General features: G+C 40.2%; 1 protein-coding gene and 1 pseudogene across 15 annotated transcripts; one reads left to right on the top strand and one right to left on the bottom strand.

The window, feature by feature from the left end:
* Positions 1–6,672: 6,672 nt before the first annotated feature.
* PPP4R1 (protein phosphatase 4 regulatory subunit 1) lies at positions 6,673–67,732 on the bottom strand. Of its 15 annotated transcripts, none has more exons than XM_036323841.1 (22): positions 66,690–66,800; positions 66,456–66,500; positions 64,806–64,956; positions 49,550–49,685; positions 48,607–48,713; positions 46,739–46,881; positions 46,105–46,251; positions 41,705–41,812; positions 41,246–41,311; positions 39,499–39,657; positions 36,086–36,213; positions 31,594–31,701; positions 27,848–28,368; positions 23,061–23,233; positions 21,681–21,776; positions 17,167–17,352; positions 16,295–16,456; positions 11,356–11,456; positions 9,535–9,655; positions 9,304–9,438; positions 8,681–8,822; positions 6,673–7,826 (listed from the first exon to the last, which is right to left on the bottom strand). In XM_036323841.1, the coding sequence occupies exons 4-22, from the start codon at positions 49,606–49,608 to the stop codon at positions 7,663–7,665; spliced, it is 2,826 nt and encodes a 941-aa protein (XP_036179734.1). In that variant the 5' UTR covers positions 49,609–49,685; positions 64,806–64,956; positions 66,456–66,500; positions 66,690–66,800; the 3' UTR covers positions 6,673–7,662. The 15 variants fall into 15 exon arrangements, with proteins under 15 accessions (XP_036179734.1, XP_036179738.1, XP_036179736.1 ...); XM_036323845.1 differs by having other exon boundaries at positions 49,550–49,634; XM_036323843.1 differs by lacking the exons at positions 64,806–64,956; positions 66,690–66,800 and adding an exon at positions 67,714–67,732 and having other exon boundaries at positions 49,550–49,634.
* A 44,274-nt stretch (positions 67,733–112,006) lies between these two features.
* Positions 112,007–112,634, top strand: LOC118663250 (annotated as a pseudogene).
* The last annotated feature ends 14,134 nt before the right edge of the window (positions 112,635–126,768 follow it).

The raw sequence follows: 126,768 nt of genomic DNA, 5'->3' as shown, positions 1-126,768 counted from the left end.
TATTTGCAGATTACATGATTCTACATATAGGAAACCCTAAAGACTCCACCAAAGACTGTTAAAAACAATAAACAGCAAAGTCATAGGATACAAAATCAATGTACAAAAATTCTTTGTGTTCTATACTACCAATGAAACATCAGAAAAAAAAATGAAGGAAACAATCCAATTTAGAATTGCATAAAAAATGGTAGCATACCTCTAATAAACTTAAGGGAAGTGAAGGCAAGACCTACCTGTATACTGAAAACTACAAGATGATGTTTAAAGAAAGTGAAGACACAAGGAAATGTAAAGATGTTCTGTGTTCATAGGTTGGTGGTGGTGAAATGGTCTTATTACATAAAAAACAATATACAAATTTAATGCAATCCCATCAATATGGCATTTTTCACAGAAATAGAACAAAAAAATCTTCAAATTTCTATGGAATCTCAAATAGTTCTAAATAACCAAAGCTACATTGAAGAAAAAAAGCAAAGCTAGAGGTATCATACTCCCTGGCTTCAAACTATTTTATGAAGCTACAGTAATAAAAACAGTATGGTTTTGGCAGAAAAAGACACCAATAAGAACAAAATTGCCCAGAAGCCTAAACCACACATACTAGTATATGCCAACTATATAAGGAGCCAAAAACATACACTGGAAAAAGGAAAGTTTCTTCAATAAATGGTGTTGGGGAAACTAGAAAGTCACATGCAAAAGAAGAAAATTAGATGCTAGTACTATGCATAAAACTTAATTCAAAATGGATTAAAGACTTCAACATAAGACCTGAAACAAAACACACAGAACAAAACATAGGCACTAAACCCGAGGGGTTTTTGTGAACTCCAAAGGCAAGGGAAGTAAAAGCAAAAATAAATGAATAGGACTACATCACACTAACATACCTCCAATCTACACTAATAAAAGAGAAACATGGTAATTGGCGTACGACCGCTACCCTTCCCATTGGCTAATCAGGGCAATATGCAAATTAACTGTCAGCCAAGATGGCGGCCGACAGCCAGGCAGCTTGAAACTAACATGAGGCTTGCTTGCTTCAGTGACGGAGGAAACCAACATTCCCTGCCTGCTGCTGCAGGCCTCTGAGCCTGCAGTTTGAAACATTGTAACAAACACAGACGCTAAACAAAACGCCAGAAACCAGCTTTCAGCCGGCTGGGATCTCAGAGCTGGAGTTGATACAGAGTTTCGAGAACCGAAACAAACCAGATACCTGCTTTCAGGAGCGGAGGCCTAAGAGCTGGAGCCTCAGAGCTAAAGCTGGCCCAGAATAAAAAGAAAAAAAGGAGCAGTTGGGAGCTTCAGTCCCAGCCTGAAAACAGCCCTCAGCCCCTCACCCAGACTGGCCGGGACCCCCACCCTGAAGGGTGTGTGACCAGCTGCAAACAGCCATCATCCCCTCTTCCAGGCTGGCCAGGCACCCCAGTGGGGACCCCCACCCTGATCCAGGACACCCTTGAGGGCAAACCAGCCAGCTCCCACCCGTGCACCAGGCCTCTATGCTATATAGTAAAAGGGTAATATGCCTCCCAGCACCGGGATCAGCGGAGCCACGAGGCCTCCCGGCACCGGGATCAGTGTGACAGCGGGCAGCGCCCAAACCCCCTGATTGCCCTGCGGCTCTGTGTGTGACAGGGGGTGGGGCCACAACCTCCCTATCCGCCCTGCTCTGTTCGTGACAGGTGAAGGCGCCCCAACCCCCTGATCGGCCCTGCTCTGTGTGTGACGGGGCGGTGTGCCAACTCCCCTATTGGCCCTACTCTGTGACAGGGGGGAGCTCCTCAACCCCGATGGGCCCTGCTCTGTGCGTGACGGAGGGGGAGCTCCCCAACACCCTGATCGGCCCTGCTCTTTGCGTGACGGGGCAGCGCCCCAACCCCGATTGGCCCTGCTCTGTGCGTGACGGGGTGGCGCCACAACCTCCCCATCGACTCTGCCTTGAGTGTGACAGGGGGCGGTGCCCCAACGCCCCAATCGGCCCTGCTCTGAGCCCAACCAGGGGCTGCACCTAGGTATTGGGCCTGCCCTCTGCCACCCGGGAGCAGGCCTAAGCCAGCAGGTCGTTATCTCCCAAGGGGTCCCAGACTGCGAGAGGGCACAGGCCGGGCTGAGGGACCCCCCCCACCCCCCGAGTGCACAAATTTTTGTGCACCGGGCCTCTAGTATGGGGCTAATATCCTAAATACGTAAAGAACTCAACAACAAAAAACCAACTATGGCTCGGTTGGAGTGTCCAATTAAAAAATGGGCAGAGGCCGAAACTGCTTTGGCTCAGTGAATAGAGTGTCGGCCTGTGGACTGAAAGGTCCTAGGTTCGATTCCGGTCAAGGGCATGTACCTGGGTTGCGGGCACATCCCCAGTGGGGAGTGTGCAGGAGGCAGCTGGTCGATGTTTCTCTCTCATCGATGTTTCTGGCTCTCTATCTCTCTCCTTTCCTCTCTGTAAAAACTCAATAAAATATATTTAAAAAAAAAAATGAGCAGAGGATTTGAATTAGACATTTTCCCTATAATGATATAAGGATATGAAAAGAAGCTTATCATTAAAAGAGAAATACAAATAAAAATCACTGAGATACTACCTCACACTTGTTAGAATGGCTGTTATCAATAAGACCAACAATAAGTACTGGAGAGGATTTAAGGAAAAGGGAATCCTTATACACTGCTGGTAGGAATGTAAATTGGTGCAGTCACTATAGAAAACAGTATGGAGTTTCCTCAAAAATTGAAAATATAAGCTACTGCCCTGGCAGTGTGACTCGGTTGGGCATCATCCAGTGCACCGAAAGTTTGCCAATTTGATTCCTAGTAAGGGTGCTTGTCTGGATTGTCCGGGTTGTGGGCTAGATCCCTGGTAGGGGGTGTGCAGGAAGCAGCTAAGCAATGTTTCACTCTCACATGGATGTTTCTCCCTCTCTAAAAATCAATTTGAAAAATCTTTTAAGTGTGTGTGTGTGTGTATATGTATACACATACATACATATTCATACACTACTTTATGACCCAGTAATCCCTCTTCCTGGTTATCTACCCACAAAAATTGAAAACACTTATTTATAAAGATATATGTACACCTATGTTCATTGCAGCAATATTCACAATAGCCAAAACATGGAAACAACCTGTGTCTGACAGATGATTGAATAAAGATGTGGTACCATATATATACAATGGAATACTACTCAGCTATAAAAAAGGTAAAATATTGCCAATTGGGCCAATATGGATGGATCTTCAGAGTATCATGCTAAGTGAAAAGAAGTCAGAAAAGGACAATTGTATGATTTCACTCATGTGGGATATTAAAAATATCAGATTGAACAGAATGGCAGAGGGGTGGAGGGAGGAAGATGAGGGTAAGCAGGATCAAATAGTGATGGAAAGAGACTTAACTTGGGATGGTGAGCACACAATCGAGTAGTCAGATGTCATAACGTTATACACCTGAAACAATGTTATTAACCAACTTTACCCCAATCAAAAAACAACAAAAAGACACCTAATCAGTATGAAAGAGTCTTATGCTAAAATTTCCAAGTAAAAGCTACAAATAACAAATCTTGCCAAATTTAAATCAACAAAACTTGACCTAAAAAATAAATACAGCCGAAACCGGTTTGGCTCAGTGGATAGAGCGTCGGCCTGCGGACTGAAGGGTCCCGGGTTCGATTCCGGTCAAGGGCATGTACCTGGGTTGCAGGCATATCCCCAGTGGGAGATGTGCAGGAGGCAGCTGATCGATGTTTCTCTCTCATCGATGTTTCTAACTCTCTATCTCTCTCCCTTCCTCTCTGTAAAAAATCAATAAAATATATTTAAAAAAAAAAATAAATACAATAGTACTGTAAAATGTCACAGGATAAAATCTAATAACTGATTGGAATATTTGTCACGTTTTCAAGGAAAAGAATTCCTAATGAAAATAATTTCTGTAGGATAAAACTAAAAGTAGTTTATTAATTCTCTATAGAAAATGGATTCAGGAATTAAACTGGCTTAATGGGCCCTGACCAGTGATGCTTAATTGGTTGGAGTGTCGTTGGGGCACTTACCCAGGTTGCGGGTCCAATCCCTTGTAGGAATGCATACGGGAGGTAATCAATGTTTCTCTCCCTCTCCCTCCCTCCCTCTAAAATCAGTATCCTTGGGTGATTAAAAATAAAAATTGGCTTAATGGAATTCAGAAAATTCCTTCATCAAAAACATGTTACTGTTGCAATTTTTTTTTTTTAATCCTCACCTGAGGACATGTTTAGAGAGAGGAAGGGAGGGAGGAGGGAGGGCAGAAAAGAGGGAGGGGGGAGAGGGGGGGCATCTGTGTGAGAAACATTGATTAGTTGCTTTTTAAAAAAAATATGTATTTAGTGATTTCAGAGAGGAAGGGAGAAGGAGAGAGAGAAACATCAATGAGAGAGAATCATTGATCAGCTGCCTCCTGCACGCCCCCCACTGGGGATCAAGCCCGCAACCCAGGCATATGCCCTTGGCCGTAATCGAACCTGGGACCCTTCAATCCGCAGGCTGGCACTCTATCCACTCAGCCAAGCCAGCCAGGGCTGATTAGTTGCTTTCTGTATATGCCCCGAATGGGGCTCGAACCTGAAACCCAGGTATGTGAACTGACAAATTTGAGTAGTCAACTTTCTGTTATACAGGATGACACAACCAACTGAGCCACTCTGGCTGGGCTGTTGGAATTTTTGTAAGGTCAAAATATTCCTACTCAAGGGATCACAAAACTACTGTTTGGAATTTCTGATGGAGGATCTGAAAGTTGGGTCTCCTTCCCCACTCTCCCCTAAAATGCCAACTGCTTTTCTAGTGGGAAGGAAATCCTACATGAACTTGTAGGCCCTGTCATGGGGCCTGGCCACTCTCCATGTGGGTCCCCCAGTGTGTCCATCCATGGGCTTAGTACAAGGCGCATTTGGGTGCAATGAGCCCAGCCAGACTTCTTCCCATTCCTCCCATTGGTGCCTCTCTCTTGTGGCCAGCTCCTCCCAGTGGCCCTACTACATGTTCTACGTCCAGCATGAGTTTATAAAAGCTTGTAGCAGAAATTCAAAAATACAACAGAAACCACAGGCTTGCTTACGATTATTTCAGGCTCAACTTCTTTTCCTCTGGTTTGAGTGAGAGGATTATTCATCTTAAAGAGGTCATCTGCTTGGTTGAGTTGGGTCCTTCTTTTCCTCCCTTTCGTTCACTGCTTCTGTGTCTCCTGGAATGTACAGAAATGTTACCATACATGGGAAAGAGAATGTGTCCTGGAGCCTGACACACAGTGCTCTTTCCTATATATAGGAGGTCAGTTTTACGCCGTGCCACCCCCTTCTCGCAGCTCCCGCCTGCCCTGAGATGCATGTGCGCAGCATTGCTCCCCAACGCCCCCCAAATACACTACCACACATGGCTGGTGTTTCAAGCATTCCATGTTCCTCTGTAACGCTGACACTGGAGGGGACGTGAGATTCTGGACGTTTCCTCTGGTATATTCAGCTTGCAGTGTGCAGGGAGCTTCTCTTCCAGATAGAAAGTGGGACCTGGACCAAGGAGTCTGAGAATAGTCAGCACCCACAGTGCACCTGTGCCTGCCCAGCAGACTAAGCATCACCCAGAGCAATGTTCCCTGACAGTATGCCGGCAGCCTGGGCAGCTCTTAGGGCATTAACAAGGTGGTGCTCTCAGGAACTCAGCACCTGCCTGGTTCAGTCAGAGGACTCTAGAAAACTGACAGTTGGCCCGGTCAGTGTCGCTCAGTGATTGAGCATTACCCCATGTATCAAGAGGTCACTGGTTCAACTCCTGGTCAGGGCATGTGCCCAAGTTGGGCTCGATCCCTGGTGGGGGCATGCAGGAGGCAGCCGATAGATCTTCATGTTTATCTCTTCCTCTTCCTCTTCCCCTCTCTCTAAAAATCAGTAAAAACTTATAAAAACAACAACTCAACAGTGGTCTGGCTCACAGAAATACCCCCAAGACTTGGCAAAAAGGTGACCCTCAAGCCACTCCACCCGGCAAAGAGGAAGTCTGCTGGTTTAGTGAGGGATACTCTGAAAACTCACAAAACTTTCTCCCAGACAAGAGGAAGGGCAGCAGACATCACCCAGTGTACCATGACCTAGGAGTCAGGCAGGGTGGAGAGACAGGGACTTGTGTGGTTGAGACACCTGGCAATGGGCTGAGAAAAATGTAGTTTTCCTCTTCACCTTGGTTATTTAAAAGTCCTGAGATACCAGAATATCTTCTGAGATCAGCCACCAGTGTTAAGTCCCTCCAAGGACAGAATTATTGCCACTCTATTTATTTATCTATTGTGAAGTTAATAGTTTGAGTATGAATTCTTTTGCAGTTTTGTTTTTGCTTCTGGGAGGATTTCAGAGAACTGCTGAATCATTAATTTTTTAGCTTTGCTTGCTTGCTTTTATAACTGCCTCTGGAAGCCCATTTTTCCCCCTTGGAAGATCTGTGTAACAAAGACTGCACAGTAGACAGGCTCCAGGAATTGGCTGCCACTGACCTAACACACCTGCTGAGAGACAAGACACACCTCAACCAGCCCCAGCGAGCACAGCGCTCAGGACGCCTCTGCCACCTGCCAAGCGTGGAACCCAGCCCAGGGGGCATGAGCCGATTACAAAGAAATTACTAAACTAGTTAAAAGACATATTTTTAATCTAGTTTTCCCATTTTATACTAAATCATTAATACAGGTCACAAATTGCATTTATTCGCAGACATCTATAAAACAATCAAAACTGTATATATCTCTCTATACAGATCTTATTAATAAATTTTATTTGGACAAGAGAACTTGTGCCACAACAGTTTTAAACAGCATGATTAAAGACTGCAGCACTCCTAAGAGTGTCACAGGTATGTACAGTATGGGAAGGAAAAGATGCACCTCAGGGCTGATCATGATCCAGTTAAAAACACCTGACACACTATACGTGCTAATATATGCCATTCAGGTCATGACCAGCATGAAAAAATTCAGGACATAGATAACTCGGCACACGTAAATGTGTACAGCAATATGCTGCATTTATGAGTTAAAATCATAGTCTACTTTAGTGTTACCATCAAGCCCTTATGAGAAATTAAAAAAATCTCCTTTCCCATTAACACACGTCAAAAACTATTCACACTTAGGGCTGGACTGGGCGGCTAGTCACAGGCGCACAGGTCCTTGCCTGTGTGGAAACAGTGAGGTTAATACTGAAGGTCTCTCTCGTGTCCTGGCTCACAGCCGCCGTCTGGCTATAATTCCATCTATCGGTCATTAAATAAAACCAGGGGAAGAAACGCAGGTCTCTGGGAATCTTGTCCCTTCCATAAGGAAAATGCTCTGCAATTCAAGTTTCATTCAGTCAGGAAGACAGAAGGCTTTAAGGCTTCGGTGACAATTACAATCCTCTGAGAAATTATTTTCCCTTAAAGTCAAGATAAGATAATAGTGTTTACTGTACTTTCTCTTGACTCTTAAAATCCCTGGTGTCGGTGTAAGCAACTTGCATCTGCAATTAAGTCTGCAAGAGAGGAAGGTCTCTCTTCATCCTCAAAGTGTCCAGCTCACATGCGTGTGGATCGCGTGTCGAACCTCGGCTTCCTAGGAAGCGGGAAAGACACCGAGGCTGAAGCTTTCTAGTAGGTTGAGGAAGCTGTGCTCATAGCATCTTCAGAAATTTTGGTGCTGGCAGGGTGGATGCTTGCAAAGTACTTGACGTCACTGTCATGATCCATCTGAAGAGCCATGATGGTCTGTTCCACAGCCTCCTGGTGACAGCTGGCCGAGGTTAGGAAATAATCTGGAGACAAGTGCAGATTGCAAACAAAATCAGTCTAACTTTCAGTTTTGATAAGCACAAGTATACAAAGTACTTAATCATTATAAAACAGGATTTTCTACAAGTATAAACACAAGCTATATTGAATTATAAACAGTAATCCAAATTGATTTTATATTGTAAATTCCCCAAGCGTAAGAGAATTATCAGATATAATTTGACTAAATCTCATGTCTCATGATGTTCAATGGCAGCGAAGCTAATAAATATATTAAAAACTTATGTGTTATAGCTATTAATTAGCTCAGTAAAAGGAACACTTCCAAAATTCCAAACATATACTGAAAACCAGTCTTCTCTAGCTGTTTTATTGTAATTGCTATTTTAAAAAATTAAATGAATTCCAAAGGAGAAAAAAAGCAATATTAATTTACCCATATTCTTTGAAGTCTATTAAAAACGTCTTTCTATGATTCATTCATGAGTTCATGCATTGAAATGATATTTATGAGACATTTTGGGGGATTGTAACAAATAAAACAACCTGAATCTCGAGGAGTTATAATTTGCATCAAAGTAAATAATACGGGGCATATGTCTTCTGCGTAAGAATGAAAATGAGGAGGAAACACAAACATGCCTCCTGGGCCCCAAACAACATAACAGATGTCAAGAGGGTGGGGGTGGGGCTCCAAGGGCAGTGATTTTTCAGAGTCATAAGTGAATGTGCAATATTCAAACTAGAAAGTTTTAAATTATAAAAAGTTCACTAGCAGGGCAATAATTAAAGGTCCCTTTGGTCGCCCTTATCTGTTCACATAGTCTATGAATCTCCTCCCCGCCACAGACACTTTTCCTAAGAGTCGTGTACCCACCTTTTTCTAGCAGAGTTTGTCGTAGTGTCTTCGCAAGGAGCACTCTAACATTTGGAACCCTATCGTTTGCTAAGGTTAGCAAATGTGGCATCAGATGCACAGCGAACTGTTCCATGGGAAGGCAATCATCTTCAATGACAGTCTGGGGAAAGGAAGTAACTGCTTTAGAGTTGCAAATGTAGTTAGTCCACTTAAGCCATAATACTAGCTCAGAAAAGTCTTTTAATAACAATATAATTGCTACAGATTTTAAACCAATATTCCAGGCACTTGTGAACTCAAAACAAAAATGACATAATTAAACCCCCACTGAGACAGTTTTTAAACTGCTCCACAGACCTGGAGGGTTCTCGGTAAACACTCATTCTCACACCGTGCCCTGCTCCACAGACCCCAAGTGCCCTCTTGGGGACAGCTTTACAAAGAGCTCAGCGGACTTTATAAATGATTGGTGAACCAGGCAGATACCCAACGGAGGAATAGGGGATCCTATAATCAGCCAGGTGGCAAAGTTCTGTTCTTCAAGAATAAAGAGGGTGTTGAGAGAGATAAAGAGTAAAAGAATAAAACCTAGTTCTAGATTTAAAAAAAAAAGTGTCACAAATGGCCGAGTCTTTGCTTACCTGGCAGACAAAGACAAAGGCTTGACGACCAGACCACTTGGGACATCTACCAAAATTTTCTACAAGCTCATGGATGAGGTCCACGCCAAATGTTGGTGGTGTCGCCATGTGCAGCTTCTTCACCATCTCACTGACCTAGGAGAGAGAACATGGAGAAGTGAGGAATATCTTCGTTTTATGATCTTATTAAATACTTTGCTGACCTAAAATTATAAAAATCTTAAAACATACCAACTTGTAGGAAATCCAACGAACAGAAGAAACTTTATCTGCACATAGATTCAGAGCAATGGGGCGTAAATAATCATAAACATCTCTGGCACTGTATAACTCTAGGAGTAAGATCAGCTGTCTACAAAAGTGAGTTATAAAAATACAGTTACAATTTTAAAACAAGACGAATGAAAACAGGTTGATCATCTGAATAATTTGTAATACTGGATATTATTTGTAAGATGGACACAGGCAAAGACTAATAATTAACCTGGTCTCTCATGCAGAGCATCACCTCCCGTCTCTGTATGGCTATGTCTGCAAAGCATTCCCTAGTATGTTCAATTGGAACACAAAACACATTTTTCTCATAGTAACTGTTTAGAATGTGCTGAGAAACCTCCATCTACAATCAATTATGTAAATAAGAGAGTTCTAGCCCAGCTAGCTTGGCTCAGTGGTTGAGGGATGACCTATAAACCAGGAGGTCAAGACTCAATTCCCAGTCAGGGTACATGCCCGGATTGGGGGCTCGATCCCCAGTGTGGGATGTGCAGGAGGCAGCCGATCAATGATTCTCTCTCATCACTGATGTTTCTCTCTCTCTCTACCTCTCTGAAAATAAAAAAATATTTTTAAAAAAGTTTTGTTTGTAAATAAATAAATAAATGAGAGTTCTATCAGTGTACTTACTTATTAAGTACAGCTTCTGAGGCAATGATACATTTACTAGGGATAACATAGTAAGTGGTCCTCTACCAACTTTCCCATTACGTCTGATGGGAACTAAAGACTAGCAGCATTCATCAGGCTAATTTGAGTAGATGCAACAATGCTCATGAAGAAATAACTTGAATATGAATAAGAATTTTGCCTTTCAGATTTTATGTTTAATATTATTTACATTTGTAATCAGCAGGAAGTGAATTGTGGTCATGGTTTCAGTAACCAGATGTCAATCACGGTCCAAAAATATTAAATGGAAAATTCCAGGATTAAGAAAACCGTAAGTTTTAAATTGCACACCGTTCTGAGTAGTGTGATGAAATCTCAAGTAACCCTGTTCCTGCCTGCCTGGGACTGAATCATCCCTTTGTCAGCATCTCCACACTGCACACCCGCCCACCTGCTGGTCACACAGTCGCTGATTCTCACACTGCCTGCTGAGGCATCACAGAGCCTGTTGTGTTCAAGGGACCCTAACTTTATTACTGGTCCCAAAGCACAAGAGTAGTGATGCTGGCAAATCGGATCTGCCAAGGAGAAGCTGTTAAGTGTTTCCTTTAAGTGAAAGAGTGAAAGTTCTTGATTTAATAAGAAAAAAAATTGTATGCTGAGGTTAAGATCTATAATAAGAACAAATCTATCTGTGAATAAATCTTAAAGACATTATGCTGAGTGAAGAAGCCAGACACAAAAAGCCACATGTTATATAATTTTGTATATAAAATGCTCAGAACAGGCAAATCCAGAGACAGAAGTAGGATAGTGACTGCTAGAGGATGGGTGGGCGTGGAGAGGGGTGAAGGTTTCCTTTTGAGATGATGAAATGGTCTAGAATTAGAGAGTGGTAATGGCAGTATGCTACTATCAACATACTATACGTCACCAATTGCAACTCTGGTTATGTGTATTTTACCACAATTAAAGAGAGAGGGAGAGAGAGAAACAGACTAAAAATAAATAAATAAAAGCAAAGAAAAGTCCCTGCATTACAAGAAATGTTAAAGAGCAGGATACCAGACAGAAAATTGGATCTACACAAAGTAATGAACCCAGAAAAGCTAAAATAAATACACACCCTTCCAAAACATAGTCTAATAAACTGTCAGAACTTACTCAGCCAGTTCAGCTCGAAAACGCCAATTTCTACTATTATCTGTCACCAAAAACTCCTGAAGTTGATAAAGATATTCTCTTCTTTTGTCAATATGAAGAAGCTGAAATAACAACAACAAATTCACTAGGACAAAGCACAGACATTACTTCTTTTACTAGACTGCTTAAAAATGACTATAAATGATATGGTTAATTTTTTACAGGAGAATACATTCAGTAAATACATTTAATGGTCTTAAAAATAGGTATTAGGTTCTTTTCCCTGATAATCCCCATTTACCTTTACCTTTAAGAGTCATTATCCTCTTTTCAAAGGTTTGTTTCTTGAGCCAGCAAGTGACTTCCACTGAACTCTACAGTACCATAGCATAGCTTTATTACAGCACATCTACTTTATTCACATGACACCCTCATTATCATGAACTCTCTGAAGACAGAAATTATGTTCTTATTCACATATATATGCCCAGCAGATGGCACTATGATGGCACATAACAGGTGTTCAATAAATACAGGGTGGTGGCAAAAGTAGGCTTATTGTTGTTCATATAGAAAAAAAATAATTTAATCTATATAATAAAAGCTTAATATGCAAATCAACTGAATGGCAGAACGACTGGTCACTACGATGCGCACTGACCACCAGGGGGCAGACTCTTACAGACTCTTAACACAGACTCTTAACCCAGTCCGCAGGCCCCAGGCCAGCCAAGGCAGGTGCCAACAGGGGGCCCCCGAGAATCCCCCTGGTCGCCCCACAGAGGGAGGCCACTGGCAGTGGCAGTGGGGGGCAGGGCTGGCGCCAGGCCGGCCAAGGTGGGTGCCAGCAAGGGCCCCCCCAATCACCCGCCCATTGCCCCACAGATCGGCCCTGATCACTGGTCAGGCCTAGGGACTCTACCTGTGCACAAATTTTGTGCACCGGGCCTCTAGTATAAGAATAAACTGTTTTGTGTACTCACAACTGTAAACCTACTTTTGCCCCACCCTTTCCTGATAATTGCTCTACAAATATTTAAAAGTAGGTTTATAGTCAACATGGGGGGAATCCTAAAATTTTATATAAATAGAAGCAAATAAACATAAGTGTACATAAATAGATAAGAATCACAGAGTGAACTTAGTACTCTGACCATACATCTTCATGGGATATGTTCTAAGGATAGAAAGTGCTGAAGGAAATCTCAAACATGACTTAGTTGATTTCATGTTGCAATTATTACTAGTGGAGTAATTCTGAAACTACTGCATATATGTAGTGGAACTGAAAAAAATGACTAAATATATTAACGTTATTAACAAAAGTTTTTACCATGAAAAAAAAAATAAAGTGGAAAAAGGTATTAGACTGGAAGTAGAGATAACAATATCAAATTAGTCAAATTTAACGTTCAAAACAAATGATAAAAATGGATTATGTTACATTACATAAGAAAGTAATTCTAGAGATCACACAAATACTAAAATATTTCCAAAAAGTGTAAGAAAAAAAAAAGGTTATCTTTACATGAGAAAGGCAATTAATAAGTGTAGAAGGAATTATAAAAACAGAAAATCGGTATTTTACAGCCAACACAGTACCAACTGATTCACGTAAGAACCTCATTTAGATGCATGGATGAAAAAAGCACTGGGTGAAAGATTTGGGGAAAAAAATGTTCAAAGTTTGAAAGATCACCTCATCAAGAAGCTACTAATCACAAAGGTGAAAGGTTGTTTTACAATGGAGGAAGTGAGCCGAAACTACCATAACCAAGTGACGGGACTCAGCGTCACCAGTAATCACAAGAGCTAACATCATGTTAGGCCTGATATGATGCATTCAGAAAACACCTGCTGACCTATACAGATGGGTAATATTCCTGCAAAGGAAACCTGTTTAACCTGAATCTAATTGTGTAACAGCAATCAGACAATTTCAAATTGAGGGGCATTCTGCAAAACAACTGGCTTGGCCTCTTCAAAAATGCCAATTTCATTAAAAACAAAAAGTCAGGGGAACTATTCTAGATTTCAGGGGGCTAAAGATACATGATATTTAAATTCAATATGCAATTCTTAATTGGATTCTGAATTGAGGGAAAAATAGCCATGAAGGACATTAATTAGGAAAATTAGGAAAATTTCAGTATAATCTGTATAAAATACAACAACATGGTATCAATGTTTTTTAAAAAGTAGGATTACAAGGTAATTCCTCAAACCTTAGAACTACAAGAAAACCATACACAGAACAGACTGTTGGTTGCCAAAGCAGGGGGAAGTTGGGGGGCTGACTGGGTGAAAAAGGTGAGGGGATTAAGAAGTACAAATTTAGAGTTACAAAACAGTCATGGGATATAAAGTATAGCATAGAGAATACAGTCAATAATCCTATCTAATAAAAGACAAAAAGGGTAATTAACCGTACCTCTGCTACGCTTCCCATTGGTTAATCAGCGAGATATGAAAATTAACTGCCAACCGAGATGGCGGCCGGCAGCCACGCAGCTGAAGCGAGCAGGAGGTTTGCTTGCTCCAGTGATGGAGGAAGCCAAGGTTCCATGCCTGCCGTGGCCTGGCTCTGAGCCCGAAAGCAACAAAGTTTCAATTATAGAAGCTAAACAAACCCTAGATACCTGCTTTCAGCCAGCCGCGGCCTCAGAGCTGGAGGAGCAGGACAGCAACAAAGTTTCAATTATAGAAGCTAAACAAATCCCAGATACCTGCTTTCAGCCAGCCGCAGCTTCAGAGCTGGGAGCGCCAGTGAAGGCAACAGAGTTTCAATTATAGAAGATAAATAAATCCCAGAATAAAAAAAAAGAAAAAAAGGAGAGGTTGGGAGCTTCAGTTGCAGGCCAGCCTGAAAATGGCCCTCAGCCCCTCACCCAGACTGGCCAGGCACCCCAGTGGGGACCCCCACCCTGAAGGGGGTGTGACCAGCTGCAAACAGCCATCAGCAGGCTGGCCAGGCACCCCAGCAGCACCCCCACCCTGATCCGGGACACCCTTCAGGGCAAACCAGCTGGCCCCACCTGTACACCAGGCCTCTATCCTATATAGTAAAAGGGTAATATGCAAACTGAACCTAACAGCAGAAACACTGGGAATGACTGGTCACTATGACACACACTAACCACAAGGGGGCAGACGCTCAATGCAGGAGCTGCCCTCTGGTGGTCAGTGCGCTCCCACATGGGGGAGCTCTGCTCAGCCACAAGCCAGGCTGATGGCTGCCAGTACAGCGGTGGTGGTGGGAGCCTCTCCTGCCTCCTCAGCAGCACTAAGGATGTCCGACTGCAGTTTAGGCCTGCTCCCTGCTAGCAAGTGGACATCCCCTGAGGCCTGCCGGGCTGCCAGAGGGATGTCTGATTGCCAGCTTAGGCCCAATCCTTCGGGGAGCAGGCCTAAGGCAGCAGGTGGTCATCCCCTGAGGGGTCCCAGACTGCGAGAAGGCACAGGCCGGGCTGAGGGGACATCCCCCACCCCCCGAGTGCACAAATTTTTGTGCACTGGGCCTCTAGTATTGTAATAACTATGTATGTCAGCAATTTTCAACCTTTTTCATCTCATGGCACACACAAATTAATTACTACAATTCTGCAGCACATCAAAAAATAGATTTTGTGCCAATATGACAAAAAAAATGAGTATAATTTTGATTCATTCACATTAGATGACTATTGTGTTGGCTACTGTCATTTTTTTATTTGACAATCTTAAGGCAGTGCTTCTCAACCTGTGGGTCGCGACCCCTTTGGGGGTCAAACGACCATTTCACAGGGGTTGCCTAAGACCATCGGAAAACACATATATAATTACATATTGTTTTTGTGACTATGCTTTAATTATGTTCAATTTGTAACAATGAAAATACATCTTGCATATCAGATATTTACATTACGATGCATAACAGTAGCAAAATTACAGTTATGAAGTAGCAACAAAAATAATTTTATGGTTGGGGGTCACCACAACATGAAGAACTATATTAAAGGGTCGTGGCATTAGGAAGGTTGAGAACCACTGATCTAAGGGAAAAGAGGTCAGTGCCCTTGACCAAATCGTCAGGTATTTGCATGTTTTAAAAATTCTTTGTGGCACACTGGTTGAAAATTGCTGCTTATGTGGCCAGGTGGGTACTGGAAATACTGGGGAACACTTTATGAAGTATTTGATTGTCTAACCACTATGCTATACACCTGAGACTAATAAAATTTACATTGACTATAAACTGTAATTGAAAATTTTTTTTTAAAAAGAACTACGAGAGTGCCAATTTCAAGGCTAAAGTCTAACAACAGTATGCCAGTATCAAGCAATTTGTAAAGTTAGGGCTGTTCACCTCAGACACCAAGTTCCCACATCAAAGGAGTGAGGACTAAGGTTAAATTCTTCTGAAACACCCATAAAACCTTAAAAGTTAATGTTAATGAAAATCTCTTACACATTTAATTCATTAGTTTTGAAAAAGTACAAATATTTATAAACATGTTCTAACATCTTTAAAAATGAAATTTAGCGTATTTATTTAAAATGGATTTTAGAGACAGGAAGTGGGAAGGGAGAGAGGAGAGAGAGAGAAACATTGATATAAGAAACATCAATTGGTTGCCTCTGCACTTGCCCTGACCTGGAGGACGAACCCATAACCCAGGGATGTGCCCTGACTGGGAACTGATTTCACCACCTACTGGTGTATGGGACGACACTCCAACCAACTGAGCCACACTGATCAGGGCAGCGCATTTTTTTTTTTTAATTAAAAATTAAAATGACACCAGCAAAAATGATTAGAATGGTATTTTTTTTTTTTTTAAGTCACAGCTCACCATCAACTCCTGAATGCATTTTCTTCTATAGAATGTACAGAAACTGATCTTGGTAGTAGCAGAAAATTAATATTTTAGATTTACAGTGGAATTTTAGTGTGTTTTTATGCAAAAGAATTTAAAGTTACCTTCAAAAAATCATGCAAGTGTTTAAGGACACCTATCCTTACTTCATCGAGGTCTTTTAAAAATCCATTAAAAATTGGAACCAGATCTATAGCTGTCAATTGATCTCCGAGAATAACTGCAAGCTCATGGATGGAGAAGGCTAAAGTTCTTCGAACTTTCCACTGCAGAAATAAAAATAATTGCATTAGTAAGCTAAATACAAAGTACTTAGTTCTTGAACTTTTAGACAACACGGTAGTTCCCCCTTATCGGCAGTTTCGCTTTCTAAGGCCTCAGTTCCTCTGGAAAACTGTGGCAGAGGAAGTTAAGTCAACAAAGCCCATGAGCCACAAAAAGTCATAGATATCCAGACACATTACCAAGGGTCAATGTTTCACACTCTGTCTCTTTCCAAGGGTGTGGTGGTGTGTGGTGCAGAGAAGAACATGCACGCACACATTGTTAACCTTCTCCCACCTGTACAGCGAAGCTCATAGCACTCCAAGCTCAAAACTCCGCAGTGTCAATAATACTACAGTTCTATCAAGGTTTTTAAATAGAAGCATTTATAACACTGCATGGAGAAAACGAGATCCTATAGTTTTAAGAATTAATCTACACATAAATTTTAGATAATAACACATTTATAAATTAGGAACTTAGACATGTCAGATGTGATCATTTCTAATACTTTAGATAAAAAAGAAGTCACCAAACTGTGGAACTTGAACAATGTAAAAAGAAAGGTCTTTGGTTCAAGCTCTTCTGCACATAATTCCTATAATACCAAGTACCTGCTAGAACATGAACAGAAATTCTATTGGGTTTTGAAGGGCAACACACTGTGCCTTCTATATGCACATGCTGTTAATGCCTTGGCTGTTTTACTCACCTGCATGTCTGATGCCAGAGTCTCGTAAGTCTCTCTTAGGCAGTGCCAGTTCTGCCTGCCAAGGGTCAGGGCCACGCCTGGAAGACTGTATGCACAGTGCTTAGCAATTTCAGTGTCGACTGTCTGTGCACGAGAGGGGTCAGTCATAGATAAATACTGATCTAATAGAGCCTGAGGCACAACGTCCTAATGAAGAGAGAGGACAGGGATGCATTTTGAGCAGTTTAGATATAAGTTAGGTGAACTTACTTTTAAATATATGAATTTAACATAGCATTTGAAATAGTAAAGAAAAAACAATCTGAAATTTTCAGTTATATAACGGAAAAGAAACATGCTGAGGAGAATGCATATATAAATAAAAGCAACTCTAGAGGAAAAACAATGAATAAGATCTTAAAACAGAAAACAGCTTAAAGGACAATTAGAATTGATTTCTAAATTTAAAAGAAATATTAAAAATATGACCAGCACCTTTCAATGTTAGCAAAGATTATAAAGGTTGATGTAACCTAGTGAATGTGGTTACAGGTACTTTTATACACTATTACCAACATGTATTTTTTTTAAAAAAAAAACACCACCACCTGCCTTCAGATGGAAATTTACCAATTATCTATAAAAATTTAAAGTGTATACACAGCTAGCCATTTATATAAATGTGAGACAAAGAAGAATGTATATACAATCTTGGTTATGTACGTATAATATAGCTTTGGAAGGATATACAAAAGAAAGGTGAAATTGGTTCGTTTGGGGGAAGCAAAATGGATGGTGTAGGAGAAACACTGGGAAGGAAAAAAAATCACTGAATGCCTTTGTACCTTTTAAATTTTGAACTATGTAAACTTATCTACTTTTAAAAAATAAATTAAAATGGAAATAAATTCATTAAAAGAATGAGACAAAATGCATGTACTGACTTGAAAATATCTCCAATATTTGGTAAAAGCATACTTAAAAGACTGTGAACATTTTTAAAAGACCGATTCCATTTTTAATAAACAGAACCTACAAAAATAAAGAATATATACCATTTGACCTAGGAAATCCACTTATAATAATCAAGGGCACATGCCCGGGTTGTGGGCTCGATCCTCAGTAGGGGACATGCAGGAGGCAGCCGATCAATGATTCTCTCTCATCATAGATGTTTCTCTCTCTCTTTCTCCCTTCCTCTTTGAAATCAATAAAAATATATTTTTTAAAAAAAGGTTTATAGTCCTAGAAGGAAATAACATGCATAATCATGATGAATGTAACACCGCTTGTAATATGACAGTGCAATGAGACCTGGAAGCATGTGAGGGACTACTGAAGTTATAGCACCTGCTCCCAATGGAGTCCTTATGTGCTCAAATGGAAAGATCTCCAAGATACAACTAAAAAAAAAAAAGAAGAAGAAAAAGAAAGAAACAAAAGGCAAGACATAAACTCTCATGTTCTGATGATTCCATAAACATATTTTCCCACATTTAAAATCTCTACAACTGGAGTGCCACTTGTTATTGATGGCACTTTATTAAGTCCCCCTCCCTTTTTTTTCATGTTTTCATCTCTAAAATCAAGCTGTATCTTAGAATTCTTGGCAACTTAGGCATGATGAAATATCTTGGTATGATGGTATGATTCTATTTTTCTTTGAAAAACAGAAAAGGATACATATATACCCACAATATTTATATATCCACAATAAATTTATGAAGGAATACAGAAGAAATTGTGATTATTCTGAATGAAAAATGGGGTAAGAGGTGTGAGTAGAGAAAGATTTTTGCTTATATTTTCTTCTTATTTGAATTTTCTTATTGAAAGCATGGGGGCAAACTGTAATCCAGTTTCATTCTCTTGCATGTGGCTTTCCAGTTTTCCCAGCACCATTTATTGAAGAGACTATCTTTACTCCATTGTGTGTTTCTGGCTTTGTCAAAAATCATTTGTCCATATACATGTGGTTTTATAGCTGGGCTCTCTATTCTGTTCAATGATCTGTGTGTCTGTTTCCCTGCCAATACCATGCTGTTTTGATTATCATAGCTCTGTAGTATAATTTGAAGTCAGGTAGTGTGATACCTCCAGCTTTGTTCTTTTTTTCTCAGGATTGTTTTGGCTATTCGGGGTCTTTTGTGGTTCCATACAAATCTGATGATTTCTCATTCTATTTCTTTAATAAGTGACATTGGGATTTGGATGGGGATTGCATTAAATATGTATTTTGCTTTGGACAATATGGCCATTTCAACTATGTTGATTCTTCCAATCCATGAACATGGAATACTTTTCCATTTTGTTGTCTTTTTCAATCTCTTTTAATAATGCTTTTAATTTTCAGTACATAGGTCTTTCATATTCTTCATTGATTCCTAGGTATTTTATTTTCTTGGTTGCAATTGTAAAAAGAATTGTCTTCTCTGAAGTTTTGTTGTTAATATTCAGGAAGGCATGGATTTTTGCACATTGGCTTTGTATCCTGCAACTTGACTGTAATAGTTTTTTGGTGGAGTCTTTAGGGTTCTCTCTCTCTATAGAATCATGTCATCTGCAACAAGTGACAGTTTGACATTTTCCTTCCCTATTTGAATGCCTTTTGTTTCTTTCTCTTGCCTTATTGCTCTGGCTAGGATTTCCAGAACTATGTTCAATAACAGTGGTGAGAGTGGACATCCTTGTCTTATACCTGATCTTAGAGGAAAAGCTTTCAGTTTTTCCCCATTGAGTATGATATTAGCTGAGGTACTTTATGATATTATGTTGAGGTACTTTCCTTCTATTCCTATTTTACTGAGTGTTTAATCATAAATGGATGTTGCATTTAATCAAATGCTTTTTCTGCATCTATTGATAAGACCATATGATTTTTAGCCTTTCTTTTGTTAATGTGGTGTATTACACTGATTAATTTGCATATGTTGAACCATCCTTGTGTCCTTGAAATAAATCCCACTTGATCGTTACATACTATTTTTCTGATGTACTGTTGTGTTCTATTTGCTCGTATTTTGTTTAGGATTTCTGCATCTGTATTCATCAGAGATACTGGTCTGTAGTTTTCTTTTTTGTGTGTTACCTTTGCCAGGTTTTGGTATCAGAGTTATATTGGCCTCATAAAATGTGTTAGGAAGTACTGCCTCTTAATTTTTTGGAAGAGTTTGAGGAGGATAAGTTTTAAGTCTTCTTTGAATGGCAGAATTCACTGACTAAGCCATCTGATCCTGGACTTTTGTTTTGGGGAGGCTTTTGATGGTTGTTTCAATTTTCTTATTACTGATCAGTTTACATAGAAGAAAATATATGAACCAAATTTATAAACCTTGGTCACAGAGAACATTTTATGAACTTGACCTCAAAGGCAAGGGAAGTAAAGGCAAAAATAAATGAATGGGACTATATCAAACTAAAAAGCTTCTGCACAGCAAAGAAACTGACAACGAAATAGAGAGGCAGGCAGCCAGGCAGGAGATAATATTTGCAAACAGTAGCTCTGACAAAGGTTTAATTTCCAAAATATATAAACAACTCAGAAAACTCAACAACAAACAAACAAACAAACAAACCCAATCAAAAAGTGGGTAGAGGACCTGAAAATATACCTCTCCCAAGAAGACATATGAACAGCCAATAGAAGAAAAGATGTTCAAACTTACTAGCAATTAGGGAAACGCAAACCAAAACTAAAATGAGATACCACCTCACACCTATTAAAGTGGCTATTATGAACAAGATAAGCACTAGCAAGTGTTGGAGAGGTGTGGAAAAAAGGGAACCCTCATTTACTGCTGGTAGGAATGGACTGATACATCTACTATAGAAAACAGTATGGAGGTTCTTAATAAAATTAAAAATAGAGCTACCTACCATATGACCCAGCAATCCCTTTCCTGGGTATATACCCCAAAAAACTTCAAAAACATGTATTTGCAAAGATAAATGCACCCCTATGTTCACTGCAGCATTATTCAGTGGCCAAGACATGGGAACAACCAAAGTGTCCTGCAATAGAGGACTGGATAAAGATGTGGTACATATACACAGTGGAAGACTACTCAGCCATAACAAAGGATGAAATACTGCCATTTGCCACAATATGGGTGGACCTTGAGAATATTACGCTAAGTGAAATCAGTCAAAAAAAGCTAAGAACCATATAATTTCACTCATATGTGGGACATAAAACTAAAACTCGTGAATACAAACTGCAGTGTGGTGGTTGCCAAAGGGAAGGGGATCCTAATATATGGTGACAGGAGAGGGTCCTAATATTTGATGACAGGAGAAAAATTGACTTTGGATGGTGGGCACAAGGTGCAACATACAGATCTTGTCACAAAGAAATCCATACCTGAAACCTATATGATCATATTAACCAATGTCACCCCAATACATTTAATAAAAAAAGAAAAAAGAAAGCATGCTATATTAGTCTTAATTTTTAAAACAGAACAAATTCAGTGAAAAGTAGCTTTAAAAGAGGAATTAACAACAGCCACACCGAAGAAAGCACCTTTGTCACTTACTTGTACTTTAGGTCTTCTTTCCTCATCAGGGCTGAAACTACTACTAGTGCTCAAGTCTGAGTCATTATGAATATAACGAAGGGTGGAGTCCATGTTCTGTTAGGAAAAAATATTTACTTAAAAAGTTGAACTGTCTATAAGTTTCCTTCATCTAAACTATCTTACCTTTTGAGACTGCCAAAGATATAAATACATTTAAGTTCTTCATGTTTTTAAAAGTTTATAAATATACATAAGGCTTCATTAAGAACTTCCCCTGCCTTAAATCAAACTTGCTGAATAGGATGCTACATGTATGAAAAAGAATTTCAGAATAAAAGTAATTTAACATTTAGAATTAAATTTGAAATGTCCCAAATAGTTAAAATTAGCTTGTTTATAAAATAGTACATAGAGGACTTGGGATGTCATATGAAGTTCTTCCACTGTTTCTAGTCTTGGCTATTTCTAATTTCACAAATACACATTTTTAACAGTAAAAAAAACCCCACACACAAAACAACCCCAAAATAAAAAGAACAACACCTTCCAAAATGCAAAGATAGCATAGTATTCAAATCTCCAATGATAATCGTGGTTAGGGATTCATTCTGAACCAACTATATTATACAAAATTTCTAATATACTAGATGTCATCAACCAAAAAACAAAACAGGAATCCACTAAAGTTTAAAAACCCTCTTGCCATCCCCACTGTGTGTACGTAGGTACTCTTGCCTGAGCTTTTCATTCAACCCACTCTGTCTGTGACCATTTGATTCTGGCATTCAGGGGTGTAGTTCTTCTCTGTTTATAAAAACAAGGGATCAGAAATACTGATACCAAATGATGCTGGCTTGGTGGGACGTGGTAGGAAATTAAGGAAGGATCATATAGAACAGCTCCAAGTATACAGCAAAAATGATGCTAGTAACAGTACCCACCCTCACACTCCAGAGTCCAGATAATGCCACTGGCCCTCCGCAACATGGCCTCAAGTCCTGATCTTCTGCTCAGAATACTGTGTTGCTTGCTGCAGTGAAATGGTCCGATCAGAAACAAAGCACCTCTCCAAAAAAAAAAGGGAAGAGTTAATTATTCTTGATAAAGGGCTTTGTTTCCAGTAAGACTATTTCACTGCAGTAAGCTACATTAACATTGAAGCTACTAAAATGGTCATGTAGACAGGATTAGGATTTACTTTCTAAGCACTGAACATACCATCAGTCACAGATAGGATGTGGTGACATTTACTTTTACTTTATGCAAAAGGTAGAGCTAAGAAAATCAGCAACAAACAGAATATACTAACTAGAAAGTGATTAGCTACAACTATTCCCCAACGAAACACTTCTAATTCAAACTACTCTCACTTGATAAACACTTTACTGAGTTTGTTACCTCAACAGCATCGCTGATTAAAGGCACGGAGGCATCATGATTTATTTTACAGTTTGGTTGCTCACTGACACACAGTTCATCTTGCACATCACTTCTCTTTTCTGTATCGCTGGCCTCTTCGTGAGCATCCAGATTGGAAGCTCGCAGCGCAGCAGACAGCACGTCCACTTGTGCTATAGGCAGAATAGGGAAATGATAATAAGTGGCAGAATTACAATGAAATGTGTACTTTTTGACACTGCCACCAAAAAGCTGGAAAAAAAAACCTCTACGTGGTAAATCATTAGTCCTTCAAGAGAAAAAGTAGAAAACTAATATGCTTTCATGAGATTAAAAATGCTTATCCACTACTGTACATTATTCTGCGTTAGTATGAAAAGAGAAATGCTATCTAGTTTTGGAGGTACCTCCAGTTTATTAAAAGGAGTCAATTTCAGTGTGAGTTAACTATGTTTGGGTAGTGCATAAATCGAACTTATAAGACTTACTTACTAAGCTATTTTAGCGGAAGAGCAGTCACTTTACAAACCCTGCCAACATAAAACAATCGCAATTACAAAGATTTTTGTTGCAGTTACATTTAAACATCTCATATCTTATTCCAGTTTATTTTTCTCTAATTCTTTTTGAAAATGAAATCAATGACTTGCCCCAAACACAGATCCCAAATGAGTACTGTCTTGTTTACAACAAACCAAACTGACAACTTACCAAGTTCTTAAATCTGGCAAGTAGCACTAAGTTTTGAGTTATACCTTCTTTATGAAAGTGACTCAAAACTGAGATAAATCATTTTTTTCTGACCATGACTGCCAAAAGTGCCCAATTCTTTCATTGGGCCTAAACTGGAAAGAAATCTATATTTTGTGAGCTTGGGCCATTTTTCCTTTTGTAGTCTATGAACCTAGCTGTGGTAAATCAAGCTGATATCAATAATTCTACTTGGGCACTGCTGAAATTCAATCCTGAATCAGCTTGGCAATCCCAAATGTTCTGGACAAAAACAGAAAAGCCGCAAATTCCCTGGGTAAGTATTTTGGAAAAGAGGATCTCTTACACCTACTTCATATTTTACTACTTCCCTTTTTGGCCTTTCATGTAGGATCTATTTCTGTTATAACTAAGAAAGGGCTTTCTTTTTCTGAAAAGGAATATCTCATTATTGTCCATGAAAACATTTAAAATTTTTGTTCAAAAACTTACAAGGAAGTTAAAAATCATCAATGCTTCAAGGAAGGTGAGTTAAATTGGGAAGCAAGGGCTGCTTTAAAATTTTAAAAAACCTAAGTCTTGCTCCCCCCTCACCCTCCCCCCCGCCCCCCCAATGACATGCCCCACCCAACAGTGATAAGGGGAAAGAACAAGTGGCACAGAAGCTTGTAAAGCTGAAGTTTAGCCCCTGGTCAGAATTTAGTTCCCAATTTTGGCTTAAAGTTCTGCCCTTCCAAAAAGTAGACATTTTCTGCAATTTGCCACGATGGCAGATTAGAAAAGAAAAAACATCCAAAACTAAGGTATATGCCTTTAAAAACTCAAAACACCTCCTAACATACAGAAAATTAAGGCATAGTAAATTTTAATTAACTATGGATTAAAAATGGCCTCAGATTTCAATGAAATCAAATGCTTAAGAATTCTGTAGCCAAAGCAGAAAATCCCTAGCACTGCCTAGCTATGTTTTACGAGAGGCCATTTGACACAGGCAGTTAATGTATTGTCCCAACCTTCTGTGCTCTCTGAGGCTGGGATTTTTGTCTGGTTTGTTGCTGCTATATATTTAGTAACTAGGGGAGTATCAGGAACATAGTAAGTACTCAATAAGTAATGATAAAATAAATAAATAAATAAATAAAATAAATAAATAAATAAATGGCTATGTTATAAAAGTTATTCTTATAAACAGAAAGAACATGATAAATTTAAAACTTTTTGGTAATTGAATTTTTTTAAAGCTATGTTTTTACTGATTTTTAGAAACAGAGGAAGGGAAAGTGATAGATAGGAACATTGATGAGAGAGGAACTTCATTGATCGGCTGCCTCCTGCACGACCCCTAGTGGGGATCGAGCCCGCAACCCAGGCATGTGCCCTAACCAGGTGACTGGGAATAGATCTGGTGACCTCTTGGTTCATGGGTTGACACTCAACTGCTGAGCCACACCGGTGGGGCAAGAACATGACAAATTTAAAACATGATAGGTTTAAAAGGTAAATCAGAAAGAGAACTGATTAAATCACAATATAGTATTTGTGTTGAAACCTCTCAATTACAGCTTGTAAATTTACAATACAATTTTAAGCCAAACATGATAAGTATTAGCCATCTTCTGAAATGCAGAGTCATATACTGAAGCTTACATGTACATGTAGGTCTTTTTAAAAAGCAAACTATACATATCATTTTTAGCTTGTTAAAAAAATTAAAGTAGCTCTTCAATATTTCAGTATTTGTTAAGTACCTACTGCATGTCAGAAAACTAGAAGGTACTGTAGTAAACACAGTGAGAATTCCCAGAACAGGCTTACAGCCTTTTTCCATAAAATGGAGTGTAAGAAAAACAAAGTATAAAAGTTATTGGTTTGATCAACTGAATAAAACTTAAGTTGTTAAATGATAATAAAATTTATTTAAACAAAAAGCTGAAAGCTGTAAAAACAAACATTTATCAAGAGTTGACTATCCTCAGCTATGAGCATCCTTAGTTTTAGGTGTAATTCTCTGTGTCTCAATTTTCCTCATCTGGGGGTGGAAGGGTGTAGAGAAATGGAGGGAGAATACAAAGACAAGATTTTGGTGAATATTCTAATTTATCAAACAAAACAAAACTTGATGATGTAGTTCTTGTTACATCAAGTTGTCGTAAAATGCAGAATGCTGGTTCAACGGGGTAAATAAAATCAACAACAGAAGCCACAATTGAGGAATGAACAAAGAAACGACAGGTCGCTATGATGCACACTGACCACCAGGGGGCAGACGCTCAGTACAGAAGCTGCCCCCTGGTGGTCAATGTGCTCCCATAGGAGAAGCGCCGCTCAGCCAGAAGCCACTGCCTTTACACTAAGGATGTCCGCAGGGAGCAGGTGTAAGCTGTCATTTGGACATCCCCCAAGGGCTCCTGGACTGAAAGAGGGCGCAGGCCGGGCTGAGGGACCCCACTCCAAGGGCACAAATTTCATGCACTGGGCCTTTAGTGTTTTCATAAAAAATAATCTACCAGGAGAGATAAAAAATAGGATATGCTATTGAATATTTTCATATTCAATATTCAATATTTCGGCTCTTGCTTTTGTTTCTGAATATAACAAAAAGGAATGAACTACTGATACATGAAACAAGGATAAATCTCAAACACATTATGTTAAGTGACAGAGTAAAAAAGAAGTTACTGCTTGATTCTATGTATGTGGCATTCTACAAAAAGCAAGATCATAGGGACAGAAAACAGATTAGAGGTTGTCAGAGGCTGGGCATGGAAGAAAGGACTGACTATAAAGGGGGACAAAGAATGTTCTGGTGATGAAACTGTTCTGTATCTTGACTTAGGTGGTGGTCACACACAACTCTATGTGTTTGTCGAATCTCACAGAACTGTCCACTCAAGAGGCCAAATTTTACTGATATAAATTATGTCCCAATAAACCTAAAAAAGAATGAAACTGACCATTTTCCAATTAAATTAACTTTGAACAATCAAGGATATGAATTTGCCTTTAATCAAATCATTTTCCTCCAAATGTAAAATTATAATAGAAAATAATTTAAAAATAATTTAAAAATCATTTAATCATAAATTAAAGCCAAATAAAGATAACTGCTAACTTAACCACCAGAATGCAATTTTCAAAGTTTGAACACAGGTTTTGTATGTTTTAGAAGGATACTGAAGGTTATTGTTTTAGCTGCTTTAAAAGTGGGTATTTACTAACATTGAGCAAAACAATAGTTTATAAATTTTAAGTTTTAGAACAAGGCCAAAAAATATCCACAAAAAGATATAAGTTCTAAAGACCTCTAATTATAGGATTTGTCAAAATTGTTTTAAATAGCATCTCAGATTTCACTGAGTAAAGTTATGAGTCATTAGGAAGCCTCAGTCTTCAAAGGGGCAGGAAGATAACATCTGCTCAGGTTCTGGCCTGATCACTTCCCAAGCCTCAGCAAGTAGAACAGGACTGCGTCAGGACATCTGGTTCCCACACACTGGGAAAACATATTCCACTTAATAAGAGGCAACTTTTGATTTGAACACAGAACAACTTTATGGCTGCATTCACAAGGAAATAATGTAGGTGATAAATGTGTAATCCAATGGAAAAAAGTCAAAACTGAGAAAGTAAGCTAATTGACTCTTACAGACAGACGTCTACAGCTCTCAAAACACATCATATTCCACAGAAAAATAGGTTATTTTTGTCAGCTGTTAATAACGCATGGTCCTTCCTTTAAAAACTCTGCGTCCTCTGCTATTTTATGAAAAAGCTAATGAGACCTAGAGCAAAATAGTTAAGGCAGGACAATATTTAAAACCGTAAATGTAAAACACTGTTTGAATGATTGTGAAAATTTTAGAGATTTATGAATCAACAAATCTGTAAATACTAGTTAGGAACACAGTGATGAGCTTATCTAAATGAAATTACCTAAAAATATTGTAGTTATCAAGACAAGACATGATGACAATGATCAAATTTTTAAGAAGGCATTTTTTATTTTTTCTGGAAAAAAGGTAAGCAAACACTTTATACCAACTTTAGAATAAAGAACTTGATTAAATATTCCATACCTCTAACATCCGGATCATCAATATGCGGCTCTAGATTTTCTATCATTTCTTCAAGTTCCTTTCTGGTGGCCATAGTGATGTTTGAAGAACCTGGTATGGTTGCTTCAGGTGTTTCTTCTGGTCTCTCTGGGTTAAGTTTATTCCCAGAGCCCTGCTCAAGTTCTATATCTAGATCTATTTCAGGAAGAGGAGTCCTCCAGAAATGGAAAGAGTTGTATAATTCCTGATCTAAAAGAGCAGAATCTTGTGAACTGGTGCCAACCTCTGGCCGTAATGTAGATTTGGAGTTACCAGGTTTTTTATCATTTTCATTACTAGCTGCTTCCTGATGAGAGTCTGAGGACAAAGTACAAAGTAAAGAACTGTCCATTGGAACACTTATTTCACCTGGAGATTTCCTAGTTGTTTCAGTATGATCTTCCATGTTTCCCAGTTTGACACTGGAATTACTAATACTGGGATCTGAAGGAACATCCTCTGTCCTGATTTGTACATCCTCTGGGACTTCTTGATCTCTGATCCTTTTATTGTTTCATTTGGGGGGGAAAAATGAAAGTATAAAAATAATTACTGGAAAAAAATCAATGACAGATACTACATAAAGCATTTAAACGAGCTAAATATTACGAAGTACAGAGTATCCATACATATTGAGTAATTTGCATAAATTACTGATAATGCTTCTTTTCCATCAGTTGTTCTGTGTTCAGAGATGTAAACATTTGTTAAGCCTAAGTCTAGATATTAAAGCATTAGATATTAGTTGGAGGCAATAACATTTAAGAATCCTGGAATCCTACAATACCATGATAATTTCAATAATTAATAAAAAATAGTAGGAAGGTAAAGTCCTACAATGCATTTTAAGATAGACACATTTTTAAAGTTATTTGATTTTTAGGATTATGGCACTGCCACTCTGCTCCAATGACATAATGAGAAGCTGAGAATTAAAACCTATTTGCTTACATTAAAAAGAAAAGAAAGCTTGACTGGCGTGGCTTAGTGGTTGAGTGTTGACCTATGAACCAAGAGGTCATGATTCGATTCCTGGTTAGGCACATGCCCGGGTTCAATCCCCAATCTTGGGCGTTCAAGAGGCAGCCGATCAATGATTTTCTCTCTCATTGATGTTTCTATATCTCTCCCTCTCCCTTCCTCTCTAAAATGAATTTTAAAAATTAATATTTAAAAATAAAAAAAAACACCTCTACACAGCATTACAAAAGATTTTATTTACTATCTCAGAAAATATATAGAAATCCACTCAAGTGTTTTAAGTTATTTTTATTTCTTCCAGCTCTTTTCACTTTCCAGCTCTACTCCCATAGGTTTTAACCAAAATGGAGCCATGACTTAATTGATAAAGACAGATGGTACAAATTCCTAAAGACCACAGATTATCGCCATTCATTATGTAAACTAAAGCACTACATTAATGTTTATCCCCTACATTTTATTAGACCCGATTAAATTTACTAATATATACTGAGCACCTACTAGGAACCAGAAATAAAATGGATATTGAGGATTCATATGTGAAATGTAGATCTTATTCATGAGACTATAATTAGAAGCAAATAAAAAAAAAAAAGAACTTATAAGCAAATAATTGTCAGGTAGCATGGTAAATATATAAGTATGCACAATGAACACAGGAGATAGAATTGAGAGTTGAAATTAAAAGGCTTCAGAGGAAATGATATAAGTTGTATTTAGAAGAACCAATAAATGTTTATGAGGCTAAGGGGAAGAAAATGTATGGAAAGAAGAAACAGCATATGCAAAGGTAAGGGTGATAAAGGTGGTAGAACACATTCAGAAAAGAGCAATGAGTTTATTATGGCTAAAAGAAGGAAATGATAGATGACAAGGATGAAAAACTTTGCAGAAATCACTATATTCCATACTAAATACCTCTGGAATTTATCGTATGGGCTATAGGAAATAAGGTAGGAATTAAGAGACTTACATTTTTAGATGTTATTTTTGAAAGACCATTCTGGAAGCAGTACAGAAAATTGGTTGGAGGTGAGACAAGAGGCAGGAAACATAAGAGAGTAGGTGATAGGCAGTGATGACTTTCTGAATGAAGGCACTGTATTTGGGGTTACAGTAGAAGTAAACACATTCAATGATGACAAAACCAATAGGACTTGTTCATTTACTGCATGCTGGAGAAACAAAGGGAGGCATCTGGGAAGATATCCAGATTTCTGGCTAGAGCAACTGATTAGATACTGGTAGCACCAACTAAAAGTGGAAAATGCAAGAACAATTCAATGAGAAAGCTAATGAGTTCCAGTTTGGACAGACTGAGTTAGGTGTCTATGTCAAAGGTGGTGGTGATGTCCATGGGAAACTGGTCAGACACTGGAGACAGATTGGGAGGTCATCAAGTCAGAGGGACATGTGTAGGGCTTAGATGTAAGGCAAGAAATATGAATGAAGGAAAACACAGCAGTCACACAGAATAACACAGAGTGAAGGCATTTTTCTTATATAAGGGATAGTAAAGATGAGTATATTTTAGGCTTAAAGAAAGGGTTTTAAGAGGTGAGGGAACTGGAGACATAGGAGAATGATGAAATAATGATAAAGCAATAAGAATATGGGCTCAATAACACAGATGGATAGATGAAGTGAAAACTCTAAGAAACATGAGAAGGATGGGTATGTAGGTAATTTGTAAGATGAGTATGTATGTGTGTGTGTGGGGGGAATTAAAATTGTTCACATGAAACATTATGTGCCTTTACATGCACACAATGAAAGATATTAAACCGCAGGCCTGCCAGAACTATGCAAAAGTGGAAGGTGACGTTAACAACTATGTAAATCCCATACATGTTTAATAGTCAACCATACACAATCTCATGAAAGTATCACCTTTCCTCTGATGTGACTTTATCTAATAGCAATGTTCACATTATCAGAAACACTTTTAAAAAACACATAATTATTTTTAAAAAGTTTTAAAATAGAGATAAAAATATCTAATAAGTCATCTGAAAATATGACAGACATTTTAAATTCTGGTGTTGCCTTCCCATTCTTTTTTTTTTCCCCCTTCCAGTCTTATTAACTGTAAAATATATAGTATGCACACATAATAAAATTCTGTTACAACTGTGAAAAGATTGAATTGCAAATTCTTAGATACTTATCCTAGTATTGGCACTACATTAATCTAAAACTCCAAGCCTTTTAGGGACTCACATTCCTCATGTACTCCTTATTCATAAAAATGAGGAACTGGCTTAGATGGCTTATAAGATCCTTTCCCTCTCCAAAAGAGTTCTTAAAGCTAGTGCTATTATGCAAAACAAATGTCTTCTATATGTGTATGAATTATGTAATATTTTCCAATTATGTTGTTCTTATTAAAATATATTTCTTCTTGCCGAAACCGGTTTGGCTCAGTGGATGGAGCGTCGGCCTGCGGACTGAGAGGTCCCAGGTTCAATTCCGGTCAGGGGCATGTACCTGGGTTGCGGGCATATCCCCAGTGGGAGATGTGCAGGAGGCAGCTGATCGATGATTCTCTCTCATCGATGTTTCTAACTCTCTATCTCTCTCCCTTCCTCTCTGTAAAAAATCAATAAAATATATGTATATAAAAAAAATATATATATATATATTTCTTCTTTTGTTTTAAAAAACATTAGTGGCTCACCAATGTGGCTCACTGATTGTCAACCTATGAATGAGGAGGTCTCAGTTTGATTCTTGATCTGGGCACATACCTGGGTTGTGGGCTCAATCCCCAGTCGGGGATATGCAGGAGGCAGCCAATCCATGATTCTCTCTCATCATTGATGATTCTACCTCTCTCTTCTTCTCCCTTCCCCTCTCTGAAATCAATAAAAACATTAAAAAAAAAAAAAAAAAGAACATTAGTGGAATAATTGGTAAAATCTGAATGAAGTCTTTAGATTAAGACGACAGTATTGTATCTACACTAATTTCTTAATTTTGGTAATTAGACTGTGTGGTTATATTAATGTCTATGTTTTGAGGAAATACACAGTAAAATATTTAAGAAAGTAAAAAAAGTAAAACAGTTTTCACATGTCTAAAATTTATTCTCAAAAACTCAGAAAAAAGGAATAATAAAGCAAATATGGTAAAATGTTGACATTTGGAGAATCTGAGTAAAGGGTATATGGAATTCTCTTTTATTTTTGCATTTTTCTGATATGCAAACTAAATCTTAAAAATTATAGTAACAAGGTACTGTTTTGTGGGGGTAGGGAGCAAATGAGTAAAACTTGTAATACTTCAACTATTATCTGATGAATTTTAGAAAGTTCCATTTAAAATATACAAAAAGAATGCAATTAAGTATATAAGACTATTCCAAGGGCATGAAGTTCCTTGATCATTATTTTTACCTTAGCATTCAAATTAAATTTTAATATTAAAATTAATTAAGAATATTAAATTTGCCATGGCTGCTGCTCGATCCCTGATTGGGGTACATGTAAGAGGCAGCAGATTGATGTTTCTCTCTCTCTCTCCCCCCACTGCCCCTTCCTCTTTCTTTAATCAATAAAAACACATTTTTAAAAAAGGAATACTACATTTTAATATTCTTAGCCTAAAAAACAAAAAGAACAGCCAAGTAATTCTACTTGACTAATGTAAAATTACTAGTTTGTACAGTTTTTAAAAGAAGAAAAAAAAAAGATTTCCCAGTATTAAATTTTGGGAAGAATTATACATGTATGAATTATAGTTGCTTCAAATTGTCAAAAAATAAAAGTTCTCTAAATACAGATTTTCCTGCCTGGCTGGAGTGGCTCAGTGGTTGAGCCTCAACCTGTGAACCTGGAGATTATGGTTTGATTCCCAGTCAGGGCACATGCCCCAGGTTGAGGGCTCTATCCCCAGTAGGGGTTGTGCAGGAGGCAGCCAATCAATGATTCTCTCTCATCATTATAATGTTTCTACCTCTCTTCCCTTCCTCTCTGAAATCAACAAAAACATATTAAAAATAATAATAAATACAGATTTTTCCTAGAACTGGATAAGAGTCAATGCAAGATCAAGCTGCTAGATGCCAAAATTCTGATATTCTGAATTATCGGACTTCCAAATGCCATTATACAAGCAAACATTTTTGAAAATTGAGGAGACATGGTTCTGCATAATGAGAATTATTTCCCAAGAGATCGTAGGCAATAAGAGCACCAGAGAGTAAGCCAGAAATTTCTCTCAAAAAGAACCTTAAGTTTCCTTTAGTTTATGATTAATATTTGCAGAGTTCCTGACTAGAGACCGTGGGCCTAGAAAATGAGTACCTGTACCCGTTTTTCAAGGAGAAAATGACCTACAGAACATCTGGTTAAAGAAACACTGTATCCTGAGATAAAAGCAAAGAGCACTCTCCAAGATACATCTTCCAAGTGCTGTGAATTAAATAAATGAAGTTTTAACTGTGAAACATTTCCGAATTTGTACCAATAACAATATTACTTTCACATAGTTGGCATTAACCTAAACTGACAAAAACTAGCGTAAGTGGCTCATCATTTAAGGATTTTTAAAATTAAATATATTTCCTTATAATAAGTCACTCAAAATTTATTACGTGCCAACTATGTGCCAGACCAAAAGAAGGTGTTAAGAGTACGAAGATAAAAAAAAAACCACATTGCTACGCAGGATGGACTTGTAGTCTATTAGATGACATACAGAAATACACAATTAAAAAGATAGGGGTGTGTAAGAGACTGGGAGGAGGGTGGAAGGGGGGGGGATGGGAGATATTTGTAATACTATCAACAATAAAAAATACATTTAAAATTGAAAGAAAAAAAAGACCTGACTAAAAATTATTCTCATTCTAGTCCTACTGACAGCCAAGATGCAAAAGCTATGAATTTCCTGAAAAAATGCAGGGATATATTCTTGGAGGTAGTGAGTCTAGAGACAGCAAACACACTGACACTGACTTTGTTAAATAAGGTACAAATGGAACAGCAGGGCTTCCCAGAAAGAAAGCATGGAGAACCAAAAGAACAATGTGTTCAAAGAATAATGTAATCGTTGGTTTGACATAATTTAGAAATGCAAGTTTGAAAATAGCCTTCTAAAGTAGCTTTTACTAACGCCTTCAAAGAACCATTGAAATAGCCTACTCTGGGGTGAATGAAAGATAAATTTTGTATATAAAGTTAGATGTTTATAATTAATAAATTCTTCAAACACTGTTAAATGATAGTAAATGTTTCCAGGGTCAGATGAAACAATATATAATAAGTAGTAATGGAAATACATTGCCAAAACCTTATTTTGTAACATAGTAGAGAAATCTGAATTCTAGGAAACTGAGAGGACTGTGAGAACAGGTATCAAGTTCTCTATATACAGTAGCTGGTTGTTAGTAGGTGCTCAATTAATTTTTGCTCAATCAATCAATCCTAAATAATAAAACATCAGTTTAAAACAAAAGCCAGTGCAGCATTTAAGAGAGGGCAAATAAACTAATGGTTATGAGATTAATAATATATAGGACGACTTTTTTTGAAGCTAGGAAGTAAAACTATACAAAAGTTTTTACAATGTTTTTAACAAACTTCCTTAGTCAGGAATTCTTTCTTCTCTCCCTTACACCATTAACACATTTCAATAAAGTTATATAAAGTAGTGAAAATCCAATATTACAAATAGTATTGGCTTGACATTAAGACATACCTCAAAATACAATGGAAGAGAAATTAAGGTTTGTAGCTAAAAGATAACTACCTTTAAATAGCTCTTCCAATAATGTCCAATACTGGCAGTGAGCAAAACTATTGGCCGTGATAGCCACAGCAACTATTTTTGCCAATGAAGTTTTATTGAAACAGAGCCAAGCCCATCTGTTTATGTACTGCCTATGGCTGCTACACACTGCAAAGGCAGAACTGAGTAGTTGTGACAGAGACTGAAAACATTTGGCCTTTACAGAAAGTTTCCTTATCCCTATGTTATGCAATTTTCTGTAAATTTTTATTTTCACTTACTAGACTGTCTCCAGTTTTAAAAATAAATAAGTTACATCATAGCCTTTGTACAATTAGATAGGGAAAATACATACTGACTTTAAAAATGAAAAGCAGATAACATCCCCCACCCCCAATCATTATTTTTGTAAAATTCCTTGCAGCAGCTGTTTTCGAAAGAACTGATTGTGCTTGCTAGGAAGGCAGGTTTAGGGTGATTTTTCTTCCTTTACAAAAAACAGTACCTCAGGTTTGTTTGGCTATTCAGCAGGACAGTAGGAGAACAGGCAAAAAGGTAAAACAAGGCAGCAGAGAAGAAAGGAAGAACTGCCAAATCAAAACACCAAGAAAGCAAATATCACAGTATCAAGACCTACAGAAGAAAATGTCCATTAGCATTATGACAAGGGAGGGACAAAGCACTATGGTAACTCAAGCATTATAGTAGGGGCTGTTTCAAAACCAGGTATTCAATTATTTCAAATGTACACCTGCAAAAATTTGTGCTTAATTCCCATGCACTAAGCAATGTTTGAATTGTTTTTTCCCTAAGTATGTAATATAATTTAAAAAAAACTAAAACTCAATTAAATTTTTTAAATGCAAAAATTTTAAAAATAAAAATGAGTTGTCCTCTAAGTTTCATTTAAAAACCTGTTGCCCTATTAGTTTAATACACTTAAAATTGATATTCTAGTTACTAAGTACAGAAATGTGGTGCTAATCCTTAGAATACTTTCCTCCTCAACTGAAATTACAATCATCATTCTGTAGACAGAGAATCCAAGATCCACAATTAAATAACTGATTGGAAGGAAAAATAATAGTAAGAAATGGACTATATACTAAAATATATACCTAAGTTAGGATTTATTCCTTAAAAAACCAAACCCTTTAAGTTGTACAACCATTACCTCATATATTCTAAGTGTCAACAGATTATTTCCTGGGTAATAATTTTTAAGTAAACTTATTCCAAACTACTATTGAATCCATCATTTATAGTTTTCCATGTGACTGGCTTCAAACTAAGTGTGTCACGTGCATCTTCATTTACTCATTTAATATACAAGCAACCAAAACGTTTAACAAATGTATTTAAAACTAAAACTATAAAAATATTTACCAATTTGTATAATCAAGAGAAACAGAAAATTTCTCCAAAAAGAACTTATTATAAAATAGTGAAAATGAAAAAGAAAATGTTCCCAAGCAGTAAAACTGGAAGCAAAGTTTTAAAAATTTATACCTATTTTTGTCTTCTACTGACGTATTTTCTGAACTTTTGCTTTCTTCTTTAAAATACTGGCCTGAGCTTGATGGATTAGCAAAAGTAGATATGAAAGGTCCCAGAGACTGAAAAGCTGCTTGGCGAACCTAGAAGAAAAGAAAAACAGTCATGAAACATAAAATATGGGATTATTAACAATCTACTTTCCACATACTTAATGAAGTATGTTTAAGATAATAAAGTTTTCCTAAAAGAAACACAGATTCAGAACTATAAATCATTCCTCAGCTAGATTTAAAGTTCTTTATACACTACTTTCTTTTTTACTTTCAATTTTCTTTTTTATCCTGGCTTGAATATTTAAACCATGAGAGTATGAATATGAGATCCTATAAAACATTTACATGGAACAAAACTAAAGAAAGTCCTGTTGTGTTCTCAGGAACAATAAGAATGAATAAAATCAAGATGCCGAACAGAAAATATAAAGCTGTAAGTCCACAAAATGTGATAAATCTGTTTAATGTTTTAGGATAGGAAAGACTGTAATTTATTCACTACAAGGAAGCAAGGCAGATGTATGGGAACTATATACATGCTCATCAGGAATACAATATTGACTTAAAATATTTTTCACAAAACTCTGGAAGCATATATTACTGTTATCAATAAATGTCTCAAGTAGGAGAACTGAAAAGGTTATAGAATTATACTTCATACTGTGTTCCTGTATTATGTCTGTAAATATGATTAAAAACCACAAGCATTTGTAAAGGAGATGTTCATGGGAGGAAATAGAAGGATGGACACAATCTGACAAAAACAACTACGATGGGAAAAACTATAAACCAATTTCCCTGAGATTTCACCTTTTAGGCATAACAATACCTTTTCCAAGTTTTAAAATAAGGATTGCATGAGATGTGTAAATTTTACAAAGGCAAATAAATACATGGAAAGTATTGGTATTGACCTGCTTGGAGAAGTAGTTACCAAATTATTAAATTGATTTTTTAAAAAGGCTAGAATTACACTCATGATAGCAAAAAGAATAGTGTGTGCTTAGATTTTTCTTCTTCTTTTATTTCCATAAAAGCAGAAAAGTAACTTTTAAAATTATATGCACATGTTTAGTCTACTCTGGATATTAAAACTGAGCTTGTCTCAAATAGGCATAGATTTATAGATACATCAAATGACTGAGATTTAAGGAATCCTTCACTTTAATATATACCTCTTCCCAAATTAACAGGAAATACCGCATGTTGCTCTAACATAGTAGTTAAAATTTCAAAATAAAAACTTCAAATAAGCTACGAAGTCCTTTCTAATAATCTTACACAAGATGATAATAAACACATTAAAATAGTACTAAGGCTTAAGTCTCTTCCTGTATGTAGATTTTGTTTTGAAAATGGATGTGGTGAGATCCTGAGATCAACTTCTGGCATGACAGCATAAGGAGCTCCACTGGCCCACACTCTCCAATGAAATGGGGAAAAACTCCACCATTCAACACCTCTGGAAAAGCCCTAAAGGTGAGCAACAAATTAAGTAATATCCAGTCAATAAAATCCACAAAGCTCAGTAAAAAAGTTGAGAGTCTGAGTATATGAACCAAGGCCAGCTTGGGGAGGCTGAGCTGCTATTCCAGACTGCTGTAGCCAAGAACAGTGGGCTCCCTCTCCTCCAGCTCCCAGCTGGAGGGCTTTCAGCATTTGCACCCCTGCCCTCAGCTACCTGTTGCTGAGAACAGGTCCTGGGCAAGTGCAGTGGAGTGCTAGGGGTTCCCTTCTTCCTGAGGCCCAGTGGAATAGAGGCTCTACCTTGGATGGGGATCAGAATCCTGAGGCCCTCAAAGCCCATGCCTGAGTTGGTGAGGCTGGGAGAGATAAGCCAAGGGAACCTCAAGCTGGTGAACCTCCCACTCCCACCAAAATGTTCTCATCCCAAGGGTGACTGTGGGCATGCAGACCCAAAGTTGTGCCTCCTGAAGGGGGAAATAAGAATCCACTAAAGTATTCCCTCAGTCACTAAACAAACAAATAACAATTACAAGGTCCCAAGAAGGGTTATCAATACCCAAATTTGCTGCAATACATTATCTAACTAAAATGTCCAGTTTCTAACAAAAAATTACAAGGCATGGAAAGGAACAGGAAAGTATGATCCATACACTGAAAAAAAAAAAATAAGTAACAGAAACTGTGTGTGAGAGCAATAAAATGTTGGACTTAACAACAACAAAAAAAACCACTTCAAAGTAGCCATTATAAATTGTTCACAGAAGTAAAGGAAAGCATGATTAAAGAAGTAAAGGTATGAGGATAATATCATATCAAATAAAGAATACTAATAAAGAGAAGGATATTTAAAAAGAGAACCAAATGGAAATCCTGAAGTTGAAAAGTATAATAGCTGAAATAAAAAATTCACTACCTGAATTCAACAACAGATCGGGACTGGCAGAAAAAACATTAGTGAACTTGAGGTATATCAATATAACTTATACAAGGTGAAAAACAGAGAAAAGAGAATAGGAAGAAAATAAACACGATCTCAGAATAATGCGAGACACCATTTAAGCACACCAACATATGTGTAATGGGAATACCAGAAGAAGAGAGAAGACAAAATATTTGAAGAAATAGATACTATGGATAGACCTGTAACAAGTGGAGAGATTAAATTGGTAATAAAAAAGACTATACCCACAAAGAAAAGCCCAGGCCCGGATGGCTTGGCTTCACTCCTGAATTCTATTAAACATTTAACATTTAAGAGAGAATTATTACCAATTCTTCCCAAACCATAGAAGAATAGGAAACACTTCCCAACTTGTTCTATGGGGCCATTATTACCCTGATCGCAAAAATAATAAAAAGCCATAGAAGAAACAACTACAGACCATTACCTCATATATGAATATAAAAATCCTTAACAAAATACTAGCAAAATCCAACATATAAAGAATTATTACACTATGACCAAGTGAGACATGCCAGATATTAAAGGTTAGTGTACAAGGGTAGGGAACCTTTTTTCTGCCAAGGGCCATTCATGGGCCATACAAAATTATCAACTTAAACATTAGCCTGCATATTTGGTCACCCCTAATGCCTCGGTAGGGCCAGACCAAATGATTTCGTGGGCCTTATATAACCTGTGGGCCAGATGTTCCCCACCCCTGCTTAAAACCTGAAAATCAATAGACTACATCATAGCAATGGAATGAACATGTTTTATATCTGAACAGAAAGTTTGTCCAGTTTAAAAAAAGTAAGTTAATACAGCTGTCTATCTATTATCTATTCCTAGAATGAACAATAACATGCCTTAAATAACAAATTATTACTTGAATTATGAACTCCCAATCATGTTTGCTGTAAAATGTATTATTTACAAAAATAGTAATTAAAACAAAAACCTACCCAACGTGAAGGATCACTGATCAAATTAATAAATAGTGCTGATAATTTAGTCCGTCGGATTTCTTGACATGTTGCACATGAAACTGCCATGAAGCATTCAGCACAAGCTTTCCGGACTCCCCATACGTTATCAGAACAAAGTTGAAAAAACCTAGGCAGCTATGCAAGGACAGTGTTTCGTTAGGCAGACAAACAGAGTGCAATACAGGCACACCTCATTTTATTGTGCTTCGCTCTGGCAACCCTGCATGAAGCAAGTCTATTGCCACCATTTTTTCATCAGACTCAGACGATGGCTAGCATTTTTTAGGAATAAAGTATTTTTTTTTTAATTTATTTAAATTAATCCCCACCCAAGGATATTTTTCCCATTGATTTTTAGAGAGTGGAAGGAAAGGAGGGAGGTTGGGAGGGAGAGAGAGAAATAGAAACATTCATGTGAAAGAGACACATCAACAGTTGTCTCCCACATGCACCCCGACTGGTGCCAGGGATCAAACTTGCAACCCTCTGACAGGGAATTGAACAAACGACCCTCTGGTGTGCGGTCTGATGCTCCAACCACTGAACAACACAACACTGGCCAGGGCACAATAAAGTATTTTTAAATTAAGGTATGTACATTTTTTTTTAGATATAATGCTATTGCACATTTAATGGACCACAGTATAATATAAACATAATTTTTATATGTACTGGGAAACCAAAAAATTCACGTGACTCTCTTTACTGTGACATTTACTTTATTGTGGTGGTATGGAGCCAAACTCGCAGTATCTCTGAAGTATTTGTGTAGTTTTATTTCATTTTCTACTTTTACAGTGTTTTAAAGTATTCGATTTTAACAAAATTTAGAAGACCTGTTTAGCATTAATACTCAGTAATTTTAAATGAAATACATCTAATTCATAAACTATTGGCTATGAAAAAACAAAATACTTGCAACAAATATAGCTTAAATGTTGTTTTTCAAGAGCTTATACCTAAACTTATTTTGCATAACAAATGTTTTCAGAAACTCTCAAAGTATGTTAACTTGTACATTAAGTATATATATTTTATGAATTAACTATTTAAAAAGAACCAGCTGTTGATTTGTCACTGAAAGACTTGAGGATTACTAATAAAGATTAATTTGAATAAATAAGAATTGATTTAATAAAAATGAGAGAGGTAAAAATTGATTGATGGTCCTTACACATACTTGCTTTTTTTTTGGTTAATCGTTACCCAAGGATATTTTTTTCCATTGATTTTTTTAGAGAGTAGAAGAGAGGAAGGGATGAAGAGGGGACAAAAGAGAGAGAAAGAGAGAGAAAGAGACAGAGAGAGAGAGAGAGAGAGAGAGAGAGAGAGAGAGAGAGAGAGAAACATGATGTGAGAGATACATGGATTGGTTGTCTCCTGAATGTGCCCTGACCAGAGCTGGGGACTGAACCTGCAACCCAGGTACACGCCCATGACCAGGAATCGAACCCAAGATCCTTTGGTATGTGGGCCGATGCTCTAACCACTGAACCACCAGCCAGGGTCATATTTGCATTTTTAACAAACTGTCTTTATAAAAGCACAGTTCAGATTACAGAAATTTAAACTCCTAAACTCAAAGTCCTACTCCCTTCTGGTTTATATTTGTGAAATTGTATTAATAAAATCTGGGAGTAAATGTATACACTTTAAACTTTATGTGCTATTTTGTAATGCACTACTTACTCCTTTATTACTCCTTTGTTTCTGTAATACTTACCAGCATTTCTTCAGTAGCTTGCTGGCCAACTACACTGCAGATATCTCCAAAGTTGGCAGCACAGACCTGACAACAAAAGCATTATTGACATTTCAAAGTATATAAGGTTATAAAAATAACCCTTTATTTTTATTTTTTTAATTTGCATTTTCTTAATTGATTTTTTTTGTTTTTAGAGAGAGAGGGCGGAAGAGAAAGAGAGTCAGAAACACTGATGAGAGAGAAACATTAACCAGCTGCCTCCTGCATGCTTCCTACTGGGGATCTAGCCCGCAACCCCGGCATGTGTCCTGATGGGGAATCTAACCAGTGACCACTTTGTGCATGGGACGATGCTCAACCAACTGAGCCACACTGCCTGGGCTAAAAATAATCTTCTAAATTTCACATGTAAACACTAGAACCCAGTGTTCTTAAGCAAACAAACAAAAAAACAAACAAACAAGACTAAAAAAATACCTTTCGAACATGAAACATTCTGCAATCACAGCACATCTCACAAAACCTAGGCAGGATAAGACGCTCTGTAATGTCCTTCCCAACCATGGGAGCCATTTTGCACATTATCTAAAATAAATAAGAACAAAAATACACTGAAAATATCTTTAAACAAGGCTTTCCCAGTTAGTTTGCTAACTTATTAGAAGCATATAATTTAAGAATATATAATATATGATATGGCATCATTATACCATTACAAAAAATTCATCTTATCTGAGTTGAAGACAGAAAAATAGATAGTAATCACCAATAAAATCAGTTAGTAGTTACTAAATGCACAGTAAACCCAGAGAAAATCATTAAAACTTCATTTTCGTCTACAGTTTCAATCTTATTAATCATTTTTCCTGATAACTTTAAAAGCAGTAAAACCCTACATTTTCTCAGTAAGAAAATAAATGTTGACTATTTAATTTAGTGGGAAAGAGTATCTATAAGAAGGATCTGGGTTTAATGTATCTATATTACTAAGAAAGACTGGACAGAGGCAGTCCTTACTTTACAAAGTACTATTTTAAATGGAACTTGTGCATACTGGAACGACATCCTTACTCTGCAAAGCCTAGGTTCCAGGGAAGGCAAGGACACAGTTCCAACACGCACATGTGTCAACTAATGCAGTGGTAGGCAAAGTGAGGATGAACTGTTTGAAAACCAGCCCAACATTCTTTAAATAAATTTGCCCCACAGTTGATATAGAAAGATTTCTGATGATTTCTCATCGTTTATCTATTCATCTATTCTATCTACTCCCAGCCATGCAAATAAGACAAATAAAAGGCATACAGATTGGAAAGAAAGCTCTACTCATATGTGACACAGTTGTCTGCATAGAAAATTCCACAGAATCTACAAAGAAGTCACTAGAACAAATAAACGAATTTAGAAAGTTTGCAGGATACAAACATGTCAGAATACAAAGATCATATGCATTTCTGTAAGTTAGCAATGAACAAGTGGAAACATCCTTAGAATTGGGGATAACACCTAAACCCCACAGCCAGTTTTGTTATTTGACTCTATGCTGTTTCTAAGAATTTCCAAGCCCTAAGTTAAAGATCCAAAGTTATACTGTACCACTGATCTACAAATATTTATTAGAATAAATTATTCCCCAGGTAAAGAACAGCTGGGAAGTCAGGGAATGAAAAACATGACAAAATAAATGTAAACCAATTGTAAGAGCATCACAAGTTTCATCCAGTGCTGTGTATAGTCTTTTTACTGTCATCACAATATTTTACTATTATTATATCCTATCACAAATTATAGCAGAGCAAGTTAAACTCTGCTCATACAAACCAACAATGATGCTGAAATTGATTTCCCTTCATGAGGAACTTGTGAAAAAAAACAACCTATGTTTTAGAACCTGACAGAGGCGGTGGATGTACCACATTATGAAAATACTAAATGTTATTTAACTGTACACCTTAAATGGCTAATTGTATACTATGTGAATTTCACTTCAATAAAAATGGGATTACTGGGAAAAAAGTATCTAAACCTTAACCTATACCAGAGTATCTAACCTTATTAACTGGTACTTGAGTATCCTATCTAATAAAAGAGAAACATGGTAATTAGCCATACGGCCGCTACCCTTCCCATTGGCTAATCAGTGAGATATGCAAATTAACTACCAACCAAGATGGCGGCAGGCAGCCAGGCAGCTGACGCGAACAGGGAGGCTTGCTTGCTTCAGTGACGGAGGAAGCCAAGCTTCCCCACCTGCCTTGCCGGCCTCTCAGCTGCACTCTAAGCAACACTGTAACAAATATAGAAGCTAAACAAAACCCCGGGCTTTGGCCAGCAGGACTGCAACATTGTTTCAAATACAGAAGGTAAACAAAGGCCAGAAACCTGCTTTCAGCAGCAGAGGTCTCATAGCTGGAGCCGAGCCTCAAAGCTAAAGCTGGCCCAGAATAAAAAAAGAAAAAAAGGAGCGGTTGGGAGCTTCAGTCACCCGCCAGCCTGAAAACGGCCCTCAGCCCCTCACCCAGGCTGGCCAGGCACCCAAGCGGGATCCCCACCCTGAAGGGTGTGTGACCAGCTGCAAACAGCCATCATCCCCTCACCCAGGCTGGCCAGGCACCCCAGTGGGGACCCCCACCCTGATCCAGGACACCCTTCAGGGCAAACCAGCCGGCCCCCACCCGTGCACCAGGCTTCTATCCTATATAGTAAAAGGGTAATATGCCTCCCAGCACCGGGATCAGCGGAGCAGCGAGGCCTCCTAGCACCGGGATCAGTGTGACAGGGGGCAGCGACCAAACCCCCTGATCGCCCTGCGGCTCTGTGTGTGACAGGGGGCAGGGCCACAGCCTCCCTATCTGCCCTGCTCTGTTCGTGACAGGGGGGAGCTCCTCAACCCCCTGATCGGCCCTGCTCTGTGCGTGACATGGGGGAGCTCCCCAACCCCCTGATCGCCCTGCGGCTCTGTGTGTGAAAGGGTGCGGCGCCCCAACCCCCCCTATCAGCCCTGCCCTGAGTGTGACAGTGGCGGCGCCCCAACCCCCTGATCCGCCCTGCTCTGTGTGTGACAGCGGGCGGTGCCCCAACTCCCCTATCGGCCCTGCTCTGTGACAGGGGGGAGCTCCTCAACCCCAACTGGCCCTATTCTGTGCGTGACAGGGTACGGAGCCCCAACCCCCCTGATGGGCCCTGCTCTGTGCAATGACGGGGGCAGCGCCCCAACCCCCTGATGGGCCCTGCTCTGTGCGTGACAGGGTACGGAGCCCCAACCCCCCCCGATGGGCCCTGCTCTGGGCATGACAGGGGGGAGCTCCTCAACCCCCTGATCGGCCCTGCTCTGTGTGTGACAGGGTACGGAGCCCCAAGCCCCTGATGGGCCCTGCTCTGTGTGTGACAGGGGGCAGCGCCCCAACCCCCTGATCAGCCCTGCTCCGTGCATGACAGCGGGGAGCTCCTCAACCCCCTGATGGGCCCTGCTGTGTGTGTGACAGGGTACGGAGCCCCAATCCCCCTGATAGGCCCTGCTCTGTGAGTGACAGGGGGCAGCGCCCCAACCCCCTGATCAGCCCTGCTCTGTGCGTGACAGGGGGTGGCGCCGCAACCTCCCTATCGACCCTGCCTTGAGTGTGACGGGGCGGTTCCCCAACCCCCCAATTGGCCCTACCCTGAGCGTGACTAGGGGTGGCATTGCAACCTCCCAATCCGCCCTGCTCTGTGCATGACAGGGGGCGGCGCCCTAACTCCCCAATCGGCCCTGCTCTGAGCCCGACCAGGGGCTGCACCTAGGGATTGGGCCTGCTGTCTGCCACCCAGGAGCAGGCCTAAGCCAGCAGGTCATTATCTCCCGAGGGGTCCCAGACTGCGAGAGGGCACAGGCCGGGCTGAGGGACGCCTCCTCCCCCCAAGTGCACAAATTTTTGTGCACCGGGCCTCTAGTATAAAAATAACAAAATCAAGAAATTTCTAAGGGAAATGGACTAGAAAGATGATCAAATTCATCCTACTAATGTTTCAGAAGTACCATAAAATTTTGGTTTGATTTTTTTTATATCAACAAAGATGTTTATTATTTTATTTTAGGTTTAAATAGTAAACTCTATTCCAAACAGATTTGAATAAATTTTCAGGTGAATTTATCAGTTTCCTAATTTATGATCAGAATTCTTACTATCTGAACTCAGGAACCATAGATGTGAAGTGCAACAGATATTACTATATATTCTAATTCATACCCTATTTTTTATGGTTCTCTATAAGAATATTTGTTAACCATATTAAAAAAACCCAGAAAATTTACTATTATGCTTGACTTTATTATGTGCATGTTTAGTATCTGTATATCATTAATAACCATAATTTACATCAAGTATAATTACTTGCTTGACTACCCTTCCCCCAAAGACCATAGTATCAAGGGCAGGATCCAAGTATTACTATTTTTTTCCTACTGTGCTTACACAATGCCTAGAAAAGTGTTCAACAGCAATTAAAGGGGTTCAAATGTTTCTTTATTCAATACAGTTGTTTTTAACTGCACTGTTTTTTTTCTCCCATCTTATTTTTCCATTTTGACATAATAGTATCTTACAGTTACTTATTTTCCTGCTATATATCTTGCTTGAGCCCAGTGACAGAACCATCTAATTTCCAGTTGCTTGGCACAATATGGGGCCCACCAAAAATACACTTCTTTTCTTGTAAACCTGTATCTCCTTGTAGCCAGTCATTCTATTTCAAATTTTAATTATTTGTGGCTACTTTGATACCTAATATATGTATAAACCCTATAGCACATAATGTAGCATAGTATTTATTGAGCACCTTCTAATTAGTCAATATAGGACTAATTTTTACCTAAATTTAAAAAATTACATTCTACTTACAGCCACAGCTTCTGTCTTCACATCGTCATTGCTATCTGGGGCAGTTAGCTCTATGAGGACAGGGCACACTTTGGTCTCCACATCAAATCGCTCAATTAACTCTTGCTCCAACAGAGCCAGCAAAGCTGCCTGACTTGTTTTTCTTACCTAGGAAAAAATTATCAGTATATGGTAAACAAAGTACAGACATGACATAGCAAAGTACATACATAATATAACTCTATTACTTGACTTTACAAAACTGAAGACTTCTCATCTCAACTAGTAAAACCATGCAAATAAAAACGATGGCTATTTTCTTCAAGTACTGCAAAGATAGAACCTGGTAGATTGTGTTATAACAGAAGTGGAACAAAGAAGCCATCTTGTAAAATGTCTCACAAAGAAACTCTCTGAGGGACACCTATGTGGGAGCCAAGTGACCAAGTGAGGATGCAGCTAGGAGGCATTGTCTATAATAGCATTAAGGAGACCTAGATTTGCCAAATTCTCAACACAGCTTGTCTAAGACAAATGGTCTTTTGTAAAACAGAATAACAGTGACAAACAGGAAAAAATATTGAAATGAACAGATCGTTCTACATATATCATACTAGATAAATTTCCATTAAGAACATGTAAATGGCACTCTTACCTGATTATTCTGATCTGCGAGATATCTAACCACAATAGGTAGTAAGTATTTGGAAAAAGCATATGGGATTGAAGGCCGGTTTTCTTGACAAAACAATGCAATATGAGGCACCTGTTCCATCAGCTCTGCTCTCACAGTTGGTTCTATTGAAATGATAAAAATGTGAGCAAACATTCCCCACAATAATAAAATCTTTCCCTGGGCTTGAGAGTATTTAGGAAAGGTTTACTTTCATTCTCATTATAAAAGGTCTTACAAGATGTTCTCTAACTCTGCAATCCTTTACACAATCATATACTGGTACAGGTCAACCCTATGAGTTAAAGGAGGACCTTACCTCCAACCCAAGCTTGTATCTTCATAGTATGCACTTAGAATGCAATCATTTCCTATAGTGACTGAATGAGTTTATTCATTACCTACATTGTGCCATACTGTGCTAAAGATTAAGTATCCAAGTCACATCAACTATAATATGGATTATCTATAAGCTCTATTTAAAAACCTCCTCGGGCCCTAGCCAGTGTGGCTCAATGGATAGAGCATTAGCCCTCGGACTGAAGGGTGCTAGGTTCGATTCCAATCAAGGGCACATACCTCAGTTTCAGGCTGGATCCTCGGGACCAATCAATGTGTCTCTCTCACATCGATGTTTCTCTCCTCCCCCCCCCCCATTCCACTCTCTCTAAATATCAATGGAAAAATATCCTCAAGTGAGGTTTAACAAAAAAAAATAATACAAAAAATAAAAAAATAAAAACCTCCTCGGACAAGTCATAAGAACTGGCTTCTAATTTAAGTTTAGTCAATGAATGGAGGATTTCTAGTTAGACTTAACTAAGACTAAAAAGGTATGTGATATTAAAGGAGACTATTAAAAGATTTTTTTACAAAACCAAAAAGTCCTGAAAAGACCCAAGTATATATGGCATATTTAAATATGACAAATATGGCATTTCAAATCTCTGGGTTTCAAAAGAATGAACTATCCAATAAATAATGGTAAGAAAATAAGCTAGTTATATCAGAAAAAAAGATTCCTATACTGCACACCTCACATTAATTCTAGGTAAATTTAAGACCCAAAAGTTGCGTTTATTTTTAGATCAAAAGCAATGAAAGACAATATTTTTAGTGGGAAGCCCTTTCAAGGTGAACAAATCCAAAATCAACTAAATACCAGGACATTTCACTTTATAAAGGCTTTATTATAGACAACAGATGCTACATACTAAATCAAAAGGCAAAACCGCCTAGAACAAAATAATGTACAATAAAATATTAATAACTAAATATACCTCGAACCCATTGTTCAAATGAATACAAGAAAGAAAATGAATAGACAATTCATAGAAGAGATGCAAGTGACTGACAAACACACAGACATGATGGATTATCAATGTAAGTCATTACATCAGACCTAATTAGAACTTTGGCACCTATTACTAACATTATTAAAGTTACCTAAAGGTAATTATGCATGAATACGTCCAGAAGAGTTTTGGATTTCAACATTCAGAAATTAATAACACATTTACTATATAAAATCATAAAAATATAAATGCTAAATTTAGGGGAACAAAAAATCAAGATAAAAGTTGATAAAATAAGGCAGAACAAAGGTTTAAAGATTCTAAGCTCCTTATTTGCTTAGGAAGATGGATTATATGCATTAACTTTAAAGTTGCATATTGGGTCTATTATAAGATGTTTGGATTTTAATAACAGGTTTTTACTTTCTTGCTACTAATAGGTTAGACAATTTACCTAGGAAAATTTTTAAAGAAATTTCTTATTACACTAAGTTTTTCATTAGTTTTAAAACCACAAATTTGGTAAATGAAAACTTTCTCTGCATAAACATGTACCTGAATCGTCAGCTAATCTGCTAATTCTTTCCAAAACAGCAATACAATCTCTTTCATCATCGCAGACTTCCCTCAATGTATCCAGCAAACTCCGGGCCACCATTTGTCTACACACACACACAAAAAATTACATAGTGTTCAGTGGCATCAATAGTTAACATTCAGAATTTCAAAAGGCAGAATCTACATAGTTTCAAAGAAATTTTTTCATTATACATTTAATAGCATATATTAAGTCCCTAATTCCTTTAGTGATATATGCCATCATGGATTTTATTTTAATAAGATGAAATTGAATATTCACTAAAATATTTTTCATCTTTACCTAACTGATTTAACAAATTTCTAAAGTCACTGAAAATTCATATCAGTAATTTTCAAGTACAACAATGGGAAAATTTATTCATTCATTATATAAAACATCTTTACATATTTTTACTAAATGACTTTTATACATCTATACTCAAAAAAAATTTAAGCAAAGACTTTCAGATTTCCCAGAAAAGTCTGATACAGGTGGTCTTATGACCATAAGAGAAACAATGCATTAGAAAGAGTGTTATCTTCGTCACTTGCATGTTACAATTCCCTTGAACATCATCTGGCATAAGGTAGGTATACAACATCATCTGCTGAAAGAATAAGGTACTCCTTAGGAATTTCTTTATAATATCAAAATTATGTCTAATAGCAAAAAGCAACGGTTTCTCTTTCTTTTTTTTTTGCCAAAAAGCAAAGAAAGAGTGCTGTATGCTTTCTAGGATCAAGGAACAAACAACTATAAAAGAGGCCGTGGCTATGATTATTAAGAGAACTTGGAGACTCAGACTGCTCATGTTAATAATACCTACTTTAAACTGGGTAATTTTATTTTCCCTCCTGAAATTAATGTAATAAAAACCATCCTTCCATTTCTACTTTAGTGAAAAAAATATGCACATACCTGTTAAATACGTTCTCACTTGCAGCATACTTGTCCAATCTCCCCAGTGGCGTCAACATTTCATCTTGTGAGACAAAGTCCAGGGCTGAAGGTATAATAATCACATCAGACTCTGAGCTGTAGTCATCCACACCAACTATCAGAGACATCAGAAATACTCCTTATAATACTCTGAAACTAAAAAGCACCCCTTGCCTGTCTGAAGCAGCTTAAGTAAAACTGCCCTCTATGAGTCTGGAATGGTACAAAGAATCACAAGAGAACCTTAGAATCAATTCAGAAGCCATGAACAACAGAAGGATGCTTTCTCTTTTTTTTTTTTTACAGGTATGTTCTAAATTGCCTCTAGAAACATAGGAGTCAAGAGGCTGTAGAAACTCAGTATGGTGTGATCACAAAACAGTGATCAGAAAAGAGTAATCACAGAGACCTGAGAACTTACACATTCAATTAAAACACAACTTGTCCTATACAATAAAAAGGTAATATGCAAATCGACCGAATGGCGGAACAACCTGTCGCTATCACACGCACTGACCACCAGGGGGCAGACACTCAATGTAGGAGCTGCCCCCTGGTGTTCAGTGCGCTCCACAGGGGGAGCGCTGCTCAGCCAGAAGCTAGGCTCACGGCTGGTGAGCACAGCAGTGGTGGCAGGAGCCTCTCCCGTCTCTGCGGCAGCGCTAAGCCGTCAGTTGGACATCCCCCGAGGGCTCCAAGACTGCTAAAGGGCGCAGGTGGCTGAGGGGAACCCCCCCCAAGTGCACAAATGTCATGCACCAGGCCTCTAGTAAATAAATAAAATGTCAAACACTGATAGTTAATTCTGGAATTCAGTCAGAGAAAAACATTATACACAGAAGAGAAAGACAAGAATTACAGCAAATTTCTCATCAGAAACAATACAAGCCAGAAGACTGAAAGAAAAATCAATGTCAACCTCCAACTCTATATACCCTGTCAATAGAAATCTTTCTAATATCTTTGAAATTCATATTGTTCAATGCAAAGGTGAAATAAAGGTTTTTTTCAGGCATACAAAAACTGACAGATATTATCACCAGCAGACCTGCATTATAAGATTAAAGAAAGTACTTCAAGAAAAAAATTATACCAGATGGAAATCTGGATTTACAACAAAGAAATGAAGAGCAACAGAAATGGTAAGTATATGGGTAAATACAAAGGCCTTCTTATTTTAAAAAATCTCTTTAAAGGATAATTAACTGTTTAAAGCAAAAAATCCTATCTAATAAAAGAGAAACATGGTAATTAGCATACGACCGCTACCCTTCCCATTGGCTAATCAGGGCGATATGCAAATTAACTGCCAGCCAAGATGGCAGCCGGCAGCCAGGAAGCTTAAAGCGAACATGAGGCTTGCTTGCTTCAGTGACGGAGGACTCCAACATTCCCCGCCTGCCGCTGCAGGCCTCTGAGCTGCAACTCTAAGCAACTATGTTACAAATATAGAAGCTAAACAAAACCCCAGAAACCTGCTTTAGTCCGTTGGGCTTCAGCCAGCAGGATCGCAACATTGTTTCAAATACAGAAGGTAAACAAAGGCCAGAAACCTGCTTTCAACAGCGGAGGCCTAAGAGCTGGAGCCAAGCCTCAAAGCTAAAGCTGGCCCAGAATAAAAAAAGAAAAAAAGGAGCGGTTGGGAGCTTCAGTCACCCACCAGCCTGGAAACAGCCCTCAGCCCCTCACCCAGACTGGCCAGGCACCCCAGTGGGACCCCAACCCTGATCCAGGACACCCTTCAGGGCAAAACAGCCGGTCCTCACCCATGCACCAGGCTTCTATCCTATATAGTAAAAGGGTAATATGCCTCCCAGCACCAGGATCAGCGGAGCCACGAGGCCTCCCGGCACCGGGATCAGTGTGACAGGGGGCAGCGACCAAACCCCCTGATCGCCCTGCGGCTCTGTGTGTGACAGGGGGTGGGACCACAACCTCCCTATCCTCCCTGCTCTGTTCGTGACAAGGGAATGCGCCCCAACCCCCTGATCAGCCCTGCTCTGTGCCTGATAGGGGGAGCTCCCCAACCCCATAATCGCCCTGCGGCTCTGTGTGTGACAGGGTGCGGCGCCCCAACCCCGATCGGCCCTGCTCTGTGTGTGACAGGGGGCAGTGCCCCAACCCCCTGATCGGCCCTGCTCTGTGTGTGACGGGGTAGAGCCATAACCTCCCCATCAGCCCTGCCCTGAGTGTGAGAGTGGCGGTGCCCCAACCCCCATCCCACGGGCCCTGCTGTGTGTGTGATGGGATACAGCCATAACCTCCCCATCGGCCCTGCCCTGAGTGTGACAGTGGCGGCGCCCCAACCCCCTGTTCGGCCCTGCTCTGTGGGTGATAGAGGGCGGTGCCCCAACCGCCTGATCCGCCCTGCTGTGTGTGTGACAGGGGGCGATGCCCCAACTCCCCTATCAGCCCTACTCTGTGAATGACGGGGGAGCTCCTCAACCCCCTGATGGGCCCTGCTCTGTGCGTGACAGGGGGCAGCGCCCCAACCCCCGATTGGCCCTGCTCTGTGACAGGGGGCAGCGCCCCAAACCCCTGAGTGGCCCTGCTCTGTGTGTGACAGGGGATGGCGCCACTACCTCCCCATCAACCCTGCCTTGAGTGTGACAGAGGGCAGTTCCCCAACCCGCCAATTGGCCCTACCCTGAGCGTGACTAGGGGTGGCATTGCAACCTCCCAATCCGCCCTGCTCTGTGCATGACAGGGGGCGGTGCCCCAACTCCCCAATCGGCCCTGCTCTGAGCCCGACCAGGGGCTGCACCTAGGGATTGGCTTGCCCTCTGCCACCCGGGAGCAGGCCTAAGCCATCAGGTCGTTATCTCCCAAGGGGTCCCAGACTGCGAGAGGGCACAGGCCGGACTGAGGGACCCCTCTGCCCCCCCCCCCCCCAGTGCACAAATTTTTATGCACTGGGCCTCTAGTATGTACTATAAAATAAAAAGATTAAAATGTACTGTGAGGGCCCAGCCCTCAGGGGTTGCGCATCAACCTGTGAACCAAGAGGTCACTGGTTCCATTCCATCAGGACACATGCTTGGGTTTCAGGCTCGATCCCCTGTAGGGGGTGTGCAGGAGGCAACTGATCAATGAGTCTCTCTCATCATTGATGTTTCTCTCTCTCTCTCTCTCTCTCTCTCTCTCTCCCCCCCCCCCTTCCTTCCTCCCTGAAACCAATTTTAAAAAAAGATTCAGAAAAATGTATACATTACATTGTGTGTGTATAAATTATTATAGAGAAAAATAGAGAAAACTGGCAAAATGCTAACAATGGCTGAATGTTTTGTGTAGGGCTTAAAGTTTTCAAAGTAACAGTTTAGTTTAAAATCAATTATTTCATTATTTGACTGCAAGTTAGGTTTATGTCCTTATTTAGTGTGGCCAGAAAAATTAAGATTCATCTCACCCAGCAAGTATGCAATAAAGGCCTACTGTGTGCTGGACACTATGATGGCTAAAGAATAAAAATGTTACAGACCTTGAACTTACCACAGTATAGTGCAGGATTGGCAACCTGTGTTCAACAGGTTAAAATAGCCCATGTCTGTTTTTGTAAATAAAGTTTATTGGAAGACAGCTATGCTCATTCATTTATGTATTGTCTATGACTGCTTTTGATACCTTGGTAATAACTTGGCTATTACTTAACAGGAAAGGAGTAAAGGGAAGCCTAAGTAATATAGGCATGCCTTTTATACAGCTTTGCTAATTTAACACTTTACAAGTCTTTTCCCCATTGATACATGGGGGAAGGGACTGTACAACAGACCCATGCCCAGTAAGGTCTTAGTGACATGGAAAGGTGCTTGTCTGTCAGTCACACCTGGAAGCAAGTCAGTGGCCAGAATAGGCGTGGCCACTGAAAGGGCATGAAATCTGAATAAACTCCTGAACAAAGAAAGTTTGCTCCCTAGGCCAGTGATGGCGAACCTTTTGAGCTCGGCGTGTCAGCATTTTGAAAAACCCTAACGTAACTCTGGTGCCGTGTCATATATAGAAATTTTTTGATATTTGCAACCATAGTAAAACAAAGATTTATATTTTTGATATTTATTTTATATATTTAAATGTCATTTAACAAAGAAAAATCAACCAAAAAAATGAGTTCGCGTGCTATCATTGCCTAGGCTCTTGGCTCTCTCTCTTGCTGTTTGCACCTGACTCCTATTGCAGTGGGGCACACACTTTGTGTGGGCCATGTGGACTCCACACAATACACGAATGGAATTTAATTAGCCTGATGCCAAACTGGGCCCAGCTGCAACATGGAACAGAAGCTTTGGATACTGGCCTTGCTTTTGGCTCTACTGGAACTCAGTTGTGCCTTTTTCAGGACTGGCTTAAGGGGCATGGGACTTTACAACCTGAGGACTGTAACACCACGCCAATAAAAACCATTCATTCTCCCATGTGAATATTAGAAAATTCACTTTCTAAAGATATTGTAAGAACCCTGCTCCCACAAGCGATGGAGAAATTTGTTTCTCCAGTAACACTTTCACCTTACATTGGCAGATCTAAGTAGGTACAACAAACAGCACATGACCCACAAAACCTAAAATATTTACTATCGGGCCCTTTCAGAAATTTTCCAACACTGGTCTAATGATGTAGCAGAAATGCAATTAAGTCACTGCTTAGGGACAAAAATTAACAACAAAAAAGAAAAACAAATCTGAAGGACCTTATAGCCTTAAGCAAACAGGTATGTCAAGTTTCAATTTGTACTTCGTGGAAATATGTTTATCAGAAACCTTCCCTACAAATATAAATATTAAGTGTTTAAAAAATCCTGAGAAATGATCTAATGGTACTGTTGTAATTTAACCTAGTTATGCATAACTGCAAAGGAGTAAAGGGAAGGCCAAATATTTTGGGGATGCCATTAGTACAATTTTGTCAAGAAGCTGCAGTTTAGATACATGCCCAGGAAAGCCTGGGTGAAATAGGGACGGTACTTGTCTGTCAGTCATACCTGGGAATAGGTGATTGGCCAGAGTAGGCATGGCCACTGCAATTATGGGAAGATTTAAGATATTTTATCTCCTAAACAAAGTTCTCGCTCTTGGCTCTTTTGCCTCTTGCTCTCCTGGTTGCAGGACTCTCGTGCTCATACCATGTGGACCCTCCACACAACTGACTAATGGACTACAACTAGCCTGATGCTACACCAGACCCAGCTCCACCATGGAACGGAAACCCTGGACTCTGGCTCTGCTTCTAGCTCTACTGAATCCCCAGCTGCACATCTTCCAGGACTGGATTAAGGAAAATGGGACTTTGGAAACCGAGAGATGTAATTCCACCCAAATAAAAATCACTCATACTCCTGTGTGAGTCTCAGAAAATTCTTTTTCAAGAGATATCATAAGAACCCTACACCCACTAGCAAAGGAGAAAGATGATCCATGCATTTCTCCAATGAAACTTTTGCATGTATGAAATTGTCCTATAGCATGTTTAATCTCAATTAATTTAAGCAAGAATAATTTGCTAAAGTTCATTCTATGACTATTTCAAAAAACATTTCCCTAAAGTATACACATAAATAAGATATCAGTGTATTTATCTGCTTTCCAATTAGCTACCAAAATCAATTCTTTCTTTTTTATTTTTTACATTGTCCATCAAACCTTTATTCCATTTATTTAGTAAGCATATCACTTCCTTAATTCCAAAACTAGCTACATAATGTTGTGCAATAAGAATGCATTTATATGCTTTACACTGGAATTATTCACTTATATTTGTACTTAAATCCAAAGTAGCACCAGTAGTGTTTCTAGTTCATTCTGAACTCCCTAAGACCTGAGTTCACTTGTTCTAAAGATACTAAAAGATTCAAATTGAGTTTGTCAGGCTTGAATTCATATATAATTTTAAGGATGAATATTATAAGCAACAACAGACTCTATGTCATATTAATCCACTTTTTCTGTCTTCCTTGTCTAGTGAGATAAAGATCTTTTGAACTAACTCTGGTGTCAAGTCACTGACATGCACAACATTAATTCTCTATTCACATGATCCATCTGCCTTTAAAATGTATTCATGTTCTTTCAAACTGAAGCCTTATTTTCCTCCCCACCCAGGTAAATGTAACCTTTCCTATGTTTTTCTGTTTTTAAAGTTCTATAAATCCCATATTATTAAGTGCCCGCCCACATAATCCAAAAGAGTTGAACAATAGTAATGTTAAGGAAATGGAGATCTAATTCTAAGAAGAAAAATCTCTGAATTCGCATAGAATAATTTTAAACTTCTCTTTTGGAATCTCCTTTGCAAATTCACCCTTGATTGTTAGTTTCCCTGAGTCTAGTCCAGTGGTCGGCAAACTGCAGCTCGCTAGCCACATGCGACTCTTTGGCCCCTTGAGCGTGGCTCTTCCACAAAATACCACATGCGGGCGCGCATGTACAGTGCGACTGAAACTTTGTGGCCCATGGGCACAAGTCGGTACTTTGTGGAAGAGCCACACTCAAGGGGCCAAAGAGCCGCATGTGGCTCGCGAGCCGCAGTTTGCCAACCACTGGTCTAGTCTGAGGCCCTTTATTCCTAAGTGTACACTCCTTTCCTAAGTAGTTTTACCAAGGCCATGGATTCACTCATCACGTGTACACAAGTTAACTTACACTGAAGATCATGCTTTCTAAACAGTATTTGACAATCTGAGAAATATGTAGCTTATCAAAGCAATTGCATGCGTGGATCTCCCATACATTATAGCTGTGTTGCTTGTTCCCTTCAGCGAGTAAACATTTTTCTTATAATCTATTAACCCAATTACTTTGGTTAGTAATTCTTTTTCCCCCACAGTTAATCCAAATATAAAATCTGAGCTAATCCAGGTCCAAATTACCACCAACCCCCAATAAAGTCTTGAATTTATTTGAAGTCTGGAAGTTATTTCTACCAAAAACTACACTGATAAATTTTAAATTACTTTTATAGGTGTAAAAATTATTTTTATCAAATCTTGACTTTGAATATAAATTCAAAGCAGTATATAAATTTGAATATAAATTAAGCAGTAAGATTTTGAAGTGACTACCTAGTGACAGGTTCAGCCCTGGCCAGTTTGGCTCAGTGGACAGAGCATTGGCCTATGGACTGAAAGGGTCCCAGGTTCGATTCTGGTCAAGGGCAAAAACCTTGGTTGTAAGCTCAATCCCTGGCCCTGGTCAGGGCACGTGCAGGAGGCAACCAATCAACGTGTCTCTCTCTCATTGATGTTTCTCTCTGTCTCTCCCCCTCCCTTCCACTCTATCTAAAATTCAATGGAAAAATATCCTCAGGTGAGGATTAATAACAATAAAAGACCCATCAGATCACATCAATGTTCTTAGCCACTTTTTTAAAAATTGAATTTACTGGGGTGACATTGGTTCATTCTTACCCACTTTTACTCCAATGACTTGTTCCCTCATACATGAGTGCTTTAAAACAAAGAAAAGAATATATTTTGCTTTTAACATTCTCATAACAGACAGGAGCTACTGAGGATAAAAAGTATTTTACTCACCAAATACTTAAAGAACAGGCTATTACCTTTATATACTCTGGAATCTTCAGGAGATTAAATGAGCCAAATAAATTGTAATGTAAGGGAAGCCAAAATTGGAAGGCAGTAAGAGCACAGTAATAATAAAGTAGTAAATAAAATAATAGACATTGTGTCACATTTTAATTTAACCTACCACTTTCAAGTTTGGTGACTGAGCAAATGAACTGTTCGATAAGCCTTATGAAGTACAACTTTTGTAAACTTGTGGGACTACATAGCTCTCAGGGGAATATTATAAGTAAGGTTATAGCACAATGTCCAACATACAGTATGACAGTAAGTGGTAATTTTTTACATAATTACTTTTAATATTTTTTTATTGATTTTTACAAAGAGAGGGAGAAAGAGAAATATTAAAGTGAGAGCAAAACATCAATTGGCTGCCTCCTGCATACCCTCTACTAGGGATTGAGCCTGCAACCTGGGCATGTGCCCTCACCAGGAATCGAACCAGCAACCTTTTGGTGCACAGGAAGACACTCAACCAACTGAGCCATACCAGCCAGGGCAATAAATGGTAATTTAAACAACAACAACAAAAATCCAGAAATGCCTCCCATCTTCTTTTTGCAGCAAGTTAAAGAGCTATGTTAGATGGTACCCAGGAAAAGAATATTAAAACCTGTAAGGTCCAAGTTATACTCTAGCTTCTGCCAACATTTCACCTTTATGTCTGTGACATATTGGGCCTAAACTTTCTCATGTTTAACATTAAAAAAATTAATATATTAATCTATCCTCCAGTTCTTGATTTCAGTAATTCTGAGATAACTGGCTCACCAAAGGTATAGCACAACTCAAATTTTAAAGTTTATGTGATCCTATAGAATGATATAACAAACCAATATAACATTAAACTTTTGTTTACCAATATTCCTTTGTTAACATTAAGGCTGACCCAAAAAGGTGAAATGTACTTTAACAAGATAAAAATAAACAAGATTTTGCTTCTCTTAATCTGGTGATCAATATCAAAATGAAAATGGGTTTAGTAATTATACAGATGTGCTTTACTACAGTAAAAATAGCGAGGCAAATGTCTAAAGAATTTAATCATTTAAACCATAAATCATAAGTTCATAAATTACTGCATCTTACCATAACCTTAGAAGTCCTACTGTTTATAGATTGGAACATGACACTTCCAAGTATATCCCTTGTGAAATATTTATAGTTAAAATAAAATAACACCTGGGATGTATTTAGAGTACTCTAGCTACCTCTTCCCTCACTCCGCCAAAAGTTCAGATGTTATAGGAAGGGATAGCTGAAAGATAAAGCTAAGTAGTGGGTATACTGAGTATATGTTGATTCATTGGCTTTTGTGTGTATTTGAAATTTCGCACTGAAAAATTCACAATATCTACTTTTAAAAGTCAACATAATTCATTTTAAACTTATAAAACAAACATCATAGATGCAGAAAAAGCAATGACAAAATCCAACATCCATTCCTAATTTCAAGAAAGCTGTCAGTAAATTCAGGGAACTTTCTCAATCTGATAAAGGGCATCTGTAAAAACAATAAGTTGAATATCAAATTCAAAACTTTTGCTCTTTGAAATACACTGTTATGGCAAAGAAAAGACAAATCACAGACTGGAAAATATTTGCAAATCACGACAATGAAAAGACAAGTCACAGATTGGAAAATATTTGCAAGTCACAAGAGGAGACTTGTATCTGGAATATATAAAGAATTCTCAAAACTTAATAGGAAAACAATTAACCCAATAAAAAAATGGGCAAAAGATCTAAACACTTCACCAAAAAAGATATATAGATAGTAAATGAACACATGAAAAGACGAGCAATATTAGTCAATAAGGAAATGCAAATTCAAACTACAGAAAAAACACACACCACTACACATTTAACCAGTTAACTGCCATGATATTTTGAATTTAATTAAAAAAGGTCTGCCTCTTGCGTCTATAAACGCTTATGGTGTACAAATGGTTAATAGAATGGCTAAAATAAAGACAGCTCACACCAAGTGCTAACAATGGTGTGGAGCACCTGGGACTCTTAAACATTGCTGGTGGAAGTGTAACATGGTACAACCACTTTGAAAAAGTTTTGCAGTTTCTTAAAAAGATAATCAGCCATTTCACTCTTAGGTATATACCTAAGAGAAAGAGTATATATATTCACACAAAGAACGCTTATAGCAGCTTTATTTTTAATAGACCAAAACTGGAAACAATCCTAAAGTCCATTAACATTTTAAAGACAGAAAACAGCTGAGAGCCCTAACCGGTTTGGCTCAGTGGATATAGTGTCGGCCTGCGGACTGAAGGGTCCCAGGTTCGATTCCAGTCAGGGGCATGTACCTTGGTTGTGGGTGCATCCCCAGTGGGGGGTGTGCAGGAGGCAGCTGATCGATGTTTCTCTCTCATCGATGTTTCTGACTCTCTATCCCTCTCTCTTTCTCTCTAAAAAACCAATGAAATACATTTAGAGAACAGCTGAGAAAAGCAACTTGCTCAAGATCACACAATGAATAAGCGACAAGGGTCAGAATTTGAACCCAGGTCTGAAGATTTACAAAGCCCAGTGCTCCTTCCCCCTACACAAAACTTTCCTGGGACATATTTCAGAATTATAGAATGATAAATGCTCAAATATCAGCCAAACTGATATAAAGTAGGCGAGAAAACAAGTCTGCTTCTAAATCTAAGGGGATAAGGAGCTAAGACTTGACGTAGGAGAGTTAGGGGATGGCTTTGGAGAAAGGAAATCTTAGGTGATGGGCCAGAAAGATCAGTACAAAAACAGCTTCTTAGAAGTTATAGGGAATGCAGGCCTTTCAACCTCCTTAGTCAAAATTCCATAGATGTGCCACCTCACTCTTCTCCCTAAAACATTAAATTAGGTTTATTTTTCAGCTCTGGTCAGGTAGCTCAGTTGATTAAGGAGTCATCCTGATGTGCTAAGGTTGAGGGTTTGATTCCTGGTCAGGGCATATACAAGAATCAACCAATGGGCTGGCCGGTGTGGCTCAGTTGGTTCAGTGTTGTCCCATGCACCAAGGGGTCGCTGGTTCAGTTCCCGGTCGGGGCGCATGCCCGGGTTGCAGGCTTGGTCCCCAGTGGGACCAAGCAGGAGGCACCCAATTGATGATCGATGTTTCTCTTTCATTGATGCTTCTGTTTTTTGTTTTTCTTTCATTGATGTTTCTCTCTCTCTCCCTCTCCCTTCCTCTCTCTCCAAAAAAACAAAAAAATCAATAAAAACATTAAAAAAACAAACACAATCAACCAATGAATGTATAAGTAAAACAAATTGATGTTTTTCTTTCTCTCTTCCGCCCTTTCTCTCTTTCTAAAATCAATCAATAAAAATTTTTAAAAATTAGGTTTATTTTCAGATCTAAGCTAACAGCAAAACACCCTAATTTAAGTTTAGGTACTGCCCACCATGTAGCTGATGGCAAAAATTGTTTGCCATCAAGAAGGAAAAATCCAAAATTCCAAAATATAAGGCAAATATAGGAGTGTAGTAATAATAGTTTAATAAATATGAATTCTTTATTTTGATGAGAAGACGAACTGAGATAAAAGGAACAGAAATAAAATAAACCAGTGATCAAACATATGTAGCAGACGAATGAACTTTATTTAATAAGAGGTATTTATCTTTCATAAGCAGGAAGAATAAACAAAAACCTCTGTATTTAGATGGGTTGGTTTGTGTGCAGCTACAATCCCAGGCAGCCAATATGTATATTTTTACAAAGGGTTTCCCCTGCTTTTTCCTTCTGTTTTAAAAAAAGTCTACACGGGGAATTGTTACTCAAGGCATCATTAACTGATTCTATACACATGTGGGTATCATTAAAACCATCTTAAGCAATCTTTTCCTGGATATCAAGTATATTCAATCTAAATAAAGATTTCTCCTGTCCAGTCTTGTTGGTAGCAATTAAAACATGCTACCAAGTCCCATGACTCACTTTTCCAAATCCCCATTTAACATTTATAAATATCATGACTTCCAAGGGCACCTTCCTAGGATTTTTGACTGATTCCCTGGCTCCAGCACTTCCCCAGGTGGCAAGGATTTAAGGAAGTTTATCAAAACTAGTTTCAGGTTTTTAAAAGTAGTTAGAGTGCAGTATAGGCAGTTACACCCAATTAGTTGTGATTCATGTAAAAGGATTCCAAAGCTTAAAGAAATATGGAAAATTCTGTGGTATGGCATATTCCATAATATAGCTCCCAAAGCTCTTTAACATCATGCTAATTACAGCTGAAAGAAAAGTTAACAAAAAATGAAATAAGCTATATTATATCCAACATCCATTCTAATTATCTCTAAATTAAACCACATGCAGCATACTAGATTACTCTTCAAGGGTATTTTAAACATGGTTCAAACAAACTGCCTATGTAAGAAACTTGGGCTGCTCGATGTTATAAACTGGGCAATAAACTCTTCTTAAAAGAGACAATATTTAAAATACAATATTTTAGAATCAGGAAGCTTAGCTTAAAATTCTGGCTGGTACTTAGGAATTTTCCCCGAGAAAATAGTTTAGTCCCTTTGCCTATCAGTTTACTTACTTATTTAATTAATATCAGAATACTACAGCCTACACACCACAGGGCTGCTATGAATAGTGTTTATGAAAGCTACTACAAAATATTCAGTGTTGTATCATTCTTTTAAAATATTCTTCAATGTATTCTTTTCTTAAAATGTAAATTTTAATCAAACTCCTTCAATGAAATTATTTTTATAAGCATTAACTTGTCAAATCTTACTGTATCTCTTTTTAAAATTTCTGTTTTTGATTGATTTGAGAGAGAAAGGGAGAAAGAGGGGGAAAAAATACTTACTTGTTGTTCCACTTATTTATGCATTCTTTGATTGATTCTTGTATGTGCCCTGTCCAGGGATCAAACTGGCAACCTTGTTGTATTGGGAAGACACTCTGATGAACTGAGCAACCTGGCCAGGGCAAATCTTACTATATTTTAAGTCTATCTTACCTCTTTTAGAAATCTAGCAACTGTTGGAAAACTGACAATAAAAATTTTAAATATCTTGCCCTGGCTGGTGTGGCGCAGTTAGTTGGGTGTTGTCCTGTGCACTGAAAAGTTGCTGATCCCATTCCTGGTCAGGGCACATGCTTGGGTTTGGGGCTTGATTCACCCCGGTATGGTACGTAGGAAGCTGCCAATCAATGTCCCTCTTACATAAATGTTTCTCTCTTCTCCCTTCCTTTCTCTAAAAATCAATAATCTATCCTTTAAAAAAGAAATTTAAAATATCTTTCTCTGAGAGTCTACCTGTTATTTCACATTGCTTCCCATTATTCAAGGAACAAAAAGCGTTTACCCAACTCTGAAGTCACCTATTCCAATGGAATCACTGGCTTGCTTTCTCTTTGAAATTCCAAGTATGTTTCATGTGCAGTACTGAAAGTATTACTTTTAAACTAAAACACATTTTTATTGCATTATTTTCCTAAAATTAATACCTAATAATAATTTTATTTACTTAACTTTATGATATTTTTATATGTAAATACAGGGTGGGGCAAAAATAGGTTTAAAGTTGTTCATGTGGAAAATACAATAATTAATACATAATAACACAAAAATAAACTCTGGATTTCATGTACTCACAATTATATAATCCTATTTTTGTCCCACCCTGTACAATGCACCATTTTTTACATACTAGAACTTTGTTTCTTTTTCTCCCTTGGGATATCAGTCAAGACAGTCTTTGACTAACCCTTTTACCTATTCCACCCACTTTTCTACTGACTCTATACATACACTTGAGGGCTTAAAATAAAACAAATCAAAACAAAAGACCTGAGACTCTTACCAAGGTCTGGCAATTCACTCCTACTCAAGATATAGACCCTACCTAGGTCCTCTCCTAGTCTCCACAGCTGCAGATTACCAGTACAATAGCATTTATCCTCTCTTCTGCCTTAGTCTAGGTCCTGGAGGTGGTTCTGCATTTAGGAAAAACAATCGAGACTGTAGAGCTTGGCTAGAAAATAATTTCTTCCCATCCTCAAGGCCAACTCAGACCTAGCTTGGAAGAAGTGGCAGGACCTGGTGCACAAGTACTCTGGAGGCCGGCCTCCAGACCAGTCTTGCCTGAGACAGAAAGTGGGCTCATAAGATATAGCCTAGCTGTAAGGGGAGCCCAAGCTCCATTCTTGCGGACATCTCTGGTTCTCTACCTTCTCCAGATTCTCCAGGATGTGACAAGCTTTTTCATCCCCTTACCAAACATCTTGCCCTCGATCTAGGCACCATGGGCAAATTTCTCTAATTCTTTCTCCCCTCACAATAGAAGGCAAATGGTTCTTCAACTGGCCATATATTCAAAGACCCCTTGTTTCTGAATATTCTGGGTAAAGGTATTGTCAGGGTAGGGAGCTCTCCCTGGGATGTGTCACCCTGGCATAAAGGTTATTTTGAGCTGCAAACAATTAAAGCCCAACGAACTCAGGAAGTGGTTTTTTTGTGTGTTTGTTTTATAACCTCCCCCTTTTCTTCTCTGAGGGATTCAGATGGAAAAACCTGCTTCAGAAAGGGAACTCTAGGATTACCACTTTAGCATACCCACTTTTGCACATATAAATTAAGTGTGGTTGACAGAAAGGATCTGTGAAAAAATCTGTTCCCTAGATTTCCCTCTGTCCTGTTGTCTCTGAGTAGCATAACAAGAATGCATTTGCTACTTTCTCAGTACCTATGAGTTGCCCTTACCCACTTCACCTTTGTCCAAAATGACATCAATACCCCATTCTGCCTCATTGTCTTTGGAATTTTTATGCTTATGAAAAAATGCACATGTGAAAATCTGATTTTCTCCTGTTGATCTGCTGTACGTTGTTTTACTTATTCGACCAGCCAGAAGAAACAACGGAGTAAGGCAAAGTTTCCAGGGCTATGATAGTATCACCTATAAAAACTAACAACTGAGAACAATAAACAATTATTTTAATAAAGTCTCCAATGAAATTATACATATGCAAATAAACTATCTGTGCCTTCAAATGTCTAGCATTTTATCCTAAATTAAAACACACTGGAAACTAACAGAACCTTTAAAAAATTAACTGTAAGCATTAAAAGCACTTGTAAATATATATTAATTCTATAGCATAATACTCAACCATCAGTATTTTCTTTTCTGCTCTCTTTTAAGCTTCCTTATACTTTATTTATAATGAACATAGAATAGGCACTATTTACCAGGTACTGTTATTATTTTTTTTTTAGAGAGGGAGGGAGAGAGAAACATTAGGCATCGATGTGAAAGAATAACATGATTGGTTGCCTCCCATTCGGAGATGGAAGCCGAAACCCGAGTATGTGTCCTAACTGGGAATTGAACCCACAACCTTTCAGTACACGGGACAACACTCCAACCAACTGAACCACTTGGCCAGGGCTACCAGGAACTATTCTAAGTGCTTTACATGCATTCATTTACATAAGGCACTGAACCACTCAAAAAGGTATGTAATATTTATAGGCTATTTACAAATAACAAATCTTAGGCACAGACAGGTTGAGTTACAGGAGTCTGTCCAAAATGACAATGCCAAGATTGGAACAAAGCAGTCTGGCTCTAGCATCTTGTCTATTAACTACTGTACTACGTTGCCTCCGGCGCCTTCACTATCACACTTACATTAAAATTGCTTATAAACCACTAGAGGGCAATGGACTGTGACCATCCTTTGCACAGCTATATCCTCAGGACGGAGCAGAAGTCTTGAGGCTCATGAATAAATCATTGTTGAGTTCTTCACAGGTATGCATTCCCCTCTAGACTATGTTCCCTAGGGTCAGACAAGACAAAAGTGATACTGCAGCTCATCCTGTAAGAGTACATGGCACATAAATGAAAATAAATTAATATGCAGAAGTTCTTGCTCCAGACGTTCCTAAATCTCTGCTGAATGAATACATCTTCTATTTACAAAGTCTTGAAGCAAAATACAAGAATGAGAAGCCCCTGTTTCGAGACAACCACCAGAAGCACCTCTCTAACCCTAACTTTGCAAGAAATCAACAGCTGCCTTAAATAACATTATAAACTCACTCATAGGCAGGTTAGTGGACTAAGGTATAACATTAAGTGAAATATAAAAACTGTCTACTATAGGAGGACGGCTCCCTTTAAGAGCTTTTTACTTAAGAAAAATTAAAAACAAATCCATACTTAGCAAAAGGTAAGTTTGAATATGGTTCAGTTACTTTAAAAACAATCCCTCTTTTTATAGAATCCTTCTAAATAGTGAATTCCCCTTAATTCACTCAAAAAACAAAAAACAAACACACACCCCAGGAATTTAAAAATTAAGTTTGGTTTGGGCAAGGAAAACCATAACAGACAATACTAAGGATGAAGTACAGAGTATTTAAAAGAGCGATTTCAAACTGTAGCCACCTCGGAATGACTGATCCAAGTAAATCTGAGCATCCGGCGGGCTTTTCCTCTCGCTACATCAGAAATCCCACCACGGTCACCACGTCAACTCAGAGCAAAGCCCCCATCACCTTCGGAGGCTGGGAGAGCCCACGGGAAACGCACAAGTCCTTCCTGACGCTATTCTGGAAACAAGGTCCAAGTTTCTTTCTTACACAAAAGAACCAATTCTTTTAAAACTTCCCATCTCAAGGAAAAGCTGAAAATGTAGTATGTGCGGAGGGCTGGGTAATGTGCGAACATCTGCATTCAAGAAACTCGCCCTCCGAACAGTCGTTCCTGCCGGGGCCACACGACCTTCCAACCGCCCCCGGGGCCGCAGGGGCCGCGGCCGCGGAGCGACGCCCAGGTGAGCGGCCCCCAGCCGGCCGGCCAGGGGGACGGCGCGGGGCCCTGCACCCCGCGGGCAGCTCCCGGGAAAAACACCTCCTCCATCACAGCCTCTTCCTTCCTCGGGAGGGCCGAGGGGAGGGGCGCCCCCGGAAGGCACTCCATGGAGGAACACGCACCCCAAATTCCGACTTCAAATGTCTGCCTGCTAGTTTCTCCTTCCAAAACGGGCCGCCGGGCGCTCCCGAGCCCCCCGAGATGCGAGCGGGGTGGGCGCTGGGGCAGAGCCCGAGCTGAAGCGCCCCGCGGGGCACCGCTCTCTCCCGGCGGCAGAGGGGGCGCCCCGTGTCCTCCAGGAAGCGCCATGCTCCCCCCAAGCCGCGACCCCGGCCGGCCCCGAGCCACGCCTCGCCGCGCCCGTCCCCCCGCCGGGCCGGGCCCAGGCCGCCGCCGCCCGCCCTTCCTCCCGGCCGCTCCCCGCGGGCCGCCGGCGACGGCGACAGCGGGCGGCGCACTCACATCCGTCCGCGTCCTCTTGCAGGTCCTCCTGGAGCAGCGAGAGGTCTGCGCCGGGGAGAAAAGAAAGGCCCAGTTAGCGCCCCGCGACCCGGCGCGCCTCCCGGCCACCCGCCCGCCGGCCCCGCGGCGCCTGCCCGCGCCGGCCTCGGCCCCACACGGGGCGGCGGCGAACGGGCGGACGCGGTGAGGGGAGGCGCCGCCGCCGCGCCGCCCGGAGAACTGGGGGCCACGTACCCGCCATCTTGTGATCGCCCCCTCCTCCTCGGTCTCCCGGGGATCCGGGGCTACATGGAGCGGCGCGAGCCGGGGAGCCGGTGGACGCGCGCGGGAGGGGCGGCGAGGAGGAGGGACGGGCCGGCGGGGGCGCGCGCGCGGGGCGGGCCGAGGGCCCGGGACTGGGCCGCGGGCGGAGCGGCTCCCGGACGCCGGGGGTGGGCGGGCGCCGCGGGCCCTGGGCCTCGCCCCGCCTCGCCTCGCCTCGCCTCGCCCGTCCGCTCCGGGCGGCCCCGGGGCGGCCGGCGCTCCCTCCTCCCGCCTCCCTCGCTCCCGGCCCGGCCCGGCGGCGCGCGCTCACACCCTCGGCCGGAAGCGCCCTCACGCCGAGCAGCGGCCGGAGCTGCGGCCGGCCCGGGACCCTGCGGCTGGTGGCCGGAGCCGGGCAGGGCCCCCCGCGGCCCGACCCGCTTTATTGGGTCACGGCGTCGTCGGCCGCAGCCCTTCTCCGCGGGCGGGCCGGCGTTCGCTGCCCCGCGCCCCCTCCCCGGGTGGCACGTACGTGGGCGGCGATCCGACGCCTGGCGGAGGCCGAGGGTCCCACCCTCCCGGCGGAGGAAGCGCCGCCCCCCGCGCGCCGGGGCCCGTGGGAAGCGGCTGGTAACAAAGCCCTGGGCCCGGCCGCCTGGTCTCGGGGGGACCGAGGCAGCTGGGTCAGCCGGCTCGCCCGCCCCCCGCGCCCCCCCCGTGCCCCCCACCCCCGCGCGGTTCAGGCTGAGACGCAGGCCATGGCCCTGCGCCCGGCTGGTCGGGAACCGGCCCAGCGGCAACCCTCCAGCCGGCGGCAGGCCTGCGCTCGGGTCTCTATGCTGCCGTCGACTTAGCGGGCGGGTGGCCCGTTGTGAAAGGAGGGACGATCACTGCCGCTCGGATCATCGGGGTGAACGAGGAATGCCAGGAGCCTGGCACAGCACCGGGCATGTCGGCGGCGCTCCGGGAACGGGCCTGCGATGATGACTTTTCCCTTTAAGTAGCAGGTGCTCACCTGAGTGCCGGATCACAGTTTATCCTCCCCCTTTTCGCGTGTGTGTGACTGATGAGCTCAGGCTCCCAAGCACGGAGTGAGCGATCAGCCTAGGTCTGCTGGCTCCATTTCACACTATCCTCTCTCCCCCTCCCGTTCTACTCAAGGCCTCCGATAGGGTCATCTCTTCAAGTGCAGAACGAAACAAGGTCTTGTTTCAGCGACACCACTCTGGGGGTCCGGTCTCTCCAGCAGGAGAGGGAATTCTAAATAGTTCATCAGCTTGTTCCTCCCTGCATTGTGGCTTTCACCAATGAAGGCTCAGTCTAAGGCAGCGGTTCTCAACCTGTGGGTCGCGACCCCTTTGACGGTCGAACGACCCTTTCACAGGGGTCGCCTAAGACCATCCTGCATATCAGATATTTACATGACGATTCATAACAGTAGCAACATTACAGTTATGAAGTAGCAACGAAAATAATTTTATGGTTGGGTCACAACATGAGGAACTGTATCTAAAGGGCCAGAAGGTTGAGAACCACTGGGAGGAATCAGATCTCCTGAAGTTCATAATTCTGTGTCATAAAACGGGTTCTATATGTAGCTATTCCCAAAACTTCCCTCTCAGATATGGAACACAATATATAGTAAATATTAAACTTCTAAGAGTAATAAAGATTGGAATACAATCTATAATTCCAGGTGTATGTCTAATTTTGTCAAATATAGAATAATTAAAAGCAAAGGCTAAAAGCCGTCATCGATTTCTCTCCTTCCCTTGATAAATGCCCTTACATGAATTCTGCTTAAAATAAAACACCAACTCTCAAAATGATGCGTTAGAAATTCACGAACTATCGACAGAAACCGGTCCCAATTGATTCAATCTGTGACAGTTTTGCTGTGATACTTGTCTTGTTGACACCTACCACTTTAGCAATTCTGGGTGGAAGGAGGGGGAAATAGGATTTGGCACCTTTAAATGGGGATCTTTAAACAACAGAATTCACCGAGCGCCAACTATTCAGCTACTGGACATCCAAAGACAAAACTATCTGAGTGACCTACCCAGTATAATTTTCAGTGATCATGATAAAATAAATAGAGGGTGTGTACCCAATGCTAGCCTGGGGTACATGACGACTACCTGTCTCTGGTAGCTAGACCTCAGTAAATTTTATCTCAGTATTCTCTGGGAAGGCAGCAGAGGAGGAGGGCCTGTGTAACGTCGCCTGTGTTGTTATAAAGCTATGCATTTGGTTATCATCTTACCTCCATTATATGCCTCAGTAGGTTCCTTTAGTCAGTATTGTTTTTAGACATTTCAGTGGTTCAGCACAAGTACATATTTTTTTACATTTAATTTTCTCTCATTCTCTACTCCTTCCTCAAAATAAGATCAATGGTTTTTAAACCAGTATTCTATGAAATGTACAGTTTCCTCCTTATGAAAATTATATGTAAACAATAGCAATCATTATTCTATGTACCCTTACTCCAATTTCACTTACAGTCTAGAGTCGACCATGGATACCAGAAGCTGTGTGGTCAGAACACAACACAATGAATTCTTAACCTGCTCTGCCCCTGACAATAGATGTAGTGTTGCAGGTCAACTTTTAAAAAAGTATTATCCAAATCTGTGTCTATTAAGGCCTGAATTTTGGGAAGAATAAGTCTTCTTCCAAATGATAGTGAAAACTTTCACACTAGTGAAATATTTCCTTTATTTCACCAAGGATACTTGAAAATTAACTAATTTGGTTCTTCAAACACAAACATAATAAATATCATGGGGGGGAGAAACCAAGATGGCGGCATAGGTAAACACTGGAGTTTGCTGCCTCAAACAACCACTTCAAAAATACAACTAAAAGACGGAACGGACATCATCCAGAACCACAGGTAGGCTGGCTGAGTGGAAATTCCACAACTGGAAGGAAAGAGAAAAGCACACTGAGACTCAGAGGAGGCGCAGTGCGGAAGTAAAATACTAAGGTGCGGAGGTGTGTGCGGAGCGTGCTGGCGGCTGAGGGCGCGGTTGTCGTTTTCAATCGGGAGGGAGTCTCAGGCTCTGAGCTCCAGTTCCCTGCGAGGCTCTAGGGACCCAGACTCATACGGGAGAAGCCGGACTGTCTGGCACCGGTCCGAACTCAAGGGCAGCTTTCTCTCTGAGGGGCTTGCAGCGATTACCGGGACATTGAGAAGCAGAGCCTCTGAGGGCAGGACTGAGAGCAGCAATAACTGCTAGCCCTGCCCTGTTGATCCCGTGGGACCCGCCCCGCCAAGCCCTGCAGGGAGGCTTTTGCTGGATAGCCTAAGGCAGAGACTAGATTAGTACCACCCTAGAGATCCAGGAGCCAATGTACCCAGAGGTCAGAGTGGGACCATCCAGTTTACAGCTCCGTGGAACAATAAAGGACACACTCAGGGGGCAGACTCAGTGAGCACCAAAGCCCCATTGAAGCAAGTCTTGCCCCAGAGGGGTGTCTCCAGCACAGAAGTTCTCCCACTACAGATACAGTGGATTCTCACAGCCAATTGGCCTGGAGGTCAATTCCTCCCAGTGATAACTACAACAATCAAGGCTTAACTACAACAAGACTGTGCACAAAGACCACAAAGGGGTGCACCAAGAGTGTCCTCCTCAGGTAATTGGGGCAGCTGAACCACTGGGCCCTAGAGGACACTTAGCACAGAAAACCACTTTATCAACACAGGGAAGCATAAAAAATGCAGAGACAAAGAAAAAGGACACAAATGACAGAAATGGAGGAAAGCAAACTACTGGATATAGAGTTCAAAACCACACTTTTAAGGTTTTTCAAGAATTTTCTAGAAACTGCCGATAAATTTAATGAGATCTACAAGAAATCTAATGAGACCCTCGAGGTTGTGATAAAGGACCAACTAGAAATTAAGCATACACTTACTGAAATAAAGAATATTATACAGACTCCCAACAGCAGACTAGAGGATTGCAAGAATCAAGTCAACTATTTGAAATACGAAGAAGCAAAAAACACCCAACCAGAAAAGCAAAATGAAAAAAGAATCCGAAAATACAAAGATAGTGTAAGGAGCCTCTGGGACAGCTTCAAGTGTACCAACATCAGAATTATAGGGGTGCCAGAAGATGAGAGAGAGCAAGATATTGAAAACCTATTTGAAGAAATAATGGCAGAAAACTTCCCCTACCTGGTGAAAGAAATAGACTTACACGTCCAGGAAGCGCAGAGAACCCCAAACAAAAGGAATCCAAAGAGGACCACACCAAGACACATCATAACTAAAATGCCAAGAGCAAAAGACAAAGAGAGCATCTTAAAAGCAGCAAGAGAAAGAAACTCAGTTACCTACAAGGGAGTACCCATACGACTGTCAGCTGATTTCTCAACAGAAACTTTGCAGGCCAGAAGGGAGTGGCAAGAAATATTCAAAGTGATGAATGCCAAGAACCTACAACCAAGATTACTTTATCCAGCAAAGCTATCATTCAGAATTGAAGGTCAGATAAAGAGCTTCACAGATAAGAAAAAGCTAAAGGAGTTCATCACCACCAAACCAGTATTATATGAAATGCTGAAAGGTATCCTTTAAGAAGAGGAAGAAGAAGAAAAAGGTAAAGATACAAATTATGAACAACAAATACACATCTATCAACAAGTGAATCTGAAAATCAAGTGAATAATCTGATGAACAGAATGAACTGGTGATTATAATAGAATCAGGGGCATAGAAAGGAAGTGGACTGGCTATTCTTGGGAGGGAAAGGGGTGAGGGGGATGCGGGAAGAGACTGGACAAAAATCGTGCACCTATGGATGAGGACAGTGGGTGGGGAGTGAGGGAGGAGGGTGGGGTGGGAACTGGGTGGAGGGGAGTTATAGGGGGGAAAAAGAGGAACAAATGTAATAATCTGAACAATAAAGATTTAATTAATAAAAAAATAAATAAAATAAATAAATATCATGGGGAAAATATTGATAATAAACAAATAAAACCTACCTGGCATTGCTTGATGCTATCCCATTTATTAATGTTTATATTGATAATGGAACCATTTACTTTTTTCTTCAGAATGATCATTCCTTAACCTGAAAGTACATAAAGGCAGATTATCAGTTATTGTTTTGAGTAATAAAAATGAATCATTCTGAAAATGAAGAAATTCAATAAAAATGCTTTTTAAACAAAATTTTAACCTTTCAGCCTAGCTGGTGTGGCTCGGTGGTTGAGCGTCGACCCATGAACCAGGAGGTCATGGTTCAATTCAGGGCACATGTCCAGGTTGTGGGCTTGATCCCCAGTAGGGGGCATGCAGGAGGCAGCCCACTGATAATTCTCATCATTGATGTTTCTATGTTTCTCTCTCTCTCTCTCTCTCTCTCTCTCTCTCTCTCTCTCTCTCTCCTCTGTCTCTCTCCCTCTCCCTTTTTCTCTCTGAAATCAATAAAAACATTTTTTTAAAAAAAAACAACACCACATTTTATTCGCCTTGTTTTTTTATTTATTTTTTGAGACAGGTTGATGGACGTCCCTCACAGAGTGTCATTCCCAAGTAAAAAGAACACAGAGTCCTTTTTATTTTTAATGTATTGCCAATCTTTTACTTGAACTCTCCTGTATACTTTTTTTTTGGTATATTTTATAAAGGGAAATATTTGTGTGAAATTTGTCTTATCTTTCCTTCCTATGTGTTTTCTAGTCCCTTTTAAAGCTTCATGTCAAAATGACATTCCAAGCCCTAGCTAGTTTGGCTGAGTGGATAGGGTGTCGACCTGCAGACTGAAGGGTCCCAGGTTTGATTCCCGTCAAGGGTACATGCCCAGGTTGCCTGCTCGATCCCCAGTAGGGGGCATGCAGAAGGCAGCCAATCAATTCTCTCTCATCATTGATGTTTCTATATCTCTCTCCCTTTCCCTTCCTCTCTGAAATCAATAAAAATACGTTTTTAAAAAAGATGACATTCCAAAATGTGAAATCATAGCCTTTTCTAGAGCTTTCAGTTTGGTTTGTTTTCCAAACACACTCGATCTCTGTATTTACATCAGCTAAAGATACCATCCTAGAAAAAGAAAAAAGGAAGGAAGGAAGGAAAGAAGAAAAAACAGCTACAGAACTGAGCCCCATCCAGAGTTATCCCTATTCAGGCAATAATTTTTCCATCTGCAGGAGTTGAAGGTGGCCCATAGAAGGCAACAGAACGTAGGCTCTGTCCAACCATCAGTCAAGGCTGCAAGTTTCTTAGCACAGGCTTCTTCTGACAGAAAAGTGCATCCTGTTAGGACCACCACTGTAAACTGAGTATAAAGGAAAGCAAACCCTGTTTCTTATCCATCCCATGTTAATTACTTCACTGCTTTTCACGGTGCCCCAGATTAGCAGAGGCAAAAAGGATTCTCCACAATTTTGTAGTTATTCCAGCGGAGGTAAGGCATCCTATGCAATTTATTCCACACATTTTAATTTCTTTTAAAACAGTTAAGATGTAAAAATAATGAGCGTTAAATTGATTACAATGGCAATGTTGGTTTTCTTTATACCTTTACCTTAATGCAGAAAGCATTAGTTGCAATCACATTCAAAGCAATGTGCAAGAGCCTATCCCAGTGTTGGCAGAGTGTAGAGCAGCGGTTCTCAACCTGTGGGTCGCGACCCCTTTGGGGGTCGAACGACCCTTTCACAGGGGTCCCCTAAGACCATCGGAAAACACATATATAATTACATATTGTTTTTGTGATTAATCACTATGCTTTAATTATGTTCAATTTGTAACAATGAAAATACATCCTGCATATCAGATGTTTACATTACGATTCATAACAGTAGCAAAATTACAGTTATGAAGTAGCAACGAAAATAATTTTATGGTTGGGGGTCCCCACAACATGAGGAACTGTATTAAAGGGTCACGGCATTAGGAAGGTTGAGAACCACTGGTGTAGAGTATGTGCTGAGGAAATGCTTATTATTCTGAATCTGAGTAGATGAGTCAAGTTGGTCCAGGAAAAAAACAGGCAAACCACACATTCAACCCCAGATAAACTTGGTGATTAAACTATGTCTTGATTCTAAGGTCCTCTCATACTAATGCTGCGCTATGGTTCTATGACTAAGAAGAAATTGCTTCTATTCTAATTTCATCTTTCTGTGTTACCATTTGCAACAATATGGAGGGGCATAGAGGTATTATGCTAAGTGAAATAAGTCAGGCAGAGAAAGACAAATAACGTGTGATTTTACTTACATGTGGAATCTAAAAAGCATAATAAGCAAACAAAATAGAAACAAACTCAGATACAGAGAACAAACTGATGGTTGCCAGGTGGGAGGAGGGTCGGGAGGATGGGGGCAAAAGGTAAAGGGATTAAGAAGTACCAATTGGTAGTTACAAAATAGTCATGGGGATATAAAGAACAGCATAGGGAATATCATCAATAGTATTGTAATAACTATACCAGTATATTGTGTCAGGGGGATACTAGACTTATGGGGGGATCGCTTCGTGAGTTATGTAAAAGTCTAACCACCATGCTGTACACCTGAAACTAATATAGTATTGAATGTTGGCTATAACTGAAAAAGTTTTAAATATTTTAAAAAACAAGGAGGAAAATAATCAAAACCACATACACACAAAAAAATTACTCTCAGATTTTTCTCTTGAGCTATTGGGTGTTTCTTATTGGGGTGTTATTTATTGAGGAGAAAAGGGCTAGGGGAGGGCAAGAGGAGGTATAATAGACAAGAGTTCATTGCTGGATATGTTAAAACTGATATACCTGTGAGGTAGCCAACTAGAGATGTTAAATGGGAAGTTTATTGGGTCAACGAAAGATCTGAGGAGGAGGTGAAGGAAGGAAAGTAACATGTGCAGTGACGACAGAGTATGGAACACACAGCACAGGGGAAATCTTCTGATTCCCAGTCCTGTGTTCTTACAACCTCATACAAATGCCTAGTCAATGGCATTATGGCATCATTTAATTAGATATAAGGGCTTACTTTCATGGGTCATAATGAGAACGCACAAGCACCTCTGTATCAAATAAAAAGACATGGGTGGATGAAGAGTACTGACTAGTGTCAAGAGCACAGAAATAAGATCCAGAAGGCTTGAAATTTACTTTTAGCCTTGCCACTTACTGGTTTAATTGATAAACAAATTCATAGTGTCAGAAGACCTCTAAGATACCTATTAGTTTAAAAATTTGACAGTTCCCTAGCAATTGCTCTTTTGGGTACACAGCCTAATAATATTCTTGTACCTGTGCACAAGGAGATATGTTTATGAATCCTCACTAAAAACGTTGTTTAAAACAGCAAATTTAAAGGAACTTCATCATCCGTCAAAATAATAAATAAATAAATAAAATATATTTATGTCGCAGAATGCTACATAGCTGTTTAATAAAATGAACTAGAACCCTAGACAGTTTGTTCAGCGGATAGAGCATCGGCTTGCAGACCAAAGGGTCCCAGGTTCGATTCCGGTCAAGGGCCCTGGTCAGGACTCATGCAGGAGGCAACCAATCGATACGTTTTTCTCACATCGATGTTTCTGTCTTTCCCTCTCTCTTCCACTCTTCCTAAAAATCAATGGAAAAATATCCTTGGGTGAGGGTTAACAAAAATAAAATAAATAAAATTAAAAATTTAAAAATGAACTAGATCTATGTGTATATATAAAGATCACAATTATAGAATGTTGCATGCAGAAAAGTAGATCTGAGAATTATACTTGAAATAATTCGCCTTTTGTGGAAGTATGTGTATGTAAAAATGCTATAAGTGAGACAGGATAGTAAGAAGCTAGGAAAATTCCTCAGCAGGTAGAATGGGGAAACTGAGACATACAGCTGAAAATAAACTGGCTGAGCAATTGATAGCCAGCAGGTCACCTCCCTAGAGATAACACCTAGGCTTCAGTTGTATTTCAGCTCCAGGCCCAGAAAAGCAGCCAATGGAGGTGGGTGATGTCAGGACCAGCTGCACTGACTAATGACCCCCTGCCCTGGTGCTGACCAACCGGTAGAGGCCACGATCCTGAAAGGACACATCTGAAAAAGCTGGCGAATATGCTATTGAATATGCTATTGAAATCACTGAAACGCCCCTAAACTCCCAGCCTTTAAAAACCCTCTAAACAAGGGACCCAGCTCCACTCTCCCTCCTTAGAGTATGCTCACATCTTCCCCTTTCCTCTATTCTTCCCTTCACAGGCCAGAATCTCCTAAACTCTAAAGGTACCCATGAGACTTGCAACTAGGGGAGCAATGGACAGCGGCAGCTCATCCACGCCTAACCCCCTGAAGCTCTCTCCAAGGCCCCCTTTTCTCTGACTTCCTAGTGAGTCAAAGAACCCTGCCTAGGTCTCTCCTGTTGCTTCTTCTATGCTAAGCCTTTCCTTGTTTCATTGTCTCCAATTTTAATAAACATACCCTCATAGTCACTTGGACTTGTGTTGTGAAATCTTTCCTGGGTGAACTCAGGAACCCACACACTACCAGCCGGCCCTATGCAGACCTGCTCTGAACCAGGTTCCCTTTCCAGTAAAAAAAAAAAAAAGTAGATAGAAAGGATAAAATTCTGGTTAATTATTGGAATGGGGAAGGAAACAAGACTAGAAATGGGCTATAAAGAAAGCTTCAAGTTGCTTTCTATTAAAAATTATATTTGAAATGCATATAACAGTTAAAAAGGAGTTGTTATATTATTATTTGCATGTTTATATTAACTTTATGTCTCAAAAACAATAAAATAATCTATAATAACTGCATTTGATTAAAGTTCTAAAAAATACTCTTTAAGCTAAGAATCTTTTTAAAAAAGTCCTATTTGAAACTCTTGCCATCTCAATTTCACAAGGAGAAAAAAGTTCTAAACAACATACAATAGCTCTAGTTGGTTTGGCTCAGTGGATAGGATGTCAGCCTGTGGACTGAAGGGTCCTGGGTTCAATTCTGGTCAAGGGCACATGCCTGGGTTGCGGGCTGGATCCCCAGTGAGGGGCATGCAGAAGGCAGCCAATCAATGATTCTCTTTCATCATTGATGTTTCAATCTCTCTCTCCCTTACCCTTCCTCTCTGAAATCAATAAAAACATATTTTTAAATGTTAAAAATCAACATACAATAGATTCATAATGAACTGTCTTTAATCCAAATAGATACATTAAAGTATAAAAACAGTTGTAAAAAGAGGAATATTAGAGAAAAAGTAGGTACCCCCAAATATATTTTGTTTCTTCTAATAAACTTAAAAATAGATGCCGCAAGAACACTTACAGGAAAACAATTTCTTATAGATTTGATCCCATAGAAACTCAACATTAAAACTGAAGAGGACCAACCAGCTGATGTGGTTCAGTAGTTGAGCATCAACCTATGGAACAGGAGGTCACTGTTCAATTCCCAGTCAGAGCATATGCCTGGGTTGCGGGCTTAATTCCCAGTAGGAGGAGTGCAGGAAGCAGCTCTCGTCATTGATGTTTCTATCTCTCTTTCCCTCTCCCTTTCTCTCTGAAACCAATAGAAATATATATTTTTTAAAACACTGAAGAGTACCAAAGTTTTGCACCCTAAAACTGCCTTTTGGAATATTGATTTAAAGCTGTTTATTAAGAAACAAAAGAATTGGAAAGAATGTTTGACACACACCCTTTCCTGTGTAAGAGATTCAGATGGGAAGACCTGCTCCAGGAAGGAAATCTTAGCACATTCACTTTAGTCTAATATGAATTAAGTATGATAGATAGGAAGGCTCCAAGTAGGGGCCTGTTAACTACATTACCCCGTGTCCCATTGTTTCTGAGTTGCTTATCAAGTATTTGTCTGCCATGTGTGTTCAGCTCTTCCTCAACTACATGTAAATTGCCTATTTCCTTTGAAATCTCAGACCCCATCCCTCCACTCCTTTGTCCACGATGATGTATAAACCGCAACTGCCCAGTGCATTCTGGGGTCTCCTATCTTATGGCACTGCCCCCACCCTGGCCCTTCTCCCCCCACCCCCCATGTACATCTTTGAGCATTTTCTGTTAATATGCCTCTGTTAATTTGATTATTAGCTCAGCTAGAATAATGCAGAGATGGGAGGAAAAGTGACTTTTTTAGCCTCCACAAAATAAAAAACTTGTCAAAATGTTTGCTATGATCTGCTAATCATTTTTTTGGTAATTGAACACATAGGTTTTGAGATTTTTCTAAGTGCACAATTCCTTTGAGGAAATATGGTACTAAAAACTATTTTCCTGAATGCTATTCATTTATATACAAAAGATTAATGCCATTGTTCAATGTACTGGCAACAGTTTAGTCTCATGAATGTGCAGTAGAGTGACTACAAAAGTGATTTTGCAGATGACAACATTGACAAATTTTGTTCCTACACTAATATCAAACTTTAAAATATTGATTACTAGAAAATTTAAGGGTAAAATTAAAATCCTAATTAATTTTTTTTACAACATGCCATTTATTTTTTATTGCTTGTTCTGTGATAGTCAACTTCTGTGAATTTGGAGCTCTCCCAGGTTTGGCTAAATATTGTTTTTAAGATTTGGTAACTTGGCATTTGGCCATGATATATATTCAGTGCACTGCTCAAATGTATAAATATGGTATGTATATGCATGACACATCTATAGTTTCTTTACATTTTTCCTTCACATCTTTCAAATCAATGTAGGCTGATAAGGGATACTAGCCTATGATAAGATGAAAATATTTTTACATATTAATGAACTATAAGAAATGAGTCCCTTGAATGACAGCAAAAATTATTTTATATATTTAATGGGCAAAGGACTTGAATAGACATTTCTCCAAAAAAGATATACAAGTGGCCAACAAATACTTGAAAAGATGCTCAGTATCACTAATTATGAAGGAAATGCAAATCAAAACCATAATGAGATACCCTTCACACCCACTAGGATTAAAAAAGAAAGAAAATAACATGCACAGCAAGGATGTGGAAAAATTGGAACCCTCATGCATTGCTGGTGTGAATGCAAAATGGTGTACCACTATGGAAAACAGTATTGTGGTTCCCCCCAAATTAAATATAGAATTATCATTATAATCCAGCAATTCCATTTCTAGGTAAATAATTGAAAGTAGAAACTCAGATATTTGTTCACGCCTATTCATAGCATCATCATTCACAATAGCAAAAAAAAAAAAAAAAAAAAAAAAAGCAGCAGCAACCCAAATATCCACTGATATTTGGGTAAGCAAAATATGTTATATGTACAATGGAATATTATTCAGGCTTGAAAATGAAGGAAATTCTGACACATGCTATAACATGAATGAACCTTGAAGATGATATGCAAAGTGAAATAAACCAGCCACAGAAGTACAACTACTGTATAATTCCAATTACATTAGTTACCTAGAATAGTCAAATTCATAGAGAGAAAGTAGAATGGTTGTCGTCAGGAGCTAAAAGGAAATGGGAAGTTAGTGTTTAATAAGTATAGAGTCTCATTTGGGAAGATGAAAAAGTTCTGGAGATGGATAGTGGTGATGGTTGCACAATAATGTGAATGCACTTAATGCCACTGAACTATCCATCTATATAATAGAGGAATATGAAAATTAGCCGGAACGTTGTAATGTCACGACCAAACAGCAGGGACCTGAGGCTGCATGGCACCTGGCTGGGGCAAGGGACCTCAGGCTGTACCCCCTGCCTTGCGGGGCTTGATGGGGAGCTGAGGCCATGCCCCTCGCCTGGCGGGGTTTGACAGGGACCTCAGACCATGCCCCTCACCCGGCAGGGCTTGACGGAGGACCTCAGGCCACAGCCCTCGCCCTGGCACCAGGCCAGGGACCTGAGGCTGTTCTCCCCCCTACCCCCCAGAGGGACTTGACGGGGGTGGGGCCAGCCGGGTCTGGGTCTCCTGTGTTTTCGAAGAGCATGCGGGTGGTGGGCGGGAACTTGACTCTAGGTCCCGCCACGCGCCCCAGACTCTGACAGGAGGGAGATTTTTATATACATTTTACCAATTTTCTTTCATCTCTGACACTTCTATTATAGAGAAAGGGCAAATAGCAATATTAAAATATTTCCTCTAATTAATCCCTTTTTAATGTGTATGAATTTCATGCACTGGACCACTAGTATACTTAAAAATGGTAAATTTTATATATATTTACCACAATAATTAGAACATTATAGGTAGTATACATGTTTATTTGTCTACAATGAACAGGTTGAGGACATCATAGTCCTGAAGAAGGGGGCGGGGACATAGATCAGGGTGCTTTAACTTTAGAGATAAAGCATTTTTCCTAGTGCACCAAGGCTATTGTGGAAAGAGGAGTTTCTTTGAAATATCTTATGACTTCAATGACCCAGCACTGGCAGTGGACCATGGCCTAGAGTTGGGATAAAAGCTGGGACAAATACATTAGATGATCTAAGACTGGGAGGTCTTGGGGATGGGGTTCCACACATGAGCCTTCAAAAGGGGTTCCCAAGGAGAAAAACTGGGTGGGCCACATGTAAATACTAAGGCTAAACATGCTTTGATTGAATCAAGGTGAGAGGGAGTTAAATTGGAGACTGGATGGGAAATGGTAGACTGAAATGGTAATAAACCCAATCACGTCTGTGGTATACATCAATGTATTACCTCACTGTATAATTTTTTTCTTAATCCTAGAAAAATTGAAGCTATGAGATCAGTCCTTGAAACCCAGCTGGCATGCTGTATAGGCCACCGCAGCCTTCAGCTTAATCATGAGATTCTGCTGAAACTCAAAATAACTGTACATCAAAGAGCAGTCAATGAGGCAAGAACTATGATTGTCCCCACTTGACGGATAAGGAGAGTAAAGCTGAGACCCCACATGTAACTAGCCCAAGGTCTTGTTGGCCATACTATTGAGTTCCTAAGGTGCAGCCAGAATTGGTAAGTCCTCTAGGAGAGCATCATCTGGTTGAATAAGGGGAGGAGTCACATCATTCTGCCTCTAGCCAGGGCTAATGGATGATTCTCTCTCACGTTGAAAATTTCTCTCTCTCTCTCTCTCTCTCCTTTCCCCTTCCTCTTTCTCTAAAATCAATTAAAAAAAAATGTTGCCCTGGCTGGTGTGGGTCAGTTGGTTGGGTGTCATCTGGTCCACCATAGGGTTGCCGGTTCAACTTCTGGTCAGGGCCCATGCCCCAGTTGCCAGCTTGATCCTGAGTGGGAGTTGTGCAGGCAGCAGCCAGTCAATGATGTTTCTCTCTCTGTCTCCCTCTTCCTTTCTCTCCTCTAAAAATCAATGAAAAATATTTGTTTAAAATGTTCTCGGGTAAGGATTTTTTTAAAAAAAGGTATGCAGTTTTTTGGAGCCAGTCTCCTGCTGTTTCTGAACAGGGGAGAGGAAGGTAACTGAGGATTCCAAGCCATATTTCAATGAGCAAGTAGGAAAAGAGCAAGAAAGACTCTCAAAGCCACCGTGAAAGCTGCTGAGTGCCACAACTCTATTTTACCAGATGGAAGATGTGTGTGGGTATATAGGGCTAAACGAAAGGAGTGAAACTGGGCTGCTAGGAAACAGATAGACTGTTTGAATGACAGCTCCCTACTGACTGTGTCACTGGTCAGCTTTACTCAGGTGTACTAGTAAAATGGGAATGCTCCCGTTATTAGAGCTGCTATGATTATTAAGTGACCTGATTGATGAGTAGCGTTGTCTGGTACCTGACACATAGTAAGTGCTCAATAATGCAAGTTTTTGTATTCATGTGCTTCTGTTTCTGCTGCTCCCCAGTAATGGGGTCAGTGTCGTAGCGCTACCAGGATACAGGGGGTCGCAACCTGCGTGAGACCGTCGTTTGGCGGATGTTCCGTTTCCTCACTAGCTACGACTAGGCCCTACCTACAAAGGGCATTCCATCAATATGACTGCCTGAGTCCAATACTGTCAAGTGCCCATTACAATAATCCTTATTTTTTTTTTTTCATTTTACAGTTTCTAAAGCCCCTGCATAAGTTATTTTCATTGTTAATCAGAATAGTCTTGTGAGATCAAATGACAGGTGTGATTTCAATTTGCCAGTGATGGGCCTGAAGCTTTGAAAGGGTAGAAACTTAGGTTAGGCCTGGTGGGTGGTCTGTGGCAGAGTCAGGACTGAAACCCAGTCCTCTGGGCTGCAGAAAGCCAACGCCTCTCACCCAGTCAGAAGTTCTAAAGTAAGTACTTATGTTAAAGTGGGTGCATAGGCAACATTGATGAAAAAGGGAACCTTGTAATTTTGAATTTTAAGTAATTGTCATAATTTCTAATTTACTTTCAATTTATGTTTAATGTACCTGGACCCATCTATACATATATTTTAATGTGATTTTTTTCACTTTTATTTCACATAAGCATTTCCATGTAAGCTAATTTAAAGCAATTTAATGGGATTCACTGAGGGCCCGAGTTCTTGCCCTGTCTATAGGTTTGCCTCCAGGGAAACAGTGGAGCAGATTCCCTATAAACACTAATCCATCCCCACTGATAGCTTTTCACAGTCTGCCGTGAAAAGGCTATTGCGACAGCACACCTGGAATTTGTGGGCAGGTCTGGCCTTGCAATGAACAGGCAGGATCGCTGCTCAAGGGCTGTGTTTCCGTGACCAGCCCTGTGTCTGCTGGCCGCTCTGCCTTTGCCCATTCTATCCCGGGTGTCTTAGCCCAGAGGAGAAGGACAGGAATGTGTGTGAACGATTTCTGTAGCATATTTATTTAAAATGTATTTGTTGGCCACAGAGATGATGTTTATTTAAGGACATAATGTCTTTCTACAAGTAACGTAGTGAGAAAATTACGTAATTGACATCTTTTAGTTTTCAATGAATTAAATTGGACCCCCTAGAGTTAGGGAGCTTAGTTGCCTGCTGAACATATTGCATAATATTTCTATCAGTGCTTCTCAAACCAGCTTGCTTCCGAATGCCCTGGAGGGCTTTTCTAAGCACAGATGCTGGGCCCCACTCCAGAGTTTCTGCTTCAGGAGCCTGAGATTTTCATCTCTGATGTATGCCAATGGCCCACAAACTGAAGGGTCCTGGGTTCGATTCCTAGTCAAGGGCACGTAGCTGGGTTGCAGGCTTGATCCCTGGCCCCGGTCGGGGTGTGTGCGGGAGGTAACCAATAGATGTGTCTCTCTCACATCTCTCTCTTTCTCTCCCCTGCGTCCCATCCAATCTCTCTAAAAAAATAAATAAATAAGTAAATAAATAAATAAATGGAAAAAATATCCTCCAGTGATAATTAAAAAAAAAAAAAATAGCCCCACTGGCATGGCTCAGTGATTGAGTATTGACCTATGAACCAGGAGGTCATGGTTCGATTCCAGGTCAGGGCATATGCCTGGGTTGCTGGCTCGATCCCCAGTGCGGGGAGTGTAGGAGGCACTCAATGATTCTTTCTCATCACTGGTATTTCTCTCTCCCTTTCCCTCCTCCTTCCTCTCTAAAATCAATAAAATTTTATTTAAAAAAAATAGAAGGGGTGGCATTTTGAGTGAGCTTTTCAAAATTTCATGTAACAAGAATGCATGATTATTCCCATAGAGGACACCTTTGTAATGAAAGAAAAGGTAGCAATAAACTTAGAGGCTGTGTTCTGATTCCCTTGAGATGCTGCCGAACAGCTCACGGATCAGACACGGTTGGAGAGAGGCTCTGGCATCCGATCAGGACACTGTGACTGTCCCTCATCCTTCCCTGACTAGCAGCAGTGTTTACAGCATGACATCAAGAATGCAAAGCAGATGAAAAGGACAGCAATTAAAAGATACAAAATTACAATTCTGAAAAGCATCTCTATCTTTGGGAATGTCCAGGGGACACCTGGGATATGTCTTTTCTGATCCTTTCTCCTTCCTTGCAGGGGAGAAATAAAGCAATCTCCATTTTTATAAAATTAAAGAACAATGATATTGATCTTTTTGGTAAGGTTCAAATGTGAGACACACAGTGTCTGATCCGAATCAATCATTTGTTCTTAGGTCAAGGGAGGAGAAAATTTCCTGGAAGTTCCTCAGAGGACTTGTCTTTGATTTAAGTCTTTCCTTGAAGTCCTTCAAATCAAGGAATGGAGCTGATTTGCTACTGATCTGCCCATTTATAATAAGCACGGAACACATGAAATATGGGGGCGAAAGGAGATCTGGAACATACCTTATCTCTGCCAACTATTAGCTGTCTGACCTTAACTTTGCTCACGTATTCATTAACTTGGAAAACAATTATTAAAAGCTCATTACCTGCCAGGTGCAAGACTTACAAAAAGGACTTAAATTGTTTTCTTTTGTAAAATAGGGGTCATGCTAACCTACCTCCCCAAGGCCGGGACCGTATGGCCAGAACCTCCGGGCACTCTGTCTCCTGACAACAGGAGAATCACTCCTGGGCACTCAGCTTATTCTGTGTGGTGTCCGGTGATGGCTGCCTCCTTTACTCAGTGGGACTCTCAAAACTTTAGGTGTTTTGAGAGCCAGATGAGAAACAAAGTAGTGAAAAATGCCCGGAAACTGCTTCCTCAGCTATAAGACAGCAAACACACGAAGCCATTTAAAATAACTTCATGCACCTGGAAGTTGCTACAGAGCGTGCTGAGTACCAAATACATATTAGCATATTTTATCCTCACCCTTGCTTTTGCAGTGAATCAGTCTGGCATTATTCCACAATTAGAGCCCTTTTCGCAGTCCCTATAAAGCCCCTAACAAAGTACCTTACACTTAGTGGGAGTTCAGTTGTTTATTAAATTGAGCCAAGCACCCTCAAATTTAATGCTCTTAAGCAGTTATTGTCAAAAGAAACTTGTTTTTAAGAAATACCCAATAATTTGATCTCCTGTGTCATGTCCCCACTTCATATTTGAAACAAACAAAAAACCCCCCTTGAATTAAGCATGGGATAAACATCTTCCGTCTTATGCTGACTCCATCTTTGGAAGTAAAAGTAGATAGGAAAAAAATTATTTGTAGAGTACAATTAAGGAGAAAGGTGTGAAAAGCTATATTCTTAAATTCCAAAAATCATATCTTCCTTGTAAATTCTTTTGTAAACAGTGGTCAAGTCAGCTGATTGGAGAATAGTTTTAATAAAGCCAGACCACAGGTTTCATCCTTTCATAGTAAGTCCTCATTTAACATCTTGGTAGGTTCTTGGAAACTGGAACTTTAAGCAAAACTATGCATAAGGAAAAACCAATTTTACCATAGACTAATTGATGTAAACAAGAGGTAAGTTCCTAGGGCATATTTCTGGCCACCAAAACACCAAACTTCTAAATAGAAACCCAAAATACTTCTAATATTAAACATGGAAATAAATGTGAGTTATCACACACTTAAGAAGATTAATGCAAACAAGTATGATAATGATGGTTGGCCAGAGCACAACCAGACAGCTCAGGTTGCAAGAGGGGACCCATCCTGGACAGGACACCATTCCATCGCAAGGCACACTCACACCCACCCTCACATTCATCACAGAGACAAGGTGGGGGGAGTGGGAAACATGCAAATTCCACACAGACAATGGCCCCAACCAGGAATCTTTTTTTTTCTCATCAGCATTACAATCAAACAACTTTGACCAGAACAATGCCATTGGAGGACCTGCTCTATAGGGTACATGCACTATGCAGTGGCCACAGATGCTTCCTCACCCCAGGCAACTGTTGATCACTGACGGGGCCAGGCCAAAACGCAACCCGCCACTACGCAGACCACCAAGAATGTGTGGGAGAAGGACCCAAGTTCCTTTTGCTGGCAGATTAGAGCACTTTCTTTACCTTCTCATAAGTAGAAACGTATTCCTTTATTACATAAAGTGATTAGGAAATGATGAGTCTTCAAATAGTCACTAGGTTATCCAGCCTTGTGGGTAATACAGCAAGAGGGAGAGAGCTCTTCTGCTGTGAGTCTACAGCCTGCCATAGCCTGCCCAGTTTTCATTAATAATGTACTTCCTGGTTTCTCAACTTCCCAAAACAAAAAAAGTCACTGACAAAGCTAAATGGATAACTATTTTGAGTAAGGTTCCTCTACAGAGAAATCAGGGTGATGTAGGAGATCAAGAACATGTTTAATCTGGATGTAATAAAGTTTTAGCATCTAACTTCCAGGTTACTGGAAATGCAGGGGAGAGAGGAGCAGGACAAACAGCATTTCAAGAATTCTTGGAAGTGGAAGATTGAAGAGGACAGCAGGTCACCTCAAGTCATTGTCAAGAATAAAAGTAGAGGAGTACTGTTTTAGATTTAAAGAAAACATTTTAAAACAATCAAATGTGAGGCATCACTTCAATAAGAGTTTGGTTTGAATAAACCAGCTGTCAAAGACAATTTGGTGCAATTGGGGACATTTGAACATAGGTGTATTCACAGATGCTAATAATTAGGTTTGGTGTGATGGTGCTCCTATAGTTCTGTAAGAAAATGTCCTTATTTTTCAGAGATATATTCTAAGCATGTAAATGTTGTAATGTACCCTGCAAATTACACAAGGACGCCTCAAGAAGTCAAATTAAGGAGTCACATTTATTGCAAATCCGGGACTACGAGGGGGCATTTCGCTCTCCCAAATCTCGCAGTGCCCTCCCCAGCCCCAACACCAGACTTATATAGGCAAAGATCACAAAGGTATTGATTACATCCGAGGGTTTGGAATGAGGAACCTGGTTTGCACAAAGCAGTTTACAGAAGCAGACTTAAGTATATTAATTAAATTATAGTTTTGGGTCTCCGGATCACTGAATCAACAGAAACACATTATCTGGACCCCTCGGGTCTTGGGACCACTGAGTTGACAGGAACACATTATCTAGAGCCCTCCGGTCTTGGGATTATTGTGCTGTCCTGGTTCCCAGGTACAGAAGAATGTGCTTTCTAAAACCAGCATGACCACAACCAATGGGATATTAACATTACAATCAATAGACTATTCAATCAAATGGGATGATTTATATAATTCAGAAAATCAAAATAACTTTTCTATTGTTAAACAAAGCAAATCAGTACAGAAGCCAAACAGCAGGGTTAAAGTTAAATAGTTTAACTTTAAAGTATGATTGCTACCATACTTCATAAAGATGAGATGACGTGTCTATAATGGAAAACTTTCCAAAAGAAAATGTTGAATATTAATTGTTAAATATAGGTAGCGGTTTGCTTACATTACATTCTTCATTGTATTTTTCTGATGTTTAAAATTTTTCCAAAATGAAAGGTTAAACATATATTAGATATCAAATTTATGTTTAAAAATTTTTCTGGCATTTTCATTTATTAGCTGTATGCACCTGTGCAAGTCATTTAAATTTTGAGTCTCTTATTTCTCATTTGTAAATTGGTGATAATAACAATAAATTCAAAGCTGCATGAAGATTTAATAATATGTACATGAAAATACTTGATAAGCAGGCAAAGCTCCTTCTTATTTATACACATGGCTTTTTAAAGTCTTGAAATAAACTCTGATTGTGAGAAGGTTCATCATCTCTAAAAGTGATGTAGGTACTTGTATTAATCAGGGTTCTCCAGAGAAATAGAACCAATAAGATGCATTTATATAAACACGTACATAAATGTTATAGATATGATATATGCTCATTTCTATCTGAGCTTATATCAGGAGATATAGATATAGATATAGATATACATATTCATATATGTATACAAATAGATATACATATACATATACATATACATATACATATACATATACATATAGATGAGTTGATGGCTAGATTGAACTGATTCTTATTGAAGTATTACAGTAACAGATTTAACATACTATCCTTTGTGGTTACTAGGGTACTCACCCACCATCAAATATAAATAAATAAGTAGATAGAGAGAGAGAGAGACAGAGAGAGGAAGACAGAGTCAGAGAAGCAGAGAGAGACAGAAAAAAGAACTGGTGATTGGAGAGCCTGGCATATTCAAACTCTGCAGGACTGGCATGTTGGAGACCCAAGGAGGAGATAATACATTTTGAATTTGAAGGCAGTGTGCCGGCAGAATGCCGTCCTCTCCAGACCTGTTTTTGTTCTATTAAGACCTTCTACTGCCTGGCCGGTGTTGCTCAGTTGGTTGAGCATAGTCCCATGTACCAAATGATCTTGGGTTTGATTCCCAGTCAGGGCACATGCCCGGGTTGTGGGCTTAATCCCCAGTAGGGGGCGTGCAGGAGATGGCCAATTAATGTTTCTCTCTCATCGATGTTTCTACAGCGGAGCCTTGACTTACAAGTGTCCTGACTAACGAGTTTTTTGAGATACCAGCTGTCTCTCTGCCGATTTTTTGCATTGAGTTGATAGAGTAATTTGAGTTAACGAGCTCGACCGGAACAAATTAAACTCGAAAGTCAAGGCCCCACTGTATCTCTTTATCCCTCTCTTTTCCTCTCTAACATAAATAGAAACTTTTTTTTTTTTTTTTAAAAAGACTTTCTACTGATTAGATGAGGCCTATCCACATTTTGGAGGGTAATGCTTTACATATCTACTGATTTAAATATTAATCTCATCTAAAAATACCTTCACAGCAACATCTATATATATAAAAGTCTAAGTGACCAGCTGACCAGCCTACTGGCTGGTAGCTATGACATGCACTGACCACCAGGGGTCAGACGCTCAATGTAGGAGCTGCTGAGCGACAGCAACTTTGCAGAGTGCCCTCTGGCACTCCAGGACCCCTCGGGGGAAGTTGCACTGCTGGTTTTGGCCTGATTCCCGCAGGCCAGGCCGAGGGACCCTACCTGCTGGAGGGACCCTGTTCACTCCTCAGATGCCCTTTGAGCCCCGGGTCTGCCCCAGGTGCAGCCGGCCTGGGAGTGACCACGGGAGGTTGGTTCAAGGGTGTGTCCAGCTCATCTCACCCAGTCCTGCCCTGCTGGCCACCTTCTAATTAATTTACTTTCAATGTGCACGAATCTGTGCACTGGGCTCTACTCTAAAATAATGTTTGACCATATATCTGGGTACTCTGGCCTATCAAAGTTGACACATAAAATTAATTAGCAGTGTTTAATAAATAATAGGTTAATGAGGTATCTAGTGTTTTGCTCTATAGAATTCTGTGTAGTTACACAAAAGTGACCCGCTGTTGGTGCCATTCTGAGTCATTTGATGTCATATTTCTAACCAGCAATAAATATTTAGGGGTTTAAAAAACACATCTCAATGTCATTGATGCTAAAATTTACCCTCAAACACAATACAATAAATTTCCTATTTTCCATGATAATCCTATCTAATAAAAGAGAAAGATGGTAAGTAGCTTATGTCCGCTACCCTTCCCATTGGTTAATCAGCGAGATATGCAAATTAACTGCGAGCCAAGATGGCGGCCGGCAGCCAGGCAGCTTGAAACTAACATGAGGCTTGCTTGCTTCAGTGACGGAGGACTCCAACTTTCCCCACCTGCCTTGCCAGCCTCTGAGCTTGCAGTTTAAGAAACATTGTAACAAATATAGAAGCTAAACAAAACCCCAGAAACCTGATTTCAGCGAGCCGGGATCTCAGAGCTGGAGTTATACATTGTTTCGATTATAGAACTGAAACAAACCAGATACCTGCTTTCAGCAGCGAAGGCCTAAGAGCTGGAGCCTCAGAGCTAAAGCTGGCCCAGAATAAAAAAAAAAGAAAAAAAGGAGCAGTTGGGAGCTTCCGTCCCCCGCCATCCTGAAAACAGCCCTCAGCCCCTCACCCAGGCTGGCCAGGCACCCCAGTGGGGACCCCCACCCTGATCCAGGACACCATTCAGGGCAAACCAGCCGGCCCCCATACGTGCACCAGGCCTCTATCCTATATAGTAAAAGGGTAATATGCCTCCCAGCACCGGGATCAGCAGAGCCACGAGGCCTCCCGGCACCGGGATCAGCGTGACAGGGGGAAGCGCCCTGATCGCCCTGCGGCTCTGTGTGTGACAGGGTGTGGCACCCCAACCCCCCTCCCCACGGGCCCTGCTCTGTGTGTGACAGGGTAGAGTCATAACCTCCCCATCGGCCCTGCCCTGAGTGTGACAGGGGGCGGTGCCCCAACTCCCCTATCGGCCCTACTCTGTGAGTGACAGGGGGGAGCTCCCCAACCCCCTGATGGGCCCTGCTCTGTGCGTGACAGGGGGTGGTGCCGCAACCACCCCATCGACCCTGCCTTGAGTGTGACAGGGGACGGTGCCCCAACCCCCCAATCAGCCCTACCCTGAACGTGACTGAAGGTGGCATTGCAACCTCCCGATCCGCCCTGCTCTGTGCATGACAGGGGCGGTGCCCCAACTCCCCAATCGGCCCTGCTCTGAGCCCGACCAGGGGCTGCACCTAGAGATTGGGCCTGCCCTCTGCCACCTGGGAGCAGGCCTAAGCCAGCAGGTCGTTATCTCCCGAGGGGTCCCAGACTGCGAGAGGGCACAGGCCAGGCTGAGGGACTCCCCCTTCCCCCCGAGTGCACAAATTTTTGTGCACTGGGCCTCTAGTATGAATATAAGGCCCATGATAGCACGGGTCTCTCTGTCCCTTTACTGCTATAGACTTGGTAACTTGAGCAGTGCCTGGCAGAGATTGGGCACTTAGGAAATATTAATGAATGAATCTATGATGCTGGAACTGAGCAGATATCAAAAGTGCAATTAGTAAGCTGTGACCAGGATATCACATATATACATTCTATGATAAAAATTTAGTATCAGTCCATATGCACAGAAGGTATTTCATTTTAGTTTAATCTGAAACATTTTACTTTTTCCCTGGACATTTGGAAATTAGGTTTATTGAAGTAGCAGTTGTTAAGTAAACTATGAAGATCATACTCAAATATATTCTGCATGGTGTCTGTCACATAGGTGGAATGACATGCAGACATTGAAATCATTTAACTCAGTGGTTCTCAACCTTCCTAATGCTGCAACCGCCCCCTCCCCCCCTTTTTTTTTTTTGCCGCGACCCTTCAATACAGTTCCTCATGTTGTGGTGACCCCCAACCATAAAATTATTTTTGTTGCTACTTCATAACTGTAATTTTGCTACTGTTATGAATTGTAATGTAAATATCTGATATGCAGGATGTCTTTTCATTGTTACAAATTGAACATAATTAAAGCATAGTGATTAATCACAAAAACAATATGTAATTATATATGTGTTTTCCGATGGTCTTAGGCGACCCCTGTGAAAGGGTCGTTCGACCCCCAAAGGGGTCGCGACCCACAAGTTGAGAACCGCTGATTTAACTGTTTCTAGTGAGAATTTTCAATGGAGCCAGCCCTGGGTGTTTAATAAATAATAGGTTAATGAGGCATCTAGTGTTTTGGGGCTTACTAGTAGGCAATTGTCTATGGGGTGGGACTGCCTTTCTTAAAATATCTCCCTGTCATCTCAGGGCATTAAATGCTTGAAGTGCCACCCTTTGGGATGTATTCTTTTGAATCTTGAAGGGATTCTAACTTTCCAACAGACTCAATGAAAACAGAAATACCTCACAAAGGATAATATGTTAAAACTGTCATCTTAGTACGTCAGCAGGAATTAACTCACTCTAGGGATCAGCTCACCAATTAGTTATGTCCCACGTTTCTTTTCCTTAGTGATGACCTTTTCCAATTTGGACAATTCAGAAATATTTCTGCTCTTATAACTATAGAGGAATCAAATCCCATGAAAGCCATAGAGTTTATATTTAGTGTATTCCCTTTCCCACCTTATACATGGACTCTGATTTACGTTAGAAATCATCTAATTGTTTCCACATTTATGAAAGGGAAGAGCCATGTTCCGAGCTCCTGACGCTCAGGAGGAGTCATGGCTGTGGAATGCTGTTGGATGACTTTCCGCTGACACGCTCTCTGCCTGTGGTTGCTAGGGCACTCACCCATATGTTTATACACTTATATAAAAATGACCTAAGGGATGAAGAATGAGCACAGTACTTCAGGGATTTGGTGATAATTTTCACAAACTTATTAGATCTTCATCCATCTTTCCAAAGTCAAAACCATATATTTAACACAAAACATGACCAAGAAATGTTTATATAGATTCGCAGTTGTGCTGTTGGATTCTGATAGCATATTATCATTACTGAGAAGTGTAATTTTAAAAATAAGTAAGCCGAAACCTTATAGGAATAGCTTAATGTTCCCCAATTATACTAGTATGTTAAGGTTTATTATGAATGTTTCTAACTCATAATACCCATCATTCAAGTTATACACCAGATGATACACACAATATATCAAGATTTACAAAAAGATGATTTGCAACACTTGCATTTTGACTAGAAAAGCCCCTGTTTGGTTTCCTTTATTGGGTAAAATTCTATAATCCTATATTAGTTTTAAAATCACTGCAGGTACAAATGATTTAACCATGATAAAGTCATATTCTCGGAGAAAAGACTTTCCATGCCCTAACTCTATTATTTTGGTAACAGACAGTGATAGACACAGTGCCTTATCTCTGATATACCCAGAAGCAGTACAATCGCATGTTCTCCGGGACAGCTCCTAGCCACATATCTCTAGACTCTAGGACCTAGAGTTATGGTGAAAATTAAATGGAATCATGTATTAAAACTCCTAGAAAAATGCCTGGCATATTTTTGACACTTTCCAAGTACTAGTTTCCCTTGCTTATCCTAAGGGGTTTTAAATTTGTATATGGAAGATTTGAAAAGTCAAATGTTTATGAATCCGGCAAAAGGCTATTACAGGTCAAGTAGTTTTCTTGTGTTTATATTTTAAATAATCTCAAACCTATTCAAACATTTTATATTGAGAGACTGGAACCCTTTCCCTCCCTCTTCTAGAAAGGCTAACCTGTGGTGTTAAGATGCTGCCCTTTTGTCAAGGTAAAGTATACCTTATATGCTACATGCTCAAGGGGGCATCTATAAAGCAAACATGCCTGTACTTCGTATGACAAACATTATCTGCTAGGCAGAAATACAACTATTTTCTCCTCTAAACTGGTACTCAGTTGTTTTGGGAAATGATGCATTTAGAAGGCTAATAAACCTCTCACAGAATTACGTATCCATTGAAGTCAACAAGTCAACAAGATTTTCTTTAAAAATTTAAAATAATTTTAGAATAAACTATTACATTTCATTATTATATTCATACTTACAAAAAGCCACGGGTATTTGAGGAAATCTCTTGCCCTTTACAGTTCTCTTCTCATACTTCCTTTTATGTTAAATTTTTGGTGTAAGTCTGATGGATGAAAATCTCCTAAGAACCTACTCTGTTTTCTAGCAATTCATTTCACTAAATAAAGGTTTGAACCCTTATTGGTCAACATGATTTTGTCCCCTGTTCTAAGGACACTGAGCTATCAGTGCCCTCTCTTTCACAAATGACCATTGTTTCCCGCTGACCAACCCCCAAGCTCTGCTTCCAGAATTCAGGCCCAACAATGTCAGAACTGGACTTGCTTGTAGTTACCTAGGTAATTTCAAGATGCCCATCTTTTAGAATGTTCAAAAATAAAAGTTCCTAATACTTGATTCTCTCAAATAACAGATAAAAAAAAATTAGGCAAGATACCACCTTCTCAATTTCTGTAAATAAAACCTAGGCGTTCTCACAGACGATAGACTGGCACCAGATGCTGTAAGTTGGGACACCAAAACCAAGCCATTTATGTCATCCACAAAAGAATAGTGACTCTTGTCCCTTTAAAATGTGTGATACTATTAGGCATTCACGCTTATCTGATTTGTTCTCTGTACTGAATTTTTCCTTTGACCTATTGCACTTGCTTATGCATCTTTGTCTGTCCTTTTTATTATTGTTGTTTATTTAATCCTCACCCAAGGATATGTTTATTGACTTTCGAGAGGGAGGAAGGAGAGAGAGGGGGAGAAAAATTGATGTGAGAAACATCGATTGGTTGCCGACAGAGGATCAAACCTATAACCTGGGTATGTGCCCTGACTGGGAATTGAACCCGCAACTTTTCGGCGTGTGGGACAACACTCCAACCGACTAAGTCAGACTGGCCAGGGCACTTCTTTGTATCTCACAAACCTTGGTTGATCATGGTGCTTTGCACAGTTGTATCAGTTTTTGTTTTTTTGTTTTCCTGCTCCAAATGTGTCAGTAACAGAAGACTGCAAAAGTCCATTGAGCTTGGGTACCAAGGACAGTTAAGTCGCTGGGTATCTCTTGTGCCTCGTTTACTCCTGTCCAGCCAGGGGAACATAACTGCTGGCCCTACATGTGCTCGAAGAAATTCCAGGCTGTTAGGAGCACTGCTGAAGGCCATAGCGCTGGGCCATGTGTTGCTGTCCTGTGAAACCAAGTCTAAGGCAAATGATATGAATGAGAAACATTGTTGCTCCCCCATCCCTTATCAGAAAGTCAAACTTGAAGCGGCTCAGAATTGGCAATGAGCAGTAAGTGGGCTGGAGAAGTTAAAGGGGCCGGACATGAAGGGGAGTCATAGCAGCCTCCTGGCTCCCACAAATGGCAACTCGTGCTAATTTGAAGAAAGAAGTGATTCTGGGGCTGTCCACTACTTCTTGATACCCTGGAACCAAAAATCCTAACAGGCTAAAGACTCAATAAAAAGTATACTGTCCTGTCGGTGGGGCTCAGTGGGTTCCATGCTCCAAGAGGTCACAGGTTGACTCTGGGTCAGCACACATGCCTGGGGTTTCAGCCTCGATCCCCAGTAGGGGACGGGCAGGAGACAGCCCATCAGCCCATCCATGTTTCTCTCTCCCTCTCCCTTCCTCTCTCTCTAAAATCAATATAAAAATATTTTAAAAAATTCTTTATAAAACATTTAAAAAAAAAATGTAGAAAGGTGGATCTATAGAATGTAAGATCCCAATTTGGAATATCATTTTGGATAGGAGGAATAGAAATATAATTTACTGAACGTTTATTGTAACTCAGACTCTATGTATATTACATTTAATGATCATAATAATACTATGAAGAAGTACTATCTCCAAGTATAGAAAATTAATGAGAAAATTGAACCTTAGAGAGATCAAGTAGCTTGCCCAAGGTGGTCAAGGTTAGCAAGAGTCCGAAGTAAGATTCTCACCCAAGAGGGCAGGATTGGGGGGATGAGGGGACATTGGGGGGGGATAAGGACACATTTGTAATATCTTATTCAATAAAGGGGGAAAATAAAAATAAAATAAAAATAATTTTATTAAAAATAATTTTTTAAATATATTTTATTGATTTTTTACAGAGAGGAAGGGAGAGGGATAGAGAGTTAGAAACATCGATCAGCTGCCTCCTGCACACCTCCTACTGGGGATGTGCCCACAACCAAGGTACATGCCCTTGACCGGAATCGAACCTGGGACCTTTCAGTCCGCAGGCCGACGCTCTATCCACTGAGCCAAACCAGTTACGGCTAAAAATAAATTTTTAATAAAAATTAAAAAAAAAAGATTCTCACCCAAATCTGTTTGATTATGAAACTTTAATAGCTTTAATCACTAAGAACCTGACCAGGGTAATGGAAAAGGCAAACCTCAAATAGACAGAGTTTGGATGGAGCTCCAATCCCTCACTCATCACCTACCCCTCGTCCCCATTTCTTCTTTCCTCTCGCTAGCGTTTCCAGTGTTCAAGCAAGAGCTGGAGCCATCTATTCAAGTGTTCTGGGCCAGACTTTCCTCAAATATAAACTGAGGTGACAAGATGGTGCCACTGACCCAAGTGTAAGCCTGTTGTGATGGGGCAAACACGGACAAGCTGCATGCTAACCCTCTCTGTGGCCCTGAGTCAGGGTCTCTTGTTCTGATTTGACTTCATAGAGACCCTCCTATGGGTCACTAATTGTAACCCCTGGAACAGCTGCAAAATACAACCTGAACTAGGTAATTGTTTACCTAGCTCTTATCTTGTTCAGAAAAATGTATGGAACTTCCCTCTTTAACAAGTGCCATTTTGTTTCAGACTACTTGAAGGCAAAAGAATGTTTTGATAATGGCTCAGAGACAAAGTGTGTTAGCCTTGTGGTCCCAAGCCCTGTGGTGCCCTTATCTTGGAACTATAAGTATCCCTGATCCACACTGGTTCTTGTTCAAACAGTAGCAGAAGGAGCCTCAGGCAAGGACCAGGACTACCTGTGTGTTTAAGATGAACAAGGCAAGAAAAGGAAATTAATTCTGTCAACTCCCTGCTGTGCCTCTGGGGATGAAAACTCAGGCGTTCACTCCTTCCAAGAAAAGTACCAAGTCCCTATAAGAAGCACTTCCACTCTAAGATAATGATACAGAGCAACATGTGTGTTCTTTTGCTTTTTAGTTTTTTGATATTGGATTTTATTTATTTTTTTCACTTTCAATTTCATTTTGACAGTGAAAGGAGCTACTACTCTTTTATTCTCAGCAGTTCAAGGCAGTGCAGGGCAACCTTGCTCCAGACCTGGTAGTAAAGCTATTTAGATAGAATGAGAATACTCTTAGATATGCTGATCAGTATTAAGTTGCTGATAGCCAATCTTTCCTGAAGGTGAATGAATGACTGATACATTGAGGCCCATTTATGATTAATCATTGTGTGATTCTACATACTCTAAAGTACCAACCAATATTTACTAAGCTTCCTACTCTGCACAAGCCACAGTGTTCATTATGGTGGAAGCTTAGTCCTGGCTGGTTTGGTTCAGTGGATAGAGTGTCGGCCTGCGACTGAAGGGTCCCAGGTTCCATTCTGGTCAAGGACACATGCCCGGGTTGCGGGCTCAATCCCCAGTAGGAGGTGGACAGGTGGCAGCCGATCAATGATTCTCTCTCATCATTGATATTTCTTTCTCTCTTTCCCTCTCCCTTCCTCTCTGCAATCAATAAAAATATATTTTTTTTAAAAAAGAAGCTTAATTCTTTGTTGGGGAAAAAAGTGAACAAACCAAGAGCTATCATTGGGAGTATGTAATAAAATTAACTGCCCTGACCGGTTTGGCTCAGTGGATGGAGTGTCGGCCTGCGGACTGAGGGATCCCGGGTTCGATTCCGGTCTAGGGCATCTACCTTGGTTGTGGGCACATCCCCAGTAGGGGGTGTGCAGGAGGCAGCTGATCGATGTTTCTCTCTCATTGATGTTTCTAATTCTCTATCCCTCTCCCTTCCTCTCTGTAAGAAATCAATAAAATATATTTTTAAAAAAATTAACTGCTAAAGGAAAAATGTAAATGTGATGTAGAAGTTCAGAAGAGAGATAGACCCCCTAACACATTTCATTCACTCAATTACCAATGTGCTTCATTCACTCAACCAATGAGTGTTTATGAACTCTTTTGTTTAGGTGCAAAGGGGATTTCAGGATAAATAAGAAAGAGACCTTCCTCTTGGACTTACAGTAAAGTAGACAAGCTGAGTATGTACACAAATAACTTTAATTTAAGGAAGAAAGTGATAGGTGCCATAAGAGAGGTAGAGATAAATGTGTTGGATTTTCAGAACATGAAGGGATAACTCAGCCTGCAGCCAATCCAGGAAGGCTCACAAAGCAGATATTTAGACTGAGCCTTGAAGAACAGGCAGGATCTGGACATATGGAGTTGATTAAAATCACTTTCATCAGTGGTGCATAGACAATTTTTTTTCAAGTTGACCATTGGTATTTGGAACATATTTTGCATAAAAACAATATTCTATCTGGTCTTTGGTTTCCCTGGTATGTTCACAAAAGCTCAGTTAACCCACAATGTTACCTGAGGAATATTATATATATTCTTTCACCATGGCCGGTGTGGCTCAGTTGGTTGGAGCGCCATCCAATGCACCGAAAAGTCACCAGTTCGATCCCTGGTTGGGGTGTGTGCGGGGGGGGGGGGGGGGGGGGGGGGCAGGGGGGGGCAACTGATTGATGTTTCTCACATCAATGTTTCTCTCTCCCTTTCTCCTTCCTTCTTCTCTCTCTAAAATCAATTAAAAATTATATATATATATTCTTTCAATGATACAGAGATATTATGTCAAGATTCCTATGGGAAAAATCAGGCCGTTTAAAGGTTTGAAACTAGGCCCACCACTTCCTGCTGCCCCATCTCAGGATCAAGGCTCCCTCCTGGTTGCAGCTCCCTCAGGTTCTAAGCCAATGCACAAGGATGGCGAGGGCTTCTGTAATGGAGATTTACAAGAGAGGACCCAGGTTTGGAGAGCTTATACAACCTTGGAGGCTCTATTTAAGAAAAAGAATTAAAAAATCACTGGCTTTTGCCAATTTTACAAAAACATAAGTCTGTGTGGACATATTGGTGGGGCCTTGGGAGAGCCTCGGGAAGTGAAATACCCTGCAGTTTAAGCTTCATTCACTTTCTGAAAAATCCAACTCTGAAACTTAAAATGCTTGGAAATCAGAAACCTGTTTGTTCTCTGTTCTTCACTAAAATATGGAGAATTGTTTTGTATTCTGGGGTAAAGGTCCTAAATTTTCAGGAGCCAACAGCTTCCTGCCCTTGGGGTACAGGGAAAGGGTGATGGGGAGGGGGAGGGAAGAAAGGCTGAGGTAGTTGGTCAGATGTGGGAGCCAGACAGACATGGGCTGGTGTTCCAGAGTGTGCCAGAGTTGATCCTGCACAAGTGATTCCACCTTTTTAATCCTGAGGTTTCTCATTTGTAAAAATGGGGAAACTGCCAACCTCAGAGGATAGTTTCAACAAAATAACAAGTCTATTATACCTAGCTCAGTCCTTGGCTCACCACATGTGTTTAACAACATGGAGGACAAGTCATCTGGGAACTGTGATATACCTATTTCAAATACTTTGCAAAGCCCCACTTTCTTGGCTATAAGCCTAGTTCACCTGTCTCTATATCTGAAATGAAGAAGGGACGGCAAGAATGTTGCCAGTGTTGGTCAGAATGTGTTCTGGAGACGGTGGGTGTACATATGTCTAAGTTCTCTGTGAATTGTAAAATCCAATGCACACGGGAATTAGTGTTCACATGAGCTTGGCTGTCAGAGGTGGTTCGCAGATTTCCCAGCTGCTAGCCAATTACAGTGTTTTCAAAGGATGAAGGTAAATCAGACGGGCTGCTGGGGAGATCGGAGAAGCAGGTTGGGCATGAGCGCTGAAACATTGAGCACGAGTATCTTTATTAAAAACTGGTCAGGTAGAGAGAGTCGTTACCTTTTAGAGACAAAGGCTGAGTTATCTGCAGATGAAGTGATATGATGTCTGGAAATTGCTTTCCTGGGGGCAAGTAATTGAGGGTGCAAATAAAATGGGCTCTCTCTTTTTTTTGGTATATGTCTAAAATTTTTCATGGGAAAAAGTTTTTAAATGACCAGATAAATAAAATCATTTATTCTGTAATTAGGCAAATGTCAAAACGTGTTCTTTGCTGTGTGCCCCGCACTTCCTGATAGCAAGGCTCCTTAACACATCTCACTGGGTCCTACTTCTGTGCCCCCAGAATGGCTCTTGACCCAACTGGGCGTGTGTAGGAGGCATCTTGGCTGATGAAGACAATCTCTCACTTTAAAGGCTTCCCTGTGGGGCATGCCCTGTGTCTGCGATCACGATCTTCTTTCTAGTCTCTGGCTCTAGGACTCCTGTATGATCTGGCTCCTGGTCTCGCCTGCTGGGCCAATTGCCTTGCTGAGCTCTTCAGTAACCCACGTGTTTCCAACCTCCTGACTTCTCTTTTGAATTCATAACCTGGTGTTTGAGCAACCCTCAGGTTCAGTCATACCCGGAGCTGATTTTTCTCCCCTTCCTCTCAGTTTGGGCACCTCAGCCTGTTTCTGTGACCAGTTGGTGCTCATAGCACATGAAAGATGAAACAATTGGACACCTATGTAATACCTTGATCAATAAAGAAAAAAATTATTTAAAAAAAAGATGAAACAATTGTATTTTTCAACTCAAAAGAATAATGTGCACTTAATTTCCTTGTAGTTTTGTTCTGGAATTTGTAATTTAGCATTTCTTTTGCTGTAAATGTATGAATTGTCAGCCACCTTAGTGACATCACTATAGTAAACCTCGGGAGCATTGGAATACCTGCCACCTACTAGTTTCTTATTGCTGCGGCTACAAATTACCACGAAATAGTGGCCTAAAACAGCACAGTTGCTCTCTTACAGTTCTGGAGGCCAGAAGTCTGAAATGGGTCTGACTGAGTTAAGGTCAAGGGGTTGGCAGGGCTGCATGCTGGAAGCTTTAGGGGACTACGTGTTTCCTTGCCTTTTCGAGCTTTTAGAGGCAGCCTGCACTTGTTGGCTCATGTCCTCCTCTTCCTCTCTCTTCAAAGTCAGCAGCATAACATCTTCAAGTGTCTCTCCGACTCTGAGGGCTTCTGCCTTCCTCTTCTGCATTAAAAGACTCTAAAGTAGAAGTCTTGGCCCAGCTGCGTAATCCAGAATGACCCCTGTAAGGCCAACTGATTAGTCATCTTAATTCCATCTGTAACCTTAATTCCCCCTTTACCATGTAACCTAAAATATACACAGTTTTCATGGATTAGGGTGTGGACATCTTTTTTTTGTGGGGGGAGGGCATTACTCTGCCTACCACATACCACATTGGAGATTAAATATCACTTTAAGGGGATCCAGGGCAAAAGTTATCCCAAGAATAAAGTGCTTGGTTTTATGAAAACCATGCAGATGACCAAGATTCTGTTCAGTTAAATTTGTCTAAACAAATTGGTGATTGATCCACCCATGCTCCCAACACCATTGATTTCTAACTCAGCTTTTCCAGATTTCCAGGAAGGGCACCTGGTAATTTCGAATGAACTCCTGATCCTTATGATACTGCCTTTTAGATAACAGAATAGATGACATACACTTATCATTTATTGCTGTTGACCCAGCACAACCCTGGACTTGTTCTTTGCTCAGCCCCAGGGCACCAGCTGTGCTGCATTAGGACATGAGTCCCAGGGACGGACATCAGTGTCCAGCACGGTCCAACCTCAGTCACCTTGGTGTCCAGCGCTGTGATGGGTACAGGAGACCCACAGGCAGAGAAGAGAATTTTGAAGGTAGAGATTATCTCTTTTTCCCCAGCTTATCTTATAGATGAAGAAAATGAAACTCAGGATGCTAGGTGACTTTAAAAAGATATGTAGGTAGTGTTAGGGACCAGAGCAAGAAGCAGATATTGGAGGGGCCAGAGAGAGCCACCCTGTTTTCTTCCCAAATTACCACTGGTAATATCTAGAATTCTTTTAGAAGAATACTTGCTTTTAACAAGGATGTCAATTTTACTTATGTGTTACAAGACTAGAGCCCTTAGGTAGTAGAAGGATGCAAGTCCTTTGTTCCAAAAGTATAAGTGAGATAAGATGTGGTAAAGTACAGAGAAGAAAAGTAACACAGTGAAAAGATTGTGATTAAGCCTTATTTAGAATAAGCTACTTTCATATGCTCAGGCCAAGCTTAGGGAGGTATGGTGCTTCCTCCTGAGTTGTCCTAGCCCTGGCTGGTGTTGCTCACTGGTTAGGGTGTCAGCCCATGTACCTAAGGGTCATGGGTTGGACTCCCAGTCAAGGGTACATACCTGGGTTGCAGGTTCAATCACTGACCCCAATCAGGGCACATGCGGTAGGCAACCAATCGATGTATCTCTCTCATATCAATATTTTTCTCTCTTTCCCACTCCCCCCTCTGTGAATATTTCTCTCTTCTCCGCGTCCAGCTCGGCTAGAGAGCGTCCGGTTCCTAAGTAGGGGCGGCTGGGGATTGAGAAAATGAAAGAAAGAGACAGACACAGAGATGGAAAGAAAAAGCTGGGGCCTGGGTGGGAGTGCTGTCCTCTGATGCAGACAGGGATAGGGACCCAGAGCCAATACAGGGTGTTCATTTTATACAGCAAAAAACAGGAAGTTTTACTAAAGGTCAAGACAAAGGAGAGTCATTCATTCCTGGTGCTTGGCTGGATTTAAATAACAAAACCCACCCCCTAGCACCTGGGCTGAAGGTCAAGCTGACAACACTCCTGTCTTTTGGCAAAGCGTGTTTCCAGGACATGGCTCTGCCAACACCACTGGATTCAGCTGACAATAATTAAAGAAATGCCCATGTGCCTTCCCAGGCTCTCTCTACACCCCTCCCTTCCATCCTCTCTAGAAATCAATGGAAAAATATCCTCACTCCTCCAGTAAGGTTTAAAAAAAGAAAAAAGTTGTCCTAGATGTGGCAGTGGGGCCAAAAAGGGATGTGTCCCTCCTCCAGATCCTGGTATGAGGCCAGCTGCACTCCAGCACTGATGGTCCCAACTGCTGGCCCAACAAAACAATGACCCACAGACTCTCCAAGTACTTCTCCTTATGCCCTGGCTCATGCTTTCTATAGTAATTCATTCATTCACCCATTCACTCATTCATTCACTCATTCTCTCAGTCAACAAACACGTAATAAACACCTGCTTTGAGAGTCAGTGCAGTGGGGACTGAAGAGAATGACAAGATGAATAATCCTGTGGGTGTTGCTTTTACAGAGCCTACTGTCTAGTCGAGCTGTTCACAGTATTTAACTTTCATACCACTGACTTCTGTCAAACAGTCCACAGAGGTAAACACAGCCGCAGGAGTTCTGCAGTTAGAAATGTCTGAGTGTGCAGCAGGCAGGAAGTTCTCCCCAGGGCAGTCCTGAAAGAAGGCAGATACTTGGACAAATACCCGAGAGGATGGATCGAGTAGACCAGGGCAGAGGCAGAAATGCTGGTCAGATTTTTAAAATATGAGTTTATCATGCTGCTTTAGGGTAACTTCATTGTCCCTTGGAAACTACTGTTACAACTCAATGACCACTTATGATCTGTTCATTTTGGTTTTCCGAATGAGTACATTCTACCAATCCTCGGGCAAGCAATCAATATAAGTTCATTGCTGCACTGGGCCTTGAGGTGGGAATATGCAGGGTGCCTCCTTATTTAGCAATTCCATTTCTAAATTAACTCAAATCTTAACAAAAGAGAAAAAGTGGTACACTTAACTTTATGACATTTTTGAAGGAACAATTCATGGGACAACTTTTCTTTTTAATTCGTGTACTTGCTTGTGAAGTGTCCTCCCTATTAGAACTGGTAGTTTAATTCAGCAGCATTTTGTCAGTTCTCCCGTGATCAGACATCTGGGTAAGCTGTGTGTTAGACAAAAAGAAATATGTTTCCTGCATAAAGAATATTGAGATTATTTATATGTTTTTAATGTTCAAAAGTGATGTCTAGTTGAACAATGAACCATTTTGTGTATCAAATAATAGAAAATTAATGTTGACAAATAGGTGTCAGATTAAAAAATATGTAGGCCACGTGATTCAGTTTTACATCATTTGACCTTGATATTCTAATTCACTGCCACATAAAATGAGCTCTCATGAGAAGGACTGATTTATTACTAATACTTTTCTTCCTATTTCCTTTTTGGCCTTTCCTTTTTTAAATAATCCTGAAAAAGATGCAGAGTTATTTTGAAAAACAGCTCTTTATGTGTGTCTGACCAATAGCAAAATAATTTAGAATTTTAAATAAAGTAAAGTTGAGGGTCCTTACAAACCTCACCAAGGAGACCAGGGAGTGAATTGTTGCCAGGGAGACCTTTGTAAGTTCACCATGGCCAGAGTTATGATTACCACATGTTCAGATGTTAGCATGAATCAGATATCCTATGCAAATCATTTTAAGTTCCTCTTTGAAAGCATGGTGGTGAATGAAATAAATATTAAACAGACTTCAATGCACTAGAAGTTTCCTCATCCCTGGTCCAGGAAGAGGAAGTGCACAACTCCCAGACTTCACCCCAATCCCTGATTCAGTTTGGAGTGGAGGCTGAGCAATTTGTATTTTAAATATGACTCTGAAAACCAGCCCAGCGTGAGAACTTCACAAACAGGAGTTTATGGGCAGTTAGTCATCATGAATTGAGTTTTTGCTTATGTTTTAGAGGTTTACTTTGATGTTAAAAAATTAATTGCAATTAATTAAAATCTGTAAATACCTAGTTCTTTCTTAAGCAATTCCATTCAATTCACATATCTTACTCTATTTATTAATTTGACACATTTTAGCCATCACATTTAGAGGGGCTTTTAAAACTTAAATTCCCTTAGCTATTTCTAACTATTTGTATAATGATAATATACTTGATTTTAAAAAGTACTTCAAACTTTAGTGAAACAAAATTTTCTCAAGTTCTTAAATAACTAATAAAACTTTAAAAATTAAACTTATATTCTCTTTTGTATTCAAAGAGTAGGAAAGCATAGTGAAATTTCTTTAAAAAATTATTATTGATTTCAGAAAGGAAAGGAGAGAGAGAGAGAGAGTGAGAGAGAGAGAGAAAGAGAGAGAAACATCAATGATGAGAGAGAATCATCGATTGGCTACCTCTTGCACACCCCTCACTGGGGATCAAGCCCACAACCCAGGCATGTGCCCTGACCAGGAATTGAACTGTGAGCTCCTGGTTCATAAGTAGACACTCAACCACTGAGCCACTCTGGCTGGGCTCTGTTTATGTTTAGAGAGAATGGAAGGGAGGGGGAGAGACACAGAGTGAGAAACATCAATGTGAGAGAGACACATCGATTGGTTGCCTCCCGCACCCATCCTGACTGGGGCCAGGGATTGAACCTGCAATCGAGAAACCCACCCTTGATCGAATGGAACCTGAGACCCTTTAGTCCATGGGCCAATGATCTAACCACTGAGTAAAGCTAGCTAGGGCTGTGTATTCTACTTTTTCACTGAGTTATGATATATACACAGTAAGGTGAATAAAATGCACACAAATCCCAAGTGTACAGCTAGGTGAAATTATACTTTTCAATGGCATCAAAATATAAAACTTTTTCATCACCCTAGAAAGTTTCCTTGTGGTCCTTCCCAATTCTTTTTTGATGCCTCTCTTGAAAAGATAATTATTATTTGGACTTCTGTTATCAGTAAGTGGTATTATCTGTTCTTAACATCCATATAAATGAAATCATATAGTGTATACACTTAAAAAAAGGCTATTTTTTAGGTTTATAACAAAATTTAGAGGGAGGTACAGGGATTTCCCATGTAGCCCCTGTTTTCATACAGGCATAGCTTCCCCCATTACCAATATTACTCTTCAGAATGGCACATTTTATATCAAGGTTGAACCTATATTGGTACATCATAATCACCCAAAATGCATGTATACATTAGGGTTCACTCTTGGGTTTTGACAAATGTATAACCCTATATAATAAAAGCCTAATATGCTAAGTATCTGGTCGGCCATTCAATCAATCAAAGAGTAATATGCTAATGATATGCTAAGGCAGCTCAACTGCTCACTATGACATGCACTGACCACCAAGGGGCAGACGATCAATGCAGGAGCTGCCCCCTGGTGGTCAGTGCACTCCCACAAGGGGGAGTGCCGCTCAGCCAGAAGCTGGGCTCACTGCTGGTGAGCACAGCGGTGGTGGTGGGAGACTCTCTCACCTCTCAACTTCACGGCAATGCTAAGGATATTCGACTGCCATCTGTTGGACCCTCCCCCAAGTGCACGAATTTCATGTACCAGGCCTCCAGTGACATATACTTATCATTATAATATCATACAGAGTATTTTCACTGCCTGAAAAATTCTCTGTGCTCTTCCTATTCATCTTCCTCCCAATTTAAGAATATTAATTTTTATTGAGATATACTAACATATAACATTATAGTGGTTTCAGATATACAACATGATTCAATAGTTGTATAATTGCAAAATGTTCACCACAATAAATCTAGTTAACATGTGTACACTTTTGTGTTGTCTTTTGTAAGATTCATCAAAGGTATTTTGTGCATTGGTAATCCCTGCCCTTTATTGTTGTGTGGTAACAGCTGATTTATCTATTCTCCTGTTGATGGACACATGAATTATTTACTGTTTTTGACTATTACAAATAAAGCTCTTATGAACATTCTTAGATATATCTTTGGTATACATATGCACTCATTCCTCTTGGGTATAAACCTATGGGTGGGATTGTTGGGTCATACCAAACTACTTTTCAAAATGGTTGAATGAGATGATACTCTTACTATCAAGCAATGTATAAGAGTTGTAGTTGCTCTACATTCTCACAAATATTAGAGACCCCCAACCATTATTAGTCTTTTAAACTTTAGCCACTCTAGTGGGTGTTTTGTGGTATATTTTATTTTATTCTGAGAGATGTTGCATATATGTCATCAGATTCTCAAAGGGACACATGGCACAAAATGATCTAAGACCCCTGCATTAGAGTACAGTATTGGTCACATTATGACCTGTTGAAATGCCTGGTCAAAGTTGGACACTTTGGTCTTCCAACTCGAGATTAGAACAAAAAGCAGAAGTTCAGGATAAGCAATTTCCTTTCAAGTAACAAGAAGGAAGTTGCTTGTTGCTTAGTCACTTAGTAAATGATTCACGTGGCCACACTTAGCCTCATGCGTATCTGGGAAATGTAGTCTCTAGCTGGATAGCCATGTACTCAGTTTAAACTCAGTATGGAACTAAGGGTAATTAACTACTAGTAGTTTCTCCCACAAGATGCCATTGACAGTCGTGGAGATTTTTTTGGTGGGGTAAACATTCATAGCTACATAAATCGACTTCTACCAGGGTGAGGGACTGCTGAATCACCTAGCTGCTCTGCCCTGCCTTTCAGTAGTACACTTCCAGGGTTTTAGACAATCTCCTCATGAAATCAGGACCTTATGCTGAGTTTACCCTTCAGGCATATACAAGAGGTGATCAGGTCCATGAGGCTCTCCAACATTGTATATACAAGACAAAATATTTTAGATGTGTCATGAGTCAGGGGTAAGTAGGGTAGTTTTACTGGGTCTTGGAGAAGAATGCTAAAGGTATTGGTGTAATGGCGGTCTGAGTCATGCCTTTGTCAAATACGTACATTGTGTGGCACTTTATTCTTCAACAGGATTGCCAGGAACATGTTGAAACTTTTCTAGGAAATTGTCATAATGTCTCAGCCAAGGCCTCTTGGGTCATCTATGAGTATGACTTTTAGTCACTTCTCAGATTAGGTACAGTGGCTACCCCAGGACCGGAAGCAGAAGCCCAGAGCGTGGGGAGCACCAGGAATGCTGGGAATCATAGTTCTGGTGGCAGATGGATCTCCTAGACCAGTGGTTCTCAATCTTCCTAATGCCACCACCCTTTAATACAGTTCCTCATGTTGTGGTGACCCCCAACCATAAAATTATTTTCATTGTTACTTCATAATTGTAATTTTGCTACTGTTATGAATCGTAATGTAAATATCTGATATGCAGGATGTATTTAGGTGACCCTTGTGAAAGGGTCATTCGACCCCCAAAGGGGTCTCGACCCACAGATTGAGAACTGCTGTAAGGGAACTGAAGGCAACACGATTATAGTAATCATTCGTTAGCGAACGTTGTAGTTCGTTATTAATAATTATGTATAAAAGGATATTGTAAAAATTAAGTTACAAATTTTTTTTATTAAAACATTTCTTGCCGAAACCGGTTTGGCTCAGTGGATAGAGCGTCGGACTGCGGACTGGAGGGTCCCGGGTTCGATTCCGGTCGGGGGCATGTGCCTGGGTTGTGGGCACATCCCCGGTGGGAGATGTGCAGGAGGCGGCTGATCGATGTTTCTCTCTCATCGATGTTTCTAGCTCTCTATCTCTCTCCCTTTCTCTCTGTAAAAAATCAATAAAATATATATATTTAAAAAAAAAACAAAAACCAAAAAACAAAAAACATTTCTTACATACCGTTCCATTGGCTGGGCTGCAAAAATATTTGTTATGAGCCGCATGCGGCCCGCAGGCAGCAAGTTTGATCTACACACTTAAACAGCAGTTATAGAGGGGAGCAAATAGTGAGGTGAGGAGAAGTGAGAATATATCTTTCAGTGGAAATACATCAATGGCATCAAAATGATGTGGTTATGTTAGTGTAGGTAGCTGGCTAGTTATTAATAAAGGAAGGGAACAAATGGAATCAGACATTAAGCCTAATCTACTAGGGAACTGAATTGGACATTAAACTTGATTCACTAGGAAGTTGCAGCATTCACAGGCTCCCCAGGGGACAGCCACATCCTCCCATGAAGGGGAGGGACTTAATCCCAGAGTGGGCAGGAAGAACTGGCTTTCTAACCTCTCCAGGGGGATAATTGGCCACCGGGATTATCAGAGGGAGAAATAAAACTGGGAGAAATTCCTTTGCGAGGTTCATGTGCAGTAGAAACCAAGATGGCGCAGAGGGAGGTAAGCTCATGTGCAGTAGAAACCAGATGACAAGGCAAAGCTTGGAGGCATGCATAGTAGGAGCCAAGATGGCAACATAAAGGGGAGATATCTAGCCTGAGAAAAGGATCAAATTGAATAAGAGACATGAAACTCCTGAAGATCCAGAAAAGGGATTGGTTAGGGAGAGGGCCCAGCAGAAGCCTGCAAAGAGCCAGGAACAAGATTGGTTAGTTTGAAAGAAAGTTTACCCCTTCCCAAATTCAAGGAAATATAATCAAAGCTTAACTAAGGTTCACTCATTTGTTTGCCTTCATTCGCATGCTCTCTTTTCAGAGCAGCTGTGTGGGCCTGGCAGCTGCCTGGGCCCAAGCGCAGCCTTGGCAGCCCTGGCAGAAGACGTGCAGATCCGGAAATGAGACGCAGAGAAGTTCTGCATTTCTGGGGCCTGGTTCTCCTGAGCTTGCTGAGGACAAGTGCAGGCTTTGCAGCCCCAGAGACAGAGCTGAGCCATCTGGTCGTGAACGAGACAGCAGGCACCTGGAAGCAGTCCTTTGTTTTCGCTCCAATAAATCTTCCACCACACCTCATTCTCCTGTGCATGCACCCCTGAAATGCTTTTCTCCTGACTCCATGGAAGAACCCTCTTTCCACTGGCAACACTAGAATTACTCAGGAATTAGGGAAGGGTCCTTTGGCCTGGCTCCTACCAATGCCAAATTGATAGACGAGGCCTTGTCATGTAAGTCAAGGGCAGAGTGGAACCAATACCTTTTCCATAATAAACTCTCACATTCTAGCAAGGATTTTAATGGAGATTTGAGTCAATATGAAAACCCAAAGAGGGCAATGGTCAAGAGATTAAATCTTGCAGTGCCAGCTAAGTGTAATTAAAAATATATATACTTGGAAACAACCAAAGAAAAGAAAAGAAAGAAAAAAATAAGCAAATTACATCTAAGAAATGGAAAATCACCACAAACTCCTTTTTCCCCACCGCATCTAATCTCTACTTAGCAGCAGGTAGAAGCAGAGATGAGAATCGCTTTGGTTTACAGCTCATGGAGGGAGCTGGGAAAATTTGTGACACCAGAGGAGGTTTAGGTTTTGGGGGTGGGAGTTGGGAAATATGGTACTACCAAGAAATGGGAGAGAATAAAAGGAATTTAAAGGACAAATGTTATTGAGTGAGGAAAAAGTGGGGCTCGTGGGAAGAAAGTATGTTTACCTGGTGAGTTTCTACCAAGGCAGTCTGGGCAGTGAGGTGGGCTCTCTAGTATGAACAAAGGGATGCATTAGTGAGAATAGCTTTATCACCCTCTTTCCAATGCCACCCAAACTCTCTACTATGTGGATTTTAATACTGGAGATCTCGAACTGCTTGAGTGTTGTGTGATGTGTATGAATGCACTAGACAACTCCTCTCACATCCCTTAACCCAGGACATGGTTTGTGGAAAACCACACTCTGAATGTTACGGCTCCTCACTTGGTTACAGAGGTTTAGACCACACTTACGCGTTGAACCTGTGAAATCCATTCAGGAATGTTTAGAAATTCTAGTTTGGGACAAGTTATAAAAAGGTTTCTCATGAACACTTATGAGGAAAGCACACACAAATAATACCATACCCATTGGCTAAGGTTCTGCAGATAGATCTGAATAACAACTTCTTGGTTGGCACAAAATATACTGGGATCTTTTGAAATAAGCCTCATGCCTGCTTGGCAAAACATGAATGCTGACTGTGTATTAAAAAGGCATATTATCCTCACTTGGCAACACACACAAAAGTACACTTACTGGACAATAAAATCCTGACCTTAACTTAATACTCTTTCCCTCCCTCATTTGCAATATTTGGTTTAATTGAGAAGTGTAATTGTGAATGTTTTCTTGGAGATTTGGCAACAAACATGGGCATCTGTACTGAATTTAAAGTTTCCCTTGGTATTTGGGGGCAAAGTTGCCAGCTCATTGGTAGGGGTAAATTTCTTGGAAGGTAAAGGAGGGTCAGTGTTGGGATTCAATCTTCTTCTTAAACACGGCAATGTGCTGTGCTGTGCTGTGGGGTGAACAGTGCGGGTACTTGGCCAAAACTCTTCATTGACTGGGCAACAACACTTGAGAAACCCATGCACAGGGAGGAAATTGTTGATAGCGTCGGAAATCATTTCCAAGCGGTGGCTCATCGGCAGTCTTCTTACAGCTGCAGCCATGGTAAGAACACAGCCTCCATTTAAAACATAACAGTGGCATTGCAAGTGAAAGGAGAAATAGAGGCTGAGTCAATAAATGGCATATATGCATTTGTTCCAAATCCTTCACTAAAAATTAAGTTCATTAGAATTAGGATGTAATTAAAAATATGGCAACCATAGGAAGACTAGAAGAAAATAGAACTGGATGTTAATCAAACCTCTGGTGTATGCAGGTGAGGGGGTCTTTTAAATTTAGAAGAAATTACATAGAGAAAAGATTGTATGATATTTTGAAATTCAGCATCTGCAAATAACAAAAAGGCAAAAAAAAAAAAAAAAAAGAAAAGAAAAAAGAAAAGAATTGGGAAATAATCACAGGTCAATGAGAAATAAATCAGGTTTCCTGGCAACAGGCTTAGATGAAGCTTTGCGCAAGGAGTTTTTTGGCTCTAAGTGCCTATTAATGTTGCAATGATGACTAGGAAATATGGTGTACACACACACACATTGACATACACACACACACACACAAATATTAGCATGAAAAGAAAGAAATTCTGTCATTTGCAACAACATGGATGAAACCGGAAGGCATTAGACCAAATGAAATAAGCCAGACAGAGAAAGACAAACACTCACTTGTATGCAGAATTAAAAAAAAAAAAGGCAAACTCACAGAAACAGAGAGTAGAAAAGGTTGGTTAATAAGAAGAGGTTGGCCCTAGCTGGTTTGGCTCAGTGGATAGAGTGTCAGCCTGCGACTCAAGGGTCCCAGGTTCGATTCTGGCCAAGGGCATGTACCTGGGTTGTGGGCACATCCCCAGTAGGGGGCGTGCAAAAGGCAGCTGAATGGATGTTTCTCTCTCATTGATGTTTCTAACTCGCTATCCCTCTTCCCTCTCCCTTCCTCTCTGTAAAAAAATCAATAAAATACATTTTAAAAAATAAGAAGAGGTTGGTAAAAGCATACAAACTTTCATATATAAGATGGATAAGGTCTGAGGATCTAATATATAACATGATGACCATAATGACCATCTATATTAATAAACGGGTAATATGCTAATTAGAGCTGACATCTTCCTGACATCCATCCGGACAAAGCCACAGCAGCTATGAGGCCCAGGGCTCAGGCAGCCATGGGCTCAGGCAGCTGTGAGCCCTGGAGGCTGCGAGGCCTGGGACTCAGGGAGCCACAGCGGGGTGCTGGGGGCAGCGCTTTCCTCTGATCAGCCTGGCTGATCAGCCCGATTGCCTCCTGCAGGACATCCCCTGGGGGCTCTGGGACTGTGAGAGGGGGCAGGCCGGGCTGAGGGACACCCCCCCCCCCCCCCCCAGTGCACAAATTTTCATGCACTGGGCCTCTAGTAGTTAACAACACTGTATTGTATAATTGAAATTTGCTAAATTTGCTAAAAGAGTACAACTTAAATGTTCTCTCTCACACACAAAAAGGTAAATATGTGAGGTGAGTTGTGTTAACTTGATAGGGGAATCCTTCCACAATGCATACACATGTAAAAGAATTACATATCTTACAATATTTGATTTGTCAATTATGCCTCAATAAAGCTGCAAGAAAATTTAATAGGAAGGGTTCTAGAAATAGCATCCACAAGGGATTGAGTGTTGCAGGACTGGGAGAAGCTGAGAGGTGACACAGCAGCAGCTGAGGCTTAGATGGCCCTTCAGAATCGTCTCAAATTAAGTCAAGAAATTTGGTCTCCACTGCACAGATCCTTGGGAGGGCCAGAGAGGGGGCTCAGGCAAGGCACTCCCTTTCCTGAAAACCAGAGAGGGAAGCAGTTGCAAAATGGTAGCAGTTACACTGCATAGCAGTGGGGGAATGAGAGCTTTCATCTTCAACGAGGTTCTGGGTGGCACACCATAGCATTCATTGTAACGAGCTAAACACTCAAGAACTCACAAAGTTGGTTATGCCAGGCAGGTGCAGAAGAAGGCCGGGCCAGACCCTAGAGCTCGATGGCGGATGCCATCTCCTGGCCACCTGGCGACTATTGTGGCCAAGTAGATCCTGCTGAGTTGGAAGGTAGTGGTTGTGTGCTGTGAGGGCCTTGACATTTCTGGCATTTTATACAAAAACAAGTTGAAGTCCTTGACCTTCCTCCGCCAGCGGATGAACACCAACCATTCCACAAGCTTTCGCACTTCGGCTCCCTGAGCCTCATCTTTTTGGCGGACCTTGCAATGCATGCTGCCGCACAAGGCCCAGGGAGGCCTCGCCTCCTGGGACCACCTCAAGGTGTTTGATGGGATCCTGCCGCCCTTAGACAAGAAAACGCGAACGGTGGTTCCTGCTGCCCTGAAGGATGTGCATATGAAGCCTACATAGAAGTTTGCCTACCCAGGGCGCCTGGCTCAGGAGGTTGCCTGTGAAGTACCAGGCAGTTACAGCCACTCTGGAGGAGAAGAGGAAGGAAAAGGCCAAGATCCATTTCGGGAAGAAAAAGCAGCGCATGAGGCTCGGAACAGACTGAAAAGAATGTGGAGAAGAAAACTGACAGCTACACAGAGGTCCTCAAGACTCATGGACTTCTGGGCTGAGACTAATAAAACTGACTGTTAATTCCTAAAACAACCCCAAACAAACAAACTCTCACAAAGTTAGTAGAAAAAATGACTCCAATATATAAATGAATAAAGGACATGAGTAATCCATAATTCATAGATGGTAAAATGTCCAACATCACTAGTAATCAAAGAAGTACAGGTCAAACAAAAATATAAGGTATAACTGTTTTCCAATTGAAATACACAAAATATAACAGGCAGTTCTAGGGTAATGGTGGTATTATCTGTATACATTACTAGTGGGGAGTGTAAATTGTTATAACCTTTTTCTAAAGCAATTTGCCATTCTGTACCAAACCCCTAAGAATGCTCCCATTTCTTTGACCCAATAATTTTTACCTCAGAAAAATTACTCTAAAGAGATAATCCACAATTTGAAAAGATTATATGCATGAAGATATTTGTTATGGAATTATTTAAATTGTGAATAAGATAACATAACTTAAATGTCCAAGAATAGAGATAGAATTTAAGTAAATATAATTATGAAGCTTTGGAGCTATAGGAAAAAGTTTTAAATGTACCATTTAAAAAGATAATAACATCATATATATATATATGTATATATATATATACACATAGATACAGCTATACCAATAGATTCTAAAAAAAAAAAAAAAGAAACTAGAAGGAATGGAACAAAATAATTCTAAAATTTGTGGGAAGAATAAATAGGTGGAAAAAGTAGTGGCAATTATAAAAACAACAACAGGACTACTTTAAAACATAAAGTGTTCTGATGATCTATTGCCTATAAAGTAAGAGTTGGCAAAAGAAATAGAATACTGGACCCTGTCTGGACATCTGACTTCCAACCTCTATTTGGTAAATAATTAGGGTGTGCAAGTTTGGTTAATGCACATCAAGACTTTAGTTTATTTTTTCTTTCCTTTTTAGGATACCAGCCTTTACTTATCAACAGGCTGGTGGTCATATCCTTGAGCATACATTCTTTTTTTGTTTAAACAAGATATCTCTGGACTCAGGATCCAGGTATACCTTTTGTAGTGGATTTACTATTTTTTTACACTATGCTTCTATTTTTAAATCGATGTATAATTGACATATATTAGATTCAGGTGCACAATATAGGTATACATTACAAAATGGTCACCACAGTAAGTCTAGTTAATATCCATCACCACACACAGTTACAAATTTTTTCCCTTGTGAGAACTTTAGAGATCTACTCTCCTAGCAACTTTCAAGTATACAATACAGTATTATTAACTAAGGAAATAACATGTGTACGTTACATCATTATATCCCCAGAACTTATTTAGTTTACAACTGGAAGTTTATACCTTTTGACCACCTTCACCCATTCTGCTCAACCTTGCCCACTCTTCTTCTTCTTTTTTTTTTTTTTAGTTTATTGGGGTGACATTAGCTAACAAAACCATACAGGTTTCAAAAGTACAACTCCACAAAACATCATCTGCACACTGCATCATGCACCCATCGCCCAAAGTAAAGTCTCTTTCCATCCCTGCTCCCCCTTTCCCTCGGGCTATCAACATACTGTTGTCTGTGTCTGTGTGCCCTGTCCACTCTTGATAAAAGTCATTAACTAGATCCAGCTAACCCATAAATGGGAGGGCCTGAGTCAATAGAAAAATGACTCACCTGGGGCTGCTCCTATTGCACCTGCTGGAGCCATTAACAATCATGCAGCAAGGACTGTGGACCCTTCAGCTGCTGGGTTGACTCAGACTTCCTACTCCACTGTCCGTTGACCCTGAACCTGCCTGAAGAGTGAGATAGTGTCACTCTAAACTCTACCCTTCTGCTTTCTATTTCTTTTTTTTCTATTCTGGGTCAAAGGAGAACAGAAACATCAAAGGTTGGTTGTGCTGAGCCTAGGCTCTGAAGTCTGCGCTGTAAGTCAGGCTCCTGCTTTCAAAGAAAACTAACCCGTCACTCTGGAATTAGGTGGTGGGTCCTTAATCATCACTTGTTTAAATACTCAGAGTGAAGTTTGCAGCAGGGACACAATGCTGATTGCATTGAATGAGAAGATAAAATGGCTTCAGGTTTTTCCTTTTCAGGATTTTTATGCCCAAGGGCTTCATAGTTTTGGCTGAAAATCTAGACCCTAAGTAAGGTTTGGGCTTCCTCACGTAGAAAAGTAACCCATTGAGCTAGGGGTGGGAAACAACCGAGGAAGGCAGACCGTACTGTGGAAGAGGAAAGTCATAAATCCCAGCTGTATTAGTTTGCTAGGGCTGCGGTAGCAAGTCCCACAAGCTGGGTGGCCTAGAACAGCAGACATTGATTGTGTCCCAGTTCTGGAGGCCAGAAGTCGGAGGTAAGGTGTTAGCAGGGCTGTGCTCACTCTGAAGGCATGAAGGGTGAATTTGCTTCTGGTCTCTCTCCTTGGCTTGTTGATGGCTATCTTCAACCCCTGTCTCTTCACATAGTCTTCCCTTTGTGCATATCTGTCTCTGTGTCCAAATTTCCCCTTTTTATAAGTCATATTGGATTAGGGCCCACCCTAATGACCTCATTTTAATTTGATTACCTCTGTAAATTTCCAAATTTGGTCACATTCTGAAGTACTGGGGGTTAGGGCTTTTATACATTTTTTTGAGGGGACACCATTTAAAAAAATAGATTTTTATTGATTTCAGAGAGAAAGGGAGAGGGGGAGATAGATCAATGATGAGAGAGGATCATTGATTGGCTGCCTCCTGCACGCCCCCTACTGAGGATTGAGCCCGAAACCCGGACATGTGCCCTTGACTGGAATCAAACCTGGAACCCTTCATTCCACAGGCAACCCTCTAGCCACTGAGCCAAACCAGCTTGAGATTCACTGAATATCTGCTATGTTCTGAGTTAAATATTAGATAAGAAAACAAAAATATCCTTTTTATGGAAAATAAGTATATTCCATCAAATAAATACTATTAGATGCACAGAAATGTTTTGGGGAAATTTTAGACCTGATTGGTAGGCCCTGCCTTTTCTCTGACTCCATTCGCCATCACCTGGATTCCCTAGTTATGGACTCTAACTTTAATAATAACAGAGTGCTTAGAATTGGAGTTAATAATTTACATGTATTGTCTGAGATGCCTTAGTCATAGCACTCTCACAATAGTATCTTCAGACCTATACCACCTCTAAAACCATGCCTTTGTGAGCTAAGAGGCCTTAGAGTTAACAAGTCACATGATTCTCTAACTACCAAGGAAAGGTAATTAGATACTAATAATACAGCCATCTCTCCAAAATGGCACGCTCTCACTGCTACATAAATTCTATGCTATTTTAGTGTGTACTTCCTCAAGCAATGTAATCATTTCTCTTTTGTGTAGTAAGTGGATGTCATCCGGAAATAAAACCTCCTATTGGAGCAGTTCACAAGGCAGTAAAAGATGTTCCTTTCATCTCTAAGTCTCTGTAACACAGATGCTTCCTTTCCACTGCTTAATAGGAGCACAGTGGACCTACAAGGGCTGTTAGCTTAGAGTCACTGCCATCTAATGTTAGATGTTAGAAACCACCAGGATTATAAAACTGAAACTGATAGACACAGAAAACAGTATGGTGGTTACTAGAGGGAAAGGGCGGGGGGGGGGGGGGGGGGGGGGGTGGAGGGGGGGGTGGAACTTGGGAGGGGTAAAGAGAGCCAAATATTTGGTGACAGAAGATGATTTGACTTTGGGTGTTGGAGAGCATGTATCATAGAAAGATACCCTTGAAACCTATATGATTCTATTTTTTTTTTAATTAAATCTTTATTGTTCAGATTATTACATTTGTTCCTCTTTTTCCCCCCCATAACTCCCCTCCTCCCAGTTCCCGCCCCACCCTCCGCCCTCACTCCCCACCCACTGTCCTCATCCATAGGTGCACGATTTTTGTCCAGTCTCTTCCTGCATCTCCCACACCCCTTTCCCCCCCAAGAATAGTCAGTCCATTCCCTTTCTATGTCCCTGATTCTATTATAATCAACAGTTCATTCTGTTCATCAGATTATTTATTCACTTGATTCTTAGATTCACTTGTTGATAGATGTATGTTTGTTGTTCATAATTTGTATCTTTACCTTTTTCTTCCTCTTCCTCTTCTTAAAGGATACCTTTCAGCATTTCATATAATCCTGGTTTGGTGGTGATGAACTCCTTTAGCTTTTCCTTATCTGTGGAGCTCTTTATCTGACCTTCAATTCTGAATGATAGCTTTGCTGGATAAAGTAATCTTGGTTGTAGGTTCTTGGCATTCATCACTTTGAATATTTCTTGCCACTCCCTTCTGGCCTGCAAAGTTTCTGTTGAGAAATCAGCTGACAGTCGTATGGGTATTCCCTTGTAGGTAACTGAGTTTCTTTCTCTTGCTGCTTTTAAGATTCTCTCTTTATCTTTTGCTCTTGGCATTTTAATTATGATGTGTCTTGGTGTGGTCCTCTTTGGATTCCTTTTGTTTGGGGTTCTCCACGCTTCTTGGACCTGTAAGTCCATTTCTTTCACCAGGTGGGGGAAGTTTTCTGTCATTATTTCTTCAAATAGGTTTTCAATATCTTGCTCTCTCTCATCTTCTGGCACCCCCATAATTCTGATGTTGGTACGCTTGAAGCTGTCCCAGAGGCTCCTTACACTATCCTCTCATTTTTGAATTCTTTTTTCATTTTGCTTTTCCGGTTGGGTGTTTTTTGCTTCCTCGAATTTCAAATCATTGACTTGATTCTTGCGCTCCTCTGGTCTGCTGTCGGGAGTCTGTATAATATTCGTTATTTCAGTCCGTGTATGCTTGATTTCTAGTTGGTTCCCCAATATAAGATCGAGGGTCTCATTAGTTTTCTTGTAGATCTCATTAAGTTTATCGGCAGCTTCTAAACAGTTCTTGAGAGACCTTAAAAGTGTGGTTCTGAACTCTATATCTTCCATTGACAATTTTATCCTGTTTCTTTGTCTCCGCATTTTGTTATGCTTTCTTGGTGCACCCCCTAGTGGTCTTTGTGCGCAGTCTTATAATTAAACCTTGATTGTTGTAGCTAATACCAGGGAGGGTTTGACCTCCAGGCCAGGTGGCTATGAGAATCAGCTGTGTCAGCAGTGAGAGAACCTCTGTCCTCTAGGGAGGTGCTAATCTGGCATTTGCCTGAGGCTATCCGGCAAAAGCCTGTGTGCAGGGCTTGGGCGGGGCGGGTCGCACAGGATCAACAGGGTGGGCCGGAGAGAGCAGTTATGGCGGCTCTCAGTCCCGTCCCCAGGGGCTCTGCCTCTCTGAGTCCCAGCACCCGCTGCACACCTTGGAGAGAAAGCTGCACTCGCTCTGACCGAAGCCAGACAGTCCCGCTTCTCCCGTTTGAGTCTGGGTCCCTAAAGACTCGCCCGGATCTGGAGCTCAGAGTCTGCGGCTCCCTCCCGATTGAAAACGCCAACCGCGCCCTCCGCCGCCAGCCCGCTCCGCGCACTCCGCACCTCAGAATTTGACTTCAGCACTGCGCCTCCTCTGAGTGTCCGTATGCGTTTCTCTTTCCTCCTAGTTGTAGGACTTCCACTCAGCCAGCGTTCCTGTGGTTCTGGGTGATGTCCCTTCTGTCTTTTAGTTTCACTTTTGAAGTAGTTGTTCAAAGCAGCAAACTCCGGCGTTAACCTATGCCGCCATCTTGGTTCTCCTATGATTCTATTAACCAATGTCAACCCAATAAACTAACTAACTAACTAACTAACTAAAATAAAGCCACCCAGAGAGGTTTCTTTGCAAATGAAGAGCCAGTGAAATGTCCAAGGACACCTGCCCAAGGTCACCAGGAAGTTTGAAGAAGGTGGTGGTTCCAGCCCAGATCTCCCAGCCTCTGATTTTCCCATGATGTCTTATTTCCTCATCTATAAAACCAGGGCAATCATAGCAAAGGTAGATATTATTAATAATTGTGAGTAGTAAAGGAAATAACACAGCTGGCCGGTATGGCTCAGTGGTTGAGCGTCAACCTATAAACCAGGAGGTCACTTTTTAAAAATTTTCTTTCTTTCTTTTTTCAGGAGATCATGGTTTGATTCCCACTCAGGGCACATGCTGGGGTTATGGGCTCAATCCCCAGTGGGGGCCTGCAGGAGGCAGCCAATCAATGATTCTCTCTCATCATTGATGTTTCCTTCTCTCCCTCTCCCTTCCTCTCTCTGAGATACATAAAAACATATTTTTAAAAAAGGAAATCACACGTAAAGTGCTTAATAACTGGTATATTTGGTAAGTGTAGGCTTAAAATTTTATAACTTTTAACTGATACCTGGATACCTAAAATCTTCAACACTTTAATGATCATAGTGTCCCTGGGTCCCTAGAATTGGACAGTAAAGAAAATAGAGCAGTGTTGGATTGTAAAAGTTTAGGTAATTTTAACTTATATCATGGAACAAAAGTGGGCTGGCTGCAGCATTTTTGCCTAAGAAATGTTTAGAGGTAGTAATCTGGCTGAAATCAGGATAATATTTCATAGTAAAACCACAGTTGTTACTTAGATATCATATCAACTTACAAATCTTTAAGATGAGATAGATTTTACTCAATAATATTGAGAAAAGGACCATTTTTTTCACACAAAAATATTGCTTTGTGGGTCAGCTGCTGGAGAGATGCTATGAAGATGATAGGATACTTACAGCTCTCTCATGCACCTCTTTGCTTCCACCACTGAACCTCATCTTTGTGATTACTCCTAAAACAATTCAAAGCACCAAACTTAGTTTTAACCAGTTTTAAATAAACTAAGTCCTGGTCCATTATTTTTATTTCTGATACTCCCTCTACCCTCCAATGTCAGGTCAGAGGGAGAATTTCAATATTAAGCTTTTAAAACCTTGGGGTAGCTACTGGTGACCTTTCAATACTCATTTGACAGAGAGCATTTGAAACCCCTGATTGAACCAAGGATCAGGAGGATTTTCTGGCCCCAGGGAGTTTTCCCTCTTTAAATATAATAGATAAGACACAAAATAAACTGATGAACAAAATAGATCCAGAGACATATAAGCATGGAATAGACTTTCGAACCTCAGCATATCAAATTCTTCAACTTCTATTGTATCACTGCTGTCTTCTGAGTCACTGTCTATATATGTGAGATAATCCTCATAAACTGGTGGCATTTTCTGAGCTAACTTTGTTCATGTTTTCATGGCCAACCCTTCTCTCCTCATGAAATTGAAGCACCATTTTGCCTTTCCTGTAAAATCAACAATGTTCATTTTGCTTGCAAACATTCTTGCCTGACATTGAATAAGCTTGGTTGACGCACATAAGCCACTCTGGCGCTGCTCCATAATCCAAGTCTTAAGCCTCTGCTCCAAGTTTGCCCATTTTGCTGCCTTTCCTCTGAAGGCCTTCTTCTTTTTTGGCATCTTAAGGAGTTGTTCTTCCTGTTTTCTCCACTGTCTGATCATACACTCAGTGGGAGGAGGTCCAAATTGTCTCTCTGCAGCTCTATTTCCATGCTCTTTTGCATAGCTGATTACATTCAGTTTGAATTTTGCAGAGTAAGACAATCGCTTACCAGTATTTATCTTTTTATTTTTTGACATCTTTATGGGCTCAGAGCGCTCAGGCCCTGTTGCATCTGCACACTCTCCACCTCCACTTCCAATTATGGCATCAGCTGACAACAGTAACAATAAGGCTCGTGATTGGAGGAAGCCTGTTTGACAAGGTATGCGCAGCTATGCACCTGAGCAGCTCCCTCCCTGGCTGACTTCCATGTATAAGATGCCACTCGATTTTCAGTCTAACATTTTAGAAAAAATAGTGTCTTATACACGGAAAAATACGATAACCTGTATGCATATGTGCATAACCCATGGACACAGACAATAGGGTGGTGAAGGCCTGGGAGAGGCAGGGGCAAGCTAGAAGAGATCAATAGGGGAATAAAGAGGACTTATGTAATACTTTTAACAATAAAAGTTTCAGAGTGTGTGTGCATATATATATATATATATATATATGGACAAGGTCTATTGAAAATATGTGGAAAAAATGAATTTCAGCTGAAAAGGAGAATGTTAAATTCTAGAAAGGGATATAGATCCTATTCTGAAATGGTACAAAGTGGGAGACTTGAAATAGCTTTTGACTTCTGCTCCTTAAACTGGTTACTCAATGTGACTCATCCTAATGATGTTTGAATATTATCTTTTTCATTTTTTAAATTGTTGACAGTATTATAGAGGTCCCCCATTTTCCTCACCTTAGCCCTCTACACCCAGCCCCCACACCAGCCAGGCCTTCACCACACTATTGTCTGTGACCATATGCATACAAGTTCTTTGGTTAATCTCTTCCTGTCCCCCGACCCCCCTCCCCTCTGAGATCTGTCAGTCTATTCCATGCATCCATGCCCCTGGACCTATTTTGTTCATAAGTTTATTTTGTTCATTAGATTCCACATATAAGCGAGATCATGTGATATCTGTCTTTCTCTGAATGGCTTATTTTGCTTAGCATAATACTCTCCAGGTCCATCTATGCTGTTGAAAAGGGTAAGAGACCCTTCCTTTTTACAGCTGCATAGTATTCCATTGTGTAAATGTACCATAGCCTTTTTATCCACTCACTTACTGATGGGCACTTGGGCTTTTTTAGGTCTTGGCTATTGTAAGTAACATTGCTATGAACATAAGGGTGCATGTATTCTCTCTGATTGGTGTTTTGGGATTCTTAGGATATCTATATATATAAAAGCCAAATATGCAAATTTTCCCCTTGGGAGTTCAACTGGGAGACCAGGAGTTCGATTGCTCGCTATGACGTGCACTGACCACCAGGGGGTGGCGTGGAATGAAGGAAGGCCCCGGCTGGCAGCTGGCAGCCAGGGAGGGAGGCCCTGGCCAATAGCAGGAAGGCTCCAATCGGCCCTGATCACTGGCCAGGCCTAGGGACCCTACCTGTGCACAATATTTCGTGCACCGGGCCTCTAGTATGTCCAGAAGTGAGGTCACTGGGTCAAACGGCATTTCCATTTTTAATTTTTTGAGGAAATTCCATTCTGTTTTTCACAGTGGCTGCACCAGTCTGCATTCCCACCAGCAGTGTACTAGAGTTCCGTTTTGTTCACATCCTAACCAGTAGTTTGTTAATTTATTGATTATTAATGGTAGCCATTCTGGCAGTTTTAACTCATTGTAAGTTTTAATTTGCATCTATCTGATGATTGGTGACTTTGAGCATTTTTTCATTTGTCTCTTGGCCATCTGTATGTGCTCTTTGGAGAAGTGTCTATTCAGGTCCTTTGCCCATTTTTTAATTAGATTGTTTGTCTTCCTTTTGTTGAGTGGTATGAGTTCTTTATATATTTTGGAAATTAACCCCTTATCAGATGTATCAGTGATGAATATGTTCTCCCACTCAGTGGGATTCTTTTTATTTTGTTGATGGTTTTCTTTGCTGTGCAAAATCTCTTTAGTTTGAGGTAGTCTCATTTGATTATTTTTCTTTCGTTTCTCTTGCCCAAGGCAATATATCAGAAAAGGTATTGCTCTGAGAAATATCCAGGATTTTACTGCTATGTTTTCTTCTAGGATTTTTATGGTTTTGAGTCTAACATTTAAGTCTTTAACCCATTTTTAATTTATTCTTGTGTGTGATGTAAGAAGGTGGTCTAGTTTCATGTCCAGGTTGCAGGCTTGATCCCCAGCAGGGGGCGCGCAGGAGGCAGCTAAATTGATGTTTAATTGATGTTTCTCTCTCATCAATGTTTCTATCTCTAGCCTTTCTCCCTTCCTCTCTCTCTAAAAATCAATTAAAAATTAAAAAATTTGATTTGGCTACATAGATTCTTTACGTTTGCATGCGAATTTTAGAGTCAACTTCTTAATTTCTATAAAAAATCTGCTCGGATTTTGATTATAAGTTATGTTGAATCTATGAATCAATTTGGGGAGGATTGGCATCTTAACACTATTGAATATTCTAGCCAATGAACACAGTATATCTCTCCATTTATTTAGGTCTCATTTAAGTTCTCTTAGCAATGTTTTGTTGTTTTCAATGTATAGGCCTTGTGCATCCTTTGCCAGGTTTATCCTTAAAATTTTTATAACTTTTGATGTTATTGTAAATGGTATTTTAAAACTTAAATTATGATAGTTGCTAGCTCATAAAATTCAATTTTTAAAAATACCATTGGTCTTGTGTCTTGCAACCTTGCTAAACTTGCTCATTAGTTCTATTAGATTACTTCTATTTTCTACATAGACAATCAAGACATCTGTAAAAAAAAAAAAAGAATTTTACTTGTTCATTTTCAAACTGGCTATGTTTATTTTATATTTTTCTTTATCATACTGGCTTGAATCTCAGTATAGTTGTTGACTAGAAGTTGTAAAAACAGAAATCCTTGTTTTGTCTCTACTTAGGGGAAAAGACTTTAATTTTTCACCACTAAGTATGACACTAGCTGAAAGTGTTCATAGACACCCTTTTTTAGAATGAGGAGATTTCCTTCTATTCCTACTTTACCAATAATTTTTATTAGGAATGGATGTGACATATTATTTCTTGGAGGTAGACTCTGATGAGTTAAGTAGATACAATTGGTTCATTGTGTTTTTCAAATCTTTCATATCCTTACTGATTTTCTGTTGACTTTTTCTACCAACAATTGAGAGAGGGTTCCTGGAATCTTTATTTTTGCCTTGCAATTTTATCAGTTTTTATTTCATGTATCTTTCAGCTCTGTTATCATGTGCCCAAATGTTTAAGTTTATTCTGTCCTCTTTATGAATTGACCCTTTATTATTATAAAATGACCTTCTTTATCCCTGGTAATATTCTTTGTTCTGAAATCTGCTTTCTCTAATATTAATGTAGCTACTTCATCTTTCTTTTGATTAGCATGGCATATCTTTTTCCATAATTTTACTTTTGACTCTTTGTGTTTTATACTTAAAGTGTGTTTGTTATAAGAGATATATAGTAGAAAAGACTATTCTTTCCCTCATTGAGTTATCTTAGCACTCTTGTTGAAAATCACTGGATCATAAATGTGAGTTTATTTTTTACTCTGAATTGTAGTCCATTGATATATGTCTATTTTTATGCTAGTGCACACTGTCGTAATTTCTGTAGCATTAACGTAAGTTATAAAATTGGGATGTGAGATCATTCCAAATTGGTTTTTTTTTCTCCCTTCAAGACTGGGTCCTTTGAATTTCCATATAAATTTTAGACCCACTATGTTAATTTCTGCAAAGAAGCCATCTGGGATTTTGAGAGAGTGTGTTGAATCAATATCTATAGATCAAATTTTAAAAAATAATTTATCTTTACCTTTTCTATTTGATGAAACTCTGTCATCAGACCTTCCTTTTCTTCCTTTAGTTCTTTAAATACATCTAGAATGGCTGCTAAGAAGTTTTTGTCAGTTAATTCTGACATCTGGGCCTTCTCACAGGGAGTTTCTGTTGTCTGCTTTCCCCCCACCCTGTGAGCCATTCATACTTCACTGTTTCTTTGCATGTATTGTAATTTTTTATTGAAAAAAAAAAAAAAAGAGAGAGAGAGAACTTTTTAGATATTGTAACAACTCTGGATCCTGAGTCTTCACTTCACCTCTCCAATCCCAGGCTTACTGATGTTTGCTTATTTGTCTGCTGGCTTGGTTGTACGATTTTAGTGACATCTATTTCTCCCACAGTGCAAAGCTTCTGATGTGTGCAGCTCTGGGCATGTGCACAGTAATCCTAGATGACAGTGGTTTTAGCTTGACTGTCTCTTTCCTTGATCTTTCTGTTAAGCTGTCTGCCTCTCCTCTGTCGGAATCACAACCAGTGTTTAGCCTCTACTGATTGGTAGTTGATTGCTCTATTGTTTGCAACAGTACCCTGTTGAAAAAATTAATTGCTCCACTGTCTGATCAAATTAAATCCAGACCTCATCTTTGTCTACACAATTCAGGAAACCCACCAGGCTTCACTTCTGTTCCCTATTCTGCACCACAGTCTGGAAACTGTCTCAGGGCGACCAGATGGGGCAGTCATAAGGCTCACTCACTTGTTTGCTTCTCATCTCAGAGGGGGATCACTGTCCTTTGTTGCCTAAATCTAGTATCTTAAAACCTTTTTTTTTTTAATCCATTTTTTTTTTTTTTGTGGGAGGGCTGGTGATATTTCAGGCAGTAACATAAATCTGGTTTTTGTTATTTCATCTTGGCTAGAAGCAGAAGCTTAGGAACCCCTTTTTAATTTCTATATATCTCTCCGAATCCAGTAAAATAAAATAATATTAGATGTATATGCTAATAAAAAAATTCAAAAGCATACATAGTAAAGTTCTTTTATGTGTAAACTAGAGGCCTGATGCACGAAATTCATGCAAGAGTAGGCCTTCCTTCCCCCGGCTGCCAGCACCGGCTTCCCTCCGGCACCCCGGGACCTGGCTTCCCTCACAGACCTGGCTTCGTCTGGAAGGACATCTGGCCTAATTAGCATATTACACTTTTATTATTATAGGTAAATAAAAAGCATTTGGACATGCACATTATTTAAAGATATTAAAAAATCAAATGCAAATAGCTACTCCAGATAAATTCTTGCCTCTCCTGTTTGTTGCTCTCTGTGGCAAGATCTCCATGGTCCAAGGAAGAAACGGGATTTGGTAATCACCTAGAACCGTGGTCAGCAAACTGCGGCTCGTGAGCCACATGCGGCTCTTTGGCCCCTTGAGTGTGGCTCTTCCTAAGCCTTAGGAGTACCCTAATTAAGTTAATAACAATGTACCTACCTATATAGTGTAAGTTTAAAAAATTTGGCTCTCAAAAGAAATTTCAATCGTTGTACTGTTGATATTTGGCTCTGTGGACTAATGAGTTTGCCGACCACTGACCTAGAACATTCAGGAAGAGCATGTGTAACTGTCTCAAATTTCCCCTTTATTTGTGATATGTTCTCTCTTCTTCTTTTCTTCCTTTTCTCCCTCCCTCTAAAATTGTAATATCTCGAACTGGTTTTTGAGCAAAAAGGAAAACTAAAGTGTTTATGTTAGTGGCAAAAAATTGGTTTTACTTAAAGAATACATCTTTAAATAAAATAATGGCATGAAAGAATAACATATTCAGTATTGCAAAATGTTCCTGTTTATTTTTTCAATCCTCTCCCAAGGATATGTTTATTGATTTTAGAGAGAGGAAGGGGAAGGGGGGGGGAGAGAGAGAGAGAGAGAGAGAGAGAGAGAGAGAGAGAGAGAGAGAGAGAGATTTGAGAGAGACACATCCATCGGTTGCTTCCTGTATACACCCTGACTGGGGATTGAACCCTCAACCTTTTGGTGTGTGGGGTGATGCTCCAACCAACCGAGCCAACCGACCGGGGCATGTTCCTGTTTTAAAACCCAAACAAAGTCTGTGACTACTGAACTTTCATAGTTCTGTTTTTACCAGCTGCTGGAAAACATTGAAACCAAACCAATCCCTCAGAAATGTGTGCTTAACCACAATTCCATGTAGGCAGACAAACAGAACTTATGTCAGTTCCTGGAAAAGAAAGGCTTAGGCGCCACATTTAACTATTTCACATTCTTTTTTCATTTGTTCTTGGTCTGTTTCACTTCTTCAAAAGTAGTGAAGGTCAAGAGTCAGACACATCACCTCTCTGCCTGCTTCTGTTCTGATTGTGCTCCTGGGTTCTTGCTGTCCTGACCTGGATTTTCTCTGGCTACTGGACAGCACAGTTCTGGTGGCTTTAACAGAAATGACTTCATCATTGGGAACCTAAAGTGCCATAGCACAAGCATTCCTTCTCAACTATGTCCAGAAAAGTTGGTTTTCCCTAGGTTCTTTCCATCATGACCTGATTCAAGCTGAGAGAGAAGCTGTTAAGTAGGCAAACTGTTCTCTTCATGTTGTATTTTGCAATTCCTCTCTTTGTTTCAGTTCTTGGGGCCCTTTGCTGTGAGTGTCCCATTTTAGAGGATGCCTTCTCTCAGCACAACCAACTTGTGGTACAGGAAGAGTTGAGGTCCTGCCTTCCAGTTTGTGTGTGGCTATCACTATAACAGGTAAGTTCCAGGGCTGGTGTGATGGGCAGGTCCTGCCGTGGGAACAGGGCAGGTAGAGAAGCTCAGCCTGCAGACAGAAAGAAGAATGAAACAGATGTGCCTGCAGAGG

Source organism: Myotis myotis, unplaced genomic scaffold (genome assembly GCF_014108235.1).
Source record: "Myotis myotis isolate mMyoMyo1 unplaced genomic scaffold, mMyoMyo1.p scaffold_m19_p_9, whole genome shotgun sequence".
Lineage (NCBI taxonomy): Eukaryota > Metazoa > Chordata > Mammalia > Chiroptera > Vespertilionidae > Myotis > Myotis myotis.
The sequence above is the reverse complement of the archived record's forward strand: the minus strand, read 5'-3'. Positions and strand labels throughout refer to the sequence as shown.

Coding starts and splice junctions, on each gene's coding strand:
- PPP4R1 (XM_036323837.1), bottom strand. Junction 46,882..48,606: donor CAGATTAGCTGACGATTCAG/GTACATGTTTAT, acceptor TCATTTCAATAG/AACCAACTGTGAGAGCAGAG. Junction 39,658..41,245: donor AAGCTACTGAAGAAATGCTG/GTAAGTATTACA, acceptor GTCCTTGCATAG/CTGCCTAGGTTTTTTCAACT.